This window comes from Brachyistius frenatus, unplaced genomic scaffold (assembly GCF_029030835.1).
Source record: "Brachyistius frenatus isolate BFR_SWC_R1_liver_20210118 unplaced genomic scaffold, ASM2903083v1 Contig_118, whole genome shotgun sequence".
Taxonomy (NCBI): Eukaryota; Metazoa; Chordata; class Actinopteri; family Embiotocidae; genus Brachyistius; species Brachyistius frenatus.
This window is the reverse complement of record NW_027210717.1, coordinates 921,221-1,055,000: the sequence shown is the minus strand read 5'-3', so window position 1 is coordinate 1,055,000 and position 133,780 is coordinate 921,221. Positions and strand designations below refer to the sequence as shown.

Sequence of the window (133,780 nt, the reverse complement as noted above, 5' to 3'; positions counted from 1 at the left end):
CTGATGCTTCATCACTAAATTATTATCAGGGTCTTTCACCAGCTGGCTCTCTGTTTTTTATTAGTGGTAATCTTAGTGGTCCGTGTATTGTCAATAGAGTGTTGTACTGATCCCTGGAGGAAGAGTGTTTTTAAATTGAGTGTGTGGATATTTCAGTTTGATGAGTCTCAGATTAAGTGAATTGAAGCCCGTCTTACTTATTAAAATGTTCATTGAAAAACATGTAAATCCGATACAGCTGCACATCTGCTGAGCAGAAAGTCGCCCTCGTGACTTCGGTGGAGTTACAGGCAGGTTTATCTGACACGGGAGTGGTGATGCAGCACCGATGCACAAAAACGTGAAAGAAGAAAACCTTCCCTGTGTCATCATCACACAGCAAACCAACATCTGGAGAAGACTCATCTTGGAATCAAGTGCTGTGAAAAGATGAAGTTCCAACTGAGCTCTTTGACCACAGTGATGACGTGGAGAGAAAAGGAGCCACGTTTGAAGAAAAGAAAACTTTGTCATCTCTTAAATCTTTAAGGTTTGTGTGGCAGCCAGCAGCACAGAAACACGAAATATTCCACTAAATATCAGCAAATCCTGGATCCAGAATTTACAATGTCTTGGAAGAGACTGGAACGAGGCTGGCTCCTACAGAAGGATGATGATCCAAAGAGGACCTAGAATCCAACATGAGCAACACAATCTGCTTCAGCTTTGAAACATCTCAGAGCTTGAAGTACAAGGAAGAATGAAAATTGTTGAAAAAGATAAAGAGAAGAAGAGCTACAAAACATGAAAGAAAAATGTTGTAGAAGGTGCCAAAGGAGGCATTAAGCATGGGGTCAGAAGAGTGCCAAAACCTCTATACATGCCACAAATACTTTCATGTGTAAAGTTACTGATGTGTAAAGTTCATAAAATACAGGGTAAAAGTTGATTAACATTTAAGTTCATCGTGGACATATTTACAAATGTTCACGTCCAAAATCAATCCATTCAAATTAGAATCCATTCAGATTTTTGCACATTTCTGTATTTTATGCTCATAAAACTTGACGCACTTCAACCCATTCAAATGAATAAAAATGTTCATTCACTTCAGTTTTCCTCCTTTTAGCTCTGGTAGTGTGAAAAACTCTGAGTGTGTTGAGTTTCTGTGATCATCACTTCCTGTAGTCTGAACAGAAACACACCTGCAGGACTTTGACACAAAGCTTCTGTTCTGCCACCACAACACATGAACTGAGTGACATTCAGCATCGATCAGTTCTCCGAAAACTGTCACAGAAAAACCTCCGCAACATTTCCATCAGTCACAGGAAGTCTCTGTTTGATGAGTCATCAGTTATTTCCTCCACCTGTTAGTTTATTCCCCAGATGAGAGCGCTGATGATGTATGCATTTCTGTAACAGGAATGACTCCACATATTGAGCATTTAGTTTTACAGACATGGTTGTGAGCTTACGTTCAACGGTCTGTTCACATGGAGAGGGAACACGGCAGACCGAAGGTGTTTTCTGTGATGCCAATGAATGTGTAACAGCTGCGTTCGTCCAACGCATAAAAGCCGTTAGTTTTACAGTAACAGACTTTGAGATGTTTACGTTTGAGACAGGGTTTTTGACAAAGTCATACAACGGAGTGTAAAGAGTAAGTAGGTCTGCGGAGGAAAGTGTTCTGGAGACTCTCACCAGTGTTCAACGTGGATTTGTCTCAAGTAACGTAACTAAACTTACGTAATTCGTTTTACTTACGTAATGGACTGTATGTTAGGGAATGTTTTTTCATTTGTAACATACTTACTTTTACCCAAACTATGATCAGCCACCTGTTTTTTGGAGGCCACGGGTAAGGCGCCTTACTTTCACACCTCGGCGAAGCATTGACACGTTATCGTCTAGTAGACTGACGGGTGTATTACGCACTTTGGTGGGATATTGGGGTTTGGGTTGTTTTTTGTAGGTTTGGGTTGGGTTGGGATGGGATGGGTTGGGTTGGGTTGGGTCGGTTTGGGTTGGGTTGGGTTGGGTTGGGTTGGGTCGGGCTGGGTTGGGTTTTGTTAACCAAACCTAACAAGTGAAGACAGACATAGGTGTCTATTGGGCTAATAAAGGCTGCATTCCAGTGGTATAAATATAAACTGTTGCAGCAGCACAATCTCACTTTATTAATTACAATCAATACACATCAGGCTGCAACATGTTGTCATTACCAGCACGTCAAATACTAACAGTTGTCACAGCTGTTCTCATATAGAAGAACAAGGTTCATGTTTACGCACCAAAAACGAAGTCATTAGTTTTGGAAAAGATCATAGTTTGGGTTATTTAAAAGAAATCCACATTGACTTTTACTTTATGAGGGACTCTGACTCGGTTTCCTACGCCGAGGTGCCTTGTGCATAAGATGCAAGCGACTGTGATCAAATGGCAGGATTTGACGCCCTGGGAATGAGAACACGCTTCATTAACCTTGAACACAGATCCTCAGATGGTGCGAATGATGACAAGATTTAATGCTAACATGAGGATTTCTGTTCACTTTGTTCAGTATTTAGATTTCCCAAAGTTTACTAGATTTTCCCGGAAAATCGTACGCAGACATTGTCATGAACCCCCTGAGTCATCGAGTCCATTGAGTTTGAAATGTGAGAGGTTTTAAAAATAGAAGGAAAAAAAGAAGAGAGATTGGATGTATTGTGGGAGCAGGTCTGTCTGTGCTTCTGTTGTCCAGAGACTGAGTGAGGTTATTGGAAAAAACTGATAGTCTGGAGGTTGGTGAAGAAAATAACTCAGACAGACTCTGAACATGTTTAACGTTTAACGAGACCAATAAAAGATCAACATTTCAGTCCATCACTCCACAAATTTTATCCCCTGGAAACATTTTTCTGTCTCTCACATGTTCTCTTTGCCAGGTTTGTCCCTCTCCCTCTCCTCCCTTCCTCCTCCCTTCCTCCCCTCCCTCTCTCCGTCTGGACTGCCAGGGTTTTAGTTTGAATTTTCTGTGTTCCTACTCTGTAAGGATTTCCTCCTACGATGAGACGGAGCCTAACATCAAAGCTGCCCAAGATGTTTCGTCCAGTCCTCTGGAGATCTCCGTATTTCTTTGGTGCTGAGACACCGAGTCACATTCAGATCAGTCTTTCCAGTCGGGTCGGTCCAGAAATGTTCTTTTATCGTTCACTGTTGCACACAAAAGATATTTGTGGGTCAAAATAAACTTCTTTTTTTTTTCATCTGCAGATGAGACCATCATAAAAGCACAAAAGGCCAAAACATTACATTCATGAAGCAGAATTTAACGTTACGACAAAGTTTGATCATGAAACAGTGAGAAGAGTAACAACAGATAAACGATGTCAGAGGAAGTCGTTGTTTGAAAAGGTCCCACAGAGTCATTCTGAAGAGATGAGACGTGTTCGTCAGTGGAAGTACTGGAAACTTGAATGGTGTGGTGCCACCGTGTGTGTGTGTGTGTGTGTGTGTGTGTGTGTGTGTGTGTGTGTGTGTGTGTGTGTGTGTGTGTGTGTGTGTGTGTGTGTGTGTGTGTGTGTGTGTGTGTGTGTTGTGTGTGTGTGTGTGTGTGTGTTGTGTGTGTGTGTGTGTGTGTTGTGTGTGTGTGTGTGTGTTTGTGTGTGTGTGTGTGTGTGTGTGTGTGTGTGTGTGTGTGTGTTTGTGTGTGTGTGTTGTGTGTGTGTGTGTGTGTGTGTGTGTGTGTGTGTGTGTGTGTGTGTGTGTGTGTGTGTGTGTGTGTGTGTGTGTGTGTGTGTGTGTGTTTGTGTTTGTGTGTGTGTGTGTGTGTGTGTGTGTTTGTGTTTGTGTGTGTGTGTGTGTGTGTGTGTGTGTGTGTGTGTGTGTGTGTGTGTGTGTGTGTGTGTGTGTGTGTGTGTTTGTGTGTGTGTGTGTGTGTGTGTGTGTGTGTGTTTGTGTTGTGTGTGTGTGTGTGTGTGTTTGTGTGTGTGTGTGTCAGTCTGTTTGCCTGCATGGGTACAGTATGTGCTTCATGCAAATCAATTGTGTTTGTGTGTCTCAGTGTGTTTAATGTGTTAATGGCCACTGCTGCTCACTCAGCCGTGACCTGGACACACTGAGTCAGAGAGGCAGGTAGCACACACACACACACACACACACACACACACACACACACACACACACACACACACACACACACACACACACACACACACACACACACACACACACACACACACACACACACACACACACACACACACAGCACAAGCTTGCTGTTGTTCATCCATAAACAGGAGCATGATGATCGCACTCTGTTGTCAACTCAGAGATTCATGCAGCTCCATTCATACTGGATATTTTTCTAGTCATGAGGCAGATGGTATAAACAGCTAAAATAACAACAGCGAACACACACTGACACACACACACACACACACACACACACACACACACACACACACACACACACACACACACACACACACACACACACACACACACACACACACACACACACACACACACACACACACACTGACACCGGGATGTTTTGTTCTGTCAGCACAGGTTTTGCATTTGCAACAGAAGTCGACCAGCAAATACATCTTGTTTTAGTCATGTAGGTCCAGCTGAGATTTATCTTTGCTGTGTTCAGATTATGTACAACAACAACAACAACAACAACAACAACAACAACCAGCATACAGACACCTGACGCACCTGAAGAAGACAACTGTGTGTGTGTCAGCTTGAGAAATCAAATAAAAGCTCATGTGAAGCTGTAAATTTGAGTGTTGGGCCCTGAGCTTTATATCCCCTTACAGAAAAAGTGTTTCCCATGTTTTCCACATGGGTCACATGTTGTCAACATTTATGACAAATGTTTATCACATGTTGCAACATATAACATGGGGAAGATATGTAGAAAAGTTGAAAAAGTTCCAAAACCACGTTTCCCATCGGCAAAATACATGTTTCAGATGAGTCCGATCATGTGTCGTGTGATCACGAGTTTTTGCACGTGAAATTCTTTCTGTAAGACCCAACACACTCGTCAGTCTGCAGTTTGTCAGATTCCTTCTAAAATGTTGTCGAACATGTTCAACATAGACATCCTGTCATGTTTGCAGGTTTTAACTGTCACTTTTGACTGCCGACTTTCAAAAAAGTGGGTGTTATTATTATTATTATTATTATTATTATTATGAACCTATTAGATGCTGGTGAGAAAGAGTGAAGCTGGTGGAGGAATTGTGATGTTTGTAGAAGGCTGTAAACAGCTGTTGTGGCTCCAGCTGAGTGTGATGCAGCAGGGAGTGAGTGGAGTGACGCCTGCATCCTCCACATGTCGAGTGATCAGTAGCTGCTGCATCCGTAAGACTCAGCCAGCAGCAGATCATTGTAGCAGTGCTACCTTTGCCCTTTTATTGACATGGCAAGGTTTAAACGTGCTCGTAGTGTGTGTGTGTGTGTGTGTGTGTGTGTGTGTGTGTGTGTGTGTGTGTGTGTGTGTGTGTGTGTGTGTGTGTGTGTGTGTGTGTGTGTGTGTGTGTGTGTGTGTGTGTTAAAGTTGTTAAAAAAGTAATCTAACTATTTGAATTACTTCGTTAGGGTAATGTAACTTATTACAATTGAGTTATTTTTGAACAAATGTTTAAACTGGACAATAAAGCAGAAAAGTCCTAAAACCTAAATGTGAACCTGCCAACAGAAATCAACACCGATTACTGTCAGACTTTGATTAAAAGTTCTTCAATACTACTTGAATCAGGATGTAATTGTGTTAATTTTAAAGCACAACAGTATGTAGAAGTGAAGGACAAATGTTCCCAGAACCTCAAACCAAGTCTACATTCAGGTCGACTCCGAGCTGAGTGACCAACAGGACTGTCCACAGGTTTTTAACACTGCGTCCTGAATGACTCTTTTTAAATATCTCTTCCTCTTATCTAACAACATGGCCACCTTGACGTTGTTTCTTAGAGCAATTCTCACTGATTTGATTGGCAGATAAAAAGAGCTTTGCCAAGCGGGATGAAGAGTAACCTAGGAGTTGAGAGTGTTTTTCGTGAGTTGTTTTTGTTTCCTAACTCCAACCCTATGTTTTTGTAAAAAGTTTTTTGATTTCCCTTAAATCCCTTTTCTCAAAGCGTGTTTCATTTTCATCCACTACAGGAAATTGTGTAACTTTCACGCCTAAACAGCCCAAAGCGTGGTTATGTCACATTTAACTGTAGTGGACGGGCGTGTCTATTTCACGCTTTGCCGAGATACCGGGTTGCAACATTTTAAATGGTAACTGTCTTTTAATACATATTTTTTAATTATAACTGATTATAGTTGTCAGATTATTTTATAATTCATTAAATGTAACAGGTCACTCCCCAACGCTGTGTATGATGACGAGCAGGCGAGAGACAAAGATAGCTACTAGCTTCTGGACACATTGCAGCATACAGCGTGAGTCTCAGACTTAAATTCATCACCAGAGGCCAAAAACACCAAATGAAAGCTTTTGTTTGCTTTATGTCTCGTGGATGTGTAAATAATCCACTATTAGCTAAAAGGCTGAAATGACTCCAAGTCAGTCCTCTATATCAACGTGTAACCAATGAATGCACATGTATTAAAGTGTTGGCAAACTAAACAGCACTTCTCAAATGATATTTAAATGACTGACGGATTCCAGCCTGTTTTTACTCTGAGGAAGACGACCTGCAGAGCGATGAAGTGTTCACTGGGAATCACTCCTTGATGCTTTCTTTCACACGGCACTGTGAACAGATAATAACTCTGAGTGGAGCCTGATGTCCCAGACAGCCAGTTGTGGAGGAGTGGCTCTTTAATGAACTGTCTGTGACTCCTCACACTGTCATTTCTGTGGAGGTGCTTCCTGTCTGCAGGAACCAACCCAGTCTTCAGTCTCAGTCCTATAGGTGTCTTTGAGTTTGATCCATCCTCCTCCGTCGGCTCCATTGCCTCTCATTACACAGTCACCAAATCATCAAAGCATCAGTTTAGAAGATGAGAGATGCTGTTTCCACCTCAGTACAGCTGAGGTGAACAGATTTCTACTGATGGCTCACAGTGATTCAATCAGGAGAGACTCAGTCTGGATGAACCAATACATGATTTTATTTCCAAGGTCCAGAAGAGAAACGTGAGGGATGTGACAGTGTTTGGTGATCAGATCACACGGTCTCATTTTTAATATCACTCACCCTGATCAGCCTGAGAGCTGCCCAACTCACATGTTTTCACAACAGCTGTAATAACCACATTCAGTGAACACATACAGTCTGATGTGGCAACAGTGACAATCATTTTTCGTAATGTCTGATGTTTAAAAAGGTTAACCGTTCAAGTTCATGCAACTCAGTTTAGGCAAGAGTAGAACGGACTTAAACAGAAAAAAAACGTTCATTAGAACAGAAACGTGAAGACCTGCAGAAAACAATGAGCACGACTTTCTGCCTCCTTCATGTCATGTTGCCTGGAAGAAACTTAAAGTACTTGTTGCACATTTCATGCACACAGTAGTTATGAGCATTTTAAATGCTGGAAGTCTTCAATCTTCAGACTCTTTAGTTGTTCCAGTAGATTTGCAGTAATTATTATTATTTTTTTACATTTGGCCTAAATTGGAAATGTGTGTGAACCCATCAGCTCTGCTACTTGCACTGCTGTTCACACACCTTTGTTTACTTTCATCATGGGTCTGTTTCTTATTAGATAGAAGGTGCACGCTCTCCTTCTCCTTCTATGAAATGCACAGGTGCTCCATCCTTAAAGTTAATTCGTTGACTTTATTGATGGCACCTGCATGAGGTCGATGTCCAACAAGCTCACTGAGGAGGAGCTCGGCCTGAAATCTCTTTGCAATAAATGCTATTTTCTTGTGTAAGTCGGGGTGCGCAGACTTTCCAGCTTGTTTCAAGGCCGTATAGTTCCAAAGGGAAATCTTAATACGACACAATGATATTTTAGACAACTGTGTGCTCCAGATGTTGTGGTTTTGGTTTGGGGAAGACTTTTTCCTGTTTCCCGTCTGCATGAGGTCAGATCCACGAAATGATATTTTTTTTGTATGGAAGAACTTTACTGGCCTGCTCAGAGCTCTGACCTTAACCCCGTCCAGCAGTCTGAAGCCTGAAACCAGCAGCGTGGAAGCTGGTGCAACAGCAGATTCTTGTTCAGCAGTCACATGCAGTATATTGTATAGATGTAGTGTTCGGTGTTCACGTACTTTACCAGCACAGATAATGAACGCTCCGTCACATGACCTCCTTCTTTGAACCCGGGCGGTCACGGTGCCGACAAAACACTGCTGTTTGACACCCTGGGAAACGAGAGTGAGCTGCCAGCTCACGTTCACCCCCTCGGCCTGCTCAGGTCAGCCAGGCTTTAGAGGTCAAAGGTCAGAACACATCCAGACAGTTCACCGAACACCCAGAGGCCGTGTATTGACAGCCAGCTTCAGCGTAATAAAGTCTGGTCTTAGTTATGCTGTCGATGCAGAAAAGAAGAAAGAACCTATTGAAATCAAAGCAAAGGTAAACAGAGATCATTTGTTCATATACAATTGAGCTTTGACATGAATATGTAACATACATATATACATTTTCAACACATTTGATAAGGCTCCCTTAATTTTCAGTACTAGGACCAACATAAACACTGAGCTGGACATTTTAAAGGTAAAAAACACATCTACATATATGCAGTGTTGTGGCTCTTTTCTAAGGTTGTGTAACCACTGTGGCTGCAAGTTTACATATGAAAGTAACCAAGATATTTAATCTCTTTGATTGTCTGATTTCAGTCCCAACACCTTCCTGCAAATGTTTCACAATAAAAGCTTTGTTAAGAAACAACAGGTTTCTGTCTACTATAACACCAGAGGGCTTTTAATTTGAAACAATACAAGAAGTGTTGAGCTTTTATCAAAGCGTAATGCAGTAACTTTAACAGGGCAAACTGTAGCGGATCAAAACGAGGCTTTCAGGTGACGTCATGAATCAATCAGTGCACCTCAAATGTCAATATGACAACTTTGATCATTCCATTTGTTTTTAATGCGTTTCTCTTCAATGACCTGCACTTTAGAGAGGATCGGGTTTTCAAGCTCTCATAAAATTTGTATGATTGTTCAACAGGACAAAGAGAACTGTGAACATTTTATTTCCTCACTTGGAGAAACAAAAGTGGCAGAAGATCTTTTTCTGGTCCGCTCTGGCAGCACTACACCGACGCATATATGATCATATTATGTGTTATTGGAAAGCTAGAAATAATCAGTCAGCCCAAAGAATTCAGCTCAAATCCTGGTTTGTCAATTTGTAGATGGAAGTGCAAACAAACAAAACAAAACGCTCCCAAATATTGGCTGAATTTTTTTCCAAGTGAGATTTAACAGCTTTTCTCAGTGTAAAATCTCTATGAATTGATTATCTTTTGGTGCTGGACTTGGGCTCTGGGAAATTATGATGGTTATTTTCTTATGTTTCTGACATCTGAGAGACTAATTGACAATCCAAAAGCAAGTTGTAGTTTCAGGTCTTGTTAACTTTACTGCAAACCTTTCTTTTCAGCTCCAAAAATGATCAAGGCCTGATGTCAGTGAGGGAAAGTCCTCCTGCTTCATCAGCCTTCCTCACACAAATGAGGTAAACGTCCTGCTTCTCACCCGCTGACACTAAACATTCCATCTGTCTGCTTCACGTTTGCAGTTGTTTGTCTATAGTTTCTGATGACGACATGATTTCAGAGTTATGACAGTTGTTAGTAAGAGCCGGAGGCAGGAGGAGGGAATCCCCTCCGTGGTCTTCCAGTTTCCTCTCAGTGCTGCCGCTGACTCACTGACACTGATGTATGGTCGTCTCCTTTAGGGGCTCCCCGCAGCACACAACCACAACCTCGCAGCTGACACGGCTCGAGCTTCACGCTGTCGATCAGCGGTTTCAGCTCTCCTCCTGGTTTCCCCATCAGTGATACCGCAGAGGAAAGGAAAAAGCTCTTTCACGAGAAGTTCTTAAGAGAGATCTGTTCCCTGTGACCCTGACTGTCTCCTTCACTGACTCACTTCTGGATGTTTGTGTGTGTGTGTGTGTGTGTGTGTGTGTGTGTGTGTGTGTGTGTGTGTGTGTGTGTGTGTGTGTGTGTGTGTGTGTGTGTGTGTGTGTGTGTGTGTCTGTGTGTGTGAGTGTGAGTGTGTCTGCAGCTATCAAAACAGGCTACGGGGGCTGAGATGGAGCGGGAATAGTTGTGTGGGTGGCAGGGTGTAATTACTTCAATTTCTCATACTTTTGGGCCCATATTTAGTCTATAATTTGTTGTTTTTAACTATACATGAGGTCAAATGGGAAAAATATGTTTTAGTTATATTGATTCCATTCTTGGCAAAAAGTTTTGAACTTTTAAGTTGTTGAGCTCTTATCAAGTCTTCTGTTTCAGAATAAAATAATTTTCATAATGAAACAGGCTCTTATTGTGGCGGGGGGCATTCTGTGGTTGACTCCTGTGTTTCACTTTCCGAAGAACCGTCACGTTCACATACCTGACATCATTCACTACACCTCTGGCACGGTGAAGAAAGAGCTGGTCTCCCCGCGGGACGTCTGCAGTGCAGCTGTGCAGTCTATCAGAGGACAGTCTGTGTTGGGCCAACACGAGAGATTTACAGGAAAGGGTTTTTTTGTCCACTCCAATAAAATGACCGAATGAAATGAAGTTTCTTCCAGAGCTGCATGGCTAATCTGCCTGCAGTGTTTCCTGCATAGCAGAGAGGCGTGCCAGGACTGTCAGCACAGGGATAAATTCTCCTGCCTATTCCGCTATTAAACAACAGCCTCTTCTTCCATTTTCAAAACACACCACATATTGTGCTTAACTAATGCACAGCACCCTGAATTATGCAACTTCCCTTTGTCCATAAGCAGCTTCATCAGGAGGTAGAGATACGGTTTGACAAATTCAGGCATTATTACTTTGATGGTTGTGGTACAACATAATGTTTTGTGACCTTTGCCCTCATTTGCAACTACAGAGAGAAGTTGGGAAACATCATGTGACCACAAGTTAAGTCTATATGAAATATTGTGAGTCAGGTGGTCATCAGTAGCTGCACTATGCCACTTGAATTAGACTCAACAACAATGAGTGCAAGGTATGGTCAGTATCTATAGTCAGTAGATATATAGATTTCACCACTTGTTTATTAGTACACCTGAGAGTTTTGATGCTCTGTTTTTGATCTGCTTATTAATTCAGCCTAATGTTTTTCTGCACAATCACTGCAAACATGTGACTTGTGCAGCTCTCTGAGACTTCTGCACCTGTCCGCAGGTGGTTTGGAAACTCTTCCAGAGCAAACCGCTCCAGCTGTGGAGGCCCTGTGACTGAGGCAGAGCTTTCAAACACCGGGCATCTCGTTTTGCTCCACAATGACTTGATAGTCTTGAGGCTTCTTTGTGTCCAGCACAGATTTGAGGCACCCTGACAGAGCCGCCCTAAAGCAGAACTGAACCTCCTCCACGTCTCACAGCAGGTATGGTGTTATGTTCTTGGAAAACTTCTTTTTTTTGTTGTCTGTGAACACAGAGCTGATGTGTCTGGCAAAAAAAAAGTTACCCTGTTGTCTCATCTGTCAAAAAGAAGCTGTCCCAGAAGCACTGGGGCTTATCACTATGCATTTTAGCAAATTCCAGCTGTTTTCGTCTTCAAGTATTTTTTGCCAACAATAAAGTCTTAAAAAAAACCAACCGATACATGCTGCAATCACACACTACTGTACCTCCACCTTGGATTTGAGCTTCTATCTACTGGAACGTTTTCCTTGGTTCTGTGTCTTACTTGACCACCATCCTCTCGCAGTAGCCTCCAGCCAGTTTGACTGCAGTCCCATGGGTCCTAAACTTCTTAATAATATTCCTAACTGTAGTCATAGTAACACCAAGCTGCTTGGAGATGGTCGTATAGCCTTTACCTTTTGACATATTTGTCAATAATGTTCTTTCTAGTCCTCTCAGACAGCTCTGTGCTGGGTTTTCTCTGGTTGATATTCAGTGTGGTGCACACAATGATGGCTACCAAACAGCAGCGTGGACACTTCCCTCCATTTAAATAGGACAAATGACGGATTACAAGAATGAAGACGCGTGATACTATTTAAATAAAAGCGTTAATTTGAAATATCACTATAACAATAATTTCAAATGTTTTTCTTTGGTTACTATAACAAATATCTCTCGGCCATTTTAATAAAGCCGGTTGCAGAAGAGGATGTTTCTATGTCTATGTCCATACACTTTCTTTCATTCAAAGAAATGCAGGTAAATATGAGGAAAGTGATTTCAAGTCCATCACTTCTCAGAAGGAATAGTTCAATTGAGCTGTTAATGGTGCAAACAAATTCATCTATGAATGCAACAACAAAAATAAAAATAGGCATATGTAATGACTTCTGCTTACAGCTCAGCCATCCTTTTTTAAAAACATCTGAAATGTATGTTTGTAAAATCTAAAGGCAACAACAGGACGAGCAGGTTGTTGCAGGATGTTTAAAGAGCTGCTGCTCTTGAACGGACGCTGAACCGAACGTCGGCTGCCTAGCGACGCTCCCCGTTACTTAGAAACGCAAAAACTTCGTTGACCAATCAGAGGCTTCGCTCGGCGCATTGGTACAATCAAAACTCGACCATTTTACGACTATGTGATCTGCTGCCGATGAAAGTTTGGATTTTTGGTAAATATTTTAGTTTGTATTTTTTTTTGTTTTTTTGTTGCTTTCATCCCACAGCGATATATTGTTCATAGTGTACGTTTTAAATCGTAAAACGGACGCTCCGCCGCCGGAGGGAGGGAGGAGGGAGGAGGGACTGTGTCGTAGCACGGCTGTGCATGTATTTCAGCGGGTCGTACTGCGGCTCTTTAAAACAGGCGTGTCTCTGGATGAGTGCAGGTCATCGTCGGTGTTCAGCTCATGTGTTCCTCCGTCGGGCTGCGGACTATGTGGACGTGTACCCGCGAAGTTAACATCTTTATCGGACTGTGAATGTTTGCAGAGAACCTTTTCGGAAACGTACGTACTGCTTTTTTTAAATATTTTTTTTTATTTTTTTTTACTTCTCGTTCATCTTGTCAGAGGAAACCGTGTTTTTAAAACGTTGTTGTTGTTGTTGTTGTTGTTGTGGAGCTGAAGTTGACCTCCTAAATTAAAGTTTACTCAGCTGGAGCCACGATTCAGAAACCTGACGCCACTTGGTTGGTTGTGTCGTGAGACGCGGATTGTTTTGTTTTGTCTGTTGTCCCAAACTTTACAACAGATGTACGACCCGTCGCCATATGGCTCGACGTGGAGTCGACCTGGAGAAAGAGCTGGTTTTAAAGCGCAGTGTGGTCCGTGTTTGAACTGCTGTGAGCTTTAAGTAACTTTTAGGGTTAAATGGAGAAAACAACAACAACAACAACCAACCTCGCGTGTTGTACTCGTCACGACTTAAATTGACAAGTCAGCTGGAACAAATAATGGATGTTTTGACGGGACCTCCTGCGTCCACGGTGCACGTCGGACGTGGTCGTTCATGTCGGGAAGCAGCGGCCTTGGTGGACTTCACAACCCGCTCGGTGCTCGTTGTTTGTTGTTTTGTTGTTTGTTGTTGGTCTCTCAGCGGTTCTGGAATAAAAGCAGGGCTCGCGCGTTGAGCGTTTTCCAGAAGCCTCGCGCTCCGTCCTCTGGAGCCAGCAGGTCGTCTCGTGCTCAGTGGGTCACGGTCCTGCTCCCGTTCAGAGACACATGTTCAAGCGGCCCAGCACTTCTTATCTAGGCCATTGATTTGAGATGGTTTTAGACCTCCGCTGGTACAACTGATGATAGTTACTTTTTATTATTATTATTATTATTGTGAAAGGTTTTAAAATGATGTGATTTTTGTAGATTTTGTTTTAGTTTTGTCTAAATTTGAAAAGCCATCTCCTAACTTTTTGTTTTCTGGCCCGCCATCTTAGTTATCTGAACTGTGAGAAGATGGATACCAAGGAGGAATCAAAGAGTTGTTCTGTCAGCGTCCTGACCTGGGAGCAGGTGAGCCGGCTGAATGAAGTTCTCACGGAGGTCGTGCCCGTTCACGGACGGGGGAACTTCCCGACCCTGGAGGTGCAGCTGAACGACATCGTGGCTCGGGTGCGCTCCCGCCTGGAGCTGAGCGGCATCAGGGTAAAGGACGTACGGCTCAACGGCTCCACGGCCAGCCACGTACTGGTGCAGGACATCGGCTGGAGCTACAAGGACCTGGACGTCATCTTCAGGGTGGACCTGCCGCACGAGGGGGAGTTCAGGCTCATCAAGGACGTCGTGCTGGGCACCCTGCTGGACTTTCTACCCGAGGGCGTGAACAAAGAAAAGATTACACCCATGACCCTCAAAGAGGCCTACGTCCAAAAGCTGGTGAAGGTCAACACGGAGCAGGACCGCTGGAGTCTCATCTCTCTCTCCAACAATAACGGCCGCAATGTGGAGCTGAAGTTCGTGGACTCCATTCGCAGGCAGTTTGAGTTCAGCGTGGACTCCTTTCAGATTGTGCTGGACTCCATGCTCGCCTACTACGGGCTGGCGCAGACGCCCATGTCGCAAGCCTTTCACCCGACCGTCAGCGGGGAGAGCGTGTACGGGGACTTCAACGTGGCTCTCGGCCACCTGAGGAACAAGCTCATCGCCACGAAGCGGCCCGAGGAGATCCGGGGCGGCGGCCTGCTGAAGTACTGCAACCTGCTGGTGAGGGACTTCCGGCCCGCCAGCGAGGAGGAGTTCAAGGGGCTGGAGCGCTACATGTGCTCCCGCTTCTTCATTGACTTTCCCGACATCGGAGAGCAGCAGCGCAAGGTGGAAGCCTACCTCCAGAGCCACTTCATCGGCGAGGAGAAGAGCAAGTACGACTACCTCATGATCCTGCGGCGAGTGGTGAACGAGAGCACGGTGTGCCTCATGGGCCACGAGCGGCGGCAGACCCTCCACCTCATCTCGCTGATGGCCTTCCGGGTCCTGGCCGAGCAGAACGCCATCCCCGACGCCTCCTGCGTCACCTGCTACTACCAGCCGGCGCCGTACGTCCGAGACCACAACTTCAGCAACTACTACGTGGCCAACCAGAACATTCCAACATGGCTGCCATGTAACTGACAACACGGACAAGGAGAGGGACGCACGAGAGGGCAACGCTGCTGCTTTTCAGAAGAGAGAAGGAATAAATAAAAATAAAAACTCCCAAAAAATATTAAAATAGAGGCAATAAATGCAATGTTCCTCTCAAGGCACAATTTAAATGGACAAGTGTTTTGCTTTTGTTTTTTTGGAATCCTTTCTCATTCCTCATCTACAGAGATGTCTAGGTCATTCAATAGAAGGTGACATTTTTAAGTGTTATTTAGAACTTTTTTTTTTTTTTTCCCTTATGTTTGGTTGTTTCCCTGTTTATCTACCTTTATTCTTAATGGAGTTGTGTTTTGTGCCTTAACCTCCAGGTTTACCCCTCCAATACTTTAAGTATGGGCTATTTGTTTGAAGAAAAGGGAAGAAGAAATGTAGCTGTAGCCTTCAATTTGGTTTTCTTGAGTAAAAAAAAAAAAAAAAAAAAAAAAAAATGTGAAAAGGCAGGAAAAAGAAAAAAAAAAGAGAATATTGAAAAATAACGTCATTGGGGGAGAGGTAATATAAAAGGTGACTGCCAAAAAAACCAACAAAAGCTGATCACTGGTGTTAAACAGTTTACTGGAATGGAAGAAAAGTGGCACACTAATAACTTCACATCAGAAATCAGTGGGAGTTTGTTTTAATTCATTTTGACGTGTAAATATTTCTTGCAGACGATTTGTGCCATCACAGATGTGCCCAGCAGTGCCTGTGATTTGTAAAACATGCAAAAGAAAATGCATATTTTTTTATTTTCCACTGTGAATTTCAGTGTAGGATGAGCCGTTCCCCCTTCTGTCCCGTTTCCTCGGTGGAGGCCTCGGTTCAAGGAGCTCCTGAATGGTTCGAGTTCATCTGTCCCTGCTTTTATGTCCCCCGTGACCTCCCGATGTCACAATCCATTGGTTATTGCGGGACAGGACAGAGTGGACACGGGCCTGTTGAGAGGAGGCGTCCCCTGCCTTCCTGGGAGTCCTGGAGTGACTGGCTGTCTCTTCCCTTAAAAGGAGCAGCACATGGAGGGTTATCCCTCACAACCATTGCGGGCTCGACAGCAACCCTGAAATGGGATCCTCCTCTGACGCAGCTCAGCTCCCGACCTACCGACCGTCTATAATTATCCCCGCTCTGTTTTTTTTTGTTTCCACGGGGGAGGTACCTCTGCAGCAGGGAGCTGGAGGACGGGCCCGGCCACCTTACATGTGTGGGAGCTGAATCACTTCCTGTCCGGTGTCTGCCGGACCGCGCGGCATCTGAACCCCTTTTGTGGTCATGGAAGGACAGACAACACGTCTGTGAGCGGGACACCGCTCCCCTTTCGGACTTGGATTTTGAGTAACGTGTCGGCTACAACCAGCCGTGTCCGAGTCGCCCCTTCGAACCCATGAATTTCTATTTCTAGCCGGGTCTATTATTAGCCGTTAATTCTGAAGACTCGCGGCGTGCCGTTGCTAACGGACGGCTTTAGACTCTCACCGCTTCCCTTTCCCGACATGGTCCAGGTTTGAGAGGAGAGCGGCAGCACTTCAAGCTGTTGTGCGAGCTGCCGCTCCCGTCATCCCCTCCGTTCCTCAGAGGCCGACTTCCTGCCGCTGCCGTTTACACCAGATAAACCGAGAGCATCCCTTATCGGGCTCGGTCAGAGCGCCGGGCTGGTTGGGGGTCTGTTCTCGGGTCAGCGTGGCCTCCTGCCGGTCACATTCGTGGGTCGGGGTGTGCTGCGTTGGCTCGGCAGATGAATTTTTGTACGCAAAGCTGCCGGTCTTTTTTTTTTTTTTTTAACAACAAGTGAGGCGTCGCACACCGTCTGGCTCTGGACCAAAGTCGGCTTTACAACCAGCAACCGAAGCATCAAAGTGCCTGTCGCTTCTCAGACTCCATCTTTTTAAAGGATTTTTTAATGGTGATCAGGAGGGAAAGGTTCAGCTTTTGTGTTTCAGCCTCTTAAAACCAATCTGAAACTTTGATACAATGCCGTCATCAGTGTACTTGATACGAGTTTATGGGAAAATTCATAGTTTCTTGATTAGAGCGCAAAATCATTTTGGTTTGATTTTTGAAATTTGACTAGTATTTTTATTTTCCCTTATGTTCATGTTCAGTCCCAAACCAGACTTTTCCTTTAAACCCTTCTGTCTAGTCATTCCTGTCTCAGTCTTGAGTCATTTCGTTTCACCTTCGTCTTTCCCTACAAGTCCGGGCCGTGTCGTCGCCGGCAGCCGTGTTGGCCCGAACGCCGTGTCAAACTCCACTTTGATTCTTTGTGGGATTTTTTTTTTTTTTGTGGTTATTTTTCAAACCGACCTTATTTATTCATTTCCACCCTCCGTTTAATTGTCTGCGTCCAGTCAGGCTGAAATAGTTCTTGTTCTGACCGCTCTGTCCCGAACCAAAGCAATACCTGAAGTGCACTGAGGTCGCCCAGCGGAGACCCCGTACCAACAGAAGACCTTTATGGAGGCCTTGTTGTACTCCAACCACCTGGGAGGAATGGAAATAAGCCAGCGTGGTCAATTGCTGGAGGGAGACGAGCTCTTCTCAAGGACATGAAGTGTTTTTGAGGACCATGTTTTGTCCCTTCTCTCTTGCTCTCTTTATTATTTTTTTTTAATTTTATTTTGGGAGAATGAATTGGTTTATTCTGCCCCCCTCCTACCTGCCTTCATGTAGTGTTTTTTCTGTATTTAGTGGCGACTCTCCTTCCTGTCAGCCTCAGCGAAGGCTGTTATGTGAAGGTGGATGCAGGCAGCAGAAGTTCTCCACCCTCTGACACCAGGTCACTGAGGCTCCTCCCCCTCCCGGTTCACTGGCCCGCTAACCCCGAGGTGAACTCGACCTGGTGTCGCAGCCAGGAGAGGAAACATTGACTCTGGGCTGAATTCCCTCTGTGAGCCGAGGATCCCTCCGTCACCCCCCGGTTTGTTTGTGATAACGGACCGGAGGCGTGAAGCCACATTGACCCGGCCGTGCTGCTGCTGGCGGGTGGAGGTCGAAGTCCGCTGCGTGTGGAGGACTCGTCTTCCTCTCACCAGCTGAGCGACGTCGACGAGAAAGAAAACGCAACGAACGCCGTTGCGTTTTCTCGACCGTCGTCGTCGTTGAACGCAGCCTGGATTGGAAACCCCGTGCATTGTTGTTTGTTTGTTTGTTTGTTTATTCGTGCTCACCCTACTTAGTCCTGTTTACGGTTGCCGTGGCTTCTTTTAGCCGACTGACACCGTCTCCCCTCTAGAGAAGGGTGAGGCGCAGCCGCCTTCCTCCGTCGGGGTCGATGAATGTATGTTGATGTATGAAGAGGATGAAGTGTACTTTATTTTCTGACTACCCCCCCCCCCTTTTCTTTCTGCTGTGAACTTGTCAGTGTTATTCTCTCACGTGGCCTCTTGTGTTTCTCCCTCTACGACACCTGTAGACGGACGCTGTGCAGGAGGGGGAGCAGAGATGAGATCTTTAGTGGTTCTGCTTGTCTGAAGAACAAGTCTTACACCATAGGAATGTGACGGAGGTCCTCTGGAAGCTCTCCTACAGTTTCTATAGAAGAAGTTGTGATTTGTTTTAATTTTCTTTTTGTTTGCAGCAGATTAGTGTTTACGTTCATGCGTGGAGGTGTGTGTGCTCGTTTGCATGTGTGTATGAAGGGACGCGTGTGGTAATGCAAGTAAAAAAGAAAAAGAAAAAAAAAAGGGGGAAAATAAGTAATTTGTCGCACTATATATTTTTTTGAAATAGTTAATGCAGAAGAGCTTTTTTGTCAGCTTTGTGATTGTGACGATGACTTTGATGGTTACAACCATTATACTATTTCATTTTTCAGCACTTTTACCTCACTTGAGTTTTTTCCTTTGAATGGACATGTACATGAACATCAGGAAAATGTGTTTGAAGAGGAAATAAAGAGTATTATATGCAACTTTGACTCCTGCTGTTTGTGTTGACTGAAATTTCACCTTTAATTGGAGGGCTTCATATCTAAAAAGGGCACAAAGTGCAAGTACATTTTGGACCCTACAAACTTTAGTTGGAAATGAATCTTGATATTTGCCTTGTTTCAAAGGACAAAATAAACTCCTTACGTGGCTTTTAACGTGAAACCTGTCAGTTTGGATCGGCCAGAGGAGATTTTAAAAGCAGGACTAGTTATACGAACCAGTAAACAAAACGTTAATAGATTTTGATTGTGAACTTATTCCTCTGTAGGGAATAGGCTGTTAACTACATTAACACAGGGCCACAGTGTATTGGGGCTAGATTACAAGGGGCAAGCAAACAATGCCGCACAATAGATAACCGTAAAGCAGCTGTATAAATGAAGACCGATACAACAGAATCAATGCAGTGAATGACCCGTGAACATAGCAGGGACGTCCTGAAGCGGACCACCAACTGTGACTTTTGAATCCAGTTTACAGTTCATGTTGGAGAGTTAAAAAGCAGCTGTGGTTGACTTTGATGCCGAGCTGTTAACTGTTAAAGAGTCAGTTCACCCAAACTACAGAAGATTTATTCACTTGGATTTAATGATCTCTACGGAGGTGACGGTCAAGGTGGGGATGCAATTTAATTTGTGTTGCTCACAGCTTTGAAAGTTTTACTGTAAAACCATCCTGAGCAACATCTTCCTCCAAACACGGATCAACTTACATTTTCAGGAGTTAATAACAACAGAGAGTATTCACGGGTAGTAATATACTCATCAGTAGATACATTTTAGGCTCTAAAAAATAAAGTGAGGATGCTTTTAAAATGTTGTGAATAGTTTTTATTTATCAGTGAGCTTCACACAGTGGACAGTAAACAAGAAATACTGTAATACTTACCTCCGGTAGGATGCTCCTGTATGTTGGAGAACGTGGAACAGTTCTTGTGTGGACTCATTTTGTCTTCTTTCGCTTCATCTGAGTCCATGACGTTAAGATCAGGACCCTGAGGGGCCCAAAGCATTTGTACAAGGACTCCTTGTTTTTCTTGGAGCTGAAGACCGTTCTTAAAGACTCTTGTCGTCCTGGACTCGGGACCCGTCGGACACCTCCGTGATCCATACGAACCTGAACGTGTCTAAAACTTTTGCACAGGACTGGATGAAATGCTGCAACGATTGTTTCGACTTCCCCACTTTTTCGTTTCAGTTCTGTGGGCATCCTGACGGAGACTTTAACCAGAGATGTTTTCCATCTCCATCAGTGGGGACGCGGTTAGTCGGGAGATCCGTCGGCTCAGCATTCAGAACTTGAAATCCTGTTCTTGCTGATCTGAGTGCAGTGGAAAACACTCTCCCTCTGGCCAGAGCTTTTATTGGGTAATAACAGCCTGGACATTGCTTTTGAGAAGACGGTGATTCAGGACTTCTTTAGAGTACTTTAAACAGTCCACAGAGTCAGTAACTGAATCAGTATGTGGTTGGTTTAAGTCTGTATTTAGTTCTTTATCACATGCTTGTGCTGTGTGCCTGTAATCGGCTCGGCTCATCCATCCTCTCATGCAGGTCATCGAGGCTCATTGTCTGCAGTGTACACAGGAAATTCTTATCTGAGAATGTTCCCTCTTTATTGTGAAGTATTGTGAATTCCCTCCACCAACCAGTCAAGCTTCAGTTTAGGTTCCTGTCTGGTCAGGCTCTTGAATATTGGCCAGAAAAGTATTTTTGCAGGACATTATGATGCCACAGGGAAGTTGACCTTTGACCTTCTGGATATTTGAACCTTTGACAACCAAAATCTAACCAGTTAACCAAGTTAATGTTTTTCCAAAGCTGAATAACTTTTGTCGAGGTGTTCCTGAGATCTCACAATCACAATAATGGGACAGATGTGATGTCAGAGTGATCTCTGACCTTTGACCATTAAAATCTTAACACCTTATCCTTCGGTCCAAGTGAACATTTGTGCCAAATTTAAAGAAATTCTCTGAAGATGTTCCTGAGATAATGAGATCACAATAATGGGACAGATATGAAGATAACCCATTCAAGAGAACAGGACAGACGGACAACCTGAACACACGACTCAGCTGCTTCGACTGTCCGGATTTGAATTCAATCCCTTAAAACACAGCACACCAGGTCTGCCTCTCTAACAACACTGCAGCTGGGCCACGCACCTGAAACCACTCTTTCCCCAAGCAGCAGTTATGAAGATCACTTGCAAAGCAGCACCTGTTCTGTCTGTGCTCCAACGTCTGGCAGAGGCAGCGTTTCGTCATCCAGCCACACTTCTCATCTAACGTTGTTTTTTATGAAACTAGTCTTCAACAGGAAACTTTTTCCAAAAACGGAGTCACATCACTGAGCTGTCTGATGACCTTTGGCTCGATTGACATGCTTCATTCAGTCTAAAATTGTGTTGCTGCTCTTGAATTGGAAAACAAGACATAATGATACAGTGACATAAGCAAATTATCTAATTATGAAACCATACCAGTGTTTTTGTTTGTTTCAGCCAGTTTAGTGCCAGTCAAATAGCCTAGAACATCATACCATAGTCACATCTTTTTCTTCAGGATTTTACAGCCTTTTTCCAAGGTATTTTTTATTTAAAACGTTACCATTGCGAACTGTTTTTTGCGAACCTTAATCTTCACAATTATATGCATTTCATAGCCTCTTTAAGTCAAGATTTCACCTTTAAATTTTACAGATCATCCTTTTAAATGAAAACAAAAAAGTTGTTGCATGAGTTTGTGCAGTTGAAGCTGCTGTTTAAGACATTAAATCCTCATTTTATTTCCATCTCTGTCTTTTAAAGCGCAGAGGCTTGTCAGTAACTCACTGAATGGGGCAGGACTGAGATACCACTTAGATGTTTCAGCAGTACTCACCTGTTTGGGCTCTCAGATCACCACCGAGAAATGGGTTTGTAATATCTGACTTGACGTGAAGCAGCTTTTTGCTGCCCTGTTGTTCTGCTGTAGAATCACCTTCCTGATGACATCAAAGGTGCTCCGAACAGTTTCAAACTAAGAACCCTACAAACATATTGAGTGTTTTAACTACGAGTCCAAGATTGGTAGCCAAGACAGCAAAAATAATTGTCCTGCCTCTGCAAAAGTTGAACTGTTATCCTCCGATAAACACTGAAACTCCGTGGGTCCCGACGACCTGCAGATTTCTGGTGTTTGAATGTTAAAGGTTCCCTGTGCAGTGTGTGAGCTCTCATGGCGCGGTGGACATGCACTCTCACACGGGTGACGTGATACACAGTCCTGCCAATGGTGTCACACTTTTCCATTAACTTACAGGTGGCAGGAGAGCAATAAGAAGTGTAGCAATGTGCCAACAAAGGCAGTAAAAAAGGAGAAGGCTAGCTCGTAAACATGGATGTAAACAATGCAAATTTTCAAATTTGCCTTCGCAGATGTTTTATGAGTAAGGAAATCCATTTAGCACATTTGCTTGACCTCAAGGATACACTCAACGCTCTTTTATGAGTAGCAGTGACATGTTTGTTTACAATAAAACTCTCCAGGGCCTTTTTAAAGTAGCTCTGGACATCTGGCAGTATGTTGGCCACAAGCCTGAGGCCTGTCCTGCCATGTAGGATTGGAGGGTTTTTGCAGGTAACTTTGGGTTTGACTCCGGTTTTCAGGGTTCATCTCTAATTGGGATAAATAACCAAGGTAACTTGTGCTGATAGCGCATTGCCATATAAATACGTCTAAGCAACACATTCATTTAATGGAATATATAAATGCAACTATATTCAGTTCTACTCGTGCTCTAATTATGAGGCAGTGATGTTAGAAGTCTTTGAACTTAACCATTAACACAGTCTGTAATGTTGTTTGTTTGTTTGGGAGCTGCTGCTTTTAGACATGATAATGTGTTTAACTTCCTAGTATTTGTATAATATTGCAGTTTTCTCTGTAAAATATGCCACTCTGCTGACAGTACACTTACCCATGTATGTGATTAGTCATGAAAACACCTTAGATTGAGAAACTCACTCAGTTGACTCACTGAGTTTATAACCAGTATTTGGGGCATTAGGCTTAACCTTTTAAAAACACACCTATTTTTTTAGGCCTCTGCTTGAAAATTGCATACCTATAATAAAAAAAAGAGTATATCTCTGCAACCACAATAAAAATATATATTAAAAAAATATATATATATTTTTTAATAATAAAGGGAACACTTGTGAGATTTGTTCAGATGTGTAAATATCAGTATATATGTCCATATTTTAATAATAGTTTTGCTAAGTCTTCTGCCTCGCCCCCAATTGTGGGCCTGTGGGGCTTAAAGGGTTAAATAAGCCAAATAACTGAAAGAGATCCCTGACATGTTGAACCTGCTTTGTAGTACAGGCCTCTGGTCAGCAGGCCAATTTACACAATCAGTACAGTTTTCTGCTTTGACTGAATTCTTCCTGGTTTACTCGTCAGAAGCATGTTGACATTTTTGGTCCGTAGGTTTACGTTTTGTGGTTGTTTCCTTTTTGGTTGTCAATTTTTCACTTGGAAAAAAACAAGTAAAAGGTCACTGATCTTTTATTTCAAAACCTTTAAAAGAATATAATATCGTATTTCATAGTCAGCTGTGAGTTTTCAGATACAGACCAAACTGCTGTTCTTATGCCTGTAATTTCAAAAACGAACAGTACAGAGTTTGTGAATAGAGCATATCTACATATTTGTACGCTGCTCATTTCCTTTTCTTCTTATTGAGCTGTCACCTTTTCCCAGTCACAGTTAAGTGGCTTGTTTTCTGAGTTTCAGAGGCAGAAACACACACTGGTCTTCGTGGGGGAGTTTCAGGCCCACAACTAAACCACACAACACCCACATCTCACCCTGGTACATGCAAACACATGTCTACACCCACAACAACAACACACACACACACACACACACACACACACACACACACACACACACACACACACACACACACACACACACACACACACACACACACACACACACACACACACACACACACACACACACACACACACACACACACACAGACAAAAGACAAAAAGAAAAAAAAACCTCCAGCAGTGTTTGGCCTGGTCAAACAATGTACGATTTCTGGAAAAATACTGATACAAGTAGGCAGAGGGGGGTGAGACAAAGGACATGTGCCACAGAGCAGAGGGGTTGGGGGGTTCGATGGGGGGCGGGGGGGAGGATCACTCGCCACTGGTCTCTAACAGTAACTGAATTTGTTGTTCTTTCCTCTGTTTTTATTATTTGACATTTGTCTTTTTAATACAGGCTTTATGTTTAATGTCAGCTCACCAAAGCACATTTATCAGACGGGCGTTTGAGTTGTGGAGTTCTCTAACTCTGTGGTGACTTTTCTTCTTCGCTCTTTGGTGAACTATGGTGCTTTGTGGAAAACTACGAGCGTTTTCACACCTGTGCAGTTTTGCGAGCGCACTAAAGGACTTTTTCCACAACATACCTACATCCTGTTGTCATCACCTACGTGGGCTGCGTCTCCCTGAACTTGACATTGATCGGTTTGTAGACGGTGTGCGTCTGACGTTGGTGTGTTGTCAATTTAGCCAGTCGCCTTTTCTGTTTGAATGAAGACAAATTAATAAGCTGACTTAGTCTCCTCGTCTCCTGATGTGCTCCTGTGGCTCCTTTTTACTTCTCTTCCACATCTTTTACTTCTTCTATTGTTTAATAGGTGACGATAGACTGCTTCCACTTCCTGTCATGGTCTGAGGCATCTTTCACACATGTCTGAAACAAAGTGAAAAGTCTAAAGGTCTGGTTATGGGGTGATCTTGAGTCATCATGAAAGCTTTCACTTCAGTATTCACTTTGTTTTTAGAAATCTTCTGAGGTGTGAAGTACATATTTTTGTCACGAGGCCACATCAGGCTTTTAAAGCATGAACTCAAAAGGTTTCTCTGAAAGAGTTCCTCTTGTACTTAAACTTCATAGTTAATAAAAGACTGTTCTGAGATGTGAGATGTGAAGTACATATTTTTGTCACGAGGCCATATCAGGCTTTTAAAGCATGAACTCAAAAGGTTTCTCGAAAAGAGTTTCTCTTGTACTTAAACTTCATAGTTAATAAATGACTGTTCTCACTGACTTCTAGTCAAGCAGCAACCGTGGCATCAGTCATTGGTTTGTGAACTGCTGCTCTGAAGCCTCAAGTTTGACATTTTGTCTGATGCCATCTGGGTATGTCGGACCCAGGAGTGATCATATTTGGACGAGATGGGGGAAAGCGAGCGGTGGATGTGATTCTGATTGGGAGCCTGCAGAAACTGCGCCCCGCCCACCTGTCCAAACAAACTGGTTTTTATGCCTAATATCTATTTAATGATCGGATTACTTACTGAAGGACCACCAGAACACTGATAAGAAGGAGTGAAGTTAGCAATGACACCATTATGAAAAAAAAAAAAGACTGACTTTGTATTTCATGAGAGAAGTTGAATGGGAGTCTATGGAGCGAGAGCCGTTTTGAAGCCAACTCCTAGCGATGCTTAGTGGTTTTGCAGTTTAAGGCATTTCTGCACAGGCTTCACTTTTCAGACCCCAGGGCTATGTCCATTTCTATGCAGTCGGTGCCTCTATCTTTGCAGATAATTTTGGGTTGGTTAAAATTAACATGTCTGTCTACTGAATCTCTGCCTCCACCCACTACAATGCAATACAAGTAAATAGAACTTAGTTTTGGCTGCTGACCATTAAAATCCAACGCAAACACATTTCACTATAACCAGGATAATTCACAGACCAAAACCTCAGCTAGTCTCTTGACAGAAAGTGGTTTTGGTTTTGTTTCTTTAAAGTCCAATTTTCCTTAAAAACATCATGGATAAAACAGATTTGTGGTGTGCAAACATAATTTGTAATAGACAGGGTGGTAAAAGCATATTGCTGAAAGTAGATATTTAAAAAGAAACACATTTTGTAGCACAGACTTCTTGACTGATCTTTAGTTTGGAAACTTCAGCAGGATATTTAATCCTCTCAGACGCCTAACAATAAACATGAGTGTACCTGGCTAAAGGGAAACGTCACAAACAGACTTTTAATCCGAAAGCTACATTTTTTCAGTGCATGTAAGCTGCTTGACCTCCAGCACGACTGCATATACTGAAGGAGCCCATATTTTCAGGCTTAATTTGGATTTATTAACAACATCACTCTGCAAAGTCTAACAGAAAGCATTTATTTTTGTTGTGTGTCTTTCAAGGCTCAAAGGTCAAGACTGCTTGTATCAGCGTTTGTGTGCCAGCCACATTCATTATGCCTGTTTCCCAACACCCACTGCTGTCTGGCTGTGTGGGGCAGAATAAAGTTAGCACAATTAGTCATCTCCACAATCAACTGTGGATCATCAATGTGTGATGCAATCGTGAGCCCAAGTACAACAGACAGAGCGAGTTATGTTTGAGAGCACCATAATGTTTTACAGCTGCTCATCGCTCACACGTGATGACTTGGTGCCGCATTTTGAATGGAACTTATTTGCGTGGTAATTAATGTTAAAACACTTTTATATCCCCTTAGTTCCTTCCTGTTTTGGTCCACGGGGTCAGTGCAGATTAATTAGTGCTTGTCTTGATTACGGCTGATGTACTGTAGATCCCTCATCAGCATCCATGCGAACGAGCCAAAAGAAATGAGCTGTGGCACCGATAGCATCTGTTTTCAGGGATGATGATTTTGCTGATTGTGTGTGTTTTGTTTGCTCGTGTGTGTGAGTTGGTATATTGCAGAGCAGATGGGGGTTAATGTCGGCAGACCTCCCTTCTCACGTCGGCTCCTCCTGGCAGACGATAAACTACCAAAACATCGGACATATTTTTGGCTGAGCAGAGACGAGCAGATGTACTTGTCTATGTAACAACAGACATTTCTGACCGTTTACGAGCCCTGAGCCAAATGGTGCCTTTGGTAGCTTTGATCTATTCGCCGACTAATGATTTCATGATATTTTACAGCCTGGTATCACGTCAAAGCCTGTGATACACCCGTCAGTCCACTAGAGGATAACGTGTTGGTGTCACGTTTTGCCTCGTCTAGGCGTGAAAAGTCAATGCACATGCGACCGACATCGAAGTAGGAAGTCATGTGACACAGGACAGAGAGTGATAAAGTCTGAGGAAGGGAGTTAAGGTAGGTAAGGGGTGTTTGGATGGATCAAACTAAAACCTCTCACCCAGGAGACCAGGATATGAGTCCATAGATGTTTTCGGACCAAACAGTTCTCAGGACCTTGAGCAGAACGACCCCCCAGAGAGTTTCCTCCAGAACTAAATAGGTTCTCAGGCCATTTTTTTGTTTGCATTCGCACCGGGAACAGGAACTGTGAAATGACACTCTGCTGCCGGAGCGACGCTCCGCCACTTATTTCTCCGACTGAGGAAATAAAGTTTTCAGTGTACTTGATCCGTTTGAAATTCATGAACATATTTTATATTCACTTGAAGCCTTGTTTGGCGCCGCTACCGTTTGCGTTGTCAGTTTTGCATTACTTCCCCCCACCCCCATGAAAATGGCTTTTATTGTGGAACATTTGCTGGAACGTGTTGTGACCGAAGTCAGACGATCATGTTTTTTATATGAAAAATCCCAAACAACATGTGGTCCTTTAAACAGCATCACACCGGCAGGACGTAAACGGAGAGACTTTTGCCATTTATTTTTGTTGAATCGAAGTCAAGTTTTATTTCCTCCGATGTTTGTCAGCTTAATTAAGCCTGCGCATTTGTTGTCGGCCTATTTCTCAGTATTTTGTGCCTCAAGTTGAAACCTTCTTCTGCTGGTTTAAAAGGCTTCTCGTAGCTGTAGTTTAGCTGCTTATTGATGTGTTTTGAACCTGGCGGTTGTCTGTGCTCCCAGATGTGGGTAGAGTACCCAGGAGGAGGTAGGAGCTAAAAAATTCCCATAAAGGGATAGGAACAAAAAAGGTTTTAAGGACTTTTCTATTATTTGGTCTTAATTTCAGTTTGGTGTTTTATTTTGAAATCCACCCTCTCGTGTGTCTGTTTTGTTTTACTTCCTGCTTTTGTGTATTTTCCCGACGGTTTTTGTACACACCTGTGTCTCGTTGTCTCGACTGCACTTCAATTATTTAGTTCAGCTTCTTCCTCAGTTCTTGGTCAATCTGTTGTCTTCCTTTCAAAGTCCAGTCTTAAGTTCAGGTTCATCTCCAGCTTGTCAGTCTTTGAGGATGTTTATAATTGTTCCACCTTTTATAAAATGTTCTGTTTCACCTTTGTCTGTTTGTTTGGTTTGTGTTTTTGAGTCTGTTTCTTTTTTGGTTTCAGCCCTCTTGGCTTGTTTTTTTTGCTGTTTACTGACTAAGCTTCCATTTTTCTTGTTATTCAAGCTTTTATTTTTGCCTCTAAAACCTCCTGTTTATATCATAACTTTGGGTCCTACCTTGCTCCAAGCACAGAGGAGCATGGAGGGATCACCACCTGTCCAAAATATATCCACTCATTTGGTGTTCTGTTGTTAAAACTATTATTTTGATTGGGTCATAGGATCAGTTAGATATTCCCTGAGCCGTTCAGCGAACTCCCTGCAACCTCTATCACTTGCATTTGTTATGTTTCTTCACTTATGTGTTTCCATTGTGAACCATGTCCCCCCCAAAAAATAAATGAGCTGGATGACACATTTTTCTGTCTGATTAGGTGTCTAAAATTAATTATATTTTGTCTTCGGCTCCCCTCCAGCTGGTAGTGTCCCAGGTCACCTACAAAAACGGCAGTCAGCTCAAACTCCCCTCATAATCTTTATATCATGTCATGTTGTTTCACCCCCTGGAGCAGAAATCCTTTAAAAGGACTTGACTGCTGGTTGTGGCCCATAAAGTATAAACTGCACACTCTGAATTACTATTACGATGACTCCCCTCCACCTACACACCCGGTGGTTTCTATTTAAACCTCACGTTTATGGCATTTTATTAATGGTACAGGGTAAAAAAAAATGAGGAAATGGATTCTGTGACTTTTAATGGAGCAGCGCCTGCAAGCCAGTTCAGGTAGTTAACTCAAGTTGCACTGCTACCTTCACACGTGACATGCCCCACTGTCATCAGGCCTCCCTCTCTGCTTCACTGCTCATGAAATATTTCCACAACCACCATTGTTACTGCTTCTCGTTCAGCTTTGATCAGCCTCACCACAAAACCAGCATCTACCTGTAAACTCTGAATCTATTTTCTAACAGGGAGCTCTCCACTCTCAGTGTGCATTACATACTGTAAGTCGAAGCAGTGGGAAGGTCCAAGGCCTGAGCCAAGATGGCAAATGTTTAGGGTTGCTTCCTTGCCAGCTGAGTCCGTTTTCATTCCGAGGGCATCAAATACTGTCATGTTGTCACAGCTGGCGGCGTCAGAGAAATATGCACACGGTGTCCTTTGGCATCTCAGACACAAGCACAAAGTACCTGATGTTCTATGCACCGTGACGGGGGATGTTGAAAAAGGTCATGTGTACAACGGGGGTGAAGTCTGCAGAGTGAAGAGTTTGAGGTTGGATGGATGGGGAAAATCCAAGACTTTCCCCCAGGAGACCAGTGTCCATGACGAAGCAAAAGTAAATGTGAATTTATTTTAAATGACCCAAACCATAATCTTTTCTTAACCATAATTCCGTCCTTTTTGGTACCTAAACATGAAGCACCTGATGCACAAGTCTCACCAGTCGACAACCAACAGGAACTCTGTCTCTCTGAAATGACCTGTGATTGGCCTAAAGGCCGCTTCATGGCCTAGATTTTCTAAAGCCTGAACACAAAGCTGAGAAGAGGGGCAGATGTCTTGAGTTCTTTGGCCCCACCTGAATTATATTTGGCCCAAAGGTTATCAAGGAACTATGACCAATGATGCCAATTAAAGCCACGTGACTAAGTTGTGTGTCTGACCTGTGTGCCTGTAAACAGAAGAGAGTCAAACCCCCGCAAACTGGATTCACTGTGTGCTCAAATTAAGGTACAACAAGGTACCAAGTATTTGTTTTCTTTTGCTTGACTTTTTTTTTTCTCTGCTTCGTCTGTTTAATCAGAAGCCTAAAACATGTTTGTAACCTTCGTTGCATTGCACGGAAACTTTAAAAATCCCTCCTTTAGATACACATGGATTTCACAGCAGCCAAGTACTATCCATCACAGCCTGAAGGTCCATTAGAGCCCTTCCACTTTCCCTCCATGTGGCGACTGCCTGGACTTTGACCTGTGAAATGGGGCAAATGGACAGAAATAAAAAGGAAGTGTGAGAAGTCGAGCAGCTTGTGCAAACTGTCCGCCCTTCTCAGGAATCGAACAAGCTGCACAAACATCAACAGCCACAGCCCCCATCACGCAGAGTCCCTGAGGACTATCTGCCAAATATAGGAGGACGACCAGCTCCCGAGAAACAGGTGAAGGGTGGTGTGGGGAGGACGAACGGCCTGTGGCTGAAACAGAGAAAGAAAAAACGAGAAAGAGACGAGTCAGCATGTTCTCTCTCCACGCACTGCTGCTTTGTTTCCCAGAAAGTCTTGCAGTAAACTCATTCAGCGCGCACACACACACACACACACACACACACACACACACACACACACACACACACACACACACACACACACACACACACACACACACACACACACACACACACACACACACACACACACACCACCTGTCAATCTATGTAAAATACACACCCACGGCCCCACAGATCCTGTGCCCAGCTTAATGGAGCAGGCGTGTCTGCATGTCACATCTCCTGATGATTTATATAATATACATCTTACTGGCAGATTTGTTTGATGTAACTTACAATGTGTGTGTGTGTGTGTGTGTGCTCATATTGTGTGACAGCAGCGCAGCATGTGTTTGGCCACAACGGCTGAAGAACCTCGGTATCCATCTGACTGCATTTGTCTCGGCCTCCTCTCGAGATGTTCTATGAACTTTAAATGTGCTCTTACACACTGTTCCCATTACATTTTTTTCAGGTTTCTGATCGCCCTCCAGCTGCATTCTGTCAAATAGCACACCTCCCCCTCGACCGTGAACTGTGGAAGAAGGAACAAAAGTGAGATAAGGTAGGCTAATGATCACCGTTAAACTACTGGGCGATCGCCAAAGACAAAGAAGGTGCCATTTAAACAAATCGTGGCGTTTTACCTCCAAATTCAAATTAAATTTTACATAAAAACATCACACAACCAAAATTCAAGGCAACAAGTGACTTTCATCATCAGTAAAACTCATTGAGTGAATCTTTTGAACTTCACTTGACAACGTGATCATGTGACGACCAGAAGAGGAAATCTTTAGGTCTTTTACCAAGTCGCAGTTCTAATACAACATTGTGAAAATACTGTTAAGGAGAAGTCACACTTTCACAATCCTACAAAATAAAATTGCACAAGTATTGCCAGCAAAATCAACAGAAAGTAAACCTGCAGTAAAATGCCACCTGTGATTGATTTTCACAGTTAATACTAATATATTGATACATAAACTGTATTTTACTGCTGTAGCTTGTCAAGCTGGATCTTTGGATTTTTTAATGATGTGGTTTGGTTGTAAACACAATTTAGTTCTAGTTTTTGCTTTTTTGTGTAAAGTATTACAGATTTTTTAGATACAGAGCTGCTGCAGTTGAAAAATGAGAAGTTTATAGAATAAATGAACCACTGATGATGACAAACATGTGGACAATCAAGCAAAGTGTTTCACTAAACTCGTATTTGCCTCGACACCCAAATGATTTGTGTCCTCTTGTTTTTCATGACATCTGCTGAGTTCACGTTCACAAAGAAGGTCAAACAGGAAGTATGAATTGGCCGAAGTTTTATCGTTTCTGTCAGTCGCTGCGACACTGAACTTCAAACTGAAGTGCGATGACGAACAGTTTTTCTGTTTCTCAGTTTCTTTTCATTGCTGAACTTTTTCTCTCTGCTCTGTTTTTTTGCAGCAGCAGCAGCCACACAGGAGAAATACACTAAATTGAAACTGTAGCTCCACTGAGCTCTTTGGCATCCTTGCCCCTATATACTGTACACAGTTTATAATTCGTTGGTTTATCCGTGAAAACTTTTTAGACATGTAGTTGCAAGTTTTAAGCAGAGGAAGTTGAAGTGAGCATGGGTGAGTTTACACACACACACTTTGATAAAGCCATTAAACCTGTGACCTTTAAGTTGAGGACAGTCACTGTCGCTGTGCCTGTACGATAGATACATATATAACCGGTATATGATGCGCTCAATTTAAGTATTCAAACCATTTACTGAAGCAGAATAGCAACACAGTTTAACTGACGGCTGCTGAAGTTTTCTCAAACCATTAAAACGGTGGGCTATATGTTTCACTTGTGGACTCTCCCTAGTCCGTGATGTCACAAAAAGTGTCCTCCAATCAACTATCACAAAGGTAAAACACCTGTGACATCATGGATTGATTGACTTGATAGGGATGTTTGAGACGAGCCAGGCCTGCCCAGATTCGATCTTTGAGCCCGACTCTCTCTGACATCACTTAACGTAGCCAACGATAGCGTCACAACATCAGGCGGTGTCAGTTTTTGGAGCCAGCCACTGCAGATCAAGCGACAACCAGCAGTGACGTCGCATGTTGGTTTGTGAGCGGCCGCTATGAAGCCTCGAGTTTGGAGCGGTTTGGAGCCGGTAGTGACCATATTTGGACGAGCTGAGGGGGAGCGAGCGGTGGGTGTGATGCGATCTGAAAGGAAACTTTTCAAGCTTTTTCAAGCCAACCTCTAGTGGCACTCGATGGTATTGCAGTTTAAGGCACTTCTACATCACGTAGCTGGGTCCCACCTGACCTAACAGCTGATTGGTTTACATGTTGGTTCAACAATATTGGGGAGATTTTGATTGTGTATGTCTGATGTTGAAGGTTTAGTCTGTTAACAGAATAGATGTTGTTGGTTAATCGTGATGTTTATCAGTCAGAGAGGCTGAATACATTCAGATTGCAGATCAATAAACTGCACACAATATATTCTGGTTCAGTCTGTTCACATTGGAATCATTTAATTAATTGAAGTATTTAACAACATAAAATCTTCTGGTTGATTAGAGAATTCAGAAAATTACATCCGTGCAGATGTGATACTCTTCTCATTTATCAACAGAGAAAGGTATTGTATTTCTTTCTCCATATTTGACTATTCATTAATGTATTCACTTTATTTATGTGGTTTGAGAGAGACATGTTGCCCAGCTGATTTATAATCATCAGCAAACAAATAAGATGCTGATTTACATGAGAATTCATGTAAAATGGAGGTTGAACCATAACCAGAGATCACAGATCACATTTATAGTTATAGGCTCATGTGTTATAATGAACACAGTTGGAGACTGCATACAGACTGATAAATGGGTCTGACAATATTTTATTAGACTGGGATTTAGATCTAACAAGATGTTTCTGTGACTTCCTGTTCAGACTGAAGGCTGCTGAAAACTGTCTGACTTGATTGCAGCTTTTTGTCTCCTGCTGCCTTCTTTCTTCTGCTCTCAGACGAGGCGGAGTTCATCTCAAATGAGCCTAAAATTAAAGTTTTTACTGGCAATGTTGCAGGTTTGCAACCATAACAAGCCCAACATTGGACTTTGATCCAATGAGAACACGTCAAAAGTGCACCTAAAAGTGAGGAGTGAACAATCTTAGGACACCATAATTAGAGATTGACGACTTTCACTGAGTAAGAAACACTGAACACTTAATGTAAGCTTTCTCTTTTGAAATAAATTGAGATACACCTAATACATCACCTTAAATCGCAGGTACAGTACAATGAAGTTGGGAGACTTGTGAGAGACAGACTTTTAAAAGAGTTTGAAGGAACAGAAGTTGAGACATGTTGAGTTTTTGGATCTGACTCTGGCCCTGGATCCTAAATTTCCCATAATGCAACAGGATAATGCTTTCCCCATGGACTAAACATAAAAGTGGTATAATTTCTGGATTTGAAAAATTGGTCCCATGTGGAAGTGCTTTACCAGCAGTTCACGAACTAATGGGTGACGTCATAGTTGGTTGGCGTTTGGTTGTTCCTCAATCTTTTCCCACCTGATGACACTCCATGGCTTCAGTTTATAACAGACTTCCTGACATAACTCTTCAGTCCTAACTACAGAGGACATTATTGCATTTTTTTACAGGCTGTGGTGAATAAAATGAGGTTCATGTGTACAAATGGAAGTGTCATTTTAACAAATTTACATTTTAAACTTTCTCCTTTATTGTTTAAAGTAACTATTGTAAATGCATTGTTTCTCTTTGTATGATGTTTAAAGATTAAAAGTTAGACTGTGAGGTGAAAGCAGTCCACTCAGCACATTAGGTTTTCTGATAGGATGGAGCTGCATTCATTTGTGTGAGTTACTGTACCTCATCACGTTTTCACTGTTCAGTGCACTACCGGACTCCTTCTACGACAGATGGTACCGATAATGTTAGCTGGAATCAATCTTATATCACCGTCATCACTGCTCCCTGTCTCAGCTGCTGCTGTTAAAGACCTTAAAAATAAAAGCAAGTTGTCCCCTGAGACACCCCCCCCCCAAAAAACAAACAACAACAACAAAAAAAAAGCATTATTTACATAATGAAAATCAACACCTGAACTAGTGGGGACAGAGTTTTAATTTGGAAAATTTGAAACCGTTGTGCAGTTCAAGTGCAAGTTACTCTTACTGTGTTTTTTGTAATGAATAAATGTGACTTGAAGGTGACAGTAGCTCATTTAAGTGTTTTAAATGGTCTCTGGATGACAGTTATTTCTAGTAACTTGGTCTCCTCAGTATATTTCTAATACAAGTGAAAAGAAGGCAATGCTGCCCTTCTTTTAGACATAAATTCAGCTCAACAGTTACCACCACACATGTCACTTTCAGAAACGTAGATTAGAGGTTGAGATGACTGTCTTCTTTAAGTCGTGGATGTCAGGTTTATTCATTGAGGTTGTTTTTGCCACTCGGGCTGGAATACAAAATGTGTGGTTCTTCAATTAAAAGGTACAAACTTATGGACATAAAATCGTCAGGGAAAAGTTAACTAAAACTTCCATATTGAATTTTGGGCAAAAAAAAACATCCAGTCAGGCTTCAAAGTCTGTTTCTGAAGCAGCTAACTGCAGGTAAGAGAACTGAAAACATGGTTTCTGGCATTCATCAGTTTATTTTTGGCTGCACTGCAACAGTGGAACCAGGCCTATAATCATAAATTACACTATTGGTTGGTCAAATGAATGCTGCCTGACTGACTGATGAAGTTACAATTGCTTGGCTGAATGCTGTGACCTCCTGTAAAATGTAGGCTGGGTCCCTTGAAGAAGAGCAGGAAAACCACTCTGTTAAATTCTGTTTTATTTTAAGTGTATATGACCACATTTAAGGCGTTCTGTTTCATCATACACACACTGTACTTTTTATATTATTATTGTGCACAGTCATTGTGATCAAAAAATGGAATTCATGACTCTAAGCACATGGCAAATGTCCAACCTGTAACCTGCATTGTCTATTGTATGCATTTATATGTCCATCCATATACTTGTCTCCTCATGCCCTTAGACTTATTGCACTGCAAAAAGATCAGACTGTACATTGATATCACTTTGGCTTGTTTGTATTTTTTTTTTTTTTAAACTAATCACAAAATAGTGTCTGGGGGAACTTGTTTGGTGAAACATGAAGTGAAGTCAAGTGACCTCTGGCATTACAATAGTTAAATCTGAAAAGAACCAAGAAGGCCACGGCTCCTGCATGGTCCAAATCTTCACTGTGACAAGGATTTTGTAAATGGTAACATGCAGATACCAGATAGTGGAAATAGTCAAACGAGCAGGCTTCACTCTGCATCTGTTGAGTCCGAGTTTCCTTAAACAAGGTTTATATCCTGTTTTGTTTTTTATTTGAGCTGCGATGATGTCACATTTGGTTAAAAACCTAAATGACAAGTGCGTTAAAGTCCTCACTGTACCAGTTTGCAATGGAGAAGAATCTTCTCTGGTTTCTTCCATATTGTGGCTCATGGGTTAATAAACATGTCTGTCATGACAAAATGTTTCCCAGAAACAATAGTTCAAACTGGTGGCTACAACATAAACCTGACCGTGACATCAGCTGGGAGAGTCCAGTTCTTCTATGTTCACTAACAGTATAGATATCATACGAAGACACATTTTAAATCCTCCCACTCTGCAGCTCTGTTGATCATGAACTACTGCAACCCTTGCTGGGACGACAAGTAAACCAAATCAAACACACTCACGAAGTAATTGTCAACAGGTGCTTGCGGGCTCTGCCTGTAATGATCACGGTGGATCTTCCACGGAAAGCTCCCACAGCCAGTTAGGATTGTTTAAAACAATCAGTGCTGTCGGACCAGAGAGGCTGAGACTCACCGAGCAGCTCGAGAAGCTGAACCAGCAGCAGATTGTGGAGAATTTCACACCCTTCAAAAAGGTGAGCACAACAACAAATCTCTGCTGCTGGTACTCTGCACCACCACACCATATAATGAGTACTACACTGAGAGCTCACTCACTGAGTGAGTTGAGTGGCAGCCAGGCATGTGCTGGAGGTGTGTGTGAAGACGTGTGTGTTTGTGTGCTGCAGTCACTGGTGTTTATAAAGCACTGCAATGCTGTTTCATTCTGCCAGTGGTGGAAACAGAACCGGCATGTTACAAGATGTCCATAGATATTCTGGTTTAAATAATAATTTGTCAGAAAAAGTTCCTTTACTTAGTGTGGTTGGTTTTTAAGAACCAATTGAGACACCATTGATCATCAATCATCATCTAAACCCTGGCAAGTGTGTTTCAATTCACAAGTTTATACCAGACCTCACTTACTTCACTGAGAGACCTTTCTCAGTGTTTGTGCAGCGGCTAAAAGCTTCACATTTCCACATCGCACAGCTGTAAATTGCCCATTGGACCTGGATTGACTTCCAAACGAGAGAACTAACTTAAACAGTCCTGTTGTTTGAAACTCAAAAAATACATCCTTCTGCACAGCGAGGAGAAGTAGCAGTGACAAAACTGCACATTTGTGTGAAGGGGGGGTTTTAAGTATCAGTGGCAGCACCACAATTTGAATATATTCTGTTTCAAGTAAAGGCCTTTATTCAAAAAATCTACTTGAGGTGAAAGTAGTACTATCATCAAAAGATGAAGTTAAAGAGAAAACTGGCCCTTGGACTTACTATTGTATCAGTTTACATGATTGGATCAATGAGACTGATCATTACACATGTGAGTGTTTTACTGTTGTGGGTGATTGGTGATTGAGTAGCTAGTTTTGATACTATTCTTAGTTTAGTTCAGTGGTTCCCATCCTCTGGTGTGGGTCCCCTCCAAAGGTCACAAGTTCAACCTGGGAGTCATGATGTGATGAGTAGTACAAGAAGAAGAAAAAGACAAAGTTCTGCTACACATTGTATTTATTTATTTCGCTACTTTTGACTAATGTTTTTTTTTTTTATACTGTACATCATTTTGTTTATGTTTACCTATTTGGGCCTCAAATTGATGTTTAGGGAGAGAAGTGTCATGTCAAACGTGACAATGTCACAAACAAGACAATGTACAAAAGTACAGTATTTCCCTTTTGAAATGTAAAGTAGAAGTTTAAGGAAGTGTCAAGTGGAAATATTTAAAAGCCCAAATACTGCTGTACTGAGTAAATTGCACTTGTTTACAATCCTCCACTGAATACATGAGACTGTCATCTGATAAAAAACGACCCCGTAGGTCGTTTGGGCAGCAGCTTATTGACCCACAGTTGTGTGTAGCAACCTCTAGGGTCTTGTAAATAATGACAATCAGGTTTCCTGGAGAACTGATGGAGTTCAGATATCATCTATATAATGTGAGTTTTTCCCTGTAGAAAACAGAAATGGGTGGATGGTTTGATACAGCAGCAGATGCCATTTGGTGCTTGTTTCCAACCACGAGTCAGGACAGTTTATTCAAAATGAGTTTACTGTTGCCATGACGATGAAAGGTAAATAAATTGAAGGAAGTACTAACTATCACACAAAACATTTTTTAAACCCAAAACACTGTCCTTTCCTAACTCTAACTAAGTAGGTTTGTCTCTGAACCCAACCAGGGAAGCTAATGTAGAAAACACTCCTGTGGGTTGGGGTTATAATTAGGGTTATTTTATGATTAAGTTTGGGGTTATGGTTATGGTTGGGGTTAGGGTTAGGAATAACCTTTTGTTGTAGTTTGTTATTTCTGTTTAATTGCATAAGATCTTTATGGTTTATTATAGTAGGGCTGCTGGTTATGTATCATCAGTAGTGTGTTGTATTCATTCACATGTTCCAATGTGAAGAAAACGGATCAATTTGTACCATATACTTTTTACAGTCTGATCTTCTGTTCGTATCTGTGGGTGTTTCTAGGTTGTGTTTGTCATATGGGACAAGCTGTTATTCCTTCCTGCAAGATGTACACACTGTAAATAAATACATCATTTAAATGTTGCAGATATAAGTGAAGCGCTGCATTCCTTAAAAACAGAGTGCATTCACATGGATATCGTCTTTATATGCCTCAGTGTCTCCGCTCGTATCAACATGCAACAGATGTGAGTTTCTCATAATCAGTACAACATCTTATCTGTACTGGGGGTTGTATGCACTGTATGTGTGTTGCAGTCAGATGCAGCATGTCTGGCTGTGTGCGGGTGGAGACAACACATAGTAACACAATGCATCTTTTATATGGCAGTTTTTAGCCACAGGTCAGGCAGTGCTTCACAAAAAGACACCAACCCAATGAAATGTGTAATTCACGGTAAAAAAAGGCAAGATCAAAAAATGTTAAAAGGAGGAAAAAAGAAGATCTTTTCCCGACTCCGAAGTGCTTCTGTGTTTCAGTTTGAACCCTGCAGATATAAACTCCCTCTGCACTTCAGCCCCGCACGTCCTGCGAGGGGCCACATCTCGTCCGAACCCTGACCCCGTCCCGCTCTCCTCCATGTCACACAGCTCTCCGAGAGGCAGACCCGCGGTGGGTGTGCACTTTTAATCAAGCGAGCACATGCTCAGTTTGAAACCCGGCCACATATCTGGATTGTGTTACAAGACAGACCAGACAAGCACATTCACTCACAAACAAAATGCTGGCACACTTGTGTTCCGTGAAGTTGTTTTCTGCGATGCTTAAACACCATCTGTTTTTCTTTAATTTACAATATTTATTCTGTGTTAGGAGGGAGGTGCATAGTTGTCTTTAAGGCTGAGTTTAGGTGTATCGGTGGATTGGTAGGTTTTTTTGGTGCCGTCTTACCTTTTTCCTGTCCTGGGAATGCAGTCACTTTATTGGATCCAGGACGCTCAAGACTGAAATATCTGGATATTTAGTGGGTGAAAACCATGAAAATTAGCACTGACATTCATTGTCTCCAGATGTTAAGTCCTACTGTCTTTGGTGATCCCACAGTTTTTACTCTAGCGCTGCCCTGAGGTTGATATTTGTGCCTTCAAGTGAAATAGATGTATAGATATTGGTGGTTAAATTTGAATGACGATGGTAATCCTCTGGCATTTCCTCTTGCAGCAGTAGGTCAAGAGTTTCATGTATTCTGTCAATTATCTGAACATGAGTCACACAGACTGGCTAAAAGACATTTGTACAGACCTCACCGGGTTCCCAGAATCCTTCTGATCCCACCATGAGGTTGGCATTTGTGGTTCAGATTGAAATATGTCCACAAGTATTGGCTGCAGAGCCATGAAATTTCATACAGACATTCATGGGATGAATTCCAGTGACTTTCATTATCCCACATTATTCCACAAGTCAATCAACGTGAGGTGGACATGTTTGTTTTTTATTACAAAATCTCAATAACTACTGGACTGATTGTCAGATAAATTATTATCACGTCAATCCACTGACCTGTTATCCAGTAGTATCATCAGTTAAACATTTAAATTTGTTCCAATGCAGATGTTTTTGACCGAATTACTTAAAATAATTAATATCCCCATCATCCTCATGTACTATTATTGGCTTGAAAACACACTAAAACTAGTAAAAACCTACATAACCTGGTATTCTTCTGACTTTTATTCAGGTAAACATTATACCTGCTAAATATGAAGCTACCATTGTCATTATGAGCATGTTAACAGCTCATGTTACCATTTATCTTGAAGCACTGCTTGGCTGAATAAGTGCGGATAATTCTGTATATACAGTCTTTATTTTCACAGGTGAAACCGGCGTGTGGTGCAGTCAGGCTTCCACTATAGGTAGGCAGGCATAGTGTCCTCAGATCTGAGGACACTCCTCCCAGCTCATCCAAATATGGTCAATCCGACTCCAAAACAAAACAGATAGTAACAACCAAAATGCTACACTTGAGGCTTTAAAGCAACAATTCAAACAATGGGTTACATCCTGGTGGGTTTCCACTTGGGTGAAACATTATCTTGAAATATTCAACTGTTCTAAGCATGAATTTTACATATCACATTCAGTCATCCTTCTGTTAAGCGGAAAATTACTATTGATACTACAATAAGTTCAAGTAACTATCAGGTGAATTTTTTTTAATTACATTTGAAATGTTTTAGCTGCACAAAACTGTAGTTTACTGTGAGAATGCATAACTGTAATATAACTGTGCAAAGCCCAGTTATTAGACTGGATATATAATTATTGTATAATGTGTGAGCACACTATTAGACTAGAAATGTCAAAAAGCACAATTGTAAATCCTTCCATAAATGTTTGTAATCATTTAAGTTGTGTGATTGTTGTAATTATTTCTTAGTTTTATGCTAATTAGTATTTCTTAAATTAAAAAGGAATTGATATAATAATTAATAATTTTATAACAAATATTACTGTTACTGTCTGCTTTATAAAAACCTGCATTTTAATTCAACCAAGTATCCTGTATCATGAAATTTATATCTGACATTTGTAACAAACCAAACAGTTGGAAAATACAAATATATGGTTGATGCATCTCTGCAGTGAATGGCCACCACTATCTACTGTATGTGTTTATAGATGTATGGCTGAGCCCAAGCACAGACTCAGAGCTGCTTGCATGACTGTCCACTCTTAGTCTTGTTTATTCTTGCACTTTTGCATCACGTCACTGAGCGGTGTATCAGATTTTCCTCTGGTTTGCCTCTTTGCACACTCAAGTCTTCCCTCTTATTACATTGAAGACCAGACATTTCCCCAGTGCAGACTTCACTCGGGGTCAGAAGCACTTGGAGTGTGGTTACAAGTGGTTAAAAGGGGCAAACCGCCACATTGGCCCGGTGACAGTAAATAAAATGGACATAGTGAAGAAAGTGACTCATTCTCTGCAGCCGTATCGGCATTAGTGTAAAGCGGGGAACCGTATCAGCAGGAGAGGAGCTAATGACACTGGAAACTACTACTGCTCCCCTGCGTTCCCTGGGAGGTCTCATTAGTGCACCCACACACTTTTTATGGGTTTGGCCTGATGTTGACCGAACACACTCCACAAACAGCTCACAGCTTCCACATGTGCTCTAACATTGCCCCTCTTTTTTTATTCGGTGTACTGCTACTAATTTCTAATATGGACAGTTTTACATTTTTTTCATCATCTGGAGATCAGAGCTGGTTTGGTTGATCCAGGGGTCACACGGTTCTGTCTATTAAATAGGTTGAAAACGCTGTAGCAAAGTTTTTTTTATTATGAAACAGACACCCCTCTTATTTTTTGGTGATACCACTGAAGAAACTACACTAACCGAGTGTAGTTGACGCATCGTGACATTTCCCTTTAAGCCCAATGTAGCGTGAGTCAGAATAAAATGGCGCTGGCTCGATGAAGACGTTACCTCATGTATGTTTCTTCATTGATCCACAGGTACTGTAAAATATGTTTACGACTCTTTAAGTTCACTCTCACACTAAGGTGAATATTTGAGGAACAACTTTGCTGTGTTTTAAGATGACTGTGATAGATGTGTGATGTCGCAGTGTGTAGTTAAACCGAGTGAAGTAACGGCCTCCGTTAAGATGCCAGTTAGCCGTTCCATGTAGTAAAGCTGGGTTGTGGATGTAATGTTGTGTAACTTTGAGAAATTATTTTATATGCATATAGACGTATTTTCATGTTACTTAAAATGTTACAGCTGTCAGTGTTTAGAAACGAGTTTCACCATCAAATGTTGTTTAGTTTCTTTTATATTGCTGTTCAGCCGCCACCAACCGCCATGTTGTGCTTGTGAACTACAGATCCACAGTGAACCATTGATCCACAGTGAACCACAGATCCAGTGAACCACAGATCCACAGTGAACCATTGATCCACAGTGAACCACTGATCCACAGTGAACCACAGATCCAGTGAACCACAGATCCAGTGAACCACAGATCCACAGTGAACCACAGATCCAGTGAACCACTGATCCACAGTGAACCACTGATCCACAGCGAACCACAGATCCACAGCGAACCACAGATCCAGTGAACCACAGATCCAGTGAACCACTGATCCACAGCGAACCACAGATCCACAGTGAACCATTGATCCACAGTGAACCACAGATCCACAGCGAACCACAGATCCACAGTGAACCACAGATCCAGTGAACCACAGACCCACAGTGAACCATTGATCCACAGAGAACCATTGATCCACAGTGAACCATTGATCCACAGTGAACCACAGACCCACAGTGAACCATTGATCCACAGAGAACCATTGATCCACAGTGAACCATTGATCCACAGTGAACCACAGATCCACAGCGAACCACTGATCCACAGCGAACCACAGATCCACAGCGAACCACAGATCCAGTGAACCACAGATCCACAGTGAACCACAGATCCACAGTGAACCACAGATCCAGTGAACCATTGATCCACAGTGAACCATTGATCCACAGTGAACCACAGATCCAGTGAACCATTGATCCACAGTGAACCATTGATCCACAGTGAACCACAGATCCAGTGAACCATTGATCCACAGTGAACCACAGATCCACAGTGAAACACAGATCCAGTGAACCACAGATCCACAGTGCTGTCCAGCCTGTGTGTCACATGTTACGGTCCAGATTCCCGTCGGCCTGGCGCCGGTTACATCTAAATCTGAGTTTCAAAGGCTCTGCTGAGACCCGATGCCTGTCAGCATGTGTCGGTCACGTAAGGTTCAACTGCACCCACACATGGACGCTGAAGGCCTTTGTGTTTATTATTTGAACTGTTTCGATCTGCCTTTGATTCGATGCTGCTGTTTAGCTAATTTGTCAGCAGTTTGTTAGTCTGGATGTGTGCGGACATGTAAATCCTCTGGGCTTGAACATGACTCGCCCCGATGAACAGCCTTCCTGTCGTCCTCTCCTGCAGGTGATGCGCCGGTGTCAGAAGTAGCGGTGGACTATGATAATATAATGTTTCCCACATTAACAAGTGAAACAGCTGCGCACCAGTCCGCGCTGCAGTCGGCCCGAAAGCGGAGATGAGTCATCAGGCCACATCAAGCGTGCTCGGTGGGGTTTGGTTGGACCAGGTGAGAGGACTCCATGTACCTCTTAAACTAGGTGGGAAATATGATTATTTACTTCTTTGCTTTGAGCTTAATGAGAAATGGAATGTTATGTTTGCTTAACTTAACAGAAAGACTGGAGATGGGGGAAACGGCACGTCTGGCTGTGTCCAAAGGTGAACTACATCTTGCAGCATTTCTACAGATCAGTATGAAATGGTTAACCATTCGTGCTATATCTTGTTTTTTTCAGGACAGTCTAGGCTATCCACATCTTTCATCATTTAATTTGATATATTTAGAGAATTTTTATATTAGCCTTTATGTCATGGAAAAAAAAATTTTGTCCTATGAAATTGTTTTGTTTTTATTTGTATGTCACCATAAAATATTGTCAGTACAGATATCTTTTTAGATTTTGTCGAATGTGGCAATATCTGAACCATGTCTGTGGGACACTGTTATCCTCAGCAATTTTACAGAAGAACCCTACGTGCTTAATGCCTGATGGAAAATAAATGTCTTGAATGAACGTGTATAGGCGACATAAGTCCATTAAAAAAAAAGAAAAGCCCCCAAGAAACAGGACTAAGAACAGAAGGATTAATTAAAACTGCAAGCAGTGATATGCGGGCCCTCGCATGCTGCACGTCAGGCAGCCAGCGGGTCGGGGGATAATTAAAAACAAGGGGGAAAAAAAGTCATAATGCAGCATGTCGTCTGAAATAAGACTTTTTTGTCATATTTCAGACGACACTTTTTTTTTTTCCTTTTTTTTTTTATCACATTTTGGACGACATTAAAGAAGGATGACTTTTTTGTGCTATTTTTGACGGCATGCTATAAGTATGACTTGTTGAAGTTAAGAAAGCCAACATGGTGGTGCAGTTGTCAGCGTTGTCGTCTCACAGACTTTTACAAGGTTTCCTTCAAGCACTGAAGATGCTTTTCTGCTTGCTCCTGCATGTTCTTGCATTTTTCTGCTTTTATTTCCCTTTCTTTTTTGTGAAAATCTATGAGATCACTCGGTCATTTTATTTTTTGTAGATTAACTAAGCCATTGCCATTTCTCCCAAAAAACAAACAACTTTTTCACCTCGTTACTACGGGAGCAAAGCCAACAGTTGCTACGGCTAATTAGCAGCAAAGCTAGAGCTAAGTAGCAGCAAGATGCCTTTTCCCTTCTCCACGGACGACTGCCACAAACTCCTGCAGAAGATTGCAGTCTTGGAGACAAAAATCCACCGACTAGAAGTGAACGTGGAGGTAAATGGACTGTGTGGGAATGATGCCACTTTACCATGGACTCAAAACATTGGACAAATGCAAGCCAAGACACAGCTAACTGTGAAGCAGATAATGAATCCTCAAGATAGATAGATAGATGGATGGATGGATAGATGGATGGATGGATGGATGGATGGATGGACGGACGGACGGACGGACGGACAGATAGATAGACAGATACTTTATTAATCCCACAAGGGGACATTTTTTTTCGCTACAGCAGCATTATAGATACAAGAAAGCAATAAAACAACAGTAAAATATGAAATATAAAAATGCACAGTATATACAATAAAATAGAATAATTCAATTCAATTAAAACTAACTAAACAAAAATGCTCTGCTTTCCGAAAGATATGGTCTCTACCATGAGAGACAAAATCGTGGACATCGTGGCTGACCGTCCCGCGGTGAACAACATCACGGTGCACACAGGAAGATGTGATGTCTGAAGTTCTGAAGCGAGACTTTATTGATCTGTTGAACAGTCAGCTGTCAGCGCTGAGGTGTTTATCAGTGGCCCTCTTCCACCTGTCAGAGATGAAAGATTCAGCAGGCTGTTTGCACTGAACAAATGGCTGTCAACTATGTACTGAACATTCAGTACATTTGATCAACAATTTCTACCTTCTCTGGGAGCTCAGACATCTTTTTAAGGCAGATGGAGTTTGCCTGAACAAGTCAGGGGTAAGGCTTTACCTCTAATCTATTTTACTTCCTGCGTCATCCGTCTGTTCCCACTGCCAAGGACAAGAGACAAGAGGAGTCTAAACAAGAGATAACCCCACAACATCGCTGTAGAGACCTTCAGGGAAGGATGCCTCCCTCCCTCCCCCTCCCCCACCAAAGGAGAGCCAAGAGGAGGAGTCTCCAACCTCATCATCAGGGACTGCCTCTTATCACCCACTTTCTCCCCCCCTCTGAGAGGAGGAGTCTTTACCTCCCTCAACAGCCCCTACTTCCACCCCCCCAGATCCCATCGAGGTCTCCCTCCTCTCCACTCACACCCACCTTCCCCATCATCCCATCCTCCCTCCATCCTCCTTCCATCCTCCCTTCCATCCTCCCTCCCATCCTCCCTCCCATCCTCCCTCCATCCTCCCTCCCATCCTCCTTCCATCCTCCTTCCATCCTCCTCCCATCCGAAATATGAAAAAAAGTCATCCTGGTTCCAGCAGCTGGTCACTGTTGGAACCAAACTCACTCCCCACTCCCATTTCCTCTCCTATAAACCCTCTTTGACGTCGAGCTCCACGTCCAGCTCCACGTCCACGTCTAGCTCCACGTCCACCTCCACGTCCACCTCCACGTCCAGCTCCACGTCCACCTCCACGTCCAGCTCCACGTCCACGTCTAGCTCCACGTCCACGTCCACCTCCACGTCCACCTCCACGTCCAGCTCCACGTCCACCTCCACGTCCAGCTCCACGTCCACCTCCACGTCCAGCTCCACGTCCAGCTCCACCTCCACGCCCACCTCCACGTCCAGCTCTACGTCCAGCTCCACGTCCAGCTCTACGTCCAGCTCCACGTCCAGCTCCACCTCCACGCCCACCTCCACATCCAGCTCCACGTCCAGCTCCATCCAAAAACATGCACCTCAGGTCAGGTTACCTGGCGCCGCGCTAGTGGCAACCTGTTGCAGCAGCTTCCCCCTGAGAGCCCCCCTGCTGTAGCGAAGAAATTTCCCCTCGGGGATTAATAAAGTGAAATAAAATAAAATAAAAAATAAAAAAACCTCCACGTCCAGCTCCACCTCCACGTCCAGCTCCACCTCCGCCACTGGCTTTAAGTCCACAGCCAGTTTTGACTCAATCGGTGAAGTTAAAGCGCCCTTCCCCTCCCCCACCTCCACTACAGATCCACAGCCGTCCTCCGTCTCCCCTACCTGATAAAGGCAATAATTGATATCTTCTGGGTCCAGGCTTAAAGGCTAATGACACCAATGATTCTCTCCAGGAAAAGTCAGGGCCCCGTATGCAGCTAGCCTTCTCAATTCCTGTCCTGATAGTTTATAGAAAAAGAAAGGTGAGGCTGCGAAGAAACGAGTAAATCTGCAAAGTTATCAAACTTAACATTCATTCCTCGTCAGCCACAGCCTGTCCAAATAAATTGGGCAAATAAAGCTTTAAACACATTAAACTTAGTTTTATTAAATGTCAGGTCTCTATCAGGAAAAACACTTTTAATCAATGATTTTATTGTTAGGCACAAACTTGACTTTTTGTTTTTAACTGAAACTTAGTTGGACCAAGATAACAGTGCAGCTGATCTTATTGAGTCAACACCTCACAACTTCAGTTTCATGAGTGAAACGAGCTCATGAGAAAGGAGGTGGAGTTGATATTTTATTTAACAATTCTCTTCAATGCGAGCAGATGTCCTTTGGTCATTTTACTTCTTTTGAATATGTAGCTCTGAATTCCTCTGAAGTTTTATTCCCAAACATCTACAGACCACCGAAATACTGTGCAACCTTCTTTGATGAGTTTACTGAGCTGCTGTTTATAATCTGTCTGGATTTTGACTGTGTGGGTGATTTTAATATCCGTGTTGATAATCCTCAGGACAGAAGGTCTATTGAACTATGTGGTGTCCTTGATAACTATGATCTCACTTGGCATGTGACAGGACCCCCCCCCCACACACACACACACACACACAACAGAGGACACTCTGGACCTCATCATCACCAAAGGTCTAAACATCTCCAAGGTTGCTGTGACTGATGTTGCACTCTCCGATCATTCCTGTGTTTTCTTTGAGAGTTCAATCTCTTGAGACACAAATGTCCAAACCGAGGTTGTGACGAAGCGTTACATCTCTGGAAACACCAGTGAACTATTTACTCAGAGGTTCTCCTCCACACCAGCCCTCTCTGGCATCTCAGTCAATGAGCTCGTAGATAACTTCAATTCTAAAGTAAAAAATGTTATTGATGCTGTTGCACCCACTGAAGTGAAGGTTGTCTCTGGTAAACAAAGGTCTCGTTGGAGAAATGCCACGCTGGTCAGAATAGGGAAAAGAGTCGAAAAGCTGAGCGCAGGTGGTGAAAAACAAATCTCCAGGTTCACTGTGAGCACGGTGGTGCTCGGCACGGCACGGTGGTGCAGTGGTTAGCACTGTCACCTCACAGCAAAAAAGGTTCCGGGTTCGAATCCGGTCCTGGGCCTTTCTGTGTGAGTTTGCATGTTCTCCCTGTGCTTGCGTGGGTTCTCTCCGGGTTCTCCGGCTTCCTCCCATCATCCAAAAACATGCACCTCAGGTCAGGTTACCTGGCGCCGCGCTAGTGGCAGCCTGCTGCAGCATCTCCCCCCTGAGAGCCCCCCTGCTGTAGTGAAGACATTTCCCCTCGGGGATTAATAGAGTGTATAAAATCCAAAATCCTATAAAGAAAGACTTCGCAATTATAATTTGGACCTGAGAAATGCGAGGCAGTCCTCCTTCTCTGACATCATAACCAAAAACAATAACAATACACGCGCCTTATTTGCTCCCGTCGACCGGCTAACGAACCCTCCAGTGTCGGTAGCTGCTGAGCTCCAGTCCACTCGGGCACACGATCAATTTGCCTCCTTTTTTACTGATAAAATACAGAAAACTAGACGAGCAGTACGTGCCTCCACACCAACCGCAGGATACGTGTTGTCCCCGTCTCCAAATAATATCCATTGAAATATCATGACACAATTATTACGTTATTACACAAAGAAAACACAATTTCACAAAGTCCTGGAAGTCCTGAGCTGATGCACAATCCAACAGAATGTGGAGGGAGAGCAGAGACAGGAGAGGACGGGGGACATGCAACAGTCCCGGGACCTCGTGTATAAAACAGTGTGTAGGATCCACACTAAAAGTACAGAAACAAAATATCTCATTGATGACTGCAAACCTGCAGGCAATATTCCCTTCATAAATCACCAGCCATGTGGAAATGTGCGCCTCACTTTAACACGCCCAACATTTAAGCAAAGCACATAATGAACGTTAATGCACCCAAAATCAGCCGTGTGACTCAGAGGAATCATGAAAACAACAGAGGAAAACACTGAAGTTGAATTTTTCCAACACTGAAGTTGAGATGTTTGCAGGGTGACCAGATGCAAACAGGCCAAAGGTGATTGGACAAAGAGTAGCCTTTATTTGTGTGGGACAATGTGGGACACGCAGCAATACAGAGAAGTAGTGAAACGTTGATGTCTATCCAACGTAGAAAATAAAAACAAACGTTACGATACAGGCTATAGTATATATTTATATAGTTATTTGGCCTTAAATATATCTTTTCTTATTGGAAATCATCTTTAAGTTTCCAGATTTTTAGAAAAGCATCTTTCCTGCAGTGTTGACTTTTGAAAAGTTAGAGGCAATCAAAATGTGGGACATTGTCTCAATATGGGGGACACGGGACAAGTGATAAAAATGCTACATAAAGTGAGCCACCTGGTCACGCTGGGTCTTTATGGACGAGGTGGAGGACATGAGGCTCATGTTGTTTTTGGTGGTGGCAGCTGTGGGGTCACAAACAGCATCGAGTGGCAGCATGTCGCTGCTGCAGGATCGCAGGTCCAACGCAGCGGTTCCATTAAACGCTGCGCTCTGGAGTCCCGACGTGCAGTTGTGTTCACTGCAGCACTTTTACACACACGACATAAAACTTAACAGATTTATGAAAAGATATAAATCCCCCCTCCCCCAAAAACAAAACAAAAACCAGAAGCTTTATTCTGCAATTCTTTAATTCTCTTTGATGTTATCTTGGATTTCTACAACCGATAATAATGATCAGTTTGCTGTAAGATCTCGGTGATGAGGCCTCAGTACATACAGGGTTCATATCCGGGAAAGGCAAACCACTTTCCTGAATCTGCCACATCCTCCTCCTTAGATTTGCTCGGGCCTGTATCTTTTATAACAGAAAGTTGCTTATGGAATAGATATTAATCAGGAGCACAAATTACACCGCTGGTTTGTATGTTTTTTCATGATTAAACCAGTTGATTAAACTGATTCAGTGTGTACACAGTAGTATGTGTGTAAACAGTAGCTTATACATAGTTAATTATAGTAATTTTAAAAACTGATAACTCCCTGCTGCTCCCACAGATACACCGGTGAAGCCGTTAACTTTAACAAACAGAAAGGACATCATCCATGTACTCAACGATATAGTTGGTCATCCAAAGTCTTCTATTGTTGTTCATATTGTTCTGCTTGAAGCAGCTGATGACTTCCTGTGTTCTGCCCACCTGAACCAGCTAATCCCCGCCTGTCACGGAGGGAGGTCCGTATAAAATGGATTTGTTCCTCCACTCTCCACAGCTCCTCATTTACAGAACAGACAGCAGCGTCCCTTCGTCCTCATCCGCCACTCGGCGCTCTAATCCAGCTGGAACGCATAGAGAGATTAAAATAAGATGCTGTAGATGATGAAAGAGGATCACGGTGGTCAGCGGGATGCGGGCAGGTGAGGCGGCGAGGACGTGGGGAGGGTAGACATGCATTTAATCAGCACAGGGCCACTTCTTCACTTCCTGGAACGTGATGCGGTTTTCTGCAAAGGGAAGGTGAGACTGAAAGGAAAAAACAAACAAACTGGGAGTCAGTGCAACACCTGCTGTTTGTCCTTCTCATTCAGCCACTTACGTGTCTCCATCTTTCCTGTGCTCTTAAAGGGAAACGAGCTCTGGAGTCGGTGTCGTTCTGATCTCTGCAGGTACGTCGCTCACTGCAGTTTGTACAACAGACATCATTAAAACAGGACTTCTAACCTAGATGCATATTAAGTGTTGAATCATACGTGCACGGCATAATGAAAGCAGTGATGTTGAATAAATGATGAAAGTAGTTTTAAGTTCAACTTTAAATTACATTATAGTCAGAAGGTAAGAGCGTGTAAGTGTGTCGTAATATTATAAAATGATCTCTGCCATGTTTTAATATTAAAGTTACAGTATTCTTATATGTAAACACATCATTGTAACGATCCTATCATTTTATACAATATGATATCACACATGGTCGTAGTCACAGGGTATGACGATGTTTACTTTTCACTTTTAGTCATGAACGCTAGTCATTTTAAACGTGTTGTTTTCATGCTGACCGTCCTCACTGATTCTAGATGACGTTTGGATTTCAAACAGAAGAACGATGCAAACAAATGGATCTTATTCAGTGAGCATAAAGAAAATCTGAAGATTTCCGCCTTCATTCGTCACACTTCTCCCTTTAATCAAGTCAAAGCAGCTGACAAACTGTGAGTGTTTAAAATGCTTTGAGTCGAGGCTGCAGGAGGTTCTCTGAACTGGAGTGTTTTAATTCGAGGACTTCCATGTAAACTCGATTTAAAGGATTCTCACTTCACAGATTTGGGTGCAGCGCACACTTAAAGCTCTCCAACACATCCATCCATCATGTATGATCAGGGTCAAGGGGGGGCTGGAGCCTATCCCAGCTCACTTTGGGCAAAGGCACCCCGGACAGGTTGCCAGTCCATCACAGGGCTAACACGTAGAAACAAAGAGCATTCAGGCCCTCATTCATACCTACCGCCATCACCAACTAATTCAAGCCCGGATTCGAACCCAGAACCTTTCCACTGAGGCGACGGTGCTAACCACTGATCACTTCCACTCTGACTTGGAGTCCCCTCAGCTGCAGGTTATCGATCTTTATTTTCTCCTCCGTTGGTCCAGTGTTTGAACTTCATAGACAGTCAGAGGATCTATTTTGTACATTCATAATGACTTGTGCTCGGTATTATCGCTGCTAGGAAATCACAGCTTCCACTGTACATGTCACTGAGGTCCAGTTGTTCAAGGTGGAGTTGAATCTGAGTGTGTGTGCACATAATGCAGAGGATGAGGAGAGATGTGAAGTAGAGAGCAGCTCACCTTGATTTGAAGAATATCATGAAAACAAATTTGTTTTCTGCAGCACCGAAATCAGCTTCATAGTGTTTATCTATGATCTCCAATTAAAGACATTAAATGTTCCATCACACAATCAACTCTTTTCTAAAATGATGATACAAGTCTTCAATTCTGAAGTAGAGAAACAAAAAACAGCTTCACAGAGGGAAAGCACTTTAATCAGTGTAAACAAACCCAAAATGAAACCTGACACTACAGAACGTGTTGATGTCACTTCCTGTAAATGTCAGAAAATTGTGGACAGCCAACACCCCCTTTAATTGTTTGAAATGATTTAAAAAAAAACAAAAAAAAAACATTATATACATGTATAGGAATTTTTAATCAGGCTAATCAATTATATACATTCTGAAATAATCACATTTTTAACAATAAAGTGTATTCGAAGGACTTCAGTGAGCTGAAGATAAATCTCTGGTTTCATAGTAGAGACGACTGAGAGGAAAACACTCCGAGACACCGGATGTCCTCACAGTCTTTACATCTTTAGTTTCGGAGAAGCAAAGAGGGCATTGTTTCAGCGCAGGTCAGAAAATTAAGTTCTACTTGTAATAATCCCGCCCCATCAGAGGGTTTTTATTTATCTATTTTTTTTGTTTGTTAAATAGTTGATCAAAGTTGTTCAAATCTACTTTAATTTGACTGCTTATATTTATATTACAGGACGACTGAGTATTGATTGAAAACAGGAATGTTCTTGGGCGACATCCGTTTGATGAACCCAGGAAATCCAACATGTAAGTTACAAAGCCTCAAACCTTCGAGCTGAAGTCCGTATCGCGGTGTCAAGTGTGTGTGTGTGTGTGTGTGTGTGTGTGTGTGTGTGTGTGTGTGTGTGTGTGTGTGTGTGTGTGTGTGTGTGTGTGTGTGTGTGTGTGTGTGTGTGTGCGCGTTGGACCACAGCAGGGTGCAAACAGAACCTACATGCAGGTGAAATCAGCCAGCGGTGAGCGCTGAGAGTCGGACAGGATCCAGATTCACGGTGACAGATGGGCTGGACGACATAACCACTGCTCGAAGGTTTCAACGATCAGAGGAATGTTTTCAAAGTTTAGTTCAATACATTTGTCCTGATAAAGTAAACCCTCGCGTCTGGTAGTCCAAGTTAAAACAAACTATTGAGGGTCATGAAAACATTTGTGCCGCAAACATGAAAGGAAATTAGTGAGAAAACGCTCATTTGAAGAGTCAAAAAAACCCAAACAAATGTCAGCAAGAGAAAAAGAAAATTCTGGTAATGTTGGTCTCCTTGGTGATGCGAGGGTGAGGAAGGACTATCGTCCTGAGAGGAAGCAGAGGAAGCAGAGCAGCTTAAAACTTGTCACCATTTTACAAGACACAACGCACAACTGAGACAATTTGTAAGCAAATAAACGAGATAATTAAGTGAGTGCAGTCGGAGAAAGTCGTCTGACGCATCATGTCCTGACCTGAGGGTTAAAAACTGCAGGCTGTGGGCGGATTTAACAAAGGATACATATACTACAACCTTTTGACCGACAGCCTTGTGATTCAAGCTGCGACTGTTTAAATATTAATTCTTATTTTTGGTCTTTAGATGTAAGTTCAAGAGACGATGAAAAACTGAAAAAAAAGTGAGAAAAATGTGTTTGTTTTTGGTTAAATAAAATTTTTAACAATATAAAACAAACATTTGAGAAACTGTAACCAGTTAATGTTTGTAGTCTTTTATCTCTAAATGCACAACTCAACCGATCAATTGAAAAAATGTTTTTGTATTCCTGATTGGATTTTTGTCTTGAATAATTTCCGATAGACTAATTGATTAGTTGTTTCAATAACAAGGTTCAATATTAGGAGTTCGTCGGCCGCTGGATAAGTTTGTCCCGCTGCCTTTCAGACGCACCATGAAGCCAAACACGGTTTCTGATGTCTTTCCAACACTGGTAATGCTGAGCAGCAGCTCTTCAGCGGTACTTCAAAAACATTTTCAGCACGTCACCTTAACTCCAGCTTCAACTCCAGCTTAAATAACTCCAGCTTTAACTCCAGCTTAAATAACTCCAGCTTTAACTCCAGCTTTAAAGCTTTTCGTAAAAAGGTCCGAAAAATGTTAAACTGCTCCCACCCTGATATCGGTGTGTTTCAGTATAAAGCTACAGCTGTGTGAAAGAACAAAATCCACTTTTAAACACCTTTAAAGATGAAAAATGAAATGTTATGGTAGTGTCATCAGTACTGAAACCAAAGTGTCCAAACAAACCTTTTCCTGCTTCTAGTTTTTGTGCTAAGCTAAACTAAGCTAACCATCTCCTGGCTGCAGCTTCAAATTTACACACAAATAAAAGAGTAGTATGGATCATCTGGTCGAGACCGATTGTGAAATGGATCACAATAACCTCGTGACCTTGGGTTGATGTTCTCTGATGCCTCGGACTGACGGTAGCAGGGCTTCTGCCTGTCAGAGAAAGTCTCCCAGCGTTCATGTTCCTCCCGTTGTGACCGTATTATTACAACATACCAGATGGGAATTCCCAACTTCCAGCTGAGTGAAACCTGTCGTTACTCCTCACTGGGTTCAGAGTCTCTGCCGCCCAGTGTGGTGCGGTGCGGAGGGAAACGGTGTGGAAACCCAGACGGACGGCATCTTCCCCCGCCTCCGTCCAGCATCTGAAACGTCTGACGGTATTCTCAGACGTGGGGGAGGATGACCAATACGACCGCACGAAGGAAAAGGCTTCGAGTGTCGTGTCAGGCGTGACATGAGACTTCATATTTAGGGATGCTTGAAAGAAGCTGCTGAATGTGTGCAAGGCCAAAGAAACCATAGCAGGTCCAAGAATAGTGTGTGGTGAGCGGGGACGACGGCTCGGCAGGCCGGCCGAGCTCAGCGAGGGCTGCCGCTGTCAGTTTGGTCCTTTTTTTGGCAGGAACAGAACGAAAGCAGAGCGTCCTCACTCTGGTTCAGGAGGTCAGACCACGAGGGCAACACGATGTCCCTAAATGTCGTCCAGCTGACGGGCTGACGGGCTGACCTCACCTCATCAGCTCAGCAGAGTCCCACCGGTCTCCGGTCACAGACCGGAAGCCTCGGAGGGATGACAGGGTCCATTCACCTGAGATGGACGAGAAATAAAGTCGCACGGGTCACAGGAGGAAGTAGGGACATCATGGGGTCAATTCAATAATAGCTGAGGGCATCAATTAAAAACATCATGATGATTATATTTCATTTCTGCCAATAGATCTCCATAAATCCTCCACACTGGTTCTTTTAATTAAGTGAATGAAAACTGCCCTTTTGTCCGAGTTGAACACGACTACATGACTTTTGTTGTACTTTAACAATATTAATAATACATTTTATTTATGCAGCGCTTTTCATGATATTTAAAGATGCTTTACCGGTTCAAATAATGTCAAACGAGGGAATATGAGAGAAAGAAAAGCACAATTGTGAGAACATGTGGAAGCACACTTTCAATATGCACCAAGGCAGCAGGTGAACACGGAGAAAGGTTTGAGTTTCCAGTAACCGTGATCATCAACAGAAATTTAAATATCAGATTAGTTCATGTAAGATTAGGAAACAGGGAGGCCTCCTACTAAATATATATATTTATAAAACAAGCAAAATTAGAAATAAATGTTTGGAGTAAAGGTCTGACTCTTCAGCTGAGTTACAGAAAGATCACTTAAGAAAATACAGCAACAGTTCATGAATAACAGCAAACAGGAAGAAAGCAGCTCACCTTCTAAATAAGACTTAACTCAGGATTGGTGATGAATAAATGATTCTAACCGACTTAAAACTGCATTTCCACAGCGAGTTTGAAATAAGTAAATAATAAGCACAAATAACCCTCTGGATTGGAGAATATCTATTTAATTGGTGAAGTCATGTGAAAGAGAAACTCTTCTTCTGCTTCTGGCTGGTATTACAGTTAAAACACTCTGAACCAAACACTCAGTAGCCTGAACCCATTTATTGAATCATAAACTCTTTTGGCGAAACCATGAACAATTTTCACCTAGTTAAACACAATTTGTAAATCTCACTGAATCTTTTTGCAAAACTCTAAACACATTCTCACTCAATAAAACACAGTTTTCACCGTGATGCGCCACAAGTGTCAGAGCTCAAACACAACAACTCAAAATCGATGACACTTGTTGCAAAAACCAATAAAAGTCATTTCCGAGTGCACAGCTTGTTCATACCAACAACGGACAGAAGGACAGAGGAAGAGCAGGAGGTGGGTTACGTGGAGGAAGAGGAGGGGGACGAGGAAGAGCAATTGCTAAATGAAATATGAGCTACTGTAATTATGTTCTTGTTCAGAGAAAGACAATGAGGGAAGCAGAACATCAGCAGATTGTCTGTCACCGTAATCCAGATTCAGAGAAGAGAACGGGTCAAATTTGTTTGTGTCATTGAAAGTTTTTCAGTCCTACGTATTTACAGATGTTTCAGTGCATCGCTTTGCCAATATAAAGCAGACTGGGGGAAAGGCTTTCACCGTTTGTACGGTGCTGCATGAATGTTTTCATAACTGCACGTTCAATTTTTGTAGATATTACGAGATTGCCATGTGAGGTTGGAAGGACACCCGTGTTCTTGACATGCTCCTTCAAAACAAACTCCATTAGACTGTGAAATACAACAGCTACTGTAATGAAATTTGGAGGGAATGAATAGTGTCAGCCTTTGCATCATTGGCCGTGTCCTCCAACCGAACATCTTCTCATTACTATTTTGTCTTTGTCTTTTTCCACAACTTTATTTTGGGAGGCGTTCGGTGATGTTTTCTTTTCGCTTTCCAAGAAAGCTACAATTATCTGAGCTCAGAAGTAACTCAAGCTCACCTGTACTTCTCTCACTGCTCATCTGTGGGACTGGTGATGCAGTGAACTACCTCATGCCGCTGTCAGCTCTGAAACCCCCTTTCCTCCTCAGGAAGGAGCTGTAAACCTGCAGTAAGTGAATTACTTGGCAAGTTGAAGGCAGGAGAACAAAATCCTGATATGTCACCTTGACTAACTTTTTAGCAAACGGTTGCGTATTTATATTTTACACTTGCCAGCTCGAAGCATTTCGGAGTCAGAGGTGACCATATTTGGACGAGCTGGGGAGGAGTGAGCGGTGGATCTGACTCTAACTAAGACACTAAGTCCCGCCACCCTATAGCAAAAACCCCGACTGTACACCCCCCCCCCCCCCCCCCCCCAAACATATTGCTGTTTGAGGTCTGATATCTAATTAATGAGGGATTATTTTGAGATGGACCACTAGAAAACAAATAAGGAGGGATTGTAGCTGACACCACCATAATAACCTGTGGAAACTTTGCATTTCTTGAGACAAGTTAAATGAGTCTATGGAGCTTGAGCCGTTTGAAGTCAACTAGTGGCACTCGGTGGTATTGCACTTCATGGCACTTCCACATAAGCCTATTTTATCAGACCCTGAAGCTACGTCCACTTTTATATACAGTCTGTTTTATACCTTCTTATTTATTAGAATAGACTATTACCACTTTGAAGTTATTACAATCACCATATCAGACGGAGACGTGCTCTCGGCTCGTGTCTGTTTCGTACTGTGTCAGTCTGTCAGTCTGTGTCGTACTGTAACGGTTTCTTACGGTTACAGTACGGTAAGAAACCGTTTCTTACTGTAAAAAAAAAAAAAAAGTCCATCTGATCCTGGTTAAGGCCTCAACAGAGTTTTATCTGAAGAAGTTGGTGTTACTGAACATTGGATTCCATCAGCGCTGTAATTCAGCCTGGCAGTCAGAACTATTTCTGGGTAGCGGCGGCTCACAGGTGTCGATGTGAATGTTACTGCACAGTTCGTTGTCTGGCTGCAGTGCTGAGAAGGCAAAATGCTACTGTACTACAGCCTGAGAGGAAGCCAACCCATTGTGTTCACGTACTGACGGCCAGACTCCCAGTAAAAGGCTGAGGTTGACCTAAAAATACGGTCCATTTAGGAGAGCTAAGCCTGAGAGAGCACCAACACAGACAGAGAGAGCAGCATCTACTACTGTCGACTACTGAGACGAGTCCGAGCAGCAGCTCACCGTTACACATAATGATACTTAGGTGGGATCAATATCCAAATAACAATCTATACTGCATTATTCTGTATTTGTGTTGCACCACTAATATTCTCTGCGTACACAGTATACACAGTATACACTGTACAGTGTACAGTGACTTCATTTTACATCGAGTCCAATGCACCAAATAACGAGTTGCACTATACATCAGAATCTAAAGCTCCTCCGGTCAATATGAACGTGTTGCTCGTTTTAATATTAATATAAAGTGACAGATACGGCATGTTCTCTGAGGTCAGACATGCTTTACAATTACCATGGCAACTAACAGCATAACCTCTGCAATATAAGCTCAATTTAACAGTTTGACTGTTAGACTGAATCTTGTAATGTATTGCTTGAATGAACTATGTTTATGGGACATGAACAGAAGTTCCTTTAAATAGTCAGTCACTAATGCATCCATGATGTCACGGGGTCCAACAGACACACTGTAATCTGGAACATGTGTATCCTTTAGCTCAGTTTGTCCTCACACGACACCTCACAAAGACACTTCACGTAAACACTACCTCATATTCCTGATGCCATGTGTCCAAAATTCAGTGTTTATAGATTTGTACATATCCAAAAAAAAAAAAAAAAAAAAAAAAAAAAAAAAAAAATTGGGGGCAACTAATTATGATGTTTACTGACAATGCCAGCAGTACAATGGATCCAATATGTGGGTTTACATATCAGTTTGCAAAATATTGTTTCCATTTGCTCACATGCTTCCAAGAGACTAAAACTGACTGAATTCAAAGAGTCTGATTCATGACTGTAGTTTGTTCTAAAATGTTCAGTCCTGCTGTGACATCTTGTTTCACTTGTTGCTCACATGTGCCCTGAAGAACATCAAAATGTTAAAAATACTGACATAGAAGAGCATACTGAACAGTGGGTGAGTTAAAGTTGCTGAACTGGGCCAGCCACCTCTCAACCTCATCCATATCCAATATTAGACCAGAATGAAGAAATATTTACATTTTATCAGCCAACACAAACCAAACATCACCACAAAGTCAAACTAGTCAGATGCCAAACAACCGTAACTCATGAGAAAACCAAACATGTTCAGTGCATTTCTTAGGAATGGAAATCTTTCTGATGTCTTAGTTCAACGAATTGCCTTCCTGCACATAAACAGATCTAGGGTCTGATTCACTAAAGCTGTAAAATCACGTGCAAACCTCTCATCACCTGCAAAAAAATGTCCCAGCAGATCTACTAACGACGTGCAGTGAGGATTTCCTCTTTCAAATGTGCAATTTAACACACGTTGTCCATTTTGCATGTTTGCCTGCATGAATATGTAATATTGGTCGTTTCTATTTGAAGGTGCAAAATACTGAGAGGGAAACATGCAAATACATACAGTTAGCACCCGCAATGATATTTACTAAACCTGAAAGTAGAAATAGGAGAAGTGATTGTTGTTTATTTTAGTACGACTGAAAGTAACGTATTAATCAGATGTGAACATCAGGAGAGTCGGCTGCTCTTATTGTGGTGAGAAGGAGACGCAGGAAACCAAAGAATAGATAAGAACGTGGTTTTACACCCGTGGAGGCAGAAATTATTCATCGCTGAACAAACAATGACATTTCTGAGTTATTGAAGGAACCGAAGGATGATTGACAGCCAACAACGAGGAGGAGCCACGAAATACCAGCAATTAAAAAACTTCTTCCGACTCAGCATTTTCCCGCCTCTGTTTATCGCTGCTTGGACGTCCACCCGGTCCCGTTATTCAGGTGTGCTGTCACAGGTCCTGAATGTGTCCCGCAGAATTCACAGGTAGCTTCATAAGGTTCCCACTGAATGAAAAGTCACCTGCTCATCACAGAAAGATCTGGACCTGCTGATCGCTGTTTGTTAGAGGATCTCATCCACCGTTCCTCCTGTTTTATTTGCCAACATATAAGCCGTTGTTATTTTTAGCCTAATATCGTGCCAACTTCACATAATTTAATCTATTGATCTTTTTGTTATTCCCACAGCATTGATTTCCTCGCTGATAATCTTCTATATAACGTTTTGTTCTTGTTATATTAATATTTATTCATTTCAATGGGATCAGATTTCTTTTGCTTTTGCGGTCGTTCTGTGTTTTTCATGGCTGGAATCACTTTAACACTTCAAACACCTCATTTAAATACAACGATTTGCACCTGATATCAAAGACGCAATTACTCTTAATAAATCACCTGCAAAACAGGTGCAAAATAAATGTGCAAACTTTTGGAATAAACAAGCAATCTAGCACCCTTTATTTGATATCTTAGTAAATCAGGCCCCTAATGTACAGTGTTTCAGAGGGATTTACAATACTTTTTCCCAGAGGTCAGAGCAAACAAAAAAAAAACTGGGTAAACTATTCAGTAACGTTACCTTGTTTTAGAGCTTCAGAATCTTCTTTAATCACAGATGTTGACACCCAAACATCATCCTGGGAAATCTCATTTTGATTATGGCTAACTGATTGATAAGTGTCATTTTTAGATGTGCATAACAGACAAAAACAAATAACAGACAATTCATTAGCTGACTGTTTCCACCAGCTCTGGTTTATATAAGAAGATAAACATCAAATGGAGATAAAAGAAAAGAGTTTCTCATTTGTTTTTGCTCTCTTTTTCTTCCAAAAAAAAAAAGCTGATGAATGGTGCTCAAAATAAAATGCACATGGGAGTAAACACATTTCCGAGTTTAGGTTTGGCACGTGAGGATTCAGGGAGATCAGCCGGAGGTTAGGTTTCTATTAAAACACAATGAGCCAGAGAGCAGATGGGAGGCTGTACAGTATGCAAGTCCAAACTCAGGCTTCATGTCCCTCACTTCCTACAAATGCAAGAGTAATTGGAAATACAGTACTTAAAAGAAACTGCAGATACAAACACTCAAATTGATCAAACTTATCAAAGGTCAGTCGCCGGCTACAAGTTTAGGACATCAGAACTCTTTAAAGTTGCAGTATCTGTCCTTTTCAAGTTAAAAACACAATCATTTTTCTCTTATTCCAGATGTTTTGAGACATCGATTGAGTATTTTGGCAAGACAACACATAACGTCAGGTAACCTGTATACCACAGGGAGTGGGACCTGTTTTCTGTTGCTTAAATGAGAATTTCCATGAATACTTCTAAACAGAGAGTGAGGGGTTAAACATTTAGTCTGGCTGAACCCAACCTACATGGTCTGGTTGTTTTAGCAAAGCATGCATTGTTAAAAAAATAACAACAAAGCCAAAACTGGATGAATATCACAGGAGAATGTGAGCTGTTTATATGACGGGCTGATTGTATCATTAGTTAAAAATCAAAGAGGGAGTGTTTTAGTTTAAAGAGCATTTGAAAGGTTCAGACAATTAGCAGATACAGATTTTACAATCACGACTGATTAAAACACACCAACATGATTAATCTGAAGATGAAGGAAACTGAGGGAATATTTAGAAGTTGAAGAATTAAAAAACTTGAAGGTAATGTGATATCAGTGTATTGCTGCTGTCAGGTCAGTACCAGTAGTTCAAGAATTACTTCTTGAAATGAATTCAAGTGATTTTCATAAGATATTCATAGATCATGAGCCAGCAACACCCATGTGTGTATAAGTAAGTGAGTCATTGATCTCTGTGTGTGTGTGTGTGTGTGTGTGTGTGTGTGTGTGTGTGTGTGTGTGTGTGTGTGTGTGTGTGTGTGTGTGTGTGTGTGTGTGTGTGTGTGTGTGTGTGTGTGTGTGTGTGTGTGTTGCTGCTTACTCGTGAGTCGTACTCCAGGACAAACGGAGGGATGTCGATCTGCTCGGGTTTGATGCAGGTGAAGAGCTGCTGCAGGTTGTACAGGTAGCGCACCTTGTCCTTCATGCCAGATACGCTGAAGGTGGTGAAGAACCACGTGGAGACCTGGATTAAGTTGTGAACCATAAAGAGAAGGAACACTTCATCAGTTATAGATAGGATTTGAGCTCAATTTGATATTACCAAGACATTCATCTTGGAGAAGAAAATACTGAAAATAGCTTTCTAAAGAAAACAATGAAACATAATGAACTCTGATGGAATTTTAATGATCGAGGGAAAGATAAGTAGAGAGCAAAATGTAGTGCAGTACTTGTAAACAATAAAGAAACAGATATAAACCAGAAAGCACTCAGAGTCAACTTCTTCGCCAACAGGAAAAATATTTAGATGTTTTGGATTTGTATCTGGAGCAGGATGAGCATCTCAGAACAGCAATAATCTCCATCCGGGGAACGTTATGATTATGTCCAAAGACAAAAGTATTCAAAGTTTCAATGCAAAATTTTAAGCAAGTCAGATTCACACAGAGCAATGAGGGTAATGGCAGAGTAAGTAAAACATGATGAAACAAAAATGTGTCTGGTCAAAGAGTACGAGATATGAAACAGGTGGAGAATTATTTGTATTGTTTGAAAGAAGCGATATGTTACAGAGTCTCATGCAGCTTAGAGGGGGACAGTGTGGCCCGGGTTATTTTCTGAAGTTAAATTTTACAGCTATCCCGTAAACACATCACATGCAGACTACCGGCTGACGCTAGATAGCAAGCAGCGCACACAGAAGCCTTTAGAGGCCACGGAGTCACTGCAGCGTACACAACTAATACAGCTGTGTGGCCAAAAATCTGTTATTGTAAGAGTGACAAAAGGTCTTCTAATGTAAGATTACAAAAAACGTTTGGGTGATATTTAAAGAGATGAAAGATATCTTTCAATAAAAATGAGAGTGACTTATAGTTGAGGTTTGTGTTAAACCAAAGAATATATTAAAGTATATTTTGTATGTATGAATGGAAAATTAGCAACCAGTCAATGAATAAATAAAAAGTCACTAATAGAGGTTATAACTACCATGTCTATCAAAGTTGCAGCTACTACCTCTGAAACATGAACTGATATTCTAGTACTGAGTAATAGATGCCGACACTAAAGGATCCTGACTCGGCCTGAATATACTAACAGTCAGCGTCACTGTCAGTCATATAAAAGCATGCAGAGATTCAACTATCTTACCTTTGAGCGAAATGTTGGATGTACAAAGTAGAAGGCCTTCAAATTATTTTTAAACCTGCAACACATAAAACAGAAGACCTAAGGAAGAATATTTTTCACCCAGGTTATGACTCACTGTTCTGGAAAGAAAACCCAGAAGAAAAGCCGAACTTGTGTGAGAATGTGGACTGTGGCAAGGTTGAAGTGAAAAGGATTAATCGTCTGAAAGAGAAGATGAGTTCTGTGTGTGAGGTCACTGTGGCGGTGTTTCCCAAAAAACACAATCAGCTCCAGCCTGTCAATCATCACGGAAACATACACCACATACAAACATCCTCCTCTTCCTCCTCCTCCTCCTCACGCAGCACACCAGCCTTTAGACATATGCCGTGTGTGCAGACTGCATCAGGTAAATGTAATTTATAACTCATATTCAATACCCTAAAAAGGCACAGACGAACGCGGTTTGGTTAACTTTTAACACGTGCAAATACTTTCTTCTTTCAACAGTGACAACGGTGTAAATGCTAATTACCAACTTCTTATGTGTATACCCAGCTATGTACAAGTATAACAACAGATTAATACCAAAGAAATAGTGCAGGCTGCACCATTAATGTTAAATTATATTATATAAATCATATACATTTCTTATTGTAAAAAAAAAAAAAAAAATCCAATGAAAAGACAAAAAAACTATTTGTTTTTAGTCTTAACAAATATTGTGTGTGTTTCCCACGTTTTATAGATCTTCTTCATTGGTCACATGTTCACTGTTAATCCTGCTTCTCTAAATACCCACTAAAGCACTGAATGTGCTAAAGACAATATCAGATGATCTGTGTCTTTTGTAGAAGGAGTCCCTCTGTGGGTTAAAGTGCTATGAAGAGGCTGGGGAAGTTGAAAAATATATTTAGAAAAATGATCAATGAACTGAAAAGGTTCCAGTAACTGAAATGAAATGATTCATTTTCCTACTTAGGAAGTTTAAGGTATTTTACGGCTTTGAGTTGAAAATGACACGTTTGGGACACCCGTAATGTGAGAAACAGATTGTAAACCCTGAATCCAGTGGGGGATTATTTAGCTGTCGACTTAATCCCCATTAAATTCACGAGAAGAAAAATTATTTTAAATTTTTGTTCCCTTTTTACTGCATTTACCCATCATTTCCATTTGATGAACTGCATGTTCAATTACTAAATAGGGCTTTTGGATGTAATGCAACATAACCAGTCAATGTATCCAACAGTCAGTTCACTGCAATTTTTCAACCAACTGATGATTAATGACTTTGTCTTGTGATGCGGTATCTTAACCACGCTGGTGGTTGTCTTCACCATAGTTCATCCAAAGTTAAATTTCTCAACAACTATTGGACGGATTGTGAAAAAACACGATGGTCTCCAGAGTATCCGATCTAATATTTTTCGGTTGCCCTGACTTTCCCTGCAGTGCCACCACGACATCGAGGTTGGCAACATCTATCCAACCTTTTGGTTCTTGCCAAGATAACATGAAGTACGTAGAAGCAGGATTCGACTCTAAAGATATACAAAACTTCTTCCAAACACTAGCAGCTAATCAATTTTAAAAGTAATTTTTAATTGAAAAAGGTTGTCTATAATTGTTCCTGAAATACTCACATGGTATTTTCTTTGATTGGACCGATGTGTTAATTGACTGTCAGTTCCTGCAGCTGTCATCGTACAATATTGTTCTATTCTGCCCCATCATATCAGATTTCAGAACCACCTAACATGAAGCCCTAAAATTGTCCCTAATGGCGAGCCAAAACCATCTACAGAGGGAAACTTTAGTCACTTGTCTCCATGATCTCATACCTGAAGCTCATTATTAGAGGTGAGGACTGGAATCAAATGGTAAAGTTGAGACCTTCACCTTAAAACAAAGCTTTTTTTTTTTTACCATGACAGTGTGGTTCAAGGCAGCCAAAACCTCACATGGTGCACCACACTTCCTGTCAATCTCATGAATCTTACCCTCACTGTTGAAAAGGACCCAAAGACATTTCTCCTTCACAACTCCTTCATTTGAGGCAGCAGTGACCCGACATTATCTGGTAAAGGACCGTGAACTCACAGCTGGAGGTGCTGATCCTCATCTCAACCCTGCACCGCCCCACTGCGTGCTGGAGGTCATGCTCTAATGAAGCAACGGAACCACATCATTGGCAAAAAGCACAGATGCAGTCTTGAGGTCACCAAACCGGTACGAGCCTGTTTGGTCGGTGATTCCCCGAGTTCCTGGAGCAAAGCTCTGCTTCTCTGCTTTAAAGTTGGGAGCCACCAACCCCTTCTGCTGCTCATGAGTCAATGTCTCTGATTTCCATCCAACAATAAAACAAGGGGGGCTCAAAAATAAATGAAACCCTAAATATATCAGCGGCTATTGTCACATTTCAGTAACAGAAGAGCACTCGGTAACACAGATTTGGCTGTTCCTTTCATAGCAGCTAGTGGTGGTCTGTCTGGGGTAGATTACATCTGCTCATAAAATAAGTGTCTGCTGGGAAGAACCTCATCTTCTGGTTGACAAACTAACTCGGGGAGAATAAGGAGTACTAAACCATGACGTGGGCCCTCTGAGCTGGTCCAGCGCTGGACCCGAAGGGGACAAAACTAATGATCAACCTCACAAGCTCATCTGTCTCCTGCAAAAAAATAATCAACAAATCCCCATTTTGCCAGAGAGTTTTGGAAACTTTTGTGTTCATGCTTGGCCTCAGTCTGCTGGTTAGGTCATTTGGAGCCAAAACGCATCTGCAGCCAGTCAAATAGCTCCATGGGCTGAACATGCTGGATATGCCAGGCCACGGCTCCATCGCCTGTGAAGATCAACACGGCCTCTCCAAGCCAAAAAAGTAGAAACTGCTTGAGAAGTGAAACCGAGGAAAATTGCTTCAGAATAAGTCACAGATCCTGATAAAAGAGCTGGAGCATGAACAGAAACTGAGTCCTGAATAACATTTACAGATGAAACTGGTGTTTATGTCTAACACAATCCCTGAACATGATATAAGACACATAAAGCACGTTGTTCTGTTTACCTTGTAGGGCAGGATAAGCACATGAAATACCCAGAAGAAAGAGAAGGATTCTCTCTAGGAAGCTCTAGAGCTGTTTACATATACTGTAAGCAGTATAAGCATCCACTACAAACAACCATCCGAAAACCTAGAATCATGGATTTAAGAAACAGAGATGACTGCACAGCAAGACACAAAGAGCTGCCAAGCCCAGGTCCCTGCTAAATAGCAAATCTTTTCCAAGAAACTGGTATCTTTTTCTACTCAAACATTCAGACAGGGAGCAAATCCCAAAAGTTGTAAAAAAAAAAAAAAAACCTCAACTTCATTTTCAAAATATTTGAATTAGCTAGTCAGTTTCGGTCACAGGGTTGATGAAATATTAAATAACCTTGACATTTTAAGGTAATTAGCATTAAGCCCTGAGCTACAGCACGCTGTGATGAATCAGCACAGTGTAATGAAAGGCTCACAGTTATGGTTTATGACTGAATGGGGTTTCCGTGTTCAGTTGAAAAAAGGAAGCTGAATGAAGGTGTTTCCATTCATACTCAACAATGAATGCATTAACGGGGAATTTTGTGTCGCGCTTTTCGTTTGTAATCTTAAATCTCCAAAACGTCATTGAAATATAGCACATAAGCAGCAGGTAACTGTGACAGCCTTTGGGTGAATCATGTATCATAAATCATTAAGAAGATGTAATGCTTGCAACTTTCCATACCGACAATGGTTAAGTGTTGTGAAACCAACTGAATGACCAGTCACAGAAAGCAATGACACACGACGGTTGAAAGGTGCAATATGAGTGTATGGAGTTTCCCACTGACACAGGAAGCAGGTAACTAGAAACTAGAAAGAGACAAGAACTAAACAAATTGTCATGGAACTGCAGTGACAGTCTGACAGCCTCTACAACACGCATTCAGACAGCTAGCGTTTCATACATCACACACCTAGTGAACCTATCCCGTCAACTTGTGGGCGGGGCTTCCAGTGTCATCGAATAGCCAGTTTGAGCTGCAGGCGAACAGCTCAGGCTGGGTGGAGCTAGAGGTGGGGTCTACTTGCATATTCCTATTTCTACTAAATGAAAGCAGAGGTGGGGGGTAGATGTAAGCTACTTTAAAGCATTAGAAAAAACTTCTATACATGTAGTTTTGCCGAACAGGGATACATTTTTAGGGGTTTAAATCAATGTGAAAAGAAGAGTTTTAAAACTGCAGGACAATATACTTCAAATTAAAAACTAAAGGTGATTCCAGTTTGTTACCACTTGTGTCTGACTTTCATAGTTTTGGATAATTTATTTAAACATAAATCTAAACGTGAAAATAAACCGATGTCGATGATAATCTCTCACTAAGGAGAACTGTCTGCTCTAAACTGCAGTTTAGTAGCTAAAGTTACAGCAGGACGGTCTGTAAATATGAATGAATGAATACTTACAACAAACTGCAAACTGTTTGGTTAATAACTCGCTTTTTCAAATAAAGGGTCACTTGACGTATACTGGACTAGTAATTCCAAACACCCTAAGATTTAAACAATTGTCTTGGCTGAACAGAGTGTAAAACCAATGCAGCTGTCAGTGAGTGTGTGAGGGCAGGAGAGCATCACATGAAGTTTGGAGACGGGGAGCAGAAGGTCGACTCCGATGGCTGCGTGGAACTGTAAACTATTCTGGTTTGTATTTGCAGGATGTGGCTCCTATTAAACTCCATGAAAATATTCATCAGTGGCAAACCTCAAAGCAGATTACAAACAGAGAGTGGCTGTGTTAGGATGGTATTTACACAACATGTGACTGCATGTGTTCTGGGTATTTGATGTGATAATGCCGTGTATTTGATTACAAACATCCTCCAGCATGCTCACAATTTTTTAATAAAAATAACATCTTTGGGGACTTAAATCCAGGTCTGACCTCTGGGTGTTTGAAAACAGCCATGCTGGCATCTCAATGACAGATTATCAACTAAACTGATCATAATAATAGGAATATTTTTACAGTTTGTCTTTAAATACTTGACACTGGCTTTTTCAATAAGATAATTTGTCCTAAGAGTGGATTCTTCCACCGAAATTCTTATGCAAACTAATGTTCAGCAATGACTTTTTGGAGGGATTTCTATGGACATTTTATCTGGATTTATTTCAGAACAATAATCTGTTTACAAAACTTGTAACCCTTTGATTAAGGCGCCGTCGGAGTCAACACATCAGCCCCAGAATTCTCTGAGTTTGGATTTTCTGATCCAAATGGCCGCCAGATTTCCAAAAGCCACAACAAAACAAAAGCATTTCACAGCTCATTCTGCTTTTCCAAAAGTCTAAACGCTGTAACCTTGGAGGTGTCAGACTGTGGCAGTGAACAATATATCTTAACTTCAATGTGGCTGCAAAGGTCGGTGTTGTCAGAGGAGGACTGAGCGAGAGCCAAATGAGAAACCAAACCAGGGCCAAATGACAACCAAGCCTCAGAGATAATGTTGCGTTTTTTACTGCATGGCCTTAAGGATGGATTCATTGCATTTGACATTGAGGGCAAGAAAGCACTCTCACATTTCATATGTTCATGTACTGAAACTAGCCAGACGTAGGTAGGAAACCATGACAGTTTGAAGGAGCTGTCAAAGCCCGTCAGACCTTTATGCATGTAGTATATTCTGTATACAGCAATGTTCTTAGACTGTTGTGTCATTTCTTAGAAGAAACCCCCTCTTTCTTTGATTCTTAGTTAGTTTTGGACATTAAAGAGCTGAGACAGCCGGTCAGTGGAGTTAGCCAAATAATGTGAATTCTATGCAATAAGAGCTCCAGACTTGTCTTATTCTGTCACTGAGAGACCAAAAGGGATGACTCGAGTATGGAAACTAAGCTAATGACGAATATAATTGACCATGTGTATAATTTCAAAGTAAATACATTTAAACATAGATGAAATGCTTTGTTTTAAAACAACCAGTCTAAAAAGTGGAACATGTTTTACACATCTATGAAATGCAACATTTCCCGGCATGCCTTTCGTGTAATTTAGGTCATTGGAATTCTGGAAACCCCCTTGAGGAGGGGTGCGTTGCAACTATTAGCTGAGTGGAACCAGCAGTGTGAAATGTCAAACTGACTTGGTGTCGACGATGTCGTAGAGGCTCTTGAGGAAGTCGGAGTCCAGGTGGTTGTGCTCTCCGGTCAGTGTGTGGAAGTAAACCATCACATACTCCTTCACTGTGATGTGATCCATCACATGGATGAAGTACAACAGGGCCTGCATGCAGACACAAACAAAATTGATTTCTTTTATAGTCCTGCAACTTTTTGTTTATTATTAAAGAGTTTTAGATTTGTATTTCAATTTAAAAGACCAAGTTTAACTTGGTAGTCTTGGAGTCACTCATGTTTTAGGCTTGTGAGGGTTATACATTTTTGTCAGGTAGTTTTAATGGGTCTAAAGTTTTTGTGCAACAGGTTCTGAGGAAAAAAAAAACTAAAGTACATTCTTTTCAAACTTATTTACTACTTTTAAAGAAATATTTTGTTGCATTAGTTGAGGATTTACATGAACATGCAGACATTAAACACATCAACACAAAACCTAAATAAACAAAATTCGCACACAACCACAAGCATGTGGGAATACAGCTGGAGAAATGAAAGAAAAAAGAAACACACAACAGATGCTCAAAACACAAAGTTGTTACACATGCAAACACACAAACCCAAAAAAGGTCAAAGCTGACTGTAGCATCAACTAAAGTCTTCAATATTGAAACAACTGCGTTTTTTTGTTACCTTTTCGAGGTCGATAAGAGTCACTGGGATGTTTCGTCCGACCACAACCATCACTGTCCTGCCACACATATCCACACCTGGAGACACACAGTCAAGGTTACACACACAATCAGACTCTGCACTCACTCAAACACAAACCGAGGAACTGAGACTTGTTCACAGAGAAAGGCAGCCTGGTAACTGGAGAGACTCTTCACATGCATCCCGTACAAATAGTGAGGATTTTATTGTGACCTCTTCCTCACTGGTTTTCAAACTGAGGATTTGCAGCTTTTCACACTTTTGTTTCATTGTAAATTCAATATCTTTGGACAAAATAAGAACTTTTGAGTGTCTCCTTGGACTCTGAGAATTTGTAACTATTTAACATAATAAGATAATTAATTATTTTCTGGCAAAAATAATGAACAGGATAATTAATTAATGAAAACATGTAATTCAGCAAATGGAAACAAAGATATTACAATATAGTTTTAATAACTATGGTAACCACTGTCAAGTTATTATAAATAAATAACTTGGGATGCACCAATACAACTTTTTAGTTCAGATACTGATACTTGGGCTTTGGGTATTCACCAATACAGAATACCAATCTTATAGCAGGGATTAATTAATAAGCTCTATGCCTCACTATGAGACTGGGATCATTGTTTTATGCATAAGGTCATCGGGCTTGACTACACAGTGTGAAATACTCCAAACAGCAGACACTTTGTGGTTAGCTTGTCTCCCATTCCAACAGGTATATTGAAAACAGGAACACCCAGACAGCAGGAGAATATCGACTGAACTAGTCGACCAACGGCAGGTGTTCGCCGACATTTCACCAGTCCGACCAGGTCGTCTCCATTAGACTTACAATTAGTCCTTAGTTATTTGGAAATGTTGCAGATGAACATTTCCTGAATCTGCAATGTTGGATGTAGTTTAGTCTACCCTCAGGAATGTATTTGCCAACAATTTGTGTGATCAATTAATCATTTAAATAATTTGTCACACAAAGACGTCAAATGTCAATTTGTGATGTATTTCAAAAATGGCTGTTTTGATGAAATCATTAATCAATTAATGTGAAAAAATTGTTCCTCAATCTATCAATAACAAAATAACAGTTAGTTGCAACTCTAAACTAATAAAATTATATAATGACAGAGACCCTCATTATGTAGTTTTCACTTCGGCATGTTCCCAGATATTTGGAGTAAAAGCCGTTTTTTTGAGACTCTTTGCGGTCTGCGTCTTTACCACATGGTCCAAATCCAAATCTGTCTCAGTCCCCTCAAAGGGAGTGACAACATTGGAACGGACTGAGAAGTCCCGGTCTGGTGTATCTGGTGTACATGTGAAATTCTTCTGAGAGCTGTGTTTTGTTTAAACCAATTCATGCATGTTATCTGTGTCCAATGTGCTTAAGATACTGTGAGACATCTTGAATTTGTCCTTTACAATACTCTCATTTTTGTAGCATGAATATCAGAGCCGGTGTACTCGGTGAGGGCTGCACCATTCTGAATAAAATGAGAATCACGTTTTGTTTTTTTGTTTAAACTTAAGATCATGATTCTTTTTTGTGTTTTATTTTCAATACAAATGTTCATTGCTGTTAGTGGGTTCCTGAAAAGAATATCCACACATATATATGCTGGTGAATAAAAAGTTAGTTGATCATCAACATGAACCCAACAACAATAAAAAGAACCTGATTTTGGAAAGCCCTTGTACACACAAAATACACATTCTGTGTGGTCCACAGTTTGAGTTAGGAGGACATTTAGAGCCACGTAGGTTTTTCAAATATCATTTTAAATCTGAGCTCATGGCTTAATTGGCCTCCTCCCCTTTTGACCAAATCCCATCATGATGGTACCAGACTGTGCAACAACACTGCCTCCTGCTGGTAATGACATACAATCGCAATGTCCAGCTGCACAATTCTCGAAAAGCCCTTTTGTGTCTTTGTTTTGTTTTACAGCTACACTGCAGAACTCAGAGACTTGCAGTGAGAAATAAAAAGGATTTATTTGTCTCTCCGACCTTCCGTCCATCACACACACAAACACCTACCGGTTTGATATAAGGCTTTCAGCGCAGCGATGTCTGACAGATCCTCGGCTCTCGCTTGACACAGCCAGCGACTGTAGCTGCAGGACGGAAACAGAGAAGCAGTTGTAATTTATGGTGTGAAGTTAGATGGCTGAACACGCACACTATAACTAATGTCTCTATATATCACTATCATGTAACACCAAAATAAAACCACAGGTTATCTGATAAATGTTAAGGCAGAAAGTTTAAGTGAGAGCTCTGAATGATCTCTGATTTTACTTGTATTCATGAACAGTCTCTCATGCAGTTCATGATTTTATTGGTCAGCTATAGGAAATACTTAAAAAATCTGATCATGAAATCAATCAAAAGAACAAATTGGTGGTTGTACAGTATGTTCCAGTTATTTTAGAGCTTGCTTGGCCTCTTACTTCCTCTGGTGCTGTTTCTCCATTGCCGCCTCTGACATCTGGCCCTGGAGGATCAGTTTCCTCTGTTTGTCCACGTCGCCCTCCATCCGGGCGAAGGCGTGATTCCCCACCTGACCCAGATCTACCTCCAAGTTCTCCTCTTCACATTCATCTGCACAAACAAACAGATTATAAGATTCTCAGCTTTAATAGATTCAGGAGATATTGTAGTTGGATGCACACAATATTACAGCATATTTATCTTTGCAGGCTTTCCACTGAATCACATTGGTCCTCCCTCATGCAAAACACACACAAATGAGACCCACATGACTCTTTCTTCTGGGATAAAAAACATAAAATAAATCCTGAATCTAGATTCATTCTGATGTCCCCAGGTTATTGCTTCTATACTTGTATCATTTAAATGATAAATGTGATTATTACATTTTTATAGGTGAGCTTGCTTGTCTGTGTATATTTTATTACACGGGTCTAAATTAATATGCAAACATGACACTATTTATGTGTGTGTGTGTGTGTGTGTGTGTGTGTGTGTGTGTGTGTGTGTGTGTGTGTGTGTGTGTGTGTGTGTGTGTGTGTGTGTGTGTGTGTGTGTGTGTGTGTGTATAAAAGCTGCCACTGAGGTTATAAACTCAGTGGACAGAATCCAGGCTCAGGTTCAAGTCTGTTTCTTTGTGACCACATGAATCGCTTGTCTGCATGTCCACGCATTTTATCAACATCCAAATGGTGCATGTGTGTGTCTGTCATCGTTTAAACATCAGCCTGTTGTTATTGGGTGTACTCGCAGGCAGCCTGGTTGCTTTGGATCAACACCTCCTTTGAAGCATCAAGCCAGCAGGCATCAGGCTGGAGGTCAACGGAGGCAGCAGGCTCAGCATGGAAACCACAATCACTCCCTAACATATGGGCTGGTGTTACTTTCACAATCCTCTTCAACAAAACATTTAGAGTGCAGCTTTTTTAGGTCTTTAATTACTACATACAAACTATTTAGCCTACATAATAATGGAGGTGCAGTGGTTAGCACTGTCCCCTCACAGCAAGAAGGTTCTGGGTTCAAACCTCGGTTTGCGCTGGGTCCGAACCTTTTGCATGTTCTGCCAGGGTTTCCTCTAGGTACTCCAGCTTCCTCATACCATCCAAACACATGCATGTTCGGTTAATTGGTGATCCTAAATTGCATGTAGGTGTGAATGTGAATGGTTGTCTGTTTCTGTCTGTCTGTGTGTGTTGGTCCTGTGATGGACTGGGTGTCCATCCTGTCCAGGTTGTACCAACTGGGACAGACTCCTCCCCCCGTGACCCTGTTCAAGATAAAGCGGGTATGGATGGATGATGGGGGGCAAATTAAAACATTGGGCAAGCCTATCGAAAAGCTTCACTGTGCCCAGACCGTCCCTCATTTTTTACTTGCATGTTGGCCACTCCACTTTAACCATTTACGCGAACACGCACGCTGTTAATGGTAAGTCCAGGTCTACAGCGGGTGAATAAATGAGCACCGCCTCCTTAATTGGTACCTTACCATCTTAATCTGAAGTCTGGCCAAGTTGGTGGTTTGGCACGCTGTGTTAAAGGGAACACAAAATATAAAGAAAGCAGCAGTGCCAATAAAATACTGATTACAAAGTAATAAAAATAACCACCTTGGGGTTCAGCTTAAGTGTCAACTTTTCAAAGTTGGTGTTCAGAGTAGTCAGCGGCTGCCAGATAGCACCTCACCTACTGACCCCCCACATCCCCAAACAATTTAAGAGGGCATAATTCATACCTTCACAGTAAACCTGATTTCATACTTTTACAATTCCTGTATTGACTCCAAGGGTTTAATGTACATAGATGAAACATTCTTCATATTACTCCACAGATTAGATGTAAATGATGTCTTCCAAATAAAAAATAAAAAACAGCCTAGAAAAGACTGGAATTGACTTCACGCTATTATGTTCTGACTAAGCCCAGAACCATCCACGTTTTTGTATTGTCTCTTCTTTACAGTGTTGGATTGTACATTTATTGATACATTTGAACCTATTAACCCTATAAAACTGCCAGATAACACTACTTTGCTATGGAAACTAATAAAAAAAAAATCCTCACAAAAACAAGAAAGACTGTTATTTCATTGGGAGACAAATAAAATCATGATGTCTAAAAACAGCAAGAAATCCTTCTTGTGTGACGTGTGAGTGTAAAAGTACTGGTGTGGATGAAAGGATGCAGGCAGCCAGATGTTCCCCTGCCTCACTGTATTTGGCTGCATCACAACAGTGAGTGAGTGAGTTGAGTGAGTGAGACCATTAGTTGGACGGATGCTGTAACTTCCTGTATCCTTTTCAAAATAAAAGCACTCTGGAACTCTATACTTAACTCAGCTGCAGACTTTATTTTGACCTGTTCTTGTTCCGTGTTCTCTGACTGGTTCACTGAGCTGAAACATATTGTCCTCATCAAAATCAAATTCTTGTCCAAACCTTCATCTTTGCGTTGTATTCAGTGTTGTGGTTGACACTTTGACTTGCTGAATTGTTGACTAATCATGTGTGAAACTGGCTGACTAACTTTCCAAATGATCGGTTCGCTGACTGATTTTCTGGTCAGTCAAAATGCTGACTGGTATTTGAACAGGCTGCTGGCCACATGGAAAACTAAAACACTGCCCGACAGACAGAGCGACTGGTTACCTCACTACCCACAGTGGAGTAGACTATTTTAACCTGACACGTCATTAAAACAACCGCAAAATCTTGTCTTTGTTAACCTGTTACTAATTGGTGTCTTTACTGTGCATGTAAATCTGAAGTGCCTCAAATGAAAATACAAGCCTTCATATGTTAAAATCAAACTAGTGGAAACAAAAAACACTTAATGACTCTCTTCCTTCAGTGGGAGAGGAGTGATGACAGAAACCAGGAGGAACAAAATACTAAATTGTGCCCGTGTGTGTTTGTTTTGCTGACTTCTGAAGCCATAAAGGGAATTCAGTTGATCTTGGACACAAGAGGAGACTCTGATTCTAAAATTAAATATGTACCACTTGAAAAAAACATTACACCAATTGTTATAAATGGATTGCTGATATGAAAATTACATGTTCCTTTTCTGATGCCTGGAAACATTTCATTGCATCGTACAAAAAAGAATAGTGTTAAAGTTAAGTACCTTCCAGGTTGCCGGGTTTCTCTGCGATGCGGATCTGTCGCTCTGGGACGACGGGTTCGCCCTCAGAGTTTCCAATGTCAGCTGGAATAAGAGGCAGGCAGGCCTGCTCCTCTTCCTCAGATCGAGGGTAGTATAGTGGCAATAACTTCCTGTACACCGACTGAAAGAAGAAAGAACACACACACAAGCACAAACACACACACACACACACACACACACACACACACACACACACACACACACACACACACACACACACACACACACACACACACACACACACACACACAGACTCATATTATTGATTATTGATTATTAAACAGGAACATGTGGATTAAGTTTTTCAGAAAATTAAACTGAAACCAACTGATAAATTCCTATCATGTTGAAATTATTTCTAAGTGCATTTTGTAAATTATTCGTTGTCACTGCTTTTAAAACAGTTACAAGTTAGGTAGCACAGACTGAAGTCAACAAACCTCCTCCGTGTCTGACACCGCAAAAACCACCGACTCGATGCCGTTTCCGTGATTCTCCAGGAACCTGCGCACCGTTCCTAGAAACAGAAACACACACAACCACGTCACCCTACATATCAAGACATAACATTATAAATTTGGTTTGTTTGTTTTTATTATCAGATTATGATTTTATCAGGCTATCATGTGAGCTAAAGTGAGCAGTCAAATACCACAGTTTGTTGTAATGTGTCTGTGTGTGCATTTAGTTGATGTAATTTGGAATATATATATATAATAGGGAGTCAGGTGTGTGTGTGTGTGTGTGTGTGTGTGTGTGTGTGTGTGTGTGTGTGTGTGTGTGTGTGTGTGTGTGTGTGTGTGTGTGTGTGTGTGTGTGTGTGTGTGTGTGTGTGTGTCTTACTGAAAGCAATGTGTGTAGCGTCCTCCAGTGGATAGCCTCTTTTGGTTGTGCTCACCACACAGACGCCAACAGACGCCATCGACTGCTCTCTGTGGTGACGAGAAGAAGATATGCGCACATAGTGTTCACCACATTTACGTGTTGGTTTGACATTTTTCACACAGAAACACAAAACACAAACATACTTTCTGTCAGTCTTTTAAATCAATACAACCACACATACTATTGCGAAAGTAATTTGTAAATTAGAGCATTACAAGAACTTTCCATAACTTTGTGTCAGTGCATTTCTGTATTATTCTTTATATTTGCATTTTACATGTGAAAATGAAGTATCATTCAACATAACATTTTATATGACTAATTTAAACACTTGAGACATGCAGGGCTGCAGTATTTAACTATGGATTCATTGAACGGAAACCCATGATATCACAAAGCCTCCGAATCATCAAGCAAACCAAGTCACAAACAGCAAAGTGTAGTAAGAAGTTTAACTACCTTTAACATTACACAAATCCTGTGTTTTTGTCTGAATTCATTTGTTACAATGGGAATGAGTTGATATTTCTTGCTGCAGCTCAGGTTTTACCACCAGTCCCAAAAAACAGGTGAAGATTTTCTATAAACAGTTTTTGACATGATTATTAAAGCAGTTTTCTGAATGTAATCTAATTATTATTATTATGTTATTTCTACTTGCTAGGGACAAAAAATAGAAATCAAAGTCTTATCTCAGGGGAAGAAAAAAGCTGATATCTGATTATTTCAGTCACGACAGCTGAACTCTACATGAAACTAATTGCTTTCACATCACTTACAGTATGTGACATGTTGTTTTGCTGGATGAAAACACAGTTAGGTGCAGTGAAAACTGCATGGTGTGATACGAATGGGCCAACAGACTGAAGGAACTGCGGGTTCTTACGCTGCCTGCTGCATGATGTTCCTGTAGCAGCTGTATAGCGAGCTCTCCGCTGCCGTTCTGTACTTGGCTTTGTACTTTGGTCCCACTGTGTGGATGATGAACCTCGCCGCCAGGTTGAAGCCTTTGGTCAGCTTCGCTTCTCCCGTCCGACATCCTGCAGAAAAACGCACAGATAAAACTGATTTACCGTTTAGTATGAGAATCATTAAGAATGAAATCTCACAGCTGTGTTTGCAAAAACTTTTTTTCTTTTTTCTTTCTAAAATTTGAATTCTCAGTTATGGATGCTGACTTTTAAAATTTCAGAATTTCTAATTTGCCAAAAAATACTTCTGATGTTGTATTGTACATATTTTAATTTAAATATTATAATATTTTAGGTTTTCAGCACCAAATTTCTAAGCTTTGGTTTAAAAAAACAGCAGTATTTTACCAACCCAATGTATTACCTCAAAGTGAACTTTTTGCTACTCTTTGTATTCGATTGGCAGCAGAAACTTTACCAAGATCTTTATTAAAACCTGAATAGATCAAACCAAAATGTTCTGGATGGCTAGATGCCAGCTCCGCCCACCTATTACTGACAGCTTCAATTGTTGTTGTGATTACAGTCTGAAACCTCTGCTCGCAATAAGGTTTGCTCAGCAAATCTGAGGGGCGACCGGATCAACAAGCAGTGTTGGTGGCTTAGTGTGGTGACGTGAAGTGAAGTGGTTGTTTTCAAATGTAGTTCCAACAATGGCGGCGGCAGAGCTGGATAAGCAGATATTGAGGAATTTAAGCCAGAGTTTAGAAAGTCTGCAATGGTCTTGTTAACATGGCGTTACCTGGTGCTCACATTGAGGAAGGGTTGTTTACAGGTTGGTGAGCTGCAACGCACAACAAACATCATATGATGGTCAATGCCAGGTGGTTAAAGGCTGGTAGCCTGGCGTGAACCACACCCTCTTTGACCCAGTGAAATATGGTTCCGGCACCCTCCTTTGGGAATTGTTTGTAGTCGTTCCATCCTACTGGAAGTCGAAAACTGTCGGCACTCTGCCGCTGCTGAAACTACCTACCGTGTCCACCAAAGTGTTTTTTCCTGAGTCCAGCATATATTTAAATTGTGTTAATGAACGCCAGCAGCTTCACACGAGGCTGTACTCGTCACTGTCACCAGCCATCCAATCACAGTGAAGGAGGGGCGGGACAAACGCAGTTAACCACCAACACTGGCCGATGATTGGTCCGCCATTCAAAGTGGCTGCGCAAACGCTAATACGAGTTGAGTTTCCAGACTGTTATCACAGCGAAGAAAATGAAGCTGTGAGTGAGAGTCGGTGCAGCCGGGCTAAAAGGCTGCTCCAACAGTTTAAAATGAACCTGAGGCCCAGTTGGATGCAACAACTGGAAACAATCCCCAATGGAGTTTGGCCAGACTATAATCAACAATACTAAACTATACATGTGTGTGTCTAACGTCATAGGCATACAAGTTAAGCAGAATGAAGTAAACCATCTCTATGATACCTGGACAACTCCATCAACTGAGTGAGGTCACGAGATAAGGTTAAAGCTGTGAGAACAAAAGGAAGTTGTACTTTATATTGACAATTCTTTTGTCAATTTGATTCCATTTAGATGTAATCAATAAGCCATTATAGACACTATTATATCTGATGTTTTTTTGTTTTTTTTAATCTTTTCTCCCTTCAGACTTTGGTCCTGCAGCATCAGTGAGCAGGCAAAGTTCAAATCTAACTTTTCTTGTGAATCACATCTCAGGTCTCTACAGTTCGTCTCTTCAAGTGTACCTTTAAATTTGAGCAGCTCGTCTCGCAGCTCGGGCCCGGCCAGCTGATGGATGCTGTCAGACACCGGATTCTTGTCGTTTAGTGACTCGTTGCTGGTGTTCACGATGGCAGTGCAATTCAGCAGGGCAACGTCACCAGTGCTGTTGAGGAGAACGAAAATAGTTACTCTATTAAAATAATACATAGACATACATATGTATGAATGAGACATGTAGGCACAGGGCATACAAATCAAAACTACTTTTAGATTTCATTCCACTCAAAATCTTTTATCAGATGTGTGTGTGGTATATATCATTAGGAACAAGCTCCATGAGCTATATATTTTTTTATCAATATCTTATTTCTGCTGCAGTATTTACTGGAGTGAATCCCCAAATTTGAGCACAAGGGTAAAACCCTCAGATTTGTCTCCTCTCCAAACACTGGAACAGTGATTGGTTGGCCACCCACATACCCTTTAGTCTGCACACATTTGTCCAAGAAACCTTGAACTATAATGGCTCCTTTATCGCTTTAGGAAAGTCTTTTCTTTGCTCTGAAGCCATTCAGGTTTGTTTGGAAAGAACAATGAGGAAGAATTCGAGCATGTGTTGAAAGCATTTGGTCACTAGACTATTTCAGCAAATAGGACCAAGAAGGAAGGGCGTTTTTCTCAGATCATCCCTTTAAGGCTAATAAAAGAGGAGTTACAATCTAAAGCCGAGCCGGCTGCCAGAAAATAACTCCCTGAGAAACGGATCTCGTTGGCAGTGAGAGTTCCTCTTTTATCGACTCATATCTTCGTCGGTATAAATCCTTACACTGCAAAAATTACTCAACTTCTCTCTCACTCGTTCATGTATGACTAACAATAAAGGATTTTGTCATATCAAATTGTTCACAGAAACAGTGGCATTGATTTGAATGTAATAAATAATGACACGTTGACACACTTCCGTCATCGCATAAATATGTGGCAGCAACAGGAATGTGTGAGAGCCACAGTAAGATTGCTGCCAGCTCTCTAGTTCACTGTGGGAGTGGTTTGGTTGTAAAAAGTGAGATCTACAATAAGCCATGGTAACATGTATATGGGAAGTAAATGTCAAGAGGACAAAACAGGAAATCTATTTCATCATTTGAAGGAGGCACACGCACATAAATATGATATGAGCAAAATAGCTGATGTTTTCAAATATAGTAGACAAACTACACTGGCAACTTTCAATACAGTAAATACATGATTTGTATAAAATTAAATGTTTGTTTCCTAAAAAAAATTTCTGTTGAAAGTCTGTCTTGCAGGAAAACAAGACATCTGTGGATGTTATAAAGAAATGCTGCCACACCTTTAAAAGCTGTGAACTTTATTAAATGCGTTAAAAAGAAAACAAAATACAACAAACACACACAAATAGAGTTATGGCTCATGTCATCTTTCAGTGCATTATATTTACACGTCAGATTTGGACTAGAGGTGACAATTTTGTTAAGTGTAACTGAAGTTTCAGTTAAGTTAAATTTACAGTGCATCCGGAAAGTATTCACAGCGCTTCACTTTTTACACATTTTGTTGTTACAGCTTTATTCCAAAATGGATTAAATTAATGTTTTTCCTCAAAATTCTACACACATAATGACAAAGTGAAAAAAGTTTGTTTAAAATTTGTGCAAATCTATTAAAAATAAAGAATGTAAATATAACACTTACATAAGTATTCACAGCCTTTGCTCAATACTTTGTTGAAGCACCTTTGGCAGAAATTACAGCCTCAAGTCTTTTTGAGTATGATGCTATATATATAAAGTGTATAAAATCCAAAATAAGCTTGGCACCTATTCTTGGGCAGTTTCTCCCATTCTTCTTTGCAGGACCTCTCAAGCTCCATCAGGTTGGATGGGGAGCGTCGGTGCACAGTCATTTTCAGATCTCTCCAGAGATGTTCAATCTGGTTCAAGTCTGGGCTCTGGCTGGGCCTCTCAAAGACATTCACAGAGTTGTCCCGAAGCCATTCCTTTGTTATCTTGGCTGTGTGCTTCGGGTCGTTGTCCTGTTGGAAGATGAACCTTTGCCCCAGTCTGAGGTCCAGAGCACTCTGGAGAAGGTTTTCATCAAGGATGTCTCTGTACATTGCTGCATTCATCTTTCCCTCCATCCTGACTAGTCTCCCAGTTCCTGCCACTGAAAAACATCCCCACAGCATGATGCTGCCACCACCATGCTTCACTGTAGAGATGGTATTGGCCAGGTGATGAGCGGTGCCTGGTTTCCTCCAAACATGACATTCAGGCCTAAGAGTTCAATCTTTGTTTCATCAGACCAGAGAATTTAGTTTCTCATGGTCTGACAGTCCTTCAGGTGCCTTTTGGTAAACTCCAGGTGGGCTGTCATGAGCCTTTTACTGAGGAGTGGCTTCCGTCTGGCCACTCTACCATACAGGCCTGCTTGGTGGAGTGCTGCAGAGATGGTTGTCCTTCTGGAAGGTTCTCCTCTCTTCACAGAGCAACGTTGGAGCTCTGTCAGAGTGACCATCGGGTTCTTGGTCACCTCCCTGACTAAGGCCCTTCTCCCCCGATCGCTCAGTTTGGCCGGGCGGCCGACTCTAGGAAGAGTCCTGGTGGTTCAAACTTCTTCCATTTACAGATGATGGAGGCCACTGTGCTCATTGGGACCTTCAATGCTGCAGACATGTTTCTGTACCCTTCCCCAGATCTGTGCCTCGATACAATCCTGTCTCGGAGGTCTACAGACAATTCTTTGGACTTCATGTCTTGGTTTGTGCTCTGACATGCACTGTCAACTGTGGGACCTTATATAGACGGTGTGTGTCTTTCCAAATCATGTCCAATCAACTGAATTTACCAGGTGGACTCCAATCAAGTTGTAGAAACATCTCAAGGATGATCAGTGGAAACAGGATGCACCTGAGCTCAATTTTGAGTGTAATAGCAAAGGCTGTGAATACTTATGCACGTGATTTTTTTCGTTTTTGATTTTTAATAGATTTGCAAAAATTTCCAAAAATGTATTTCACGTTATCATTATGGGGTATTGTGTGTTGAATTTTGAGGGAAAAAATGAATTGAATCCATTTTGGAATAAGGCTGTAATATAACAAAATGTGGAAAAAGTGAAGCGCTGTGAATACTTTCCGGATGCACTGTATGTATTCAATAGTCTGATTCTGAAGACAATGACAGCCTTTCTTATTTCATTGACTATATAATGATGATGGTGACTGGTCACACCAGAGGGTTCACCAAACAAGTGACAATTCCTTTTTCAATTTCAGTCAGTCAAAGACTCACAGAAAAAATATGTCGGAAAAATTAGGTCTAAAATAGATAGATAGATAAATAGATAAATACTTTAATCATCCAAACAAGAAAACTTAATGTCGAGCAGCTCACGTGATCTGGATCAAAAGGCAGAAACATTAAATAAACAGCCAATAAAAGTCAACTGTGCACCAAGTAGAGACAAAGTCCCTCTATATCCTCAAAGCCCTGACACAGATAAAGCAGTTTACATGAACGTGGAGGGAAAGCAGAGGCAGGGGAAGGACAGGGACAAGCAGCAGTCCAGATCATGAGCCACAGCCCCTAACTGAAGGGTTGTAGAGCCTGATGAGTGCAGGTAAAACAGAGAGGAGGGCTGCTATTGTCCATTACAGCCAGTAAAATCATCTATTAAGTACGTGAAGTTATTACATTTCACAGCTGTATAACTATAGTTCTTAGTATTATAATTACCAACTAATCAAGTTACATTTTTATTAAAACTAGTTCTTGGCCACGATGAGTTGATGAGCTGCAGTAAAAATAAAATCAAACACTGACCATCAGGACAGGAATGAAAAATGTATCCTGTGGGCATCTTTCCATTTTATGCGGTCACGAGCTGAAAAGGTGCCACTGCTCAGGGGGGAAATTGTTCCCGAGCTCTGGTCATGTTACTGCAGCAGGAATGTGCTCCTGATGACCGAGCAGAGGAGGGACACGACAGCAACAAGGCTCTTACAGAAAACCTGCTGCGGTGTGGGGCTCCAGGTGGTCATGGGTTACTCCACAAAGAGGATTTATGAGGTGGTCTGGACTCTGAACCGGTCTGTGTGAGCACGTGGAGGGACACAGACAGTGTTTATACTACACACACAACTGCAGCCAACACCGGAGAACTTTACACCACTGTGATAATTCTACAATGCAAATAACATCTGATGTAAATAAATGACAGTGACAGCGATGAGTAGAGGAATGATAAACACTGTACTTTGTGCTTCTTTCTCCTTTTAGTGACTTTTACTTCACTACGTAAAAACTGTCATGTTATCAGCTTTTATTTGCTGAATATTGTAAAATGTATATATTTTATTGTCATAGCAAAGCTGACAAACTGTTCCTACAACTTCCATCCAAGTTGTATAGATCAAGGCTTCTCTGTGGTCTGCTGGGGGAGCAGCATTGGAGCCGGTGACACCAACAGACTTAACAAACTGGTTAAGAAGGCCGGCTCCATCATCGGCTACAAACTGGACAGTCTGGAAAAGGTGGTGGAGAGGAGGATGCTGATCAAACTATTATCCATATTGGATCATCCAGACCACCCTCTCCACCACCTGCTGCAGGGACAGAGGAGGACGTTCTCCTAAAGACTCCTCCAGCTCTGCTGTCACAAGGACAGATACAGGAGATCATTCCTGATCCAGGAGATCATTCCAGATACAGGAGATCATTCCTGATACAGGAGATCGTTCCTGATACAGGAGATCGTTCCTGATACAGGAGATCATTCCTGATACAGGAGATCATTCCTGATACAGGAGATCATTCCAGATACAGGAGATCGTTCCTGATACAGGAGATCATTCCAGATACAGGAGATCATTTCTGATACAGGAGATCATTCCAGATACAGGAGATCATTTCTGATACAGGAGATCATTCCAGATACAGGAGATCATTCCAGATACAGGAGATCATTCCAGATACAGGAGATCGTTCCTGATACAGGAGATCGTTCCTGATACAGGAGATCATTCCAGATACAGGAGATCATTTCTGATACAGGAGATCATTCCAGATACAGGAGATCGTTCCTGATACAGGAGATCATTCCAGATACAGGAGATCATTTCTGATACAGGAGATCGTTCCAGATACAGGAGATCGTTCCTGATACAGGAGATCGTTCCTGATACAGGAGATCGTTCCTGATACAGGAGATCATTCCTGATACAGGAGATCATTTCTGATACAGGAGATCATTCCAGATACAGGAGATCATTCCTGATACAGGAGATCGTTCCTGATACAGGAGATCGTTCCTGATACAGGAGATCATTCCTGATACAGGAGATCATTTCTGATACAGGAGATCATTCCTGATCCAGGAGATCATTTCTGATACAGGAGATCATTCCTGCCCACTGCAATAAGACTGTACAACAACTCACCTCTGGCAAAATCCATCACACAACAATAACTCCCTTGCGCTGCTGTTTTGTATGTTGTTTTATTCTAATTCATCACACTGTTATTTAGGTTTCCCTCTGAGGGATTAATAAAGTATGTATGTATGTATGTATGTATGTATGTATGTATGTATGTATGTATGTATCTATCTATCTATCTATCTATCTATCTATCTATCTATCTATCTATCTAAATGACTGAAATTTGAATAGCACGACCTCAACATGACGCTAATTCTGCAAATATGTATCTTGCAAATGTTAAGAGCTACTGATAAACAAGATGGCAACTCTAAAACAAACAACTGCTACAAACCCACTACTGCCGTTGACTGGGAAGATCTCCAGGGGAAATACATTTTCTTACTTGATATGAAAAGAGATTTTTCTTAAAAGGCCTATTTGGCTGTAGGGGAAGAAAAAAAAATCCCATTGCGCATAATGTTCCAGTCAACACAGGTTTCACTGTCTGCTGCTATTACAAAAGCAGAACAACCGTTATTTCCTGTTGCACATCAGGTAATACTGAGGTTAAGAGTTACAGTCACAGTTTCATGTGACTGAATGTTTACAACAGTTTATCTGATAATTTGTAAAACTCAAAGCAGTGGCTGCATTAGACTGATTCCAGGAAAACAAACAAAAACTCAGATAAACATGATAAGTGATTCTTTACTTTCTATTTAAAGACAACAATCTGCTCTCAGTGCCCACCTCAAACCCAAACTAAGATTGTGATGTATGGAGATCAAACTTCCCAGAGATTGGCATTGTGTAATATAAATATTTACTCAGGGATCCTGATTGGATCATCTGAAGACTTTGAGCTGCATGTTTCAGTCTGCTGATATCAGACAGGACTGAGGTCAGATCACACTTCTTCTGAACCTCTGCAAGTAACAAAATATGTAAAAAATCATAAGTGTGACGGCACAAACACAACAGAACAAAGTGATTTATTCATCGTGTCAAAGGTAGAACAGTCATGTAAAGAAAAGTATCCTGAGCCACAAAAGACAGCATTTAAATCCTAATATATGCAAAAACCTTCCACAACATCCAGACTATGGAGTTTATCTTTGGCTCACAGTTGTGATGCCCCACCACAGGACAACTACGATATAAAAACACATTTTAACAGTAAATGAATATATGTGAAGAATTGTGTTCCACAGCTTTATTAATAAAAAGAACTTCATCACGTCAGAGAAACAAAATGATCCAAAAAGATGTTCTGGATTATCAACACGTTGGTCGAACCCTATTTCACAATGTGTGTTAATAAATAACCATTCACATGTTGTAGTTAAAATATTCTATAATCCTCTACTTCTTTCCACCTTTATCAAAATCCTTCTCAATCACAGATTTAGAAGGCTTTTCCTCCAAGAACAGAACCCCCTTAATGCCTTAAAGTGGTGAAGGTGAAACAAACACCTTCGCCCTCACTCAGTGTGTGGACATGTCAATTAGGGATACACGATGTCTACAGTCAACCACCACGAAGGACGATGAAGTTCACTACGTAACCAAGTGTTGTGTTACTTGTCAGTTCACAACCACATTCACAGTCATTTCTTAACAAAATATGTAAATGATTAAAGATTCAAACAGTGTCCTGCTTCATCCTCCACCGCGGGTTGAAAAGCTCCGAGACCCCTTAATGCTCCTTTGAATTAACTGCAGCTCATTCGTGTCACGACAATCAGCAAAATGTATCGACACAAAACTCGTTCAATGCTACTCGGACTGCATCATTTTAATTACAAAAAGAACAGGTACGGCTCCACTCAGCTTTTACTGCTCACCCTGCTCTGCATCGATCGACACACAGCTCTCGATGCAGTTTCAAGACAGAAACACTCAGCCATGTTGCTCACAACTACTGTTACTCATAATCCGTCTTGTAGTTTATAACAAACACCACATGGACGTGTTAACAAGGTTAAACACTTGATATTCATTGGAGTTTGGCCCAAACAAGAGACTGGATCAAAAATGAAAGAAAAACTGAGGCTGACACTCCTCAAACGATGGTTTACACCCAACAGCAGCAAAGTGTAAACATATGAGTGACTCACAAGAGGATGATCTTGCGGTTGATGTCCTGTCTGAAGGGGAAGGGCGAAGAGAAGGTCTGCTGGCTGACCAGGTTGTCGCTCTGCTCCGGCGGGGTTTCCTCGCCATCCTCGCCCAGCTGCTGCTGCCATGTCGGGAGAGTCTGGACATCCACAAACTGGGAGCGAGCACCCAGAGGATCCATCCCCTCGGGCACTACGATCTCCGAGCAGCTGTGCTACAAGCAAAAGACTTATTTTTTATTAACAAAGCCTAAAGTCAGAAACCTGAAATCTGCCTCAAAGGGCTTTAAAATCAGTCTGTGGGTGTTTACTTCTGCTGTGATGGAGTTTCCTCTCAGGATGCAGCTATGGAGAGGCTTTTTTGTTTTTCAACTTCAAGATTATTAAACAAGTAACCATATGTCTAAAAGTGTCTCCGGGCAGGATTAAAGACACACTGAAGGCTTTCCTGTGTGTGACAAATCCTGTCGATCCATCTCTCCGGCCTGACTGCAAAAGATCCTGTAATAGTTCCATGTTGTCATTATGTGATGAATTATGTATTATGCTTAGCTTCATCAAGTGTGTCATCTTCAGTAAACAACAACATTTGTGAGTGGTGTTTTCTATGAACTTATAAAACACCAGTGAGCAGATGGATGGAGGCCTTCAACCTCCAACTAAAAATACCCTTCAGGCATGTTTCATGTCATTAAAAAAAATACTGTGCTCATGTTTGTTTGTTTTCATGTGATTTTTTTTTTTAAACTCTTATAGTTATATGTGCTTCCTCTTTACCTCTTAATAATTTCCAGTAAAAAATTGGTAGTTTCGACTGAATTTCTTTTACTTTTATCATGAAAAATACTTTTATATTGTGGATGTGCACTTAAAGTTTGCATGTCACTTGTACAAAAATCCAATTTTGGTGTACTCAAGTTGAACTGAGATTTCAGATGGATGCAGGGAACGTTTTGTATTTGGCTATGAGACACCAGAACATGTTTTTTTTAAGAAGCCTAATAACACCAAGATGAATATCCGATATTTTAAACTACATGTGCCGCCATCAGTCTGACCAGCAAACTGACCAAGAACGCAGCATATAACAACGTTATGAGCAGATTACAGAAGCTGAGCTCCATGATTTATTGTATACAAGCATGACAGCGATGTCTGTGTTCAGAAATGTAAGTTAACACGGGATCCAAACCGTCCAGAGAGCAGAACAGAACCTCACATGATCCCAACCTAACACAAGAGGTTCAGTTAAAGTGCTGAAAGTTATGTGACAAGCTGCTGTTTTGAAGCGGTCACACAGTCAGTTGATTTTTAGGATAATATTCGACACAAAATTGAATTTTGATTAAGTCATTTGTGGAAGAAACGAAATGCATTTCAAGCTCTTCCCAGCTTCTAACATTAGAGAACTTGCTGCTTTTCTCGCTGATATTTAAATCATAAAATAAATAGTTTTAGTCCATTAATTGATTACTTGATGGACATAAAAATCCATCACATACATATTATCTCTGCTTCTTTCCTGTCTACTAAATCTAATATCTTTGTGTTATGGGTCGTTTGTTGAACTTCCTTTTGATCTTCCACGTCCTTTGCCACACTAATGACAGCTGCATCAGAGGAAGCAGGTTTCTGTCACAGCTGCACATTATTAAAATAAACAAAAACACAGATTGGTCGTGAACGTGGTCGCAGCTTTGACCCCAACAAGCTGTCGTGCTTCTTTCAAAAAGATATATTCCCCCTCAAAAAACTAAACTTCCTGTCCTTCCTCAACCTATTTCCTTCGGCCCCGGAGGACACATGTTGTCTTTACAAACCGATGCAGACTATATTTTGGCTTGCAAAAAAGAAGCAGTTACATACCTTCCCAATGATATTTCCTCTTGACAGAGCTGATGTCCAGGCCAAAAATATTCAGAAGAATAATCCAAAATTTGGACACGACAATTTTTAGACTTACGAAGTATTGTCGTTTCTAACAACTCTCATACTAGCGAACAAAGTGACCTCGACAGCTGCCAAAAAAATAAGTTTAAAAGTGCCAATTACCCGGGTTTATACATTTAACAAACATGCTAGGAGCTGAATGCTGCAACGTAAAGGTAGCTAAAGTAAATACAACAACATCCGGTTTGGAATTTCAAAATAAAAGAAATCCAATCAAGCCGTCAGGTTTTCAGAGACACGAGGACCATTTTTTCCCCCCTTTCCATGTATGGAATTTGTATTATTATTATTATTATTATTATTGTTCCTACTTTAAAATACAGTAAACATGCATGTTCCACATCGTCATACCGATCTTCAGGTTAGACCTGCTAAGCTGCTCTAACAGTACATACAGCTTTGGAGGTATAAAGTCCCCTTTGTTCAAGTGTGTGGTCTGATAACACACTTAGTGTAATGACATAACACATAGAGGTGAGTTGAAGGATCTGAATAATGAACGGAGACTTGACGAGTTAAAATACAATCCCCCCCGTATCAGACGTAAAAGTGGTCAGTTTTGAGACATTATTTTAATTATGTGAATTATTTATGACTTTATCAATGTCAATAGATTCAATACTTAGACACAAGTAAGTTTCAAGAGTCTACTTCACAGTTGCATATTGGACCGTGTTTGGTTTTCAAACAAGTTGTGATGTCATGAAATAATGCCCGTAACATGACCTGATTCATATGTTCTTACCTACATATTTTTATATGTTATATATTACATACTATATATATAGTATAGTATATATATATATACATATTATATACATTTTTTTACTGCTATTTTATTGCTTTTCTATTACTCTATTATTATCTTATTGCTTCTGTATGCTGCTGTAGTGAAACAATGTCCCTCGGGGCTGAATAAAGTAACTACCTACCCTACCATGAATGGTGAATCAGGGTATGGTACATGTTGAATGTGTTTATCTAGAGCTTCTCACTTTCCTTTCTCCACGGGGACGTTTTTGTCATGTCCTAATATCAAAATTAATAATATCACGCGCTTTTATTTTGTACGACCAGACAAACCAACTTCCGTTCTGGTCACGTTACTTCTGTCAGTAACTCGTGCGTCCTTCAGTTCATAATCAGCTGACTATTAAGCAAAAAAAAACACTTCCGCTGTTGTCTAGGGACCGATGGAAAGTCACTGCATTTCTACAAACCGTAAAACCCCTGCGAGACAAACAACTCTGACCAACGTCAAACAGACTAAATAATGACCTGCAACTACATCTGTGGATTATTCTGGAATATATTTCCCGAGAATCGGATCAGTGTAATAAAGTACAACGTTTTTTTTCGGTATTGCAGACATAACCAACAGAAAGATCGCGACTAAGAAACTAAAAGAACCACAAACACAAAATGTGTTGTACACAGTTATGTTTTATGAATCCTGTTAAAATATAAGACGTACACAAAGCTCACATGGTACGTTACATCCTCCAGACACGCCCGGATCCTCCCGTCACTGCTCGTGTCTGTCTGTGATCGACTGGTTGGGTCTGATGCGGCTGCGCGACGGAGACGACGCACGTTAGCCGGTAGCATCGGTTCAGAGCTAAGAAGACCAACTGAACTGACGCGGACACGTCGCGCTTTCGACAGAAACGGTAACGTCGTCTGTAACACCTGCAGACATAAAGCCACGTTACGTTTGTTTACACGATGCACGTTTACGAGACGATGTCACCACGTGGGGAGAGAATCAACCGGGATGTGTTGTTGGGTGGACTCGATTTGTGGTGCAGCGGCAGCCGGGCGGGCGGGGTTTGACGCGATTATCGCTGATTCTAAGGCGAGAGACGCTTAACCCCGAACGGGCGGGCGATTCCTGATTTGAAAACGAACGCTCCCCTGACTGAAGCCTACACGGCTAAACGTCTTCTTAAAAGTTTGCTGTATAATCACTCTTATTTAAAAAGCAGGATGTACAAACGTTAGATGCAGCAACACGACAATATACGTAATATATGTAACACAACATGGATGTGTAGCATGAAATACAAACTAACTGTGGACTGACACATTATGAGCTGTGTTTCAATACTTTAAACATGTTATTAATGTTGTTTAGCTCACTGTGGTAAATCATAAGTTCAATGTCTGACCTCGCTGATGCTCTTGTATCTGTAAGAGAGAAAACCTATCTAAAATCTGGTGGTCAGTGTGGAGGCTGGTCGGACTGCATGTGAATCCCAATGGATCTGGGATGTACAACCATCATGGTGTTCACGTGCTTTTCCTCACGTGTGTCTTACGGATAATCGATAAGTAACTATAGTCACTATTTGTGGGACCGGTGGTCCGAAACCTGTCGGGGGCCTGTGACAATTTAGAGGTGAGCCCGACCAGCTTTGACCGCTTTGACCAGCTTTGATTGTGACTAATTATCATCTTTGATTGTGACTAATTATCATCATAAACTCTCTCTCTCTCTCTCTCTCTCTCTCTCTCTCTCTATATATATATATATATATATATATATATATTGATATCACTTTTCCACCTTCTGTATAACAGTTTTGGTTTTGAGTCAAAGCCTATTTATGTATCTTTATTTGTCTTTATTCAAATGTTTGTCCAAAAACGCATGTTTTGTTAAAAATGACTGGACTGTTATTTCTACCCATCACTTGGACCTATTTAGTTTAATTGCCTCATTCTTAGAAGTTTCCAAGGAAGAAGGCATGCTGGGAAATGCTAATTTGTTTGTCCAATGAACTCTGGCAATTGGAGCAACTTTTGTTGATGTGGTGACAATTCTTTCTCAACTACTCTATTATTTAGCTTTTCAGCAAATAGACAAGTTTGGAGCATAGGCTAAGTGTGTGTGTGTGTGTGTGTGTGTGTGTGTGTGTGTGTGTGTGTGTGTGTGTGTGTGTGTGTGTGTGTGTGTGGAGCAGGAGCGTGCCCTTGTGTTTGGGGTTGAGGCGACAATATTTTCACATGGACCAATCACATAAACAATTAAAACACGTTTTGTAAGGACACACATTAAGAACCACTAAACAAAAGTAGGATTAAGTCCCTGAACTCGGTATAAAATACCTCAGACACGCCATAGATTCATCGGGGAGTAGTCAAGGATCAACACAGGGCTTTTTTCTATTCCATGAAGAGTGTGATCAATCAACGTCTCTTCTGTGTTCTTGTGAGGCAGGATCAAACATCACCTCAGACTGCCCGTCATGGGTTTGACCAAGCAGTATCTGCGCTACGTCTCCAGTGCAGTGTTCGGAGTAATCGGCAGCCAGAAAGCCAACATCACGTACGTGACGCTCCGAGGAGGGGAGAGGGGCCGCTACGTGGCCGCGGCTGCATGTGAGCACGTCTTCATCTGGGATGTCCGAAAAGGGGAGAAGGTGAGATTCGGGCGCGGTTTCGACAGCACAGGAGGAAACATCCAGGTATCCGGTGAAAGTGTAATAAATTCCTGCCGTCGTCTTTCCGTCCAGGTCCTGATTCTGCCGGGCCAGAAACACGAGGTGACCTTCCTCTGTCCTTCACCTGATGGCGTTCATATCGCTGTGGGTTACGAGGACGGCGCTGTGAGGATCTTCAGCCTGCTGAACGGCGAGAGCAACGTCTCCTTCAATGGCCACAAGTCGGCTGTCAGCGTCATACGCTACGACGCGCTCGGGGCGCGGCTCGTCACCGGATCCAAGGTCAGGAATGCGGGATTGTCTCCGTCTTTTTTTTTTTTTTTTTACATGTCTTAAAAGTGTGCTTTGTGACGGGGTGTTGAGGAAACAGAAACCCCAGAGATCAAGATGAGAATTTAATTACACATGATATAAAATGTCACCAAAGACAAATGTGTTCAAATCAGAAGATAAATTGGCGTTCAGATTGTTGACGGGTTTTGCTTGCTCTAAAAAAAACCTGCTTCTTCTTTTGTTGATTGGCTGCCACACTATTATGTTTTCTCTCTTCCATCAGGACACAGATGTGATCGTGTGGGACATCATCAACGAGTGCGGGTTGTACAGGCTGAAGGGCCACAAAGACCTCATCACACAGGCCTTGTTCCTTAAAGACAAGAACCTCCTGGTCACATGGTAATTGTCCTTGCACCTGAAGCCCTGATGTCTTGACTGATTGATTTACTGATATAAAGTAGGCTCTAAAAACAACACAACAGAAGGTGCGATTAAAAAGTTCAGAGACTGCTCCTGTTGTGCGTGAATGGAGTGCAGCACAGTGATGCACATGAAGCGGTGGGAAGATAAAACTGTTGTAAGTATTCCAAATTATGTCGCTTGATCAGCACTATGGATTTGAGCAAAGGTGTGCATCAAAGTTTGTGTGAAACTCCCGAAAATTGGCCAATTAGACCCTTTATGCTTCAGAAAGTTTACGGCGATGAAGCAATGAGCCGGTTGAGGTGTTTTGAGGGGAAGAACTTCACTGCTCAAGACCTTTTTGGTTTGTCACAGGTGCAGTCTCTGAAGTTTTTGGTTAATAGATAACTGAAAATATTTCAACGAGGATCTGTGAGGACACATAGTGAAGATAAGCAGAGGTTTCTCTGGACTATTTAGGGGCAGCATGGCGGTCCAGTGATTGGCTCTGACTACACTGCTGTGATTGGTTGTCTCACTGTCAAAAAAAACACCTAAAAACCATAACAACTGATCGTCCCGCTGATCCTATCTATTTGGTAATTTTGTAATGACACGTACAGTGATGTGCTGAGTTGCTCCACTCGATGCAAAGAGGCCGCTTTTAAAACCTGTATGTGGGTTTAATTTATACTTTTAGATAAAATGACTCAAACATTATGATCTTAGATGGGATGTGATAAATTATGTTTTATGTGATCTAGTCGTGGATTCTACAAATATAACCTTTAATAACATTAAGTACACCCTCAGTTAAGACTGCTCAAAACAAGTCTTAGTAACTACAGTGTTACTAACAGTGTGTGTGTGTGTGTGTGTGTGTGTGTGTGTGTGTGTGTGTGTGTGTGTGTGTGTGTGTGTGTGTGTGTGTGTGTGTTGTGCAGCTCTAAGGACAGTTTTGTGAAGTGGTGGGATTTGGACACACAGCACTGCTTCAAGACCATGGTTGGCCATCGCAGTGAGGTGAGAGGCTTCCTACTCGACATACGGTCATTCATAACTGCACTGACTGCTACATTTTAAAAGCCTCACAGAGGATGCTGTAGAGGAATAAAACGGCTCTCCTCCAATCAGCACCTGACGCTGATCCACATTGACTTCCTTAAGTAACGGTTCTAAATTGACCAAAAGAAGGAAGCCTTACTTGGTGGTTAGAGGATGACACAAATGGTTTGGACCGAGGAGGTACGTAGTAGAAGAACCAGGTTAACTGGATTATTTTATCTGGCAAACATTAGTCTGAATTAGTTAAACCCTGTTTAATATAAAGCCCACGTTACTGACACACACCTTGATTTCCTCTGGCTTTCCAGTCCTGCTGGTTCCTGGAGCAAATCTAACGTAGTTTGAGTCTCCATGTTCACTGAAAGTTAGTTATAGTCAGGGGAAGATATTATGTGTTGGATAGTGACACTAAATACATTTAACATCTACACTACATGTTTTAGTTTTAGAGGTTTTTCTTTGGTCTTCTAAGATTCTTCATCGGCTGCAAACAAAAACATCCCAGTGGAATGTTAATATTATGTCTAACTTGGCTTTGTCCTACCGAATCTATGTGACAGTATATACTTGTGTGTGTGTGTGTGTGTGTGTGTGTGTGTGTGTGTGTGTGTGTGTGTGTCTCAGGTGTGGGGCATGGTGCTGTTGAACCAGCAGAACAGACTGTTAACAGGCTCGGCAGACAGCGAGCTTCGAGCCTGGGACATCAGCTACCTGGAGGAGGTGAGGACGAACTCAGCAGGCACCTTTGTTCTCAGCAGCTTTTCTACTCGCTAACTTGGGAAGTTTGCCTGAAACTTATAACCAGCACAGCAGAATAAAAAGCTCCACCTACGGAAACTTTACCAAAAGAGAAATCGAACAGTCCTTTTAGGATTTGTCGCAGCTGTTGCAATGTTGTAAAGACTCTGTTTATGTGCTTCCATCCTGCTCAGGAAAAAGCAAAGGGAGAGCCAAAGGTGAAGAAGGGGAAAACTCTGTTGAATGATGATGATGATGATGATGATGATGATGAAAACAATGAGGAAGCGGTGGATGAAAGTCTTGAAGAGGTACGGTCGTAGTCATTAATTTATTCTTTTGAGAAAACTGCAATCAAATTTTCAACAGGACTCTGTTCCTTTTAATCGTAATAAATGTGTCAGACGGATAGAGAATGTATCTCTGGTTGATCAGATGGAGCCATGAGTCACTCTCTCAAACTAGGAAGCAACAAAGTCGGTTTAAATGTGATTCATTTTAAGATGTACTTTCAGATTTTTACTCTCGCTGATGATTTTTTTTATGCGGAGGCTTCCAACAATGTTTCACATTTCCCAACAACAGCAAAATATCTTACCGAACTCAAATCTTTTCTTCCTGTTCTTGTCTTTAAATGCTGTCTCGTCTGTCTTTCTTCCGTAGCGCATCCTGAGTTGCAAGAAGGCCGGCTCCATCCTGAGAGAAGCCAGAGACCGAGCCGTCTCGCTGACCACAGACTCCAAGGCCAGAGTCATCGCATGCCACGTGAGTGTCGATGCGTCTTCGGGTTCCCTCAGACTGGTCATGAAATGTCTGGAACACACAGTGCAGAAAATGTCTTGAGTTCCTTCAGAGTCGGAGAATTTTAAGAACATTTTAAAGAGAAACCAAATGTAATATAATCCACATCTATAACAACCAAAAAAAAACTGTACCTGATTTAAATCTGGCCAGCATGCCCTTCGAAGTGGCCCCCATGTGCAGCGATACACTGCTCCCTACACTACTGAATGCTGGGAACACCACCTGGAGGTCAAGCACCATCTGTGATTCACACAGCATCAAACAGTGATCCTGCAGCTTGAATTTCATTTTGGGGAACAATGAGAAGTTGCAGGGAGCCAAATCTAACAAGTAGGTGTTGCGGGGACAGACGATGGTGTCGGTATGAGCTGGCAGATTCCCATGTTGGAGAACCGAAGTGCCATTGTGCCGCAGTTCAGGTAGTCTGCAGCGAATGTTTTCCCGTCAGACGCCTCCGAAAATCAAAGTACAACTCATTGTTCACAGTTGGACTCTGGGGGACAAATTCACGGTACACAACCCTGCCAATGTCAAAGAGAACCACCAGCTGGCTCCTGGTTGAGCTCCAGACCTGATGCAACCTGTCTTGGACAGTGAGGTTCTGCCCTTCTTGAAATGCAAATGTCACTCAAAACACTTTCTGAAGCATTTCAAGAGTTCCAGTTATTGATTTTCTAAGTTTGACGCAAAATCTGATATGCACATTGTGTTCAGGTCTCAAATACACCCGTATCCGTGGTCCCAAAAACACATGTAACGGCGCTGATATTGGTTGACGTGTATCACTGCTGTATTCCTTCATGCGCGACAGGAGCAGTCTGGCAACTATTTGATTGCATCTTATACTGAGATGTAGAAATGTGTTTTCAGTTTATGAAAGTCCCTTTGCAGAAGGAATGCTCATTACATCATATAAAGGTCATCATTTTACCATCACATGCTCAGATATCAGAACTGTTTTTTGTAAATGATGCTGAAGGAAGAAAATGTTAAGATTCAACTGCCAACTGTTGTCCTATTATTTTTTTTACCTCTGCCCACATGACTGGGCTGTTTAATACGATTCAAGATGGACTCAAAATATTTATTTGCCTTGTTTTTTTTGTTGTTGTTTTTTTAAATGGGAACGCTGTTTGCTGACAGTTTATTTCCTCTCATGCTGACTGGTGCGTCTCAGCACTCAGCTGGCTGCCAGCTGTAAAATAAACGGTTCCATTTACATGAAGCAGTTTGAAGCAGCACTTTGTTATCGTCTGCAGGCTCAGAAGCTAGATTCACTGGGACATCTTAACATTGTTGTTTAGTAGTTTTAAATACAGTCAGTGCACTTTGGGACTTTAAATGAATGGTTGATATTGACTTTCCACTGTAGTTACAGGCTAATTAATGCTATACGTACCCCTCTCGCCTCTGTCAGGGCAATGACTCGGTGCTGGAGCTCTTCACCGTGCTGTCAGAGCAGGAAGTGCAGAGAAGGATGAACAAGAAGCTGAAAAAAGCCAAGAAGAAGGCAGCCAAGTAAGAACACACATGACTGTTACTTCTGTTTAGTTCCTTTGGAAGGTTTACATGTTTTTTTTTTTTGCTGTTACCACTGCTGCAGCTAATACCACTGATAATAATGCTGAGTATACACTTTGACCCTGTGGACGCACCCATTGAGATCTGCTCAGACCTCATTCAGACGGGGTCTGGGACACATGGTCCTGTTCTTTTAGCAGAGTGAACACAAATATCTCCTAAGCTACATTGAACAACCACCTACTCAGCATACATCCTCTTCATAAGCAGAAGTAGGAATTCATTCACTGGCCAATGACGTCATATTACAGTACGAAACAAGAAGAAGAAGCCACTTGTTTTGATTTCTTCTTCTTTTTTGAATTTACTTCAGACTAGTCAGTGAAAGTGCGTTGTTGCCTCCCAACACATTAAAATCAACAATGTATTTTGGTCAAATGAAAATGATGAATGTGTTTATTTACATATAGAGCAGGGAGGCAAAATCCAATGACAATGACATTACTTCACCCATAAATGCAGTCGAATGTTGTTACATGCTGTGTTGCTGCCCCCTGCTGTAGAGCTCAGGAGGATGCAGGCGAGGAAACTGCAGAGCCGGTGGTGGAGAGGGTGCTGAAGGACGAGATCATCAGACTAACAAACATCAATGCCTCTGCCAAGATCAGGTCAGTGTGGAGCAAAACATATCAACACTTTAGAGGTTAGAGAGGTGATCATGTGGCCAGCAGACTCCGGGTTTGAACTCCAGACAGACGTAGAAAAACACCAAATGAAGCACTGAAAAGCTCAGTCGAGTCCCCCAAATTAAACTCTGAATTACCTGTGTTAGCTGTAATATGACTGGTAACAAACATCTCCTCTGTCCCCTGTTAGATGGGTGGACTGCCTGTCGTGTGTGGGCGGTGAGCTGAAGGTGGCGCTGCTGCTGCAGAACAACACCATCGAGACCTACAGCCTGAAGACTTCCGACAAAACCCCGACGGCCGACAAGACGGCTCGCCTTACGCTCGGCGGTCACCGCACCGACGTCCGCACGCTGTCCTTCAGCTCCGACAACCTGGCCGTCCTCTCCGCCTCCGGAGACACAGTCAAAGTGTGGAACAGGTGACGCGGCCTCAGACCCAGCGAGTCCTGGACATGTCTGTGATTGTGATTGGTCTTCTAACTGTCCCGCCCACCCGTCCTGTCACAGGTCAACTCTGCAGGTGATTCGCACCATGGCCTGCGAATACGCCCTCTGCTCCCTCTTTGTGCCCGGAGACAGACAGATAATCCTGGGAACAAAGGTATTTGGACATAAACCCATTCGCTCAACTCACTCAGACGTCACTTCAAATGTTGATGTAATTTGTAGGAAACATTTAGGCTTAAATTTTCATCCATGTAGACCTGAGCAGATCCCAGTTTTTGTATTTTAATCTGACGTGTCATTTAATCACTACCTGTGGGGAAGGTGCTGTTTGTGAGGCTGTAGACTTTTATGCCTGTTAAAAATCTTCTCTTGCTCATCTTTGTGGTCGCTGAATGCTGTTTTCCCCGTGACAGAGCGGGAAGCTGCAGATCTTCGAGCTGGCCTCAGGAAGCCTTCTGGAGACTGTAGATGCCCATAACGGAGCCGTGTGGTCCCTGTGCCTCGCCCCGGACCAGGTAAACCTCACCCTGCTGGTCTGGCTGAGTGTCTGTCTGCAGTCCTATCCTTTTTCTTATTAGTTCCTAATACATCATATCTTTACATTAGAATTCTTGGCTTTTGTATGGTGCTTCATTTGTTATGTGTGTGTGTGTGTGTGTGTGTGTGTGTGTGTGTGTGTGTGTGTGTGTGTGTGTGTGTGTGTGTGTGTGTGTGTGTGTGTGTGTCCCCTGTAGAGGGGGATCATCTCAGGAAGTGCAGATAAGAAAGTTAAGTTCTGGGAGTTTGAGCTGATAAAGGACCAGATGACGGGCCAGAAGTAAGTCAAAACCTTGTTCTTTTGGTAGATTTCAAATGACCTCATATGACCCTTACATCTTAAATAAAGTCATCAACTGCAACAGGGGTTTTCTACTGCAACAAAACTTTTTTTTCTTGGTAGAAAGTGTCTTTACTTCTTTTATCATTGAATTGAAGATGTGGAAAAGCAATCTTTAATTTAGCTTTTACAAAGAAGTAGTTGGTTTTAAGTCATGAGACAACTTGTGTGTGTGTGTGTGTGTGTGTGTGTGTGTGTGTGTGTGTGTGTGTGTGTGTGTGTGTGTGTGTGATACAGGAGGCTGACGGTGCAACACACTCGCACGCTGCAGCTGGAGGAGGACGTCCTGTGTGTGAAGTTCTCTCCTGACCACAGACTGCTGGCTGTGTCTCTGTTAGACTGTACTGTGAAGGTCTTCTTCACAGACACACTGAAGGTACACACACACTCCACACAGAAGAATACAACAGTGTGTGTGATGTACTCAGTGTTTATGAGTGGTGTCAGATCATGTATACATCATAACTAACCGCTCTCCTTCCCTTCAGTTCTTCTTGTCTCTGTATGGACACAAGCTGCCTGTGCTCTGTCTGGACATCACGCATGTGAGTACTCTTATCAGCTGCTTTTAACAATAATAATAATAATAATAACAAGGGTGATGATACACTTTACTTTGGAACACAGTCATAGTCAACAAGTATAACAATTAGTACCCATTTAAAAAAAAAAAAAAAAAACAACAACTAGTAGCCAGATCATCTCCAGTTTCCAATCTCCATTCATTATGGTCACATCTAAGCTGGGATGAAGTACTCTGTTGTTGTGGTTGTTTTTAATCAGCTCTAGAAACAGTTGAATTTTCTAGTAATCTAACTTGATCAGATCTGTTGCGTAATTCTGCATTTGTGATCATTTAAAGAGGTCCTGTGGAGTTTTCTTGTAAGCAAACAAAAGTTTTGTTTATATTCAGTGTTTCTGCACCAAAATGCATTCTGAGCATCCCTGAGGTCTGAGAAACATCGTGCATCATGTTTACTTTCTAGCAGCCTTCTTCTTTCTGGCACCAAACAGATTGAGGGACCCCCTGAGAGGAACCTCCCACTAGAACTACACATCTTCAAGGGCTTTTTTTTCTGTCTGCATTCACACTGCCAATAGCAACACTGAAATGCTGGAAGCTTTCCGCTGGTAGATAACAGACAGACAGACAACAACAATGATCCATTTGGTCAATATATTTAGAATATTTTCACCCTGTCAGACAGCCCATTCTGTAGCATTGTATCTCTTCAAAGCCACCAGACTCCTTTAACCAAAACTAGTAGCATAAGTTTAAACAACACCAAAGTCACCGATTGAGGCATCAGTGGACCAACAGCGACTGTAAGAGTAAGAGTCTGGTGGCTTTAAAGAGAACAGGTGTCTAATGGCAAGGTAAAACAGGGACCCAATCACCGTCCACTTACTCCTTAGAACTATGATGTTTCTTATTTCCTGTAGTGCGACACAAAACAGTTTTACTTCCTCCAACAGTTCCTAAAATTGCAAAAAACAGCTCCATAGCTCTACTAGAGCTCCAAAACTCCAGTGAACCTTTAAAAATTTCTCAAGACTTCTTTATTTACTACTAGTATAACCTCCTCCTCACCCCCCCCCCCTGACCTTTTGTTTGTGTTAACCAGGATAGCACTCTTATTGCCACTGGCTCCGCCGACAGAAACGTGAAGATCTGGGGTTTGGACTTCGGCGACTGTCACCGCTCCATGTTTGCTCACGACGACAGGTACCGCCCGACAGCCAAACAGTCAGAGGGTCACTGCATCAAGGACGGTTTTTGATCAAATATGTGGTGATGACGTCATTTTCAGAGCTGTTTAGTTTCAAGCTCTGACCTCGTGTGTCGTACTCAGGGACTCTGATCCGTGTCCTGTAACTCGTCCTGTGACTTCACCCGAGCTGTTCTCTGATCTCACCGCTCATCTGTTCTGTCATGGATCATCTCACTTCCTGTCCTTGGTGTTTTCTTTGTCAGCCTTTTCATACATTTTGATGTCTTCAGTGTTTATTTTACTTTCAGCCTTTTATTTTATTAATTTCTTTCTGTTTTTCCATCTTAGTTTTCCCTCCTCGTGTCCTTTTTGATCTGCGTTCCCTCCTGCTTCTCTTTGTTTCCTCCTTTTGAGTTCCTGCTGATTTTGTCATTCTGTCTTTTTGTTACTTTTACAAATTATTCAAATGATTTCTTATTTACTTGTCTGACATCTGTTCTCCTCCATCTTTCTGTTTTGTGTCTCTGCAGCGTCATGTTCCTCCAGTTTCTCCCCAAGACTCATTTATTCTTCACAGCGGGGAAGGACAAGAAGATCAAACAATGGGACGCCGACAAGTTTGAGCTCATCCAAACACTTGAGGTGACTCTCTTCTCTCCATGATGTTTAGGCTCCAGTGCCTAAAGGTCACCTGGCAGGGTTCCTTCATAACCCAAATACTGATATGAAATACTGACCACACCTCCTTCATCAGCTGTGAAACAGATTGACCACACAAAGTGATGTATCCAACACCTGGTGCCAACAAAAGCTCAACACAAGTGTCTTTAATTAGTCTCAGACTGAGGCAGTTTTCATTCACTGTCCAGCCCCAAATTGTTTAAATAGCAAATTGTGCTTGCGCTCATCTGAGCTCTGATTGATCATAAAATGAGGTTTGGTCAGGTGCATTGTTGCTGCACATCTATCTTGAGGCAGCAGGAAGTGACAGACCAACAAAAACTTGGTCTAATGTCGCTGGTGCAGTTTTTATTGCAACTTCACAAACTCATTGCTCGTTACACACACAAGGATGAAAAGCAGCACACAACCATGAAAAATAGAACGACAACGTGAAAGATTATTATTGTTTATATCAGTGTTTGCCCAATCAGATCCATTTCCTCTACAGAGAAGCATTCTTTCCCACTATTTGGCAAATCCGCTGTTACAATAGCAATCTGCCAAGCTGCATGTGAACGTTGTTTTTAAAAGGAACGGAAGATGACGGTCTCATTATTTTATGATACTCCCAAAACACACCTAATATTCATTAAAGAAGTAAGTAACACCTCTTTAATCCATGTACTGTATGTATGTTGTACTTGCACTCCTCTCCTCTTTAACCAAGATGATTTGGAGACATCCTAAATGCACCTTCATTAAAATATAACTCGTAAACTGGATTCCATGTGTTGGCCGACAATACAGCAAAGGATTTCTGGGGATCCCCCAGGTTGGTAGGTTGTCAATAGTCAGTTAAAAAAATAAACATTTAATGTACATTATGACACAATTTTGTAAAAAGATTTGACCTGAAACCAGCATCAGAGGAAAACGTCACTTTGTTACAGAAATCGAAAGAGTTGATCCTCAGGTGACCCTGAATGTCGGCACCAAATTTTATGGCAATCCATCCAATAGTTGTTAAATGGTTTCAATTCTAGATGGACTGATGGTGGTTTTTAGGGTGTTACTAGATTGTTTCTAGATGGTTCTTGATAGTTGGCAGGAAGTCCATGTTTCTAGCTGTGCAGTTTGTGTCTTTACACAGCATGAATTGTACCGTTGTGTTTCGTCTGCACTGTAACACTGTTCCTGTCCTCTGTTCCTCGCAGGGCCACCATCGGGAGGTTTGGTGTCTGGCCATCAGCCCAAACGGCGACCACCTCGTGTCCTCATCTCACGACAAGTCTCTGCGTCTGTGGGAGAGGACGCGGGAGCCCATCATCCTGGAGGAGGAGCGGGAGATGGTGAGGTGGAGGGCGGAGCTGACGCAGACATATGAACAATGATTGACATAAATGCACTTTGTTAAAAAAAATGTCTGTGTTCACAGGAGCGAGAGGCAGAGTTTGAGGAGAGCATGGCTAAAGGAGATGTGCCTGTGGTGAGCGCCCCGTTTTCAACCTCCAAATCTAATCAGCCATCTTAATGTTTCCTACATGAATGACATCGCCTCTCACTGGCCTTTTTCTAGAGTCAGATTAGAGATTTTGGTTGTAGGGATGGTTCAAAACCAGATTCCAGTTCCTGTAAACTGCAAAAGATTTGGCCAAAATACAAGAAGAAAGGACTGAATTTGAGGAAATAATGACTGAATACTAATGAAATTATCTGTCTATGCTGCTAGTTTATTATATATTACATGAAAACTTAAATTAAGTTGGTTCCAGTGTAGAAATAATTAAACTCTGATTATTGAGAGAGAAAAATGCAGTTTTTTTTTTTTAGATGAAATGACTTGAGATCAGATTCACTACAGCAGAGTAATAAGAGAAACACACCGAATATTAGCAAAAATCTTTATAATTTTTTTTTTAAATAAATAATACTACCACACTGAAAAAGGAAGGAACAAGAAAATAAATCACTAATTTAAGTTGAAATGACTTCATTTAGTAGTGACTTGAAACAAGTTGCCTCAAGCACATATTTTAATTTTGATTTAATACCAGAACTTAATTTAAAGATTTCTAATTTCACATTCAACTATTCACACACACACACACACACACACACACACACACACACACACACACACACACACACACACACACACACACACACACACACACACACACACACACACACACAAACACAAATGGTCAGGACCCTCTTGGGATTCAAAGCGCCACTGGAAATCGATCCATCCAATGACTTAACAATTACTGGGAAACGTGCTCTAACTAGTCTGTAAGTCTTTATAGTGTTAGTAATTGTAGTTTCAAGACACACTGCTTAAAGTAAGGCTTCTACAGTTGTAAAGTTAAGACCTTTTATGTGTATTCATGCTGTACATAGTCCCAATTAAACAATAGACTTATTCTCACCTGCTCAGTTAGGTGAATTTAAGAAAATTAAGAATGACCACCAGCTTGTTTGGTTTGGTTGCCTGTCTAAATCTGTTGTGCTAAGCAGTGTTTTCCTCCACAGGTACCCGGAGAGACTCAGGGAGAGGCGGCACCGGCCAGCAAGAAGACCGTAGAGACAGTCAAAGCTGTGAGTTCACTTCACCTCTTCTACCATGAATATGTGATGTGAATATCAAGACAGTTTAAGATTGTAGCTTTTAGTTTAAGGCTGTAGTTGATGTTGCTGACAATATAATAATGAATTATTTGTACTGCAAACCCTCCTGTCGGGTACTCAGGCAGGTGAAAACCACGTCTCTGATGGTTAAATCTGCAGATTAGCAGGTTTTTGTGCTCTTTGTTGATATCCTTCCTGTTGTGCGATCTCTTTGCAGGCAGAACGGATCATGGAGGCTCTGGAGCTTTACAAAGAGGAAGGCTGGAAGATGGAGGAGCACAAATATGCTTGTGAACATGCAGGCAAAGAGGTAGACATGATTCATTAATTGTACTTTTTGCAAGCTTGGGTGTTCCCCATGTTAGAAACATTAGGTATGAGGGGGTGGAGCTTAACATCCTGTTTGAATAAGGCAGGTCGATGCTGTGCAGGTTTGATTGGTCCAGCAGCTAAAACTGAGTTTTTTGTTGTTGTTGTTTTTGAACAAATACAAAACTTTGCTGTGATGCTGTAAATTGTATTAAATAGATTTATTGTTTTTTGAACTTTCTTTCAGTTTCATTATATTTCTTTCTTTCTTTCTTTCTTTCTTTCTTTCTTTCTTTCTTTCTTTCTTTCGTTCATTTTACTGATGTCAGTGTTATCATTTTTTTGTTTTGCAGCTTCCTCCACCAAAACCTAATCCTATCCTTGTGGCCTTTGGAAATATTTCAGTAAGTGAGACGACGATGAAGAAAAAATGTCTGGCTAACATTGCCTCTACCTACCTGATATTATTTATATCAGTAATATAGATATTATATGAATTGATATATAAAAAAATAAACCTAAACATCTTATTGTTGAAGTTGTTTTATCTGATAACTGAGTCTCTATCATCCCTCTTTTAGCCGTCCCATTACGTTTTAGAAGTCATAAGGAAGGTCCGATCGAGGTGAGATTTCACTCAGATGTTTCCGGTGAAGCTGATTTCCATCCGTCCGTATTGTTCTGTGCATTTAAAAACACCCTGTGGGGTTTTTCCCTCCTTTTCTTTGTGACCCCAGTGAGCTGGAGGTTTCTCTGCTGGTGCTGCCGTTCCCTTATGTTCCCCAGCTGCTGAAGCTTTTCAACAGCTACATCCAGCAGGGCCTGCAGGTGGAGCTCGTCTGCCGCTGCCTGTTCTTCCTTCTTAAGTGAGACCTACTCGTGTGTGTGTGTGTGTGTGTGTGTGTGTGTGTGTGTGTGTGTGTGTGTGTGTGTGTGTGTGTGTGTGTGTGTGTGTGTGTGTGTGTGTGTGTGTGTGTGTGTGTGTGTGTGTGTGTGTGTGCGCTCTGCTGCTGTTGTGCAGCTCTCAGCACAGTTTTGTGGAGTGGTGGGATTTGGAAAAAGAAAATATTTTTTGTGTGGTATTTAAATGAAATACTAATTCTGTTTGCTCCTGGTCACCAGTTAGCCTCCAAAACTTTGAGCTGAGAAAAAACATACAAAATATGTCCGTGTGAGGAATTTCTTTGTCTGCTTCTCCAGGTTTGGTAGAGCAAAGCCAATAGTTAATGTAGCTGCTGTTCATTGTTGTTAGCTGACACTGTTGTTTGTTTCTTTGTAGGATCCACTTTGGTCAGATCTCCAGTAACCAGATGCTGGTTTCTGTCATCGACGAGCTGCGGACCAACACGCTCTCAAAAGTGCGAGAAATCAGAGTAAGTAACATCTGGAAACGAGAATTTAGTCACCAAACAAAGCTGTTGGTGGTTTTAACCTTCACAGAGTCTCGTCTTCGTTACATATCGTCACCGTCCCGTTTCCTCACCAGCTCTTCTCTCCCTGTGTTTCAGGATGTGATGGGCTTTAACAGCGCCGCCCTGCAGTTCCTCCAGCGGGAGATTGAGAGCAAAGAGGACGTGACCTTCTTCGCTGACGCCACAGGCCGACTGGACGAGAAGAAAAGGAGGAGGAGGAAGAGGGAGAAGGCCGTCCTCACCATCGCCTGAATTATAATGAAGATTATTGATTTGTTTCTGTAGAAACATCAACTCTTCATCTCTTTCAGCTTCATTTTTTTGTATGTTATGAAATCCTGATGTAACCAAGTGTTCTTCAGAGACACGCTTCATTTCCCAAATAAACGGCGTCCAAGCTTTTCTCACAGCTCTTCGGGTTTTATTGGGGGCCTTAAAAAACAAATAAATCCTCCACGACAGAGAGAAATGTAGTGAGCATACACAGCAGCAGCTCCCCCTGCTTCTACACTTCATCTTTAAATGGATGCCAGCGCTGCGTTCATGAACACCACACACAAAGAACACGTATGATTTAAGATGCTTTCTGTCCTACAAGCCTACAGGGAGCCATTCGGACCCGGAGCCGGACCGGGTTAAAGATGGTCTGGACATGAATGGAGTTTGGAAACCTGTCAGAGACTACCTGAGCTGCAGACCACCTGGGTGTGACCACTGAGCTAAACTCCCATGATTCCTGTGGCCTCACTGCTGCCATCCACCACTGAAACCAGGGAGATGTGGCTTGACTTTATGGCTGCAGTAACTTGACCTGAATTTATGATCCCATGGCCCTGTAGATGTGGTAAATATATTTCATAGCCGGGGAGAAAAATCTTGCTTCTCAGTTTTCAGTTGTGTGTGTTGCTGAAAATGTTTTTTGAATGTTAATCCTTTGGCCTTCAGAGAAGTTTCACACCCACATCAGACACTTCATTTTCCACAGGTGTGTTTATTCCCCTGAAGATAAAACACCTCTCGCTCACTGTTCATGTTTTAATCTCACAGAGGACAAAAAACAAATTAACTGTATTTAGAGGGTTGTAAAGAAACAAAAAAAAAGCCTGCAGCTCTTTATGAGGCTGGATTTGGTCTCAAAGCTGTAAATGTCACACCTTTCCAAAATTAAAAATTCTTCGGGAAAATCCCGGGCCGCGCTCTCACACACTCTCACAGCACTGACACGGTATTAGCACCCAGCAGGGGTTTAGATCAATCGTCACCAACTGATTAAAATGCAGCAATTAAGTGAGAGCTTTCAATCTGCCAGTGTGATTCATTTTAATTTGTGCCAAAATGTGAATCACTGTGACATTTAACTGAACCTGTAGAGAGGTGAGAGTACAACATGTAGTTGCGATCATCTGAATATGAAATCTAAATGCTGTATTTTTGAGGTGTGTTTTGATCAGCAACAGAATCTAATGCAAAGGAAATTAAATGAACTTTACTTATCTGCCCAACAGTCTTCTTCTTTTTTTTTTTTTACAATGTTTTACACACCAGTGTGTTTGTGAGCGAGTAACTGCAAACCTCATTTTCAAGTTTGTGGTGTTTACATCAGGCTTTAGGTTTGACTTGTATTTCCAATCTATTTCTAGTAAAATGTTAAATGACCTAACCCTAAATACATCATCTTGATTTATGAGCAGATGCTTAAACATTTAAATATAATGAAGACTGCTTTTCTAAGGATTTATTTTAGCCCACAACAGCATTTGACAAGCTTGTGCTTATTCTCTACGAATACGAACCGTAAACTTTGTGGACCTAAAGTGTACAGAATATGAGTTTTACTGCAAGTGCTGTCAAGCTTCCCTATTAAATTACATTGGTTGACATCTAATCTACAAAGAAAGATAATGTTATCTCTCTCTTGCTGATGCTCATGTGCTGCTAGTGAGTCCTGCATTGTGGACTTAAACAAAAACAACACAAAAGTTAAAGAAAAATGAAAACATTTACAAGAAAAATAAACCAAAACAAAGATCAACACAAAGAGAATGCAAAGAAAGTGGTTCAAAAGAAACCTTTCTACAAACACAACTAAATACATTCTTAAAACCCCTATACAACATTAAGGTGAAATAAGACTATACAAAATTAAGTTTTTAATTCCAACACAAAAAAGATTACCAAGGTCATTTATAATCCATTAAAAAAAGAACAAAAAGAAAAATTCACTGACTTTGAGCTGCCAGTCAACATGAGAGATTGAGGCAGTGGCTCAAAGACAAAACAACATTTAGAACAAATTGACAAGACAGAGACGCAGATTATTTATTTCAGATTTGGAAGGCAAATTTTCTGAAAAATAATTTACACTTTCCTGAAATGTAATTTCACATAACATAAATATTTGTTTTTGGACCGCAGCCCTCCGTCCAGATTAATTTTGGGCCCTTCAAAGGAAGGAATTAGGTCTCTGATACTTGTACTTTACCTGAGTTTGATGCTACTTTATACATCAACTTCCACTGGTAAATATTGTTTTGCTACTCCACTACATTTATCTGACAACTTTAGTTACCTGTCAGATCAATATTTTATAAATAAAACACATTTTCAATTTCTATATATGCATTAATGTACATTGATTGGACACTTCAGCAGCATCATGTGGTGAAATCAGCTCAACCATGACAGCATTTAAAAAACTATCCATGTAGGCTCCATGAAAAAGAAGTCATATTTATATCTGATAAATATAACACTTTAAACTAAGCTAGTTTAAATAATGAGCATTTTTACTTTTTATATTTTAAGTAACATTTTTCTGACAGTACTTATGCACTTTTACCACTGTATTTGCTCTACAAGGACACATTTCAATGAGAAGGGACAGGTGGGGCATTGTCACAGTGAAAAATGTAATAGGCAGCATGAGCTCATGCACAAAGATACTGCAGCTCTTTTTTTTTTATTCCTTAATCTGTTTCAGATTCTCATATTGACCTGAATATCAAACAACTCCCTTATGTTTCTGTTTTCTTTTCTCTTTTTTTGGGTATCAAATCTGTTCTAATTAATATTTTTAAACTCTCCATGTTGACTTTCAAATCATGGTATTTTGAATACTGGACTTTTACTTGTAATTGAGTTTTTAGGGCCTGAGCACCGATAGTGCAAAAAGGAATTATTATTCTGCGTTGTTATTATTCTCCGTAAACAACTGCATTTTTGGCAGCTTTATTATATTGAAAAACTCATGAAAGTTGGTACACATGTCTCTCCAGGTGAACATGTTTTTATTTTAGTGGAGTTGCGAGTGGCCGTGGCCTAATGGCTCGCTGGCGCTCCCTAAACATGACTTTCTTTTCATAATTTGGACAACATGGTATAGTACGATTTATTTTTTTAAAGTAACGACAAAGAGGGTGCTCGAACCAACCACAAACCTTCTTGCTGAGAGGCAGCTGTGCTAACCACTGCACCAGTGGTTAGCACAGCAGAATATCTCCTGAGGAGATTGGTGCACCACCAATCTCCTCAGGAGATATTCTGCATTGAGACATATCCTTGGCTCACTGCAACCTATAACTCCACCGTCCACAAATATTCATTCAAATGCGACCAAAATTGCTGCAGACATTCTTTGGATAGTAGATATACGTGTTTTCAAGGGGGTCTGCAGTGATATTAAATATCTTCCTGTAATGTGTAGTGGATGCAAAACTTTTTCAATTTCTCCAAACGTTCCAACTTCACTAAAAGTTGAATCACCATCAACAGGCCAAGGTGGAATCTAAACCATTAATAGTAACCTGGGTGAAGTCGAATCTTTTACCTGTTGAGTTAACCAGACTGTCGGCTGAGTCACTGGAAGCTCTGAGTGAACTCTGTTAAACACTTTCTCCGCCACCACTCATTCTTCAGCGCTGAAGATAATCCAGTGCTCTAAGATCACCACCTCAGAGCTGGAAACGACCTCATGAGGATGTGGGTTTGAGCCCCGCTCAAGATAATCCACACAGACTAAAGGTCATACTCCAAAAAGTCATACTATAGCATGTTGTCCAAAAAGTGACCCAAAATAAATGTTTGTATATAGTACAGGAAGTTGATGTTTAAGGTCAAACGATGCTCCAAACCTCACGAAACTTTGCACATGCAACAGGCACCAACTTTCATGAGTTTTTGAAGATGTTAAAGCCGCCAAAAAAAAGCCTTTTTTTCTTAAAAGAAGGATAAGGAACGAGATCGAGAAAAAAATTTTAAACTGCAAGCGGAAATATGCGGACCCTCGCGTGCTGCACGTCGGGGAGCCGGCGGCCCCGACCCGCTGGATCCCCGACGTGCAGCGTGCGAGGGCCCGCATATCACTGCTTGCAGTTTAAATTTTCATTGTGTTTTGACTTAAAAGATCTGAGTACTTCCTCCACCACTGGATTGTGGTATGTTTTTGACTTTCACAAACTTTTCTTTTCTTTTCTTTTGACCCGTATGATAATGCCTTCCATCCATTCATGAGCTGTGTAATGTGCTCCATCCAGCCTCTTCATCTGGCTTTGCCTTATGTGTACATGCTGTACAGTCTTTAATGGCATGTGAAACTTAAAACATTTTCCATCACTTGGCAGGTTATTTTCCTTAAATTAGCTTAAATTATTTGAAATCATGACTCAAAGTTTGATTAGGTTGTGAAATCAGTCTCATCATAAACTGTAATAAACTGTCAGAAGGCAGCAGTTGCTTTTATTTCAGTAGTGAAAAGACCAAAGAAAGGAGAAACCGAAACATTTCCTTCATTCACTAGATGGCAGTCTTGCCTTTTCTTAAACCGGTTTCAGGTTGTCACCTTTTGGTATCTGGGCTCACATCTTGCTCCATATTCAGAGCTCACGCCTCCTGCCACCTGCTGCAGCACTCAGATCAGAGGGGAAGTCATCTCTGCACCGACGTCCACACATGGCATCATCGGCACTTTTAATGTTGATCGCCTTTGGCACATTTTACCACAGCTACCATGTGTGCAGGTCACAAGAGAATCTGCCCTGTATACCTGCACTCAGTCACTGACTGACTGTCTGTTTTTTGGAAGGTGGGGCTGAAAGCTTTCACTGCTAATTATCTATAGTTCCTATACTGTAAACAAATGGGACTTGTAAAACATATCACTTCCTGTGTAACAGATTATTTCTCCTCGGAAGGAGCCACCAGGCAGTGGGCGTGCAGCGCCCCTCCAACACCCATATGTGTTGTTTTATGGCCTCTATTTACATTTCATTTTGATGGACAGGAGATTGTGTTACTGTATGTGGTTTGCGCTGCTATAGTCTGTCATCATATGGTCTGTATGACATTATGTCGCGCAGGATAACATCGACTCATAGATGCTGACTTGATATGGTGGTGTCTGTAGCCGCTGAATGTGATAGGAGCTATAAATGTGTGACCCACAGTTGAGACAGATGCTGCTGGCAGTGAGAGGCCTCATCTTACAGCAGCGACCGCTCCTCCGCTGAGCAGTTTACACAGCGACTCTTAAACAGTCTGACTGAAGTGGAGTACTGTAACAACCTAGAAAAGTGTGGCACTCATACTGTAGGTGTCCAATCTATATAAATACATTTAATTTGATCTATTTATGCTTTGAATTATGTCTAGTAAAACAGGCATCTCGTTTTTTCCTTTTGTAATATTAGATTTAAGGTATCCATCTGTAATAACATTTCAAAATTAAAATATATTACTATAAAAATATGTTGCAGCTCCACATGAACAGAAGTTAGTATAAAAACCTTTAAGATTGATGGTGTGTTTAAGATGTTGAAGAAGTTAAATGTACTCACAAAGTAATAAATATATATTAATCCACAGCCAAAAATAGTCCCCAACAGCAGGAGTCTATAAAACCTGCAGTGGCCCACTGGTACAGAGCTTTTATATTTATGTGATCCATTTTCAAGATTTTTTTTTTCTCTGGCAAAAATGAGTCACAGAAAGTGTTAAAAGATGTTTGTTTGTCTCGTTTTATGAGATTTGCTGGCTTTAATAAAAATATAGAATATGTACATGCTTATTCTTTGAATGCTAAAATTTAAGCCAATTCTTGAAAATTTAAATCTGAGTTGGGATTCTCTAATTAATATGATCCAGGACATTTATAATAATCTTAATAAAAGTTATTCACATAAAAGACTAAAATAATTTCACAAAATGTCCGAGACTATTGTATTTAAAAATTATGAAGACCAAATATAGTAACAGTTTGAATTTAACCTTCTAAATAAAGCAAAAGCTGCCAGAACTAAACACACACACAAAAAAAATACTAAAATATTTATGTTCCCTTTAAATAATGAATGCATTACGATTTCACTTTCTTCTAAATTACATTTTTTATTTATTTTATGTTACAAGGATGTCCCACTGAGATCTTAATGTCTTTACAAGGCAGACCTGGACAAGGTAGCAGCCGTACAAACATACTACAATACAACATGCATAACTTAATAAACCAAAATTAAACATGTAATTGTCAGTCAGAAATATTTCCTGTCATTTTTCTGTATCTGTGTGAAAACCTCGACTCCAAATGTGATTTATTCTTTTTATTTTCAATCAAACTCCAACCAGCCCTTCAGATCAGCTTCTCGTGTCCAGGAATATTTCCCAGCACCACATTGCGGTTCATCTGTCTGCGATGACCTCATCTCCATCGAAACGGCGTCCAGTCAGACAAGCAGAACGGCCTCCACTGGCAGGCAGGCCATCCATCAGCCTGCCAGGCCACCAGTCATCCCAGCGACGGGCCTCGTGTTAAATCTGTGTCCAGCACTCATGAATGAACCCGTACCTGCGCTGAGATATGAGGTGACGGCTCGTCCTGATGGGACGCAGTAGTAATGCGGCTGCTTCAGCAGCAGCAGCGGCGGCGGTGGAGGTGGAGGGGTGGTGTTGGTGGTGGTGGTGGGGGAGGGGGAGTGGGTGGTGGCTGCTGGGTGTCCGGGCAGGCTGCTGAGTGATGAGGTGATAGTGCATGCAGAGGCGGCCAACAGAGCTGACTGGCCACTAACTGAACTGAGCTGAACTGCAGAGCTGCACACAGCTATGAATGTTTCCTTTCTCTGAGTCCTCGCTGCTTTTTTTTCCATCCCTCAGCTGTCCTCGGACTTTTCACACTCTGTTCCTTGATGTTTGTTTGTGTGATGCATTTGTTTGTGTGACGTATAGGACAGCATTAACAGCAAAAAGTCAAATAAATTGAGGTTTTAGGACTTAAAGTTACTCAAATTGTTTATTTTTCTGGGGTGAAGATGAACAAAAATGTGATTTACCAATATATTTGATTAATTAGAAATGTGACGTCACTACCTATAAAAGGTCAAATCAAATACAACTTTTTACAAATTAATTTTTTTTTCTAAAAAGTGTTTTAACATTCCCCCTGGAGGTACGATCAATCCAACGATAAACTGATCATTATAATTGCTTTTATTTGTATATGCCTCTCCTTGTCAGGGTTTTGATGGTGCTGTCGGCTGAAAAAGTCGTCACTGCACATGTCGAGGGGGTCGGCAACTCAGCTCCTCTCATCCCGGCGGAAGAGGGAAACATGTTTTAATAACCAGAGTCTGCAGAGATCAGGGGAGAGGAAACCATTTTTTTCCTCCCACCCTGCACCGAGGTCAGCCCTCTCTGAGCCGCTACGTAACCACACACACACGTACACATATGTGCAACACACGCAGTGGGCTCGTAATACTGCAGCGCACACACACACACACACACACACACACACACACACACACACACACACACACACACACACACACACACACACACACACACACACACACACACACACAGAGGCGAAGAGTTAAAACTAAGCAAATGGATCTGTGTTTTTAGAAAAGACCAAAATATTCGCTCAGGCACGAGACAGCCATTAGGGCACAAAACACATTAGACTTATTAGCTTATACAAGCCTGAACACACACACACACACACACACACACACACACACACACACACACACACACACACACACACACACACACACACACACACACACACACACACACACACACACACACACACACACACACACACAGAGTCCACCCCAAGAATCCACATAGCTGATGTAATTAGTGATTTTAGAGCTCTGCACTTCATATTACAAGTCATAAACAGACATTCAATACTGGGCTTTGAGAGAGCTGTTTATTCTGGAGTTTTATAGTCCACGTAGGACCCTTCTGTGTTTATTCTCAGAGAACAATAATGCCACTATGCTCCCGGGCTGGAATGCTATTCATTTGTCCAATTAAACACAGAAAATAAATACAAAAATGGAGCCGACTCGTTCTGCTCCCCCGAGCTCGCTCCAAAAACACTTTAACAACGGCACTCTGCCGGGGGATTTACAGCGTGGTGTTGGCGCGCTCTATGAAATGAAATGGAACCGAACGTTTGCAGAGGGCCTAATCTGCGTTATTCTCTTAATATGCTGTGGCATCGATGTGGATTAGCAAAGCGAAACAGAGATTGTCTAGTAAACTGGAAAATCCTGGAGGAATTGTACTTTGCTGTTCAATTTATTTTTCCACACTTGGAACAACGAAATCCAATGAAAATCGAAAATGTAAGTAACGTGCATGTTTCTGGACATTAGCTCAGGGAGTTTTTAAATCAAACGTGGCATAATTTGCTGAAAAATAACAGTTTGCATGGCTACAAATTGAGGGGAGCAGAGCGATTTTATGTAACATGAAGTTACTGCGTGGTCACCATTAGAGCCATGATTTACGATCAGGACGCTGACCCACAATCCTCCTGACAGACATGCAATTTCCTGTGTGAGAAAACACTAACTTAATCCATACAGAAGAAAAAAAAAGAGCCACGGACAGAAATTATTTGTACATGAATAATAGTCAAACCACAAGCGGAGAATGCCAGACGAGACAGTTGGACTGTCACTTCTTCGGAGTTTCAAGTCATATTTTCCTACGACGACCTCTCACTGTTTTCTTTGACGGTATTTCCTGTGAAAATCCATAAACACCGACAGCACGCTTTGCCTGCAAAGTTTACTTATTTTATGTAATTCCACAAATCTGGTGGCACACATCATAAATATCCTGCGCACACATTAAAACACATGGCCACTTTTTACATCTGAAACCCGGTCGAATGCTTCATCCAAGCTCTGAACATTGTCATAAATCTCCCAGTAAATTATTTTGAAAATTAGATTTAAAGCAGCGTGTTCTTAAATGTACGAGTAAAGATAGAAGCAGCTGGTTTGGGTCAATAGTATTTCACACGATCACAATATTTTATGTCCAAACAAAAATGGGCAACATTTTATTTCTTTTCCACAAGAGCCAACCGGCAATTAAATCCCTTTTTTTTTTTAGTTTTCTGTGAAACAAAAACACGAGTTCAGCTCAGCGAGTTTATCTGAAATTTGAACAACTCACAAATCACAGTCGTACGGTTACAACGGTGAGTTTTTCACGAAATTATAACATCTAAAAAAATATTACAGCAGGCGGTATTTCACAATTATTATTTGAATTTTCAGCTAAAATGACGCTTAAAGAAAAACATGTTTTTTTAAAACTAAACAAGATTTCCAGATTCCAGATTTTATTTTGAAATCTGGAACTCCTTTTTTAATTGAAGTATCTCCCATTTGAAAATACATAAAACACATCGATATAAAAGCAGGATTTTACTGTTGTAGTTGGTTGAGGTGGAGCTCTTTTAAGCTGTTTTGTGTCCAGCTGCAACCAATAATTTGCTTTTTTTCCCCTTTGTTTTAATCAACTGATTGTTTTCTCAATTAATTCATGAATTGTTTGGTTGTAAAAAAAAAATCTGAAATTTATGATTAATGCCGTCACAAGTGCTCTAAACGATTATCAAAATAGTCCTGAGTTTACTGAAGGTGCACGACAGCTCAGCCAGACTGATCCTGTCTGAACCTTAAACTCACTCACACACACTTATGTCACTTATGTCAGCCCCCGAGCTGGAAAGTTTGTGTGTGTGTCTGTTTGTAAATCAGAGGTTACCAAACGGACAGATGATGCAGGTATAACCGCGAGCTGGAACGTGGATGGCGCATGATCAATGATGACATGCTTTTTAGGTAGGGAATAAAGTTTTAAACAGGACAACCCCACTTTCAATTTTAAGATATCCAAACGTATCCCATGTTGATTTTTATAATTTTTTTCTGGATGGAGATGGTGATATTATCAGTTTGTCTTTCTCCACTGTGTGTGTGGCCCCTGTTATTGAGACAGGTTGAAAAAGTAGTGAAGGCAGATGAGAATCTCCATTTGTTGCATTTTTCTTTTTAGAATACTGCAAATTGTATTGAAGCACTTGTGCATGATATAATAACCGTACATTTTCATACCGTGATAACGGTACGCTATCTGCAACTGAACAATGACCTCAAACAGATCTAATTATATGAAAGAAATTTCCCCTCGGGGATTAATAAAGTGTATAAAATACTAAAAAAAATAAAAAAAAAAGGTTGGGCGACAATCTTTGGAGCAGCCGTTGATACGGAGTTGATTCTTTTAAATAACCAATGGTTAAAATTGTGTATGCAACAGAAGGTTAAAAAGACTAAATTTAGCATTAACTAATGGCAGGTAGGGAAATCTGCCACCCACCACTGTTTCCTTTGTTTGCAAAAATACTTGCAATATTAAAAACACCTGTTTACAAAAGCCCACCTGTCTACAAAGCTGAAATACTGCTTCGCTCTTTATGTTGTAGGTCAGCAGAAACCCAAACACACAGCCAATTATGAAGGTCTATTCTCCGGGCTGACCCAAACATCCGCGGGGCTTTAAGACAGACAAGACCAGCAGCCCGTCCTTCCATCCTGGCAGCCGTGTCCGAGGCTGTGTGTTTGGTCTAGCATTGGATCAAAGTGTGAAAACTACCGTGAGCTCGGTCAGAGGAAACGAGGAGTAATCAGACCAAATGAGAAACAATGCAAAGAATGCCTGTGAAGTGTGGTTGGTGGTAAAGCCCTACATCTGGATGATGTACGACACTCCGGGGGCAAAGGTCAATAGCTGTTTTAAGCCTTCAGCAAGGATATGGTTGTTAGCCCGGAGCAGGAAGCAAGCTTGTTATGGTCGGCAGTTAAAACCCATGATTCAGTTATAAAATATGGAGAAAGTGCAAACTCTCTCAACAACTACAGCCAAAGTTAAAATGTGTAACTGTGAAGTCTCAAACACAAACAAACATCTGTCATAGTTAATGACGAGATCTCCCAATAATGTCTGGACTGAAAACATATACTCTGTTTCAACTAATCTGCACAAATGTTCACCTCGGAGAAATTTAAAGTGTGTGTGTAAAACAACATGAGTTCAAACAGTCATTGTAGGCAAACAAAGACAATAAAAGAATAAGGTAAGAAAATAACAGGCAGAAACACATAAAAGAAAGTCTGAACTGGCTGGTACATGTGCTGGGATCTGATTGGTGGATTGGGAACAGGTGTGAAGGTGGATGTGTCAGGTAATGTCTGAGGGCTGGAAATACTAAGGACTGACACAGTATCTAAAAAGACAAGTGGTAAAAGACGAGGCAGGATCTACACTAGCAATTTATCTTAATTAGCCAGTAAGCCGACCCGGCCTTCCTATTTTAAATTTGCAGTCATAATTGGAGTACTAGCTTACCTTAGGCATTAAATGAGAACCTAATTTATCACATGCATCTGCAGCTCTGTTGGGCTTCACACAGCTTTATTGCTAGGTGTGGATAACTGCACACTGTCTAGCAATTGAGTGCTTTGTTTCACTCTCACTGGCGTCATTTTGTAGCCTGGCGTACCGAGACCCTGCGTGAATATCTGGGTCCATCCTACTGGGCGTAGACCTCACTTTAATTTTAACCAATCAGTTCACGCAGAAGCTGGAAAAAACTTTGTCACTGCTGCAACTACTCAGTACTTACTACTTGCTACTTGTGTTTTTTCCCTGAGCACAGTAATGGGAGTGTTTTTTTTCTTGGTCACCGATTGTTGAAAACTTTGAGTAAAACACTGTGCTCGTCACTGTCACTTTTTACCCAGCCTTTTCAATCACAGTGAAGGAGTGGGCGGGACAAACGCCCTTAACACACTCACCTTTAATTTCATTGATTGTGGGCTGAGTGATTTTTTTTTTCCAGTGGAGTAGACAAGTTGACAGAACCAGTCATGGCCCACTGAAGGATTTCACCCACATGTTCACAAACACTACGGCAGTCATGGATCTCAAATAGTCCAACTATTGAATGTTGGAATTACCCCATAAAACCTGGTCACAAGCCAGAGGAAAAGATGATTAAACTTCGTCAGTGATTTGAATGACTGAAAAAGTCTCCTGTTTGAAATGATTCAGTTGAACTCGTAGCCTCTCATCCCGTCTCAGGAGCCTACGGTCGTCTGTGACTCCAGAGTGAACCACGTTAAAATCTGTCGTAATATCCCAAGTGGGGAAAGAGTTTGAAACCTTTAAAGGGGGTAAAGTGTCTCTTAAAGGGAGATGCAATAGATCTGTGTCCAACATGTCAGATTGGCCTTTGGGACCTAAAAAACAGCCACATGAGGTGGGTAATTCCTTTAAAGATTTTTGTGGGGAAAAAAGACGAGGGATGAAAAATAGCTGAAAGGGTAACATAGAGCCTGTCAACCCCCTCACCCCCGCTACCAGCACCGCAACCACCACCCAGAGACCACCCAGAAAGAATAGGGAGCTGTCACTCATTTCATTTAGAGGGTAAACATTGCAGTATTTTGTTTCTTGGTGAAGTATTGCTCCATATTTCTCTTATAACTGATATATTGCTGTAGTATACACCGATTTATTTAAGTGCAGACCCGTTGTGGCTGTCATATTTTTTTCTAAAGATCTTTTAACGTAATGTATTTTTTTCACACAAATCAACTCAGATTCATTCAGACAACTTCAATCCTCCATACTTTAATGGAGATTATCTTGCGCAGACATTCTGGATACATTTTCATCTCATTATATTTGATTTTATCGAACCAATTGGCTTTTGTACCCCGAAGCAGGCAACTCAGACATGGTCCAAATCATCGCCTGTAATTGAAGATTTATAGGCAACATCATCACATTGCACAGGTGTTCTTGAAATAGAGGCGATTGATCAACCTGATAGAGACTGCGTTGAAGTGCTGCCTAATCATCACTGTGATAAACACACACACACACACACACACACACACACACACACACACACACACACACACACACACACACACACACACACACACACACACACACACACACACACACACACACACACACACACACACATCAGGGTCAGGCGAGGGCTCAGGCGGAGTGTGTCTCCAGAGCGCGTGTTGACTCTCAGGGGCAAATTGTCTGTCAGCGCAGAGGCTTGAACTCCGAGCTCGCCATAATCCCTCTGTCAGTGAACGGACCTCCTGCCAGTAACACACACACACCGACCGCTGACCGACCAACAAACCAACGCTGTCTTTTTAACATCAGTCCAAACATAACCTGCAGCCTTCATCCAGACCACCACGCAGCCGCCTGGCATCTGGCTAATCTGGGGAGATTTAAGAGAGGTCGATGTAAACGTCCCTTTCATGTAATGACAGACAAAGTGATATACGATTACATATCGCCATACACTCAGGACCGCTCAGGATTGAGTTGTGAAACAGGCACTATGTGGACCTGACATGAGATATCTTAAAAGTAGAAGTGGATGTTGAAACCGCTACATGATTCGTCTGTGCTGAAATTTCAACAAGGAATGGAGCAACAATTGCTGTTTAGTAACTCCAAGTAAGTAGGCTATGTGTGCATGAGATGTATGCTGAGGTGTACGCAAACATACATATTACAAAACAAGATATTTGACCAAAAGTATGTTGACGTGAATATTTCCTGCATATCTGATTGTTGAACATCTTATTAATCCTGACAAATCCACCTCCATTCTTCTGGTTTCAGACTGGATTCAGATTTTTGAATGTTGCTGCAGGGATAGTGAGGTCCAACACTGATTTTGGGCGGTAAACTGGCGTTCCTGTTCATCACTGAGGTGTTGGATTGAGGTTAAGATCGGTGCAGACCGGTCAAGTTCCTCCACAATAAACTAGAGAAACTATTTTCTTCACGGTCCTGGCTCTGTGAACGGACGCGGAGTTATGTTGAAACAGGAAACGGCCTTCCTCAAAGTATTGCCGCAAAATATCACAGTAGCACTAAAGTGGAAGTGGACTAATTTCTGTTGGACTGTATCCTGTTTGTTTGAAAATGAAAAAAAAGAAAATTAAAGGCAAGAGGCTAAAGGCTACATTAGCTTCTCGGAGGATATGTCCAACTATGTAGTTGCATTTTGGGTAATGTAAATGCAAGGTTTTTACAAATGAATAAGTGAAATATACAAAAGAGTGAAATATAAAACCCAGTTTTACGTACATCAAAATGTGTAATGGCAGACCACAGTGCCCCGCGGGGTCATTTCATAATAAAGGCTCTCAAATTGTAAGATTCGTACATTTATCTCGGCCTGTTCTTTTCTATTGGCCTGCATCCACATCACGTGACTGTCCAACGAAGCTCGCTGACGTCCCAGACATACGCACATGCATGATTTAAGTTTGGGCAAAGATCATAGTTTAGGCGAAATAAAACATGGTCACAGTGTACAGTATGGGTTTTGAAGAAAATCATGCTTTTTGGATAAAATTACTACGGAATTGACGTGAGTAAGTTGAGTATGTTACATAATTTAACTTACTTATGCCACTTGAAATAAATCCACGTTGTTTGTTTGATACAGTATATCGCACTGCTCAACTTCCTCCTCATGAGGACACGGTGACACTTTCTACTTGGCCGCATGACTTCCCTCTTTGATATCCTTGTCTCCAAAATGTCCTCCAATTTTATAGCCTTTATAGTGAAGCCAATATGTTTTGCGATGTTGACCCATGCATGTACCTTTTTGGCTTTGATGTGAAACTTGGCTGAACTATTGTGAAATACATTTTTGGTTCAGCTGCATCAATTCTTAAATATGATTTTCAACTGTCCATCACCTGTGTGACATTGTGAAGTCTGATAGTGGTATTCCTTTACGAATTTCCACCAGATGTCCACAAAGATTTGAACAAACAGGGCCTGTCTTTGTTGGTCAAGATGCTTGATGTACAACAATCCCTCCATATCACTAAAGTCTGTTTTTTAAATATATTCTCCTCCATCATAAAACAAGCAAGGGATCAGCTCTATATACATACTCACACATACACACACAACCTCTATGGCCTCTGACTAATCCTATAAGAGTAATGCTATGAAAACACACAGTGCCACAAACGTTCACACACACAAACACACACACTAATCTGTCTGTCCTAACCTAATAACACCACGGACTTGGCCAGTACTGGAGACTCCAGGGGGGTCCGAGCTCACAAACATCTCTGTCAAAGGCTTCATCTCCAGCCAGACACACACACACTTCACACACACATGAAAGCCCTCTTGAAAAAAAGAGGGAGAGGCAGCGACTGCTTCATATTAGTGTTTAATTAAGTTAAAAGACCTCTCTCCACCTCTCTCACTCTGCAGCCCAATAACTCAATTGAAGTCGTCTTTCCTTTCATGGCTCAGAGCTGGCGTTCCTGCAGCCTGGGATCACAGGCCATAAAAAGCAGATTGTGGCATCACCGCTGCGGCCCTGACAGCCGCCTCTGGCCATCACGATGTCTCACTCGTGATTAACTCAATAAAACTATTACGCAGACCTCCCTCTATCCCCTAAAACCTTTCTCTCGGTTTGTCTCCCACTTTCTGTTTTCTTTCCATACTACCTGCTCTCTCTCTCACCTCATCCCTCGCTCCTCTGACAGTGTCCGACCCTTTTCTTTCTGTGGTTCAGGTTTTTACCCCTGCGGCCAAAAGTTCAGCCACACTGCTGCATGCCAAGACAAGCAGGTTGGACTGTTTTATCTGAGCAGCCATGTTGGAGGGAGCAGGCACTTTTTTAAAATGTGATCTTTGAGGCTGACTGTCAAAATTGTAATGTACAGAACAATATACAGTGGAACCTCTGCTGATTGTTTTACATGTCACAGCCATCTTCACATTTTTGGGAGCCGGCAAAATATAAAAGTCGACCATACAGACACACAAGGAGGCTGACTAAACATTGTCATATACAGTAGCCCTTTCTAGTCAGGGCTACTTCAGCTCTCCTTCATGTTAGGAGATTTAACAGAGCTAAACACAACAACATCTTGAGACAACTTTGCATTGAAAGATTATTACTTTGGTAGAAACGTCTCGACCCAATCCTAATGGACAGCATTGGGTCCAGTCCAAGCATATTTTAGGAGGTGTTTACAATGTAAGTAGCACTGTGATGTGCACTGAGCAGGGGGACGCTACAACCTTTGTGAGAAAGTATTACAAGTTTTGTCCGCTTCGTCAACATCAACACCTGGGTTAAACATGCTTTTGTAAGCACTGGTCCGGGGGCACTGCGATTTCTCCATGCAACTGAAACTTGAGCAGAGAACAGGAAGAAGTCACAGGGAGACAAATCTGGCGAGTAGTGGTGGTGGGGAGCAACTATTGTGTTGTTGCAGGAAAGAAACAATTTCACCAAAAGTGTTCCCTCAGAACTTAATATTGAAACTCAACATTAACAGTCTGACCCTGGAGGAAGAATTCACGGTACACAAACCCTGCGAATGTCATAGAAAACAGTGACAGTGATGTTCTGCTTCTCTTGAAATGCGAATGTCACTCAAAACACCTCACCCAGCTTTCTGAAGCATTATAAAGGTCTCGTTTGCCAATTTTATGTCAATGGTGAAACTGCGTAGCGCCCAAACTTTGTCAAACTTCGAGTCAAAGCAGGTTTATTTTAAGCTTTACTTTGCTTCCATTTTTATGGAAAAGTCAACAGTTTTGCCTTGTTGCACATCAAGGTTGCAGATAAACCTGAGAAGTTCTCTCTCGTGGTTTTCCTCAACAGGAGTTTATTCAGTCTGATTCTGTGATAACCAGCTGCTGTATGTGTAAACTCTCCTCTATAAGACCAGAAACGGTCCTTTCCTATAGTAGTTATTAAATGCTACTGGCCGCCATCATCAGTTCCATGACCTATTTTGGCCTGTCGGTCCTTCGAGACTCAGCTCCTCAGTTGTCACGATGACATGTACAATTTGAATCACACTAACTTTTCAAGCTCAAAGTGTTAGCTGAACTTCCATCCTCACTCCCATGTTATTCGACCTCCTCTTCCTCCAGTACATCCTGTCTTTTTCACCACCTCCCTGCTCTGTTCTGCGCCCTCCTCCCCCCCATATTACAAGTCTCTGCTCCCGCTCGTCATCTCCTCCCCATCCTCCACCACAATGACAGATCTCCGCTTAGCACCTTCATAAATTGCTGATAACCTCTTTTCGCGCTGAATAAACACGGCTAGATCTTGTCTCCAGAGGCCGCTGCTGCGGTTCCAATCGGATGACAGGGAGGAACAGAAAAACAGATGAAATCTCTTTGCAAAATCCTTGAAAAAAAGAAGAGGCGGCTTTTCAGCTGCTGCAGAGATAAGATAAGCTTTGGATTTCTTTAGGCTCACTTTCTCTCTTTACCCCAACTTTTCCCTTTCTTTGTCATATTTTGACTCTTTATACATCAACAGATTTCAGTCTACATGTGACTCTCAGCCGCTCTGAGTCCATTATTAAACACCTACAGCAGGAGCTTTAACTTCTCTCAAGTAACATTTTATCTGGCTAACATGCTGCTGTACGGGTGATAAATCTTCCCCGGTGCTCACGGCGACTCCCACGGTTCGATTACACCGCCTTGGCAGCACATTTTATTTCATATCCCCAAATTACCGTGTTTGAAAAAAAAATCTATGAAGCTCTGTAAATCCTTCATTCATCACACTACTGTTAAAGTCCAGTGAAAGTCCATGTTGATTCAAGCCCTCGGTATTTCATCCCCGGCCTTAGCTAAAAAAAAAGGCAAAAAGAGACGACTATATAACTGCTGCGTTGATGGTTATGTTTTTGCCTCAGATAAATCAAAGCTTTGGGAGTGAAGCGATTTTAGATGAGCTTGCTCTTTAATTCTGGCAGCATGGGGTGTTGAGAGGGTTAAGGGCCACTATCTGCTGGTGATAGAGGCAATGGTGGTCTCCCAGGCAGAGTGCCATTGACCGGCGGGGGGCCTCATACTGACGCTACCACATTCCCTGCTTGAATTGAATATAAATTTACACCTAGGGGAGATTAACCACCCATATCACATAAGAGCGGCGTGTGTTGGAATTGTAAAAAATAAAATGTGTGTGACATCACCACTGCTTTTTCACTTCCTCCTGCTGCACACTTGTGGCACATTTTTGGTGGATTGGGTAAGAGTATCTTGTTCGGCACCCCAGAGATATCGGCAATGGATACATCTACTGGTCACACAAAATGGGACAGGAGGGAGGAGGGAGGCAGAAGGTGAGAGACAGCGATGTCCAGTCCTAACGAGAGGCAGTAACTCATGTCAGAGAAGAGAGTTGAGTTATGACCTTTTAAGCCACGGTGGGGTTAAGTGTTATCATTCCCAAACCAGCTGACACTTGACCTAAGGAGTGCGTGGACAGCTTGATGTGTCTACAGCATAATTTATGTCCATGATCATTGTCTTTGTTATTTTTGCCCTCTGAACTTCTCCTTGCTGCATGACTGCCTCCCATCTCATCTCCAAACTGTGCATTTCTGGCTCACATGGTCTGAAACTTTATAGTCTCGGACTTCTCTTGACATTAGTCCGGTCTCAGCCTAGAAGTTTGTGTAGCGATGAGACAAGACAGGTAGAAATACTAAGGTAGCAACTGAAGTGACCCAGGCATTGGGGATTTTAATTAGCATATGACCTTTTGCCACTTGAATCCTAACATTCAGGAGTCACGTTTCACTTTGAAGGAATGAACCAAGGACTTCTGTTTTTGAATTGACTGATAACACACTCGTGTGTTGCTTGTAAAGCTCTTCTTTTTTTTTCACTTCCCACATCCACCTCCGGCACAAAAACTCCAGTTGGTCATAGGCCCTGGCTGAACTTCAGCCATTTGCTTTTGGGCAACACTTTTTCCCATGAGCTGTCAATGTGGCTTGACACTCAGTCAGGACATCCAAATTTCCACCAGGCTCCTCTACAAAATATTGATCTCATCACCAAGTAAATAAACACGGTGATGGATGGTAGGGGTAATTTCTTTCTGCTGCTTGGAGGCTTGACTTTGTGCAAATCCATTTCTCTTTGAAGGCACTACGCTGTCTGACAGATCTGGGAAAAACACAACTTCAAGCCTTTGAAATATATAGGAAAAACACGAGGTTCAAATGATTTGCACTTTTGTGGTGAGCAGTGTTTCCATGAAATGGTGTGAGAGCGGTGGAGATCAGGGATGTGGTAGAAGGTACCTCAGTTTACTGACCTTTGTATTTGTGGAATTTAAACATCTTAGAGGCAATATTACCCTTCCTTATATCTGTTGAACAGATATAAGATATATTAGTACAGCAGTGTATCCACCAGTATGCAATATTTTACAGTGGATTAATGGCTGTAAAGCTTCTCATAAAACTGGCTTTGTACCCCTCTCACTGTGACACCTCTCACAAGTTGTCACAATGACAATGTTATCATTCACCTGCGAATATTGTAAAGGAAAAAAAGGTGTTGATATTACAAAGTTATCTACTAGGAGTATATGCTTGCACATATTTGATTGGCCATGCCAGGATCTCACTGAGTGATGTCCCATCGTGGACATGGGAAAATAGAACCAGGCTCAACATTTTTGCTGGATAATGCTTTTGCTGGAGCCCACTGCTCAGGCCTCCTTAATACTGTACTTGTAGTTTCCATAAGTCACCCATTGGTTTGTAAACTGTTGTTATGAAGCCTCAGTCAGGCATCTTGGTCGTTGCTATCTTGTTTTTTTGCAGCGTGGAACCATACATGCAGTGCTGCCTGAGTGCAGCGTATCAACACTCTCAGTGAGGGAAAATATTTATAGTTTGCTTGATCAAGTTGAAACTCATTGACATGTTTTAAGTGCTTAAAGATCCAATCATCTTGTATGTCACGCAAGAGAGCCAATGAAAATGAATGGAAAATTCAAAGTTGTCGTATCAACATTTAAAGTGTATTGATTGATGCGTCAACTCGAAGCCTTGTTCTGATCTGCTACCGTTGGCCCTGTTAAAGTTACTGCATTACTTTTTTAATACAATCTCAACACTCCCTGTGTCCATTTAGGATTGACAATATTTAAATACAGCAATGGAAATATACATCACGGTACTTGCCATCAAAGAAACAGTGGCTACACAACCCAAGACACTTTGAATTGGAGTCAGCCCCTGGTGGCCCTCAGTAGTATTAGACTTCAAGGTATTTTGCATTGGCTTTACTTTTTAGAGCCAAAGGCTATGTCCACTTTTATATAATCTATGGTACTGACCAAATCTTCAACAAAATTCCTTTGGAATACAAGAAACATTTTCATTTGGCTGACTTTTCTTGGCAAACAAACCAATGTAGTTTCTCTGGTCACCAATCTCTGCAGGAAACAAAAATACAATATGGACCCCGGTGAAACATATTCAAATAGCCTTTTCTCAAATTTCATACCTGACTTCGTTTTCATTTTTGCCTCACATCTTGTTTATTTTTTTCCCATGTACCACTCACTCCATCCCTCTCTCTCCACCAGTTACTACTTCTCCACACGTCTCTACACGTCATTCTCTGGATCTCTCTCTACATCTCAGCAGGAGAACAGAAATGCAGAGTGCCGAGCTCATAAATTTCGCCTGGTGTGAAACAGAAGATGGCTTCCCAGGAAGGCTGGGAGGTTTTTCATCACCGGAGCCTTTTTAGTGCCTTCCACTACCACCACCGCAAGTCACCAAACCCCATACGTGTTTATGTGTGTGTGTTTCGGACATAAAAATCCAAGTGAAGGAGTGAACTGAAGAAAAAAGAAAATAAAAGGAAAGGGCAAGCGGATGAGAATCGAAAAAAGAAGAAATTCATATTTTTGTCAAGTGTGGCAGGTGTTTGAAAACATACCAAAATAAAATTGTTTAGTAATTTACTGACAAGATTAACATGCAGCTGATTTGAAGGTTTTCACAACAGGGTGCCAACAAATAAACACAATTTGGAGATGACACCTTCTATGCGGGGCTTTGCATGGCAGAGGGACAGCACCATTCCCCAAATTCCACATGGGTGATCTGGTGTCAGATGGTCCCAGCCGTTCAGGCTTGGCCCCCCGAGGGACGGAAAGGTTATCCCGTTCTGCGAGAAACACGAACGTGGCGGCAGAATAAGGTTCGCTGGGACAGCTGTGGCCTAATCTCAAATCCGCACCAGCCGTTCCAGAGCGCTGGCAGATCAGAGCCAGTTACTTGATAGCACTGTGAAAATTACACAATTTGTTTTAAGATACATACAAATCAATTTTCTTGCACCAGTGGTGCCTGATTACATCTATCAAGCTTGACTATTTGATTGGACAACAGAAGAAGCAGATGGAAACTTTGCATCAAACACCTGCCAGCTGTTTTTAGACAAAAGTGCATGTTTTGTATTATAATCTGATGTCATTTTATGCTGGTGGTGTCTTAAAATAATACTCACAAACCTGCCTAAAAGCCTCCTTCATACAGAGATTTCTATGTAATTAATAAATTCTCAGTTTTCATTCAGTGAAAAAAATGCATTCTAAAGTTCAGTATGAGGTACACATAATAAGTGGTCGTCTTCCAAAGCTGCAGTTTGTTTGTGTCTTGATTTGGTCGAACAAAAACCGCTGACACCTCAAATTAAGGTGTTGAAGTCCTTCAACCAATATGACCATATATGTTATTTGTTCCTACCCTCAAATACGACCTAATGGAGTGTTTCCTAAAGTTGTGCCGCTGTTTAGGTTAAGACGCAAAAATAAATGTGGTCAGGGTTTGGGAAAATATATTGGTTTGGCTTAAAATAATGAACTGAACTGAGTTGTACATTACACTTCCTTAAAGTTACGCAACCTTTGTCGTCATGGCAGCAATAAATGTGGTTTTAAAAAAGCTACCCCAACTGGCCTTAAGTGAACAGCAGTATCCTGCAAGCAGTATTATGTAGCCTCTATCGTCGTGGCAACAGTAAATGCAATTTAAAAAAAAACTGTCCTGGATTGTGGTTTGAGAAGGAAGCTTACGCCGGTCTCCTGCACAAATATCTACTGTTGTATTTAACCATCCACCCAACCTGACTCCTAAAGTACCTTTGGGGACAAATTTCTTCACGGCTAGTAGAGAAAGCACAGCCACTTTTTCCATGTACATGTGGGCTTACAAGTTCCTGTTTGTGATAGACTGCAAAAAGAAAAATTCAAACCTCTCTTTTAATTCATTGAAGTGTCTAAATAGCCCAATTTTAAGTTTATCTAAAGTCTGCACAAAACACACACTGCTGTGCTTCCAGTTAAACATTTTGACAATACAATCTTGACTCAAGGTCTACTTACTAGCTTTTCCAACAACTTTCAGCTTCATTTTGTTGTGTTGACGAGGGGCTGGAGTTTGAGCAAACTCAGTCCATCAATGCGGACCATGACATGTGGCTAAAAGCTCAGGAACAATCTGGTAAACAGTCAAAATCATGACTGCTGTTTCTGAGGTCAATAATGAATGTTCACCCGATACATAATGTGTTTCCTCTGATGCTCTGATCTTTACATCGTCACAAGGTGAGTGCAAACTGCTTATTTCTTTTTCACATATGGCAAAAGAGATATTTTAAGCGTGGTCTCCAAAAGCAACTGGAGGCACTAATTTGAGAACAGAGAGGAAGCAAAACTCGATGCAGACGAAGGTATGATCCCTCCCCAGAGACCTGGAGTGCCCCGCTTCATCAGCTTGTCCCGTACTGTGCCAAACTAAATCTTTTCCCTCTCTCCTCTCGTCCGTTCCCGTCTCAGCATGTCCCAGGCTCACGAGGAGACTGTCATCGAAGTGACATGGAAGAACAGATGGCGTTAGCACCGGAGACATGCTAAGGACCGTGCAGCATGTGGTTAAGAGCCACCTAAGCAAATGTTGAAGTCTCCCCATGGACTTTTTTCAACATGGATGAAGTTTGGGAGCAGCAAGCAGGTGTGGACTTCACTTATTAGTCTCTCAATCCCTCAAGAGAAGCTCAGCACTCATCCTAATTCATAAAGCCACTCAAACACTCACTTAGCATAAGTTTAAAAGACAGGGAGAGTGAAAGCAGACAGAGGTGGAGGAATGCAAACAGACAACTTTGTAGAACAGACAGAAGGGCTGATAGACAGAAACTAATGCCAGCCTGCCACCCCAGGGTGTCTGTGCGTCTGTATACACCGTGGGATTTATGTGCCACTTGAGATGTGGACAGCAGCGGGGGTCCTAAAGGGCAGAGTCAAGATCTCCGCTGATCCGTAGTGAGATGATGAAGTCTCTGAGTCGGTCACTTCCTCAACCGGTTTTTGGTCAAATTCACAGTTTTTAAAAGTGTCGTGACTTTTCTTCTAACGTCTGCCGAAGGTTGAATGTTTTCTCAGCAGTGCTAATAAGCTAATAAGCCAAAATGTTACTGGGACAGTTTTGATGTGCAGCAATTGGAAAAGGGAATCAAGCAGTGATTTATTGGGCAAAAGTAAAATCTTTTGTTTACCCAGAGATACACTGTACAGTATGTGTAATACTGTGACTTCCTCACTTGCTGACTGCTACTATGAGGGCTTGTAACTTTGGGGCAGTTGCTAAAATAACCAACGTTGTCAATTCTCTTGGGAGGGAAATGTATTAGGCCTTATCTTATCTACCTAAATGAGTGTTATGTTGTATCCAGATTAATTTTGGAACGATTTTTGCAATTTTGGATCCAAACCACATTTGGAGTTGATTTAAATTGTGATTGCAATCGGATTTCAACAGATGCGTCTCAGTCCGGACAGTCTGGTGGCTCAGATCGGAGTTCTTGCATCACTCGCAACGGGACCCTCGATGACAACGTCATTTTCAGAGTGACACGGTGAGCAGAATTTATACTACAGCTAGCAGAGCGCTATCGGAGGGAGTCTTTCGTGAAAACCCCGGCAGCAGGTCGATTGTATAACCGGGCTTGACCCATTTGCACAACCGGTCTGAACAGCTTTTTCCTTTGTAGTTGTTTTGGAGTTGAGGGGATACAATCTGCTCACATTCATGGACCCATGGGCCACGATCAGGAGAGGATGTTCTCATACACACAGACACACAAGAATGCAAGTTATCCCAGCGAGAGGTCTAGGAAAGCACACCCAATCCTCCGATTTAAATTTGTCCTGGCGGTTGAAGGAGCTGACGAGGCCTGAAGCTGCCAGAGTTGTCACCGTCCTCCTGCCCTTTTTCTGTCTCCTCTTCTCTCCCCTCCTCGCTCCTTCCACTTGTCCAATCGTTCATCACCGTCCGAGTGCTCCTCCATCTTCTCCTTGTCTGGTCACATAGCGATGTCGTCTCCTCTCACATGTCGTGTTTGGTGGATACATTCGACCCTTGCAGTATCACGGCTGTGTGCGGTTTTAGCTGGGTTTTTACTAAGCAGGAAATGCATGAGTGGCAACACGAGTGCAATCATGATCATTTTAATGCTGGTGGCTCAGTGTACTTTGTACAGAATTTACATTAGCACAGATATTATACTCTCAACAAGTCTGTGTAACTTCTGCTACACTAATTTAATAGCTAGAAAAATATGAAAACCTTCATACAGAAGTAATATGATATACTTCTATATGTATTGTGTAATATCAACTACATTTTCAATCATATATCTATATTCTTATTGATCCTTTTTTTTCTCTGTAAGATAATTGTCAGAAATAGCCTAAAAAAATATAAATATTAGTAAAATTTATGATCACATTTTTCAAGACGTAGGGCTGAACTTTTTGAAAAGTTTCAGTGTGATTTTAAACTAGTTTTCCTTCTGCTTATATTTATGAGGCTCTCCCAGGCTCACTGATGTTTTGCTGTGGGTGTTCTACGTGACAGGTCGATGCTGACAGCTCATCTTCATCGGGGTTTCTGCCGTGACCGGCCGGCAACAGAGGCACTTCCTGCGCCAGCGACACACCGTGCATGCTGGGAGACGTAACTGATCTGCAGCTCAACCTGTCCGCTCTGCGACCTGCATCCAACAACCCCCAGCAGGCCGCCGCCGACCCCCGTAACCTCAACAGCTGCTGATATGCAGGTGAGCGAATGCAAGGCAAGTCCGACGCACACATTTGAACACACGGGCAGGTCCAGTGATGTGTGCATGCAAGGGTGCAATACACACACGCTCCACCAGCCCCCCCTCTCTCTTTCACACACACACACACACACACACACACACACACACACACACACACACACACACACACACACACACACACACACACACACACACACACACACACACGCACCTGCTGGTGCAGCTAACCACTAGCAGCCAAGGATCACAGAGTCCTTTTGTCAAACAGGGAAATTAGCGCTGGCTCTCCCTCGTTAGAGACCCATTGTAGCATTAGCACATTGTCATGGCCACTGAGCCGCTCCACTTTAGCACCGTGACACTTCAGCTCAAACATGTTTCCCTTGCGGGGAAACACATTTGCATATCACATATTTTTAGCATCTCCTAAGGATCAGGCCTGAGTTGACTTTAACTTGAGTGATAATGTCAATGGTTTTGGGACAGTAGGCTGTTTAAAATGCTGCTATAATGTGGGAATGGATTGTAGTTTCTGACATGGATAACTTTTCTATCAGAAAATTAGGAAACAAGTGCCACCAACAGAAAAGAGTACATCCAAAGAGCATGTGACAGTGCTGCTCTACAGTGTTTGTTTAGCATCTCTAAGAAATGCAGTGCACATGGGAGCTGAAGTCTCTCTTTTGTTTAATCCATGCCACTAGCAACCAGTGTGTTTAATTGTAGAGTTTCTTTTAGTCTTTTTTACGTCTTCTTCTAAATGAATCAAAGACTAAAATAAAAAAAATAAAAACTTTTCAGGATTCTTCAAAATCATTAGGGTGCTGGAATATTTGAAGAGCTTGCTCGATCATCTTTTATCTTCATTTATTTGGAACAAAATAATAGTCTATCTTTGACAATTGTAAAGTGCTCCAATTTTACTGTATCTCTTCATCTGTGACCGGAAAAAAAAATCCTGTTATCATGTTTTAAGCCATAGATCAAAGTTGCTGAACATTTGCACTCATCCACAGTCTCCCTCCACAACCTTTACACATATTCTCCACGAGTTTAGAGCCTTCATGAGAAGAGCGAAAAAATAGCACAAAAAAAACAACCTCCAATACCAAAGGCTGAAAACTTAAGTGGATCTAAGTGTCTAACAAGTTCCCAATGGTCTGTTCACATCGTGTGAAGTGCAGCACGGCTTCTCAGATCAGAAGAGCAGTTTTGCAAATATAGAACATAACTTGATAAAAAAGCAGCGTCTCAAACTTCTAAACTTTGTTCAATTCCTATGATGAGTTTGAAGAAGCTGATAATGTGAGCCATCGAGCAATAGGATGATTAACAACCTTTAATGTTCTTGGGAACAAAAAGGAAATGTATGTTAAGGGGTTAAAGACTGCATTTGTATAATCTGAATGTAAAGATTTGAACATGTGTTCGTAATGTAAAACCAGTAAAAGGGTCAATAGCCTCCGGTTGAGAATATGAGTTAGCTAACATGTGCATGTGGGAAGGTGTTGAATAAAATGTTCAGTGTTAGTTTCAAGGTCACAGGCCTGGGTATACCCTCCACCCACCCTCCACCCACCCTCCACCCACCCGGCCACACACACACACACACACACACACACGCACGCACGCACGCACACGCACACGCACACACGCACGCACACGCACGCACGCACGCACGCACGCACGCACGCACGCACACACACACACACACACACACACACACACACACACACACACACACACACACAGAGGATGGTAATAGCGGTGCTGACAGACATGAGCGGCCAGCTGAGCTGGAAGGCTCAGCTGCATCTGAAAGCCCTGAAAAGGCCGTCTGGACACTTTTAAACATCAGCGAACTTCAAGCACCAAAGGGAAAGACATCTGTAAACAAGAGTCAGGAACAGACGAGGGATTACTGGAAATGTCGAGGACTAGCAGTCAATCCGTCTCTCCGCATGACAAATGACCTGTTTATTAACTTCACTATAGATATGAAATTTTATAACAAAAAATATTTGTTTTTCTCCATTATTACACTAAATAAATGAATAAATGTAAACTTTTACAACTTTCCTCAGTATATTTATAGAGATACATTACTGTCAAATAAACATTTGAAACACTTATTAATAAATAATTGTTAAAGATCTCGAATGACAATTAAATTTATAGCAATTTTAGTTTGACATATTTTATAAAGTTTCTTATTTTTTTCTACTTTCATCCTGTTTTGATCAAAGATACTTTATTAAACTTCGTGCAATAATAATGCACTCTATATTTAAACTCAAAATCTCTGAAGGTAAGAAAAGGTTTAAGCTTTTAAGGTAAAGCTTATCTGCTACATTTACAAAAATCAGATGATATGAGTTTTACTTTTTTTGACAAATGCACATTATCCCTGTTTAATAACTATGAATAAATAATAACTTCAGAATTCGTAAAAATCAAAACAAATAACAGATTTCCAAGTTTTTGTAGTTTTATGAATGCAATTTTCAAACTGTACAAATGTATAAATGTATAGTTATTTGTATAAAAAGTAGTCTTGATATAAAGCTGTTTAAGGCTGACATGCTGATAATTTTAATGTAGGCTACAATAAAATCTCAGTTTAATAAATAATTGATTCAACACAGTATAATTAAATGAGGGTGTATTAGATAATCACCTCATATTTATGTTTAAAAAAAGTATTTTTTATTGAATTACTTCATATTATGTAGATACTTATACAAATATATTTTCAGACCATGTGTGTATGTCTGTCTGTGACCGTCTGGAGACCTCACAGCTCCTTTTCAGTACAAACCCGAGTGTTCGGGGAATCTTGCGGCTTGTCATCTTCTACCTTGTAAGACGAGTGTCCTGGTTTGTCACGGTCACGCGCCAAATTCCACCTAACGTCCAGCAC

General features: G+C 41.6%; 3 protein-coding genes across 5 annotated transcripts; 2 read left to right on the top strand and 1 right to left on the bottom strand.

Moving 5' to 3' along the window:
* The first annotated feature begins 12,943 nt into the window (after nucleotides 1-12,943).
* tent5c (terminal nucleotidyltransferase 5C) lies at nucleotides 12,944-57,724 on the top strand. The gene is made up of 3 exons (XM_069713413.1): nucleotides 12,944-13,048; nucleotides 13,975-15,977; nucleotides 57,711-57,724. The coding sequence occupies exon 2, from the start codon at nucleotides 13,994-13,996 to the stop codon at nucleotides 15,143-15,145; it is 1,152 nt and encodes a 383-aa protein (XP_069569514.1). The 5' UTR covers nucleotides 12,944-13,048; nucleotides 13,975-13,993; the 3' UTR covers nucleotides 15,146-15,977; nucleotides 57,711-57,724.
* Nucleotides 54,481-90,001, bottom strand: gdap2 (ganglioside induced differentiation associated protein 2). 3 transcript variants are annotated; one of them, XM_069713411.1, is made up of 14 exons: nucleotides 89,982-90,001; nucleotides 86,558-86,772; nucleotides 79,021-79,160; nucleotides 77,225-77,378; nucleotides 76,297-76,385; nucleotides 75,894-75,970; nucleotides 75,415-75,574; nucleotides 72,247-72,397; nucleotides 71,834-71,910; nucleotides 69,767-69,843; nucleotides 69,103-69,242; nucleotides 62,947-63,001; nucleotides 61,673-61,816; nucleotides 54,481-54,924 (listed from the first exon to the last, which is right to left on the bottom strand). In XM_069713411.1, the coding sequence occupies exons 2-14, from the start codon at nucleotides 86,737-86,739 to the stop codon at nucleotides 54,883-54,885; spliced, it is 1,488 nt and encodes a 495-aa protein (XP_069569512.1). In that variant the 5' UTR covers nucleotides 86,740-86,772; nucleotides 89,982-90,001; the 3' UTR covers nucleotides 54,481-54,882. The 3 variants fall into 3 exon arrangements, with proteins under 3 accessions (XP_069569512.1, XP_069569511.1, XP_069569513.1); XM_069713410.1 differs by lacking the exon at nucleotides 89,982-90,001 and adding an exon at nucleotides 88,424-88,743; XM_069713412.1 differs by lacking the exon at nucleotides 89,982-90,001 and adding an exon at nucleotides 88,424-88,743 and having other exon boundaries at nucleotides 86,558-86,767.
* A 75-nt stretch (nucleotides 90,002-90,076) lies between these two features.
* On the top strand, nucleotides 90,077-105,895 carry wdr3 (WD repeat domain 3). Its single transcript, XM_069713398.1, has 27 exons — nucleotides 90,077-90,177; nucleotides 91,728-91,929; nucleotides 92,023-92,232; nucleotides 92,507-92,625; nucleotides 93,573-93,651; nucleotides 94,318-94,413; nucleotides 94,626-94,742; nucleotides 95,095-95,196; nucleotides 96,653-96,753; nucleotides 97,320-97,424; nucleotides 97,633-97,863; nucleotides 97,952-98,045; nucleotides 98,305-98,406; nucleotides 98,626-98,708; nucleotides 99,006-99,144; nucleotides 99,257-99,313; nucleotides 100,394-100,494; nucleotides 101,011-101,122; nucleotides 102,358-102,492; nucleotides 102,579-102,629; nucleotides 103,676-103,741; nucleotides 103,989-104,081; nucleotides 104,434-104,484; nucleotides 104,662-104,705; nucleotides 104,818-104,946; nucleotides 105,360-105,453; nucleotides 105,589-105,895. The coding sequence occupies exons 2-27, from the start codon at nucleotides 91,756-91,758 to the stop codon at nucleotides 105,742-105,744; spliced, it is 2,841 nt and encodes a 946-aa protein (XP_069569499.1). The 5' UTR covers nucleotides 90,077-90,177; nucleotides 91,728-91,755; the 3' UTR covers nucleotides 105,745-105,895.
* The last annotated feature ends 27,885 nt before the right edge of the window (nucleotides 105,896-133,780 follow it).

Excerpts from the sequence above, each read along its gene's own strand:
- gdap2 (XM_069713411.1), bottom strand. The coding sequence starts at position 86,739 with ATGGATCCTCTGGGTGCTCGCTCCCAGTTTGTGGATGTCCAGACTCTC. Across the intron at positions 77,379-79,020 it reads CGAGCTGCTCAAATTTAAAG|GATGTCGGACGGGAGAAGCG; the intron begins GTACACTTGAAG and ends GTTTTTCTGCAG. Across the intron at positions 76,386-77,224 it reads AACATCATGCAGCAGGCAGC|AGAGCAGTCGATGGCGTCTG; the intron begins GTAAGAACCCGC and ends TCGTCACCACAG.
- tent5c (XM_069713413.1), top strand. The coding sequence starts at position 13,994 with ATGGATACCAAGGAGGAATCAAAGAGTTGTTCTGTCAGCGTCCTGACC.
- wdr3 (XM_069713398.1), top strand. The coding sequence starts at position 91,756 with ATGGGTTTGACCAAGCAGTATCTGCGCTACGTCTCCAGTGCAGTGTTC. Across the intron at positions 94,743-95,094 it reads TGGATGAAAGTCTTGAAGAG|CGCATCCTGAGTTGCAAGAA; the intron begins GTACGGTCGTAG and ends TTTCTTCCGTAG. Across the intron at positions 97,864-97,951 it reads ACAGTCAAAGTGTGGAACAG|GTCAACTCTGCAGGTGATTC; the intron begins GTGACGCGGCCT and ends GTCCTGTCACAG.